The sequence below is a fragment of the Primulina tabacum genome, chromosome 6 (assembly GCF_025594145.1).
Source record: "Primulina tabacum isolate GXHZ01 chromosome 6, ASM2559414v2, whole genome shotgun sequence".
Lineage (NCBI taxonomy): Eukaryota > Viridiplantae > Streptophyta > Magnoliopsida > Lamiales > Gesneriaceae > Primulina > Primulina tabacum.
The window spans coordinates 5,787,038-5,917,217 of NC_134555.1; the positions used below are offsets into that span (position 1 = coordinate 5,787,038).

Here is a 130,180-nt window from a genome sequence, read left to right on the forward strand (position 1 = left end):
AAGTTGTTTAAAAAAATCTCCTTTTTAATTTACTTGGTTAAATAATGATGTTTTTGAAATGTATACTTCATGTCACAATTCATGAATTATGACAAAAGAAAACTTGTAAGTTTGGTTTTATAAATTTTTTTACTATTATTTTAGTATTTTGTATTGTTAAATTTTAGTTTTAATATGTCATTCATTAATTGTATATTCAATTTTGGTTTTTTTTTTTTTAAAAAAAAAGTGGTGTTAACATGACATTCATTTGATGTCCGATGTCATATTAACATTCTTAATTGGAAAAACAATTAAAATTATCAAAAATATGCGTAACTAAAACTCGATTTTGACGACATAAATAACTAATATTTTAAAAAAACAAAAAAGTAAAACTTGTGTGAGACGGTCTTACATGTCATATTTTGTTAGACGGATCTCTTATTTGGGTCATTCATGAAAAAATATTATTTTTTATGTTAAGAGTATTACTTTTTATTGTGAATATCAATAAGTTTGACCAATAAGTTTGACCCGTCTTATAGCATATGTTTTTGACTTGTTGAGCGTCTTGGCATCGGACCGAAATATTTAGTTGGGCCTACCCAACAAATAAATACGTACGATTGATTTTGGCTAAGCTGATAATTGGGCCATCTAAGAACTTGAACTAAGCAACAGAGATTGGGTATTGTATCAAACATCAAAATATCTCTCTATAAAATAATTGTCAAAAATATTATTATATAATAAGATTCTAGGTAATATAAATTTAAATCAGTCTCAAATACATAAATGTTTGATGTGACATACCATCTAAAAAAATATTTAATTTATATGGACGATAAATATTTGATCATATGATCGATATCATAGCAATCCAACAAGTGTCGATCGTGGACAACAACAAAAACTTGTGTGAGACAGTATCACGGATCGTATTTTGTGAGACAGATCTCTTATTTGGATCATCCATGAAAAAAGTATTACTTTTTATGTTAAGAGTATTACTTTTTAGTGTGAATATCGGTAGGTTGATCCGCCTCACAAGAGACCTACTCGGAGGCAATAATTGACATCTTGTAAAAGCTATCGAAACATAGAACATGTGCCTATTCCTTATATCATGGTTAAATATGTGCGTATGCACAAATTGAGAATAGGTGATGCAAATTAGAGCGATGAAGCAGCATATATAATTTTTTTTAGTATTCATGAATTGGTGTCGGCAAGATGCGGACTTTTCAGAGGTTGGTTCTTCTTTTGTAAATGTGGTTGGATGAGACCAGCTGGCACACCAACCCGGTAAATATTTTTAACCAAATTTATGTCGCTATCCTCCAATATCTAGTTTTCCTCAATTTTTATTTTAAATCAGAGTTCTAAAAAAAAAGCTATAGACGGAAGGTCATCTTCTAATATCTAGTTTCCTCGATCTCAACCGATACCAACATTTTAAGAATATAGATGTTTAAGTGTGGAGATCTTGAGTTCAAATGTTATGAGAAACTAAAGAAATCACTCTCATGAATCGTTAAGATGATCGAGCATTAGTCGTAGCTCATGCTCACACACTGTCAATCGTAGAATATCTTACTATTGATGCATGAGTATAGACTAAGACTTATTTTGATTCAGTCTAATGGTCTATGATCGTTACACAAACGCTTGGAATATATATATTAATATTACATTTTAAAATATTGTATATGAAAAATGATCCATCTTAGAACCATGTAATTTCAAAGACAAGTTTGATTTTAGAAAAAGAAAAAAAGGGTATTTACGTAATTGCAAAGTCAGCTACACTGTGCAGTCCCCACTGCACTAAAACTAAAAGCAAGGCAGCTGCTGTTCAGTTCATCAGTCCCTTCTCGTAGACATGAGTAATCGAACAGCTTCGCACCGACTGAGCAATGGCCTCTTCGTTTCGGGTCGATCCGAACACAAGCCCAAGGAACGTCACCCCACATTGCCGTCGTGCCCAGTTCCGTACACTGGCGGCGACGTTAAGAAATCCGGCGACCTTGGAAAAATGCACGGCGTCGGCGACCACCCTTCCGTGGCTTCCCCCAAGATTCCCTCACGCCTCCCGTCTTCTTCTCAGACCAACAGCGGATCTTCCAGATCCGGCTCGAATTCTGGCCAGCTAGGGAGCAAGTCCGACAGCTCTGGACCATTGATCAAGAAGTCCTCCTCCTCTTCCTTCTCCGGGCACATGACGCCAATTCAGCCTACGGGGCTTATTACATCCGTCCCACTGGGCTCGTCCAGCTCCAACCGCCGTTCCGGCCAACTTGACACGCCTTCCGCGCCGAGCTCGTTTAATAAAAATATGTACGGTGCCGCTGTGACGAGCTTGGGGGAGGAGGAGGTGAAATTAGAATATAAGTTGTCGAGAGTTGCCGTGTGGGTGTTCCTGGTGGTGTTGGTCGTCGGGTTGGTGGTTGGCGCGTTCCTCTTGGCCGCCGTGAAGAACGCGGTGGTTATGGTTGCGGTGGTTGCGCTTATTGTCCCTGCAGTGGTGGTTATAATATGGAATTTCGCGTATAAAAAGCAAGGGGTTTTGCAGTTTTTAAGCAAGTATCCGGATGCTGAGCTGCGGGGCGTGGTTGATGGGCAGTACGTCAAGATTACTGGGGTAAATTTTCTGCCTGTTTTTACGATGTATTTTTCCATAATGTTAAACTATCTAAATTATTTTCATTAATTTGGATGATTTGATTTTTCGATTGTCGTGTTTTACTGATTTGAGATTGATTGTTTGATATATTCGTGTTTGGTTGGTTAGCAGTCACCATTTTGGTCCTGAAGGCTATCATGGGAGAGTGAGTAACTATCTGGCATGTACCAAATTGAATATTAGTATTTTAGGATAGACACACTTTGAATTTTTTTTTATTCCATGGACAAAATATTTGTTTTTGCCATGTTTGATCTCAGGTAATAGCCGGGAAACAAGGAATTTCTTGAAATAAATCTTTTGACATAAATTGTTCGAATTCCCGGATGTCATATTTTTGCTTTGATTTGGAAAGTGTGGGGTTTCAGTTCTAATGAGGCGTTGCTGCTCTATATTGGTTTGACGGCATCGTATAGAAATCAAGATTCTTTGATAGTGAATGGGAAGAGACTTATTTCTTTAATTATGCTTTCCATAAATGACAATATGGACCATAGGCATCTTCTTTACTTAAGCATTACGAAGTCATAGTCGTTACTTTTGAGGCAAAAAGATAAATGAACATCCTTAATTTTCAACTCTCGTCTATGTCTCTGTGCGCACTCATGATATGTGATTCACGGGGAATCACTGGAGTGCACCATGTCCTAGCCTTTCTGCATCAACTTTATTCTTTTGGTTAATCCATGTCTGTTGCCCTTAAATGATGAAGTGATATCAGAAAATTATGTTTTCCACCAGTTAAATGCCACACCCTCTGTCCAAGATGCAAAAGCACAAATTTGCACAATTGGCTCTATTAGGATCGTCGCTCTACAAAAGTGGTGGGGAAATTGAGTTCCTGCAATAGCAAATGGGGAAAGATTCTTTTCTTTAATCAAGCTTGCTCTAAATGACAAATTATTGACCATAGGCACTTTCTTTGCTAAAACCATGACGCTATGGAGTCATAGCGTTACATTTGTGGCGAAAAAATCCTTAGCATTTCAATTCTTCTATGTCTTTCTGCACACTCATAATAGATAATTTTGTAGTGAAGTGGAGGATTTCAATCATTGTCTATTTTAGAATTTTTACTAAATAAAAATTTCAATTATTTGTTTATCTGTTTTTTTCATCTCCTTTCGTTATAGTATGGTAAAGATCACGATTCAGACTTATGTTGCCATTTAAGTTTTCTAATAATGGGCAAATAAATAATGGTGGCATGTTACTATCATGCCATGCTCTTGGAAACAGTGGTTATAATCTCAGTATATATCAATGGAAAAGTCAATAATGAGAAATTATTCTTGGCGAAGGTAAATATCAAATTATCCAGGATCTTTCTACCAGTTTCACTTCTTCAGCGGCTCCTCCATTTTCTGTTGTGTTTTAAAAACCATGTGCTACGTGACCTGGAACTTATTAAACATTGGTGTTCTGCTCTCCTCCGTGTTTTTTCTTACACTTTACATCATAGAGTGAATGTGTACTGTAGGTTGTTACTTGTGGCAGTATACCTCTCGAAACTTCATTTCAGAAGGTGCCAAGATGTGTATACACTTTGTCTGAATTGTATGAATACAGAGGTTGCGGTGGAAAACCAAGCAACACTAAACAGTGTTTTTTCTCTTGGGGATGCAGACATTCAGAGGTGAGTTGTAAATCATGTGGATTTAGATGTAATTGAGAACGTGGATCTTTGTCAACTATGCCTGTTGTGTTTCGGGGACATTTATGTCAACTATCAATATTTGATTGTGCTGAACTTTAAAAAGTAGGAATATCGTGAGGAGAGAGAGGAACACAAAGAGAGGAACACAACACGCGATTATGTGGTTCAACCATAAAGCCTTGCCTCCATGACATAATGGTCAGGAGGCTAAAACTCTTATAATCTCTTTAAATTACAATAGTGTCCTCTTCATATTGTTGTAATTACATCGAGATAAATATGTTGAAAATATCGTCTGGTGATCAAATTATATGAAAGATACATAATCTGTTTTATTTGAAAACTGATTGCTGAATATATCCGTTGATTTCTAAGAGATTGAATGCATGCTTATAAATGGAACTTGATATTGAATATGGTCATGTTATTATTTATGTTAATCTAGACTCGGCAGTTGTACGTAATAGGTCTTGTGGTTATTATTGGCAGCCAATTCACCTCAAGTTCAGTGACCGATTCCATTTATTTCCTCTCGTGCACCTGAACAGGATTTCAGTCTCGTTGTCACATAAAATGCTAGAATGTGATAGTTCTGATATTCTTGGTTGAGATTACGAAGAAATTTGGTGTGTAATTGAGTGTAGTACTGTTTAGAATCACATTATCATCATGACTCTTTTAAGTTCAGAGTTATTCACTAGAATAGCCATTCAATTTCCGTAATTGATTGCTTTTTTGCCCTGTTAACAGAAGTACGTTGCTGATTTTTATATATCAGACTTCAAGTCTGGATTGAGAGCTTTAGTGAAAGCAGGCTATGGTGCTAAAGTCACCCCATTTGTCAAACCAACTACAATTGTGGATGTAACCAAGAATAATAAAGATTTGTCTCCAAACTTTCTAAGCTGGCTCTCCGCTAGAGGTTTGTCTGGTGATGACCGTGTGCTGCGCCTCAAAGAAGGGTAAGACAATTGCTTAGAAGGGTGCACTTCATACTTATGTGCGAAACAATGGTCCCAATGACCATTAATGTTTATTGTGTTCTCTGAAACTGCCAAAAAATACCTGTAAAATTGGTATTCTTCTACTTCATATTGATAATAAATTGAGAGATCACAACTGAACATGCCATATTTAGAATTAGGCATTGCAGAAGTTTGGGGTCAATGTTATTTATACCATTGGAATCTCAGCTCCTTATTAAAGAGAATCTCCAAAACAGAGAGTTCATTGAGTTACATGTCTAGGTAAATATATTCCCGATGACTGGCTAAGTCTTTAAAGAGAAGTGAGTAATTATCATGATGAGTTTATGAAACCTTTATAATTCAGCTGATTATATATATGTTATTATTTTGTCGCAGTTGTGTCAAAGAAGGAAGTACCGTAAGCGTAATGGGGATCATTCGTTGCCATGATAATGTGGTCATGATTGTTCCACCCACAGAACCTATTTCAACAGGCTGCCGCTGGCCATGTTGCCTTTTCCCAACATACATCGAGGGTCTTGTGTTAACAAGCGATGAAAACCAGAATAGTGAGGCGATCCCTGTATAGATGCACCACTGCCTTCTTCAATTGCTCAATTAAAGTATAGAACAACTGAACAAGTCTCATAATGAAGGGGTACGAGATATGAGTACAGCCAACCTGTGTATTCTTTCCTGGATGAAGAGCAAGATCTTGTAAAAATATTCACGTTCTTGGTAAATTGTATATGCTTCGTAGAGATATGCAGTTCGTCAGGTATTTCCTTTTCTCCCCATTCTTTGTACAGGAGTTTCGGAGTTCTCTCCAGCAATAATAATTTTTACCCATGTTTCTATCTACCTTAACGGGTCAAACTATTTTTAATCTGTTTTATGTTGTGTTCTTCGAGAACCAATGCTGATATACAACGTAATTAAACCTTTGATGTTTTTTTTAATTACGATCGGAGCCAAGGTTTTTGTTTTAACGTGAGATTGAATCTAATCACGATCGGAGCCAAGGTTTTTGTTTTAACGTGAGATTGAATCTAATCACGATCGGAGCCAAGGTTTTTGTTTAACGTGGGATTGAATCTACTGTCTCTCCTTCTTTGTTGGGAGAGGTTTATGTGGATGACAAAACTTTGACAAAAATTTGTGTGAGACGGTCTCACGGGTAGTATTTTGTGAAACAGATATCTTATTTGGGTCTTCCATTAAAAAGTATTACTTTTTATGCTAAGAGTATTATTTTTTATTGTGAATATTGGTAGGGTTGACCCGTCTCACAGATAAAGATTCGTGAGATCGTCTAACAAGAGACTTACTCCAAAACTTTTATGTTTTAAAAAAAAATTTGCATTCCCATATATACTATGTGATATTATGTTGTGGAATTTTGCTTGTTTTTTATATCAATAATTGGCAATTTATAAAAACTCTTGCGATATCGTCTCATGTATCAACTTTGTGTAAGTGATTTCCAATCCAACTTATGAAAAAGTGGTACTTTTAATATAAACAATATTACTTTTTATAGTATATATAAATAAAATCGATCCGTATCCGCAAAACAATCTCATAAATATCTACTCTTTCTCTTCTATTTAGTCTTTTGGTTGTTATTAGATATTATTTAATAAGATAATTAAAGTGTTTTTAAAAAGGTGGTCGAAATGATGCACGTGTTTAATATGGGGTGGGCACACCTAATTAGGACAATTAGGGCCTTTTGTTTTCTTGTGGTATATTAATTATTTCTTAGAGTTCTAATTATATACGTACATCAATTTGGTCACATATGAAACACTTTAATAAATATTAACTTAGAATGATCTTATAGTAATTATAATAATTTGGACACCTGGTAAAACTGAAGTGCGACTACTTGTAATTGGCAGAAATGATCTTTCTATGTAGATTGTACTAGGTTGTATTTTGTTGTTCAGCTCGGCAATTTTTTTTGAAATTTGTGATCTTTATGATGCTCAAGATCTGAGCAGACATAAGATGTTGGTCGTTGTGAATGTTATGGTCATGTGTCCCAAAGTCTCCAATGAAACCATGGAGAAAGAATTGGGAAAAGCTCAAGAAGTTGGGTGTTGTGAATGTCATTACCACCCTATGTTCCAAAATCTCCACTGAATCTCTGGCCACCATGAAGAAAGAATTGGGAAAAGCCCAAGAAAATGCAACCAAAAATAAGTCAAAGAGGAATCTGGTTCTGTTAAAGTGACTCTAAAAAGACAGCCTTCGAGGGATCTGCTGTTATTCACTTATACCCACCCCTTCCTCCCGCAAAATATAAAGCTAGAACCATCAAGGTTAAACTTCCAAGGAAGACACTCACCATAGCTGATCTCTCCTCCAAACATAGCCTTCCTCCAATAAACCCCAAATATAATGTCCCTGTCATTCAAGTCTTCAAGCCAATAGAACCCCCAACTAGCTAACCCAAAACCAACAACACTCCCATCCACCACCTCCAAAGCAAGCTCCCCTTCCAGATGCCACATGTTATGGACTACATCACCCATATATTTCTGGTAAGGGCGGGCAAATATAAAACGGTTGAAGAAGTCATTCCTGAAGAAGAGGCTCCCAAGTCCTCTGTGTAGGCCCAGATTGATCTGCACGAATTTCTGAACTATTTGAATATATCAAGGAGGCTGGTTCAAAAAAAAAAGCCGGAAAGTTCCAATGTTAGAGCCATCGAAGAAGATAGACGAGACGTTCCGGCAGAAGCTCAAGACGTTCATCCTGTACAGAGCCTTTCAATTATTTTTAAAACTGTGTGAACTGAATATTATGATCCGTTTTATTTGTCTTGAACATATATTTGCAGTTAATATTTGCTGAGTTTGACATCATAAAAAAAAGAATTTTTTTTGAAAAATTATATGTATCAGTGATTTGATGCTAACTGAAAAATAGTTAAAGTTCAGCAAACAATTCAATATAGCATAAGCATATCAGAAGATGTTCTCGTGATCAAATAAGATGTCTACCGACTTTAGTTCAGGAAGTCTTCAATGCTAGTGAACATAATGCTAGTGTCAGCTGAACTCCGAATATTTCCAGTTGGGTACAGTGCCCTAAAAGCATTGTAATTAAACTATGTTTTAATATTATTAATAAAAGTGACATTTATTATTGAACATATTTACATGAAATTTATTGTCTTAAATATCATAGAAAAATCCCTAGTTTATTGGATGTAACCATGGTTTTAGTATATATAAAAGTTATATATACAAGAGTGTGGGGACCCGGGCTCTAACTCAATTGTCTTTGGGATTAAGTGGATTCTTGCTAGAAAATGTGGGTCAAAATTTTGCTTTTAATATCAAAACAATTGTATATAGATCATATACAAGCAACATCTTTATTTTATTTCAATAAAAGCAACTACATGTCTTGTTTCCTTACATCATTATACAAACTAGTGTTCAATACAAACTACAGATCATATGTAAAATCACTAGTAATCTTCTACGCCCGAAATCACCACGCTATCTCGATCTCTCATCTTTGTCTCGACTCTGATCCTGTCCCACCTGTTGTCATGCACACATACAGACACAACAACAGCCGGATACTCCGGTGAGAACAAATCCCAGTATAAAACATGTATACATGCATATACACAATATAAATCATGAATCATACTATCATGAATAAAATCAATAACAACATGTCCCATAGTCTATGAAACATAAACAATATAAGACAAGTAACTTAAATCAATTCATATCTTGGACTCGACTCGTATCTAACTCTAGGGATCCCGGTGTGAATAAGACGTAACAAGTCTCCCACCTACTCTCCCAATCGGGGTGGCGGTACGTCTTATTCCTAGACTTCGGTCCTGTCTGTATCGAATATCTACAATCGGAGTCAATCTTCTCCTATGCCACGATACCACCGAACGTCTAGAAACTTGGCATATCTGCCAATGACACTCCTATCTCAATGCTTGTATATAATTCAATATAAAGCACAACATAACAAAGTATAGAAATCTAGTATGTGATTTGTGGGAAACTCAAACCGGATCTGATTCGAAATATATCTCCCCAGTCAAACATTGAATTATACCTTTCTCGTTGAAGTCTCGGTTTGAACAAGTCGAAGTCTTGAAATCTCGATATCAACTCTGTCAATACAATCTGAAATGATATTTATGACATGTACCATATCAATCTCCAACTCAAAGGAATACACCTACGGATCAATATTCAATCTCGGTACATTTTGACGGCATAACGGTGTAATCTCGCGATACCGGTCAACTCAAACATCAATAATCAATAACAACTCATAACCATCACCATTATGTTCCATAATCTCAAAATCTGCATAACTCAACTCAAAACATGCTGGAAAGTAATAACAATATCATACGATGTCCGTTCTTCGATCCGGTTGCGAAGATACGTATCTCGAAATCTCAATAACATATTTTAGAGTTCAAATCATAATTCCTTCCATACATAAAATCTGAATCATACGGAAACTTAAACAAACTTACATCCTCTTGTAGCCTTTGATGCAAGGAGCAAGAATCTAAGCTCGGATGGAAAATCGGTTGGCCGGATCGTTCAAACCCAACAATCTAAGCTAGGTTGTAACTTGAAGGAATTCTGAAGCTTTCTTGTTTCTCTCTCGTTCATAGCATGCTGGAATGAAGACAACACATTATATATGCATGACTAAGGGCAAGTGTCTTATTTTTCATTCAGCACGTCTCACCGCGGGTGCGCTCATTCTTTGACCGCGGGTGCGCTAAGCTCACTGATCCACACTCAAAATTTCAGAAGCGACGACCGCGGGTGCGCTATCTTTTCTACCGCGGGTGCGGTACGCCTACTGTAAACCTTCAAAATTTCAGAAGAACCACCGCGGGTGCACTGTCTTTCGAACCGCGGGTGCACTGTCTCTGCTGCCCCAGCAATATACTTTGCAACTAAACTCAAATCGCCACATCGCTTCTTCGTGTCTATTCTTCCATTCTCATATTCATAATACCTAGTAATTCAAACGTGTTACACAAAATCTTGGGCATTACATTTCTCCCCCTCTTAGATATGAGTTCGTCCTCGAACTCGCATGCAATCAATCAAAGCTGGTAAAAGAAGCAATATCATCAAAAGCTAAATAAGTACTCACATCAGGGAAATAACTCTGGATATCTCTGTCTCATCTCTGATTCTGTCTCCCAAGTTGCTTCTTCAGTGCCATGATGACTCCACTGGACTTTCACTAGCGGAATAGTCTTCGTTCTGAGTTGTTTTTCTTTCCAATCAAGAATCTGAATTGGATGTTCAATATAACTCAAAGTGTTGTCAAGCTCGGCTTCATCAGGCTGAATAACATGAGAAATATCGGGCATATATCAACGCAGCATCGATACATGAAAGACATCATGTATGCCAGATAGAGAAGGAGGAATGGCGAGTCGATAGGCACGATCGCCAATCTTCTCAAGAATCTCATATGGACCGATGTATCTAGGAGACAACTTCCCACGTTTGCCAAATCTGACAACGCCTTTGAATGGAGAAATCTTCAAAAACACTCTGTCTCCTTGTTCAAATACTAACGGTCTACGACGTACATTCGCATACTTGGCTTGTCTATCTTGCGCCGTCTTCATTCTTTTCTGGATCAGTTTAACTTTCTCAGTCATTTCACGAATCATATCAGGACCAAGTTCTGGTACCTATGAGATGTCATCCCAATACAGTGGAGATCTGCACTTCTTTCCGTATAAAGCTTCAAATGGTGCCATCCCGATGCTCGTCTGATAGCTGTTGTTGTACGAGAATTCACAAAGTGGTAGTGAATCTTGCCAACTAGTGCCAAAATCTAGCACTATAGCTCTCAGCATATCCTCTAGTATCTGGATAGTCCGCTCTGACTGTCCGTCTGTCTGGGGATGGTAGACAGTACTCAGGTGCAATGTCGTACCTAAAGCCTGCTGCAAACTGTGCCAAAAATGTGAAGTGAATCGGGGATCACGATCTGATACGATAGATTTCGGCACACCATGCAATCTGACTACCTCTCGGACATATATCTCTGCCATCTGATCGTATCGGTACGTCATTCTGTACGGAATAAAACATGCTGATTTGATCAATCTGTCAATCACGACCCAAATCGCATCACAGCCCTGGGATGATCGTGGTAACTTCGTAACAAAATCCATGGAAATGTGATCCCATTTCCATCCAGGAATAGATAAACTCTGAAGTAAACCTCCGGGTTTCTTCCTCTCGGCCTTCACCTGTTGGCAATTTAGGCATTTAGAGACAAATTCTGCAATGTCTGATTTCATCTTTTTCCACCAAAACTGTATCTTTAGATCGTTGTACATCTTTCTGCCACCAGGATGAATACTGAACCGACTACAGTGCGCTTATGATAAAATCTGTTGTCTCAAATCTGAAACATCTGGCACTACAAGACGGTTATTCACATACAAAACATGATCATGTACCTGATACTCTGACTGGTGTCCGGTTCTGACCATCTTAATCGACTTCTGAACATTCTGATCATTTTTCTGTGCTTCTTTAATGCGAACAATCAAATCTGGTTCCACTTGAATCGTAGCAAGTCGCAATGGTCTACGATCTGTCACAAACACTAACCCAGACAAACAGCAATCTTCAATCATATTCGAAATACCTATCGTCGATAAGGATAAAGAACATACCTTTCGACTCAAGGCGTCTGCTGCTGCATTTGACTTCCTAGGATAATATTTGATTTCGCAATCAAAGTCCTTCAATAAATCGAATCGAGCCATCTACGCTGTCTCATATTCAACTCTGACTGAGAAAACAGATATTTCAGGCTTTTGTGATCAGAGTAGATTTCAAATTTCTCGCCATAGAGATAGTGTCGCCATATCTTCAGTGCAAACACAATGGCCACCAATTCAAGATCATGAATTGGGTAACGAGTCTCGTGTGGCTTCAACTGTCTCGAGGCATAATCAATCACATGTCCTCGCTGCATAAGAATACATCCTAGCCCTCTGTGAGATGCATCACAATATACAACGAAATCAACCGTGCCTGAAGGTATAGTCAATACTAGAACACTGGTCAATCGTTTCTTTAATTCCAAGAAGCTAGACTCACAGGCTTCAGACCACACAAATGGCGCATTCTTCTGTGTCAACTGGGTAATCGGCTTTGCAATACTGGAGAAATCTTTAATAAATCGTCGATAGTACCCTGCCAAACCCATGAAACTGCGTATCTCTGGTACAGAAGTCGGTCGAGGCCAACTAATCACGGCTTCAACTTTACTTGGATCAACAGAAATACCGTCTCCAGATATGATATGCCCCAAAAAGACAATCTGTCTCAGCCAAAACTCACATTTTGACAGTTTAGCATATAATTTCTCATTTCTCAACGTTTGCAACACAGTTCTTAAATGTCCGGCATGCTCAATCATATTCTTGGAATAAACCAAAATATCATCAATAAAAACAATCACAAACTCATCCAGATATTTCTGAAAGACACGATTCATCAATCCCATAAATACCGCTGGAGCATTCGTTAAATCGAAAGGCATGACGATAAACTCATAATGTCCATACCTGGTTCGAAACGCTGTCTTCGATATATCAACATCTCGAACTCTCAGTTGGTGATATCAAGATCTCAGGTCGATCTTGGAATAGACAGAAGATCCCTGCAATTGATCAAATAAATCGTCGATACGAGGCAAGGGATATTTGTTCTTTACTGTTGCCTTGTTCAGCTGCCGGTAATCAATACACAATCTCATCGAACCGTCTTTCTTTCGCACAAACAGTACCGGAGCACCCCAAGGAGACACACTCGGTCTAATGTAACCCTTGGCCAATAAATCTTCGAGCTGTTCCTTCAATTCTTTCAATTCAATAGGTGCCATTCTATAAGGAGCTCGAGATATAGGAATAGTACCTGGTAGAAGATCAATACTGAAATCTACCTCTCGAACTGGAGGTAACCCTGGGATCTCATCCGGGAATACATCCGCAAACTCGCACACTACTGGCAAATTCTCCAATGCTGGGCTCGATTTCAGTAGATCTACTGAATATACAAGGAACCCTTCTGCTCCTTTCTGCAACAATCGACTCATAGACAACACAGATATCAAGGGAATCCGAGCTCTGGAACCCTTATCGTAGAATTTCCACTCATCAGCCATCTCTGGTCTGAATCTGACAATCTTCTGGAAACAATCTACAGTGGCTCTGTACTTGGTTAACATATCGATGCCAACAATACAATCAAAATCAGATAACCCAAGCACAATGCAATCTAGATCAATATCATGACCCTCGAACTGTAGCATACAATGTCTAACCGAAGTCACGGATATCAAACCACTCCCCAAAGGAGAAGAAATCGATACTACAGCAGATAATGACTCGACATATAAAGCATGCATCAATACAAAGCTATCAGAAATGAATGTATGAGATGCACCTGTATCTATCAATACATAAGCAGGATAGCCGCAACGAAAACAGTTACCTGCTATCACGTCATCTGGTGCATCTTGGGCTTGCTCTTCTGTCAGCGCAAATACTCGAGCCTGCTGTCTGGGAGGTTGGCTCACTGTCTGGCTACCTCTGGCTCTGGGATGGGTCTGTGTAAGGGTTGGCTGAAAAGAATGAACAGATGAAGCTTGCCTCTCAGGCTGAGTTACTGAACCAGATGCTCCTACACTCTGAGCTTGCTCTACCCCTTTCTGTGGACAGACTCTGGCGAAGTGTCCTTGCTGTTTGCAGCTATTGCAGCGACCCATCACACCCTGACACTGCTCAGTGGCATATCGGCCTCCACAAGAACTGCAATACACACCTGTATACTCTGTACTCTGGCCATGACCTCTTTGTCGGGATCCACTTGAGCTCGATGAACTGCTCCCTGACCTCTTGAACTGTTTGCTCTTTGCTTTCAACTGGTCTTTCCTCCCGCTGCTGCTACCACTGCTCTCAAATTTGGGAGGGGGTTGAACTGACGGTGGTGGCGGTCTAGGAGTTGGAGCGACATAGATAGTGCTTCGTTGCCTAAGCAATCCAGCTTCAGCCCCCTTGGCATGGTTCAATGCATCAGCAAAGCTGTTCGGTCTACCGGTATTCACCAAGGTAAAGATATCAGGATTCAAGCCATTGATAAACTGATCTGCAATGGCCTCGTCATTTCTGCCACGTGGGGAGCAAATCGAAGCAATGCCGAAAACTTAGCAACATATTCTTCGATATTCAGTTGTCCATGTCTCAAATTTGCAAATTCAGCACCCTTATCTTTTCGGTAGGACACGGGAAAGAAGCGTTGATAAAACTCTGCTTTAAAAACTTTCCAAGTAATTTCTGTGCCACGATGCTCCAATGCTTTCTTCGTGGTAAGCCACCAGTTCTTCGCAACTTCTTGCAATTGATGCCCAATGAGTTTAACTCGTCGCTCGTCCGTGTAATCAAGAGACTCAAATAACATTTCGATGTCTTTCACACTCAACTGAACTTTCTGTGCCTTTCAGTGTCGGCGGTCGAAATGACTGAAATCTTTTCAACAAAGTCTCCATCGGTGTAGCGGTCACATCCATCGGATCATTGGACGTACTGCCATGTTCTGGTGCTCGACCTGCTACTGGTTGCGGTACTCGTCGAGGAGGCATATCTGATTATCAAACGGATTAGTACACAATCTATACAATTTGTCTCAGTCCTCCTCTGATCATATACCTCTGATCCAGAATCGATTCTGATTCAGTCTTTGCAATTACATGCTGTAATCAACTCAGATAACAATACAACATGTAATAAGGAAATCAATAAATCATGCTAGCACAATAAAAGCAAGGAAGACGACTCGATCTACCCCGCTCATTCTATTCTATCTCAATCTAAAGGATCTATCGCTCTGATACCACCTGTTGTGGGGACCCGGGCTCTAACTCAATTGTCTTTGGGATTAATTGGATCTTTGCTAGAAAATGTGGGTCAAAATTTTGCTTTTAATATCAAAACAATTGTATATAGATCATATACAAGCAACATCTTTATTTTATTTCAATAAAAGCAAGTACATGTCTTGTTTCCTTACATCATTATACAAACTAGTGTTCAATACAAACTACAGATCATATGTAAAATCACTAGTAATCTTCTACGCCCGAAATCACCACGCTATCTCGATCTCTCATCTTTGTCTCGACTCTGATCCTGTCCCACCTGTTGTCATGCACACATACAGACACAACAACAGCCGGATACTCCGGTGAGAACAAATCCCAGTATAAAACATGTATACATGCATATACACAATATAAATCATGAATCATACTATCATGAATAAAATCAATAACAACATGTCCCATAGTCTATGAAACATAAACAATATAAGACAAGTAACTTAAATCAATTCATATCTTGGACTCGACTCGTATCTAACTCTAGGGATCCCGGTGTGAATAAGACGTAACAAGTCTCCCACCTACTCTCCCTATCGGGGTGGCGGTACGTCTTATTCCTAGACTTCGGTCCTGTCTGTATCGAATATCTACAATCGGAGTCGATCTTCTCCTATGCCACGATACCACCGAACGTCTAGAAACTTGGCATATCTGCCAATGACACTCTTATCTCAATGCTTGTATATAATTCAATATAAAGCACAACATAACAAAGTATAGAAATCTAGTATGTGATTTGTGGGAAACTCAAACCGGATCTGATTCGAGTTATATCTCCCCAGTCAAACATTGAATTATACTTTTCTCGTTGAAGTCTCGGTTTGAACAAGTCGAAGTCTTGAAATCTCGATATCAACTCTGTCAATACAATCTGAAATGATTTTATGACATGTACCATATCAATCTCCAACTCAAAGGAATACACCTACGGATCAATATTCAATCTCGGTACATTTTGACGGCATAACGGTGTAATCTCGCGATACCGGTCAACTCAAACATCAATAATCAATAACAATAACTCATAACCATCACCATTATGTTCCATAATCTCAAAATCTGCATAACTCAACTCAAAACATGCTGGAAAGTAATAACAATATCATACGATGTCCGTTCTTCGATCCGGTTGCGAAGATACGTATCTCGAAATCTCAATAACATATTTTAGAGTTCAAATCATAATTCCTTCCATACATAAAATCTGAATCATACGGAAACTTAAACAAACTTACATCCTCTTGTAGCATTTGATGCAAGGAGAGGGAATCTAAGCTCGGATGGAAAATCGGTTGGCCGGATCGTTCAAACCCAACAATCTAAGCTAGGTTGTAACTTGAAGGAATTCTGAAGCTTTCTTGTTTCTCTCTCGTTCATAGCATGCTGGAATGAAGACAACACATTATATATGCATGACTAAGGGCAAGTGTCTTATTTTTCATTCAGCACGTCTCACCGCGGGTGCGCTCATTCTTTGACCGCGGGTGCGCTAAGCTCACTGATCCACACTCAAAATTTTAGAAGTGACGACCGCGGGTGCGCTATCTTTTCTACCGCGGGTGCTGTACGCCTACTGTAAACCTTCAAAATTTCAGAAGACCCACCGCGGGTGCACTGTCTTTTGAACCGCGGGTGCACTGTCTCTGCTGCCCCAACAATATACTTTGCAACTAAACTCAAATCGCCACGTCGCTTCTTCGTGTCTGTTCTTCCATTCCCATATTCATAATACCTAGTAATTCAAACGTGTTACACAAAATCTTGGGCATTACAAAGAGGATTAAAATTATGGATAATAAACTTAAATTAAGTCCGTGATGAAATTAATTAAATTATGGGATCTTTAATTAAAGCATCACTAATGCGGCCCATGAGCATTAAAAATGTGACCGTCTTATCCGGACTGTCGATATAGAGACATTTAGATGAGGGCATTTATATATAATGAGATTATGTAGGATTTGGACCGATTTAATTAGACATTTCATAATAAATTTCGTTATTAATATGAAATTTAAATTAAATCATAAAGATGATCATATATGAATAAATCTGAATCCTGATGTGATTATAGACTCCTGTTCATTTCAATGTGATTCTTGATTTGCTTGTTTAAAGTTTGCAATTATGCATTCTCAATACTTGTATTTTAGATTTACATTTGAAATTAATGGCTGAAAATATGAATTCACAGACATGGAATCCATTCCTTCTTGCGAGAAGCAGAAAAATAATTCTCTCATTTATTAATTCTAGAACTGAGTGTGGGCCCAATTAATTTATAATTAAATTATAAATTGAATCACTCACTAGTGAATTAATGGTAAATGAGGATAAGAAGTAATTGAAGAGGTAAACGAAAAATTCCTAGCTTCAATTATAAATTGTCTATGGAGGATTAATTCATATGTAATGATTATATCAATGGACTACTCGTTTTGTAGAGTAAATATTTCATAATGAAGAAGAATGTAATTTCATATTTTTAGTGGAGTAATTATGGAATTAATAAGTTGGGTAAATAATTTAAAGAGTTTAATTATTTATCTAATTTATTGGAGCTTCTAATTATGAGTCCATGGTCCCCAGTGCGCTTTTCAAATTAATGACGGATAAAAATACAATTTAGAAATCACTCGAGATAATGGAAATTTGTTTCCATATCATCAAAGACTTAGATATAAATATAATTAAATATGAGTTATTATAATTATGAGATAATTATAAATTTAGTTATCGTGATAATATCATAAATGGACATACACGTTTTTCAAATACTAGAGGCTATTGATTTTTAAAAAGTAGTCAACATTGATCAACTTGTATATTATTATTATTTTATAAAAAATAAAAAAATAAAAAATTGAATTAAACATGTGAAAATTGTTTTCATTGTTTTAAAAATCAAGGCAATTAATTGGCATTGAAACTTACGTAGAAAATTTTTTTTCTATAACAATCAATTTGCTACTGCTGAATGTCAATTATTTATATAGAACATTACATGCAATTCGAGATATAAGAAAATTGAAGAAAAGCCATCTTGAGAAAATATTTTCATTTGATGAAAATATATTCGAGCATAATATATTCTCTAAGAGAATTAAATAAAAAATTTTGATTTCTAAGTTTGTATATTTCTGAGTGCCCACACACTACCGTATCGATAGAAAGGATTGTACTGGAAGGCTTTGATTTCTACAGATCTCGGATTCACAAAAAGAAAGAAAACTACAAGATGTTAGTTTTCTAGAAAATAATTTTATATAAATTCATCATTAATTTATATTCATATGTTCGATTATAATTTATGAAATTATGTAATCGCTTCTGCTGTGTTTCTCTGATTTGATCGAAATAATTTTTATAGCTGGAATCGTTCCGAAGACTATAAATTTCCAACAAATGGTATCAGAGCCATTGTTTTCATATGAAAATAAATCACGAGAATTATGATAATGAGTTATTGTTAAATCTTATAAATTTAGTTGTTAAAATTTTGATTGCCGAGGATATTTGATTATCTTAATTATGAGAACAAATCAAATAAGATGATTTTACATATAAAATATGAATTTATTCTATCGTGCCCTACATGAGCTGGAAGAAGAATTCTTATTTTGTACAAGAGAAGAAAGAATAGTTCTTCTTTGTAAAAACCTTGAATTGTTCGAACCATAAAGTTCGGTCTTTATCGGGAATGATTTTCGATCGATATCAGTATTGGAGAACTTGAACTAAGAGGCAGCGCAATGGATGGTTCGTCAAACCATGATTCCTGTGCGTTGGCTCCAATACAGATGCTCGTTGGGTCGAGTATTAGTATTCGCTGGTTCAAGTGATTCTACTCGCTGGATCGAGACATCGGCTCGCGCACGAGTTGTGCAGGCACTAAAACGACGGTACGAGCAATGGATGGTTGGACCGCCATGGCTCGTGTCTGTTGTCTTGAGGAATTTGTCGCATACGGTACTTCGTGTAAATTTGCTTATGCGAGAAAAGTGGCTCATCGGACTAGTTATAGTACGGAAAATTCAATGGAGTTTTTGAGGAAGATGGAACCTATGTTCTATATTGCAAGATGAGTTGCTGCAATTTTTTTTTAATGGCAGCATAGCTGCTTGAGAAAGAAGAAAAAAGTTACGTTTTTTTTAAATGTGGGTCAAGCATGTTTTAAGATAATAATTGTGTATTGGGCCTAATTAACTTATATCATTGATTTTTTTTATGTAAAATATTTTACAATTAATTTATTTATAAAGTTAATTTGAAATTAAATAAATGATTTATTTAATTTGTTAATTTTATTTTCAATTAATGATAATAAGGAAAATTACGGGTTTCAACAATATCTACTTTTATAATTTTTTTTATCTTGTATCATGTTTAAATTAGATTTAAATTTTATGATATTCATTATGTGATAATGTTGTATTTTAAAAAAAAACAACAATAAGATTGTAAATTTTTTTTTAAAATCATTAGATGATTTAATTAATTAAATAATTAAAAGTTTGAGAAACTTTAATTATTTTAATGAGTGGGAGAAGAATATATGACAATAAATTCTACGGCCTCCACTATTAACAAAAGCAACGTGAGATTTAAATGGCGCCTAGTGACGCATAGGACGTCCTCCCTAAAGAAGATTTTCATTTAAATCAAAATTCAAGGCTTAGTTTTCGAAAGGATAAGATTTTTAATTAAATTCATACTTTACCTACCCTAAGGTAGCAATTATGGATTGAGTTTTAAAATCTGAAATTGTGGGTTACTTTTACCTACCCTAAATAATATATCTTTTAATGCAATTATGATACTTGTTCAATTGATTAAATGTCACTTTTATATTTCAGCAACCATGTCTTCTGGTCCCGTTCTTGCTTTACTTAATGAAAAGTTGACTGGCAAAAATTTTTTAAAACATGAGGCCGTTATGAATGCTATGAATGCTAAAATGAAAAAAAGGGCAATCAGTTGGTGCACATGTTTTGAACATGGTTAATTACTTCACTGAAGCTGAAACTCATGGTGCGACCATAGATGATGGTACACAAATGAGTATGATTTTAGAATCATTGCTTCCTACTTTCCTGCAATTCAAGAGCAACTATGTCATGAACAAACTCAATCACAACATGACACAATTGCTCAACGAGTTGCAAACCTTTGAGGCTATTTCCATTGAAAAAGTTCAAGAAGGTGAGACAAATGTTGTCGAGAATAAGCCAACTTCCTCCAAATCTAGTTTGAAAAGGAAGAATAAATGGAAAGTAAAGGGAATTCAGAAAAAGCAAAAGAATTGGAAGAGTTCCAATGACAGAAAGAAAGGCAACACTACAAAGTCCAAAGGAAAATGTTTTCACTGTGGGATTGATGGTCACTGGAAGAGAAATTGTCCCAAGTATCTCGCTGACCTAAAAGAGAAGAAGAAAGGTAAATATGATTTACTTGTTCTAGAATCTTGTTTAGTAACCATTGATTCTTCTATATGGATAGTTGATTCGGGTGCTACTAATCACGTTTGTTCTTCTTTGCAAATACTTAGTTCTTATGAAGAGCTTGTCGATGGGTCATTCACGATGAGAGTAGGCAATGGTGCAGTGGTTTCGGCAAGAGCAGTGGGAGTTATTAAACTCATATTTAATAATAAATATTTGATTTTGAACAAGGTTTATTTTATACCTAGTTTTCGGAGAAATTTGATTTTTGTATCAAAATTGCATGAACAATTTTATTCGCTTTCTTTTAATAATAATGAGATTGTTATTTTAAGAAATGGACGTATGATTTGTACTGCATTAATGGAAAATGGTTTATATATTCTAAGACCAAATGAACAACCACTGCTTAATGTCGAAATATTTAAAGTAGAACATCCTAAAACTAAAAAGCAAAAGGTTTTTCATGAAGATAAAACATATTTATGACACCTAAGGTTATGGCATATTTCCTTAGAAAGACTAAACAGACTTGTAAAGGATGGTCCTTTAAGAGAGTTAAATGTTGACACTCTTTTTGTTTGTGAATCTTGTCTAGAAGGAAAAATGACTAAGAGACCTTTCTCTGCAAAGGGCAATAGGGCCAAAAAACCACTAGAGCTTATACATAGTGATGTATGTGGTCCTATGACTACAAAAGCTAGAGGTGGTTATGAGTACTTTGTCATTTTTATAGATGATTACTCAAGGTATGGATATATTTATCTCATGCATAGAAAATCTGAGACTTTTGGAAAGTTCAAAGAATTTCATGTGGAAGCCGAAAGGCAACTAGGAAAATCTTTGAAATGTCTTCGATCCGATCGAGGCGGAGAGTATCTTGATACTGAGTTCAAAGATTATTTGCTAGAGCATGGTATTTTATACCAACCCACAGCACCTGGTACCCCTCAGCAAAATGGTGTTGTTGAAAGGAGAAATCGCACTTTGCTTGATATGGTGAGATCTATGATGAGCTACTCTTCACTGCCAATCTTGTTTTGGGGTTATGCAATAGAGACGGCCACTTACATTTTGAATGCAGTGCCATCTAAGTCAATCCATAAGACACCTCTAGAGTTGTGGAACGGGAGAAAACCTAGTTTATCTCATTTTCGCATATGGGGGTGCCCAGCACATGTGCTGGAAGGAAAGACTGGGAAATTGCATCCACGTTCAAAAGTGTGTTTGTTCGTGGGATACGCCAAGGGAACGAGAAGAGGTTGGTTTTATGATCCTCAAGAAAAGAAGGTAATTGTATCGACAAATGCCATTTTTCTTGAAAATGATTATATGACCGATTTCAAACCTCGAAGTAAGATTGTACTCGAGGAGTTACTAAATGATGAGATCATTCCACGTACAACAAATGTTGTTAAGGAAACCACTAACGATACCACTAAACCAAGTCAAGATATAATCTCACCTCGACGCAGTGGGAGAGTAGTGAGACTACCCCTCCGCTATCGTCAAGACGAAGAGGCAAATGTTGCAGTCACTGATGGGGTGGAAGATGATCCATTGTCATTTCAACATGCAATGGAAGATCCTGACAAAGAAAAGTGACTTGAAGCTATGAACCAAGAAATAGAGTCGATGTACTCTAATTCTGTCTGGGTTCTTGTAGATACACCTGAAGAGGTTAGACCTATTGGGTGTAAATGGATCTATAAGAGAAAGAGAGGTGCAGATGGGAAAGTAGAGACTTTTAAAGCAAGATTGGTTGCAACGGGTAATACCCAAAGAGAGGGAGTCGATTATGAAGAGACTTTCTCTCCTGTAGCCATGCTTAAATCTATCCGCATCTTATTTTCAATTGCTGCTCATTTTGATTATGAGATATGGCAGATGGATGTCAAGACGGCCTTTCTGAATGGTCATCTAGATGAGGAAATCTACATGAGACAACCAGAAGGTTTTATAGCACAAGGTCAAGAGCAAAAAGTTTGCAAATTACTAAGATCCATTTATGGACTAAAGCAAGCCTCAAGATCTTGGAATCATAGATTTGATGCAACAATTAAATCTTATGGCTTTGATCAAAGTGTTGATGAACCTTGTGTATACAAACACATCAAAGATGGAAATGTGGTATTCATAGTGCTTTACGTAGATGATATTCTGCTCATTGGGAATGATGTAGAAAAATTGTCTATAGTAAAGGATTGGCTAGCCAAGCAATTCCAAATGAAAGATTTAGGAAAAGCAAATTATGTTCTTGGAATTCGAATTGTTCGAGATCGTAAGAACAAATTTTTGGCATTGTCTCAAGCTTCTTATATTGATAAGATGTTATTGCGTTATAGAATGCAAGATTCCAAGAAAGGTTATCTACCAACCCGACATGGAATCATCCTCTCTAAGGAGCAGTGTCCTAAGACACCGCAAGAAGTTGAGGACATGAGACGCGTTCCCTATGCCTCTGCAGTAGGCAGCCTTATGTACGCAATGATGTGCATTAGGCCAGACATATGTTATGATGTGGGGATAGTCAGCCGTTTTCAGTCAAATCTTGGTATGGATCATTGGATAGCAGTAAAGAACATTCTCAAGTATCTTCGGAGAACGAGAAATTATATTCTTGTCTATTCGGGTAGAGACCTTAAAATAGACGGTTACACTGATTCTGATTTTCAATCAGACAGAGATTCTCGAAAATCGATATCTGGATCAGTGTTTACTCTTGGTGACAATGCCATAGTCTGGAGAAACATAAAACAATCAAGCACAACCGATTCAACCATGGAGGCCGAATACATAGCTGCTTCTGAAGCTGCTAAAGAGGCTGTATGGCTTAAGAAGTTCCTATATGATTTGGAAGTTGTTCCAAATATGGATAATCCACTCACTTTGTGGTGTGATAACGTCGGTGCAGTGGCTAATTCAAAGGAACCTCGTAGTCACAAGAGATCGAAGCATATAGAAAGAAAATACCATTTGATCCGAGAGATAGTACAAAGAGGTGACGTTTCCATTCTCAAGATTGCGTCTGGTGACAACCTCGCCGATCCATTCACTAAGACACTGCCTGCAAAAGTGTTTGAGAGGCATATGATGAATATGGGACTTAAAGACATGTCTCATATGCTTTAGGGCAAGTGGGAGATTGTTGGGAATAGTGCCCTAAAAACATTGTAATTAGACTATGTTTTAATATTATTAATAAAAGTAACATTTATTATTGAACATATTTACATGAAATTTATTGTCTTAAATATCATAGAAAAATCTCTAGTTTATTGGATGTAACCATGCTTTGAGTATATATAATAGTTATATATACAAGAGGATTAAAATTATGGATAATAAATTTAAATTAAGTTCGTGATGAAATTAATTAAATTATGGGATCTTTAATTAAAGCATCACTAATGCGGCCCATGAGCATTAAAAATGTGACCGTCTTATCCGGACTGTCGATATAGAGACATCTAGATGGGGGCATTTATATATAATGAGATTATGTAGGACTTGGACCGATTTAATTAGACATTTCATAATAAATTTCGTTATTAATATGAAATTTAAATTAAATCATAAAGATGATCATATATGAATAAATCTGAATCCTGATGTGATTATAGACTCCTGTTCATTTCAATGTGATTCTTGATTTGCTTGTTTAAAGTTTGCAATTATGCATTCTCAATACTTGTATTTTAGATTTACATTTGAAATTAATGGCTGAGAATATGAATTCACAGACATGGAATCCATTCCTTCTTGCGAGAAGCAGAAAGATAATTCTCTCATTTGTTTATTCTAGAACTGAGTGTGGACCCAATTAATTTATAATTAAATTATAAATTGAATCACTCACTAGTGAATTAATGGTAAATGAGGATAAGAAGTAATTGAAGAGGTAAACGAAAAATTCCTAGCTTCAATTATAAATTGTCTATGGAGGATTAATTCATATGTAATGATTATATCAATGGACTACTCGTTTTGTAGAGTAAATATTTCATAATGAAGAAGAATGTAATTTCATATTTTTAGTGGAGTAATTATGGAATTAATAAGTTGGGTAAATAATTTAAAGAGTTTAATTATTTATCTAATTTATTGGAGCTTCTAATTATGAGTCCATGGTCCCCAGTACGCTTTTCAAATTAATGACGGATAAAAATACAATTTAGAAATCACTCGAGATAATGGAAATTTGTTTCCATATCATCAAAGACTTAGATATAAATATAATTAAATATGAGTTATTATAATTATGAGATAATTATAAATTTAGTTATCGTGATAATATCATAAATGGACATACACATTTTTCAAATACAAGATGCTATTGATTTTTAAAAAGTAGTCAACATTGATCAACTTGTATATTATTATTATTTTATAAAAAATAAAAAAATAAAAAATTGAATTAAACATGTGAAAATTGTTTTCATTGTTTTAAAAATTAAGGCAATTAATTGGCATTGAAACTTACGTAGAAATTTTTTTTTTCTATAACAATCAATTTGCTACTGCTGAATGTCAATTATTTATATAGAACATTACATGCAATTCAAGATATAAGAAAATTGAAGAAAAGCCATCTTGAGAAAATATTTTCATTTGATGAAAATATATTCGAGCATAATATATTGTCTAAGAGAATTAAAAAAAATTTGATTTCTAAGTTTGTATATTTCTGAGTGCCCACACACTACCGTATCGATAGAAAGGATTGTATTAGAAGGCTTTGGTTTCTACAGATCTCGGATTCACAAAAAGAAAAAAAACTACAAGAGGTTAGTTTTTCTAGAAAATAATTTTATTTAAATTCATCATTAATTTATATTCATATGTTCGATTATAATTTATGAAATTATGTAATCGCTTCTGCTGTGTTTCTCTGATTTGATCAAAATAATTTTTATAGCTGAAATCGTTCCGAAGACTCTATAAATTTCCAACATTTCCATATCTGAAAAACTCAATCATCATCAAATCATATGATTCATAGAATGTTTTGAGCATAAATACAAACTTATTATGATCGTTTTATGTTAGTATTCCAAGTATTTATCGATACTTGCCATTTTGGGAAAAATAAAAATGACATATGACATCGACTATTATTTATGTTATGGACTTGGTACAATTGATTTATAGTTTTTCAAATCTGAACGTTGCATTTTCTCTATAAAAGGTCAATTCAAGATTTAGATTATACTCTACGAACTGGTAATATTTTTATATATCTGAGATCTAAGAAGAAAATCAATCTCTGTTGAAATACCATCAAGCACACTGTAAGACTGACCGTTTGCTGCTTTATCAAAAGTTATAACTTGTGGTAATGGTGCAATTCAAATATTTTAAATCGGACAGTATCCCAAATGCAACGTTCGATTGCTCTCCTAGTAGGGAAAATTATTTCACACTAACAATTTTCTTCCCAATAGTTCCACTCTTTGAATAACTGAGAATCGAACTCGTGACATTGGCTCTGATACCAATTGTAGGACCAAGTGTTTGCCTCTTTACCAAAAGATATAGCCAGTGGTAATGGTACAACTTAAATCTTTTAAACCGTACAACAGCCCAAACACCATATTTGATTGCTCTTCTAGCTAGCAATTATTGCCCCCCAACACACACTTCAACGTATTGTTTGATCTCTTGAAGGATCTTTTGTGCTGAATTTCACTCACAAGTGTATCAAATATTCATTTTTTAAAATGTGAGTACTTTTATCTGACATAAAGAGTTTTTCTGTGCAAATTCTACTAGTAGTTTTCAGCAATGCAATTGGTAAGTCTTGCTAAAGTGTGTAATTTCAAATCTTGTAATTATCAAAATTATTTAGTGAAATCTTTTTGCAAACAGAAGAATGAGAGACATAGAAGTGTTTTGTCCTTCAAACTTTCATAAAAAATTCACCATGTTATTTCTTTTCAAGACTTCATTTACTACAATCGTCTACTGATTATGTTTTGCTGATTTTGACAAGTATTTGATTTCACTAAGTTCAGTTGGACTATTTTTGCACCTTTATATTCGAGTTTTATATCGATTTTAAAAGATTGAGACGATCTTGATTGTTAACTACAGTTGAGATCCTCAAACCTAAAGTGATGGTATTTTTCAAACACGAAAAGCAAACGCGCTCAAAAACTGAGTCACGCTCTCGATTTGATTAAATAAATAACGTTGTGTTGTCTCGATCTTTTTTGAAACAAGTAAAAGTTTGTGATATTAACCTCTAAGCTATGAAAAACTTAGAACAAATAATCACGAAGATAAACAACTGATCTCAAACGAATCTTCCAAGAATTCGTTTTTTATAATCCGAGTGAAGAACAATCGACAAACACCACAAAGATTAAATCTTTGATAAGCTTGATTTTTAGTGGTACAAAACAAAGTTTTGAAAATCTTGAGAGAAAATTCAAAGAAATATATTCAATCTTCAATAATTGTTTTATAATATTTTTAAAATGTGTTTATATGAAAAAATACAACAAAACTTGTAGGTTAGGATTTCTATCTTCAAATCTGCACTGCGACGCACTTGGGCGGGGAATTTTGGCTGCTAAGGCATGCTGCCCTCACACAGAGGCGCGCTGGGGTGGCTCTTTTTCACTCTGGAACACGCCTTGCACGCTAGGGCGGGGCTTTTTCCCCGCTGGGGCCCGTGTTTCTGGCAGCTAAGGCGCGTCCTGGCTGCTTTACGGGGTCATTTCGCACTCAAATGCTTTATTGCTTGATACCTCTTCATGGAATGTTTCGTTGAGCTCCTTCAATCGTTCAAATGAGCTTAATTCTTTATCTTTAATCACCATCAAGCTTGTAGGATCGAGACAATACACATGTCTGAATCTCCTCGCAAGAATTAGCACGTCATGCTCGGTCAGATTTGTATCATACTCCCTTCTTCAAAAAGATTTGTCCTCAAATATTCGTTGCCTGCACAAAAACGAAGCAAGTAAGTAATAAAAAGATTTATATTATCAACATGCTTACTTTTCAACTCTAGTATGTAGGCACTGTCGTCCATGTGCTCCATCACTGATTGGAATCCTAACTCTATGGTTGCCTTCACCATGTAATTATCAACTTCACCATACACCAAATAACAAACGACACTAAATGAAATTAAAAAAATCTCATTAGGCATCATGAAAACCAAATTCCTCAACTTCTTAGACCTAGTTAACAACACAAAAATTTTCATACAAATATACGACATTTGCTCACTAGGAATAAGATGCAGTTCATGCACGATATAAGAACCTAGAATAAACATCATTTACCTAAATGTGATGCATGTTTTAGCATGCCACCCAACATTTCGCTTCATATGTAACCAACAGAGAAAATCATACATTATATCAATGATAAAATCATAGCATTATGCCTCACTATCACTCAATTCATGCAATGAATATAAGTTGAAAAATTTATTCTCTTTAAAAAGATATTCATCATGAACATAGAAATTATCATATTCATCCATGCACATTTCACCAATATCACCTAATATATAATAATATGCAAATAGAACATGCTACATGTTTTACCACGCAATCCTTTAACCTATCACAAGAATTTAACTCCAATGCATACATGTCATTGTTACGACTAAGTTTCATCATTTTGGCAACTTATAAGAAATCATAAATCACAATATGTACATGCAATTTTTCACTACCATCAAATCCATAGAAATTAGAGACAAAAGTCAAGTGTAAATTTGGTCCCTTGACAACCACATTTGAAACTTTTTCTTCAAATTCTTGAAAACAAAATAATATAGAATTAATGTAAAGAAGAAAGATATACCTTTTAATCTATGTGTGTCAAAATCAGATCCGACCCACCAACCCGACACAGTTCAACCCGAAAAATCAGGTTTGTGTTTGAAATTTTCGGGTTTGGACCGATAGCTGACCCGAAAAAAATGATCGGGTTGGGTCGGGTTCGGGTCAACCTAGGTTGCCCCGCAAATTTTAGTTTTTTTTAAAAAATATAATTAATAAATATTGTCTACATTTTTATATATTGTATTTCTGAAAAAATATTTATTGTATATTTATATCATAAATTTTCATAATTTAATATTTATTTTGTACATTTTTATTTTTAAAACAATTGTTTATTTAATTTAGTAAATATATTTTATTTTTCTACAATTAGACATTTAAATTTATATCATATATATAAGAGAGATTGTGTTATTTTTGTTTAAAATAAAATATTATTATTTTTTATTTGAATTTTATTTAATTTTTAAAAAAGTTAAAAAAATCGGGTTGATCGGATTAGTCAGGTTCGTGTTCGGGTTGGGATTTTTTGGGTTGGATCTGGTTCGAGTTGTACAATTTTTAAAAAATACTATGCACGAACCCGAGTCGAACCACCTGACCAACCCGAATTGACATCCTTATTTGAGTCGTTGTATGAGCAAGTACACTTACCTCACCTTGATTTCTTTTGAATTCACGTGGCTCAACCCATTGGATTCTTCCATCAACACGACTCGTTTGTCTCCTCGTCATGACACTTCCAAAGTCCTGCAAAGAAGAAATAACAATGCTCGGGATTGAACCGGCTATGTCATCATAATGTGAGTAGATCTCTTTGTACAAAGGTACTTTAAGGATTTTATATAAAATCAAGTTTATCTCATTCTTCATTCTTTTAGACCATCAATTTATTTTTCTCTTATTTTTCTTTGGCCTCTTTTTTTCTTTCATCTCATCTTTTTCATCTTATTTTCTTTCTTAGGTAATCTCACTCTTTTGTTTACCCTTTCTTTCGGCCACTTCAAAATATTTTTCACTCACTTCATGAACTATCAGTTAAACCTCAGGAACTTCTTCTTTTGGATTCGATTGAACAAGAGACATACATTTTTCCTCAATACAAGTATGAACTAAAGTTTCACTTTATTTACTCTTCTCTTCCATAGTAGACAAATTAGACATTTTTTCTACAGCTAATGATTCAGTCTCCACTTTATATCGTTCAACATCATCCGACTCATCAACTTCTGGAATACTATCATCAACAACTTTCTCAACCACGACCTCATATTCAGGTTCCACTACAACATCAACTCCGATTTGAGATTCAATATCAATTATCGAATCTACTACTGCCACCTTCTTACGCGAACATTGTATAATGTCATGTCCTATCTCTAAACATCAACAACATATAATATCACAAGTACGAGAAATTGAATTTTTAAATGTATCTTGATATTAATATTTGGAAGTTTCACGTTTCGATTCCATCACCAAGCTTGACCGCCAGGTGAATGTGAAAGAAGCCTTATACAAGCCACGTTCGTCTATCCTGCCTACTCTTCTATCGTAGTGATTAGGAACAAATCGCTTCCTCATCACCCTTTTCATCCTATCCATAATTCCTATAGGGTCCTCATTATATCTCATTTTCTATCATGCACTAACTTAACCTACCAAGTAATAGCATAATAGATAAACTCGCTACAAGCTCGTCTTACCGTCGAACTTCCATAAACAAATTATTGTCCTCTTTTTATTATCAGTCAATTTACATGTCTTATCTGTTATTGATTACGTTTACGTAATCGATCTGCAACAATTACTTATATCTTATTCAATTAGTACTTTGAGCTGCTTCCACACTTAGTATTTTAGTAGCTCATTTTACTCAATTTGATTGAAATATTAACTTGAGTTGTTAACACAGATTAAATTTTACATTATTTTTCATATTTGGACAATAATTTTGTAACGCCCTAGATTTGATAATTGTTTCTACCGTACCAACATAGATCTTTCCAACGAGCTTATGTCCTAACTAAGACGCATCCTAAGAAACTCCTCAAGGAGTCACTCATCACATAATTGCTCCAAGTTAAACGCGCTTAACTTTGTAGTTTTTATATGATGAACACCGTAAAAAATATGCACCTTGTTGATATGAGCAGTATACATCAATCTTTTAAGATCTCCTCAATCATACAGTTTCATACCAGCACAGTCTTGAAATCACTCTCATTTTGATGTGAGATCAGTTCATTTATGTTCCCTTTACCTAGAAGCCTGTCATGATCTGTTCATTGTCCATGCAGCCTCTTGGCACCGGTGATCACTCCAAACCTTATTTGTCCCAAGACATCACAAGTTTATTCATCCCTTCTAAACTAATATCTTTGATGGATCGGTTTGTTTGAGCACCCAATACAAATGATGCTTCAAAGACACGAATTTCTCAATGAGCTGCAATAGCTCGTGTTCTAAAAATGTTTACACCGATGAATTAAATCGAGTTTGATATTAAATCAAACGGAAAACACTCGAAGTAATCCTCGTTAAGAAACATTGATATATTTTATATCATGTGTAACTGAATAACTGAAAATAAATAGAATCAGTTGTGACATATATCAGCTCAGTTATGGTGAAAACTGAACTGACGGACTCTAACTGATAAAATCCGTTTGAAAATAGTAGTTAAACAATTAAATACACAATATAAGTTTATGTATGTTCGGAGACTTCAATTGCTCCTACGTCACCCCTTCTACCACCTCAGGTAGGATTCACTAGAAGACTTTGATTAATTACAACAAGTGTAATAACCAACCCAGCTTAGGACTTACTCACTGTCTAACTGAACTCTAGTCTAGACTGAAGGGAACACCTTCCAACCAACACTTGTTTAACGTCTGTGTGTCAAAGACTACATACACATGTTTTACGTCTTTGTGCAAGACAGAATTTGAGTGGTGTTTTGTGTGTGTGTGAGAACTGATATCTGAAAACAACATGAAGGTGTTCTCACACACTGAGGGAAATATGCTTCTATACTAAGCTGATATAACTTTGAAGAGTTCCCTCTGGGCTGATTGCTTCTTCAAAACTGATAAGCATTATGTGTGCCCTCTCTATATTTTATCTTTTCACTCGTCTCATCATCGTCTTCACTGAGCTTCGACTTCTATTTATAGGCGTTTGGCTGAACGAACAGTGAGACTCAGTGAATGAATCCGTTGCAGTTTGAATTTGTTCCCTCAAATAGCTAACTGGAACATTTGGCTTTAAACACTGCTGCAACGTCTCTTATTGTACCTTGATCGTACATTGGCTTTTGTACCTTTGTGCACAGCTGGATTAAACTTGTCGTATCTGCAAACTAGTTCGCTCCTAACTGATGTTCTGAACTGATCAGTTGAACTTGTTTTGAACTAGTGAGGTGAAATCATTTGACTCGTCAGCTGAACTGATTTCACTGATTCAGTTGAACTGGTCAATTGGGCTCTTCATCAGTTAAACACTTCATCAGCTAGCCGGGCTTCTGAAGGTCTTTTACTGAACCACCTATTAACTGGACAATCAGTTGAACTGCTCTCGATACTTCAGTTGTACTAATTCAGTTCAATCAATCAGTTGGCACTTTTAGTTTGCGTCTCGATAGCTTCAGTTTAAGCTTTGTAACTGATCAGTACGATGCTTGATCAATTTCAGTTTATGCGCACTTAGGTAAATTCATTAGAAACAAATAAACAAGTTTTATTAACATCAAAATCAAGATTGCGAACATAAAATGTTCAAACAATTTTCGTTGGACAAGAGACACGTTAGGGGGTACTAAATACATGATGTTTATTTACTATTTCATTTATTGTTTTGTTACCAGAGAGATGAGTCACCCAACATCGAACGTATAGTTGTTATTTTTTTTTTTTACATTAACTCATTCTCGTCTTGTGGTCTTAAATGTTGTTGTATAGGCCTGTCGGAGGAATCCAAATAATTCTGTATTACTTGCGTAATATTTTCGGTGGAATGGATCTAACTTTTGAGCGTTACAAAAGCCCTATTATTATATAAATTGGACCATAAAAACTTTTTGGTGGAATTGACTTGAAAATAAAACCCCATTATTATTAGCTAGCTTACCTAATACATTTAACAATATTATATTATACACCATAAAATAATTTCAAAAAGTTGAATGAATCAAAAAATTAAGTTAGCCATAAAGTTAAAAATTTTGATATTTTATTCACTAAATATCTTAAAATTTGATGTTTTGTAAGATTTGTATACAGATGCGATGCGTGGACAAAATTACTAGCACAAAATGAAAAAGAGATTGGGAATGGTTTATCAAAATCCAAAAGCCATTGGAAAATGGCAATGACATATGTTGATGAACAAGAAGAGCTATGCCATCCCTCAAGCCATAGACAAATTACAAAAAATATATTTATTTCTTAAAGATCGATATCAATGACTCGTACCGATGTGTATCAACTCATCTGGGGTGGTTCTTTCATGGTTAAGACTGCTAACAAGTAAGCAGCTATGCCCAGCTTACTTATATTGTCGCGTAACTTCCATTACTAGCTTATCCATGAACTGACATTTCTTGTCAAACCCCCAGCCTGGATTGCTCTGCACCATGACGATAGGTCAAATCGGGAAAAACATGATAATGAAGGCAATTCACATGCAGGATGATCGTTAAGAGTGTTGACAATTTTTTTTCAGTAGGTTTTGGCGCTCGACAAAAATACTAATACCAGAAAAAAAGATCAAGTAACAGCTGCCGTAACTTGTATGTAAAACGTTAGAATGAAAGAAACAAAAACTTTGAATCTGAAAAAGTGATGCAAAACCAAATAAAACCACAAATACGTGTGGATAAGGCAATGTAAATCAAAACTGGCACAGCCATAGCAGGCAGGTCCCCTCTGGAATTCCCAACGAGCAATTGCACATAAGAACTTGCATAGAAGAAAGTCCCCCAACTTGAGCTTCTCCCGATTTAAAGAGGTTCAGATTACAAAGATAACAGCTATCGACACATAGATTGGCAGGGACCAAGGCTATGCTACCCAGGATGAAACACCCCCTTATATAGTTTAAGCTGTAGCATAATTTAACATGCATGTGTCTCTCACATGAATTTGACATGGAACCCAAGTAATTAGTAAATTATACAAGTATCATACGCCATATGGGATGTACATCATCCAGTGTACTCTAGACATAACAATTGCGAGGTTAAAAAAAAGGTGTTATTTCTGGCCCTTTAAGATAACAAATCTCAATAACAAAAGGAAAAATGTGTATTTTCCTTCAACATCTGGAACCAAGTCAGTCGTTTAAGACAGCTAACCAACTATTATTTTTCACTCATTCCTTTTCAAAGAACGCTAATAATTTGTAACATTCGGCCCTAAATACATATTTCCTACAAGAAGAGGTAAAAGTAAACGTCAAGAACGGAACAAATATAAGACTGCAACTCATACAAAAGACACTGAAATTATGCAGCTAAAGGTGCAAACAAAAAAGTAAAAGATAATAAGAAATGCGACCTGCAATGAAAGAACAGCACGCTCAGTAAAGCGTTTTACAGATGCAGGTGCACTTGCTGGGAGAGTTTTGGCCACTCTTTCTAGCTCTTCTTGCTGTTGCTTGGCAGTTACTCTCTCAGGTCCACTATAGTGGTCTACAATCTCTTTCATAAGGGGCACATTCTTCATAGTTTCCTCTATCACTTCCTGCAAAATATTAAATAATGTCAGTTAAATATTTCAAGAAATGAACACAAAAAATCTTCAACAGAAGAGTGAACAACAAGATGCGTGATTTTTTTTTATACAACAAAAAACACATAATTGAGTAACTTCAATACATGAAACGACAGTTCACAGGTCTCTGATAACTACTAATTCAAGAGTACTTTCTCTACAGAACCTAAATTTGAAAATGTACGAGTAGGAATAAAATCATAAGACTTTCCATGCAGCAAGAGCAATGCCAATTGCCAAATGAGAGGCATGCAAAAATGTACCTTATCTGGCTTTTTCAAGGATTATTCATCAAAATTTGAATAAGGTATATTTTAAATATTATATCCTTGAGCTGGAATTTTTACCTCCTTTTTTTTACATATCAATTAAGTGTATACCCCATCGGCCAGAATATTTTTTCAGCACTAAAATTTGGCAAATATGTGCATTTCAAGAAGCAAATCAAGGAACAAACAAGTTTGGAAGTTCTATACACACAGGCAAGCAAAAAATGAACTCATATAAGTTCTGTTCTCGGTTTAGATACAAGCATTTCAAGGGAATAAGAAGTTGTATGATCTGATAAACTATAAGCAATGTGCATTCTTGGATTGTGCCGGCCACATTTCTCCTGTCAAAGGGTTTAACTTTAATGAAATGTAGCATTATTTGTTCTTAACTTGTAGCAAGTTCATGTAAATGCCATGGATATATAATATCAAGAGGGCAAGGACATAAATCAGAGTGAGAGAACTAAAGTTTTGAGAAAGGAGGTAAATCAAAGTGCAAGTACAAAGGTTTTGAGAAACTCTCAAAACAGGCTAAATCTATCGAGTTCCCAGATTGAATTAGTAACATCCAAAGTGAATGTTCTCAAACCAAATGCAAGCAAGTATAAGGCGCCCATATCAAAAGCATCCGAAACCCCTTCAAATTTTCCTAAAATTCAACTTTCATATAAGTGTAGAACCAAAAAATTAAAGCCTCAAATGCCACTGACCACTGCATCAGTAAAATCTGAGTATTGGTAGAAAACAAAATAGATTCAGACAACAATTGCAAGAGAGCGAATCTTTTTTACCTCCCACTCTTCTTGACTTTGAATCCCTTCATATGCCATGAGGAAAGGTTTCATCTTCTCAAGTGCATCACGCAGAGGGATGGGAGGCTTCTCATCAATATCCGGGTTGGTGCCAAACTCTTCCATCAAGTACTCTGGTTCACATTCAATCTGCACAAAAACAATTTCCATGTGAAGGATCAAATGATCTCATCTTTACATGACAAGCCTACAATCCAAAACCTAAAGTGCATTACCAGTAAGTTGGTGTGAAGTGCATCTATATAAGCATCATCTGCGGGGGAAGGCAGCACCCTACTCGACATTTCCTCAAACCCTTCAGCTAATTGATTCATAACCTCTGGCCCGAGCTTCTCGGCCAACTTCTCTCCGTCAGCAGGATCACCCAGATAAAGCCCCTCAGGCTCATCGTTGTCGGAATCCTCGTATTTATCTTCTCGTCTCTCTCGGCCACTACCTCTCCCTAAAAATCCTCCTCGTCCTCCTCGTCTTCCTCTGCCTCCTCGTGGACCCAGTTGACCTTCTACCACCTCTAATGCCATCACTAGCTCTGACGCTCTCACCATCTCCCTTTGACAAAATTCCCACGGCCTTTTTCACTTTCTCCTCCTGAGTCAATTGCTCCTCAGCTGAGCTCTTTGGTTTTGTGGGCTGCTGGGTTCGGACATGCCTATTTTCAGTCTTGGGCTTCGAGGCATGAGCCGTTTCAGGTTTTGTGGGCTTCCCACGACCTGCGCCGGTTAAGATATTGATAAATTCGGAAGGCAGGATCTTCTCGTGCCTCACAGGAGATTCGAAATCAGTTGAATCGCGCTGTGCATCATCTTCAACAAATAGATAGGGCTTTTTGGCATTGGGATTCGGTGGCGGCCGTTGTTGGGGTGGCTTAGATTCTTGTGGTGGAATGGTTTTGGTGGGAATAAATCCACCGCCTCGGCCCCTGCCAATGGCAGCAGGACCAGAAGGGAATGACGGTAGAATAGGAGGGGACTGAAGAGGTTTACCTCTACCATGGCCATGCCCTTGGCCAAATGAAGATGGCGATTCGTCTTTGGTAGTGTCAGATTCAGTCTGGGCAGAGCTGTCGACACTGAAAATGAAGGGGGTGGGTCCGCCACGGCCCCTACCTCCACCAGAGGTAGATAAGGCGGCGGGAATGGAGGCAGAGGTGGTGGCGCGGCCGATCAATGGGTGGGGGATTTTCCTAATGCTGCTTCTCATCTTGAGTTTTGGGACTGATTCCAAAATCTTCACCTGTTTGCTTTTCTTTCTTTCTTTTTATGTGTTTTCATTCCATTCAAATATTGTTTTTTTAATTATATAAATAAATAAATATTTATTTATTGGGTTAACTGATAAAATTTTCTAAAATATAAAATATTATGGTTCAATCCTCATTTATATGATTCAAAAAAATTATTGAAAGTAATCTTCAATATAACTTGATGCATTTTTTTTTAAAGCCATCCCCATATAAAATCACAAAAAATATGGTAGACGATCTCATATGTCAATTTTATAAGAATAATATTCATTTTAAGTCACTTATTAAAAATTATTACTCTTTATTGTAAATATGTGTTGATTGACTCGTCTCACTAATAAAAATCTGGGAGATCGTTTTACAAGAGACATATTTCAATAAGTATGATTTTATTTTAAATTTTTTCGAGGAGAAGATTTTTGTTTGTCAAAAAAAAAAGCGAAATTGATTATTCTAGTTTATTTAAAAGTCATAATTTCAAAAATGACATTCTTTATTACACATTTTTTATTATGTCTTATTTAATTAAAAAAAATCTCAAAATACACTTTTTCTATGAACACACATGTTCCATTTTCGTGATTCATTTGTTTAATTATCTATTATTTCTCTTTAAGAGCTGATTTAACATTTGTTCTGTTTTATTTAATTTATAATATATTAATTTTTTAATACTACTTACTTATATCAATAAACATATTTTAATAAAATTATGAATTGTTAGTTTAAATTAGTGCATACGAAACCACCAATGTTATAATATTTTAATTACGATTGTTGCTCATCTAAAAAATATAAACAAAATCACCAATCACCATGGTTATGAAATGTAATAATTACATCAATGTGAGTTTATACAAATATAAACAAAAAATCGGATGGTCTCAATTAAGTTTCTACTTTACTCCATGCTAACAGTTTATGAGTATGCACAACAAACCTTCAAAAAATAAAATGCATAAAAATGATACTCGACAAAAGAGTTATCTCAAATTATCATCACTCTATGTCCAAATGCATGGAATTCATAAGATTATTCGAGAAATTGCGAAAATCAAATAAAGAGTTTAAGATAAAAAAATTGATGGTGAATAGAGTTTAAATGATAGAGGATATCTATGTAATTTGATATGATAAAAAGACTATTTTGGAAAATTAATTTAATTGAAGACTAAAATTAATTATAGTAATTGTGTGAAGTATATTTAAGAAAATCTCCCGTCAAAAAATCAGAATGAGCAAAGTTTCGGTGAAATTTTAGTATATTCTTGATCAAATTACGGTTTTAAACTTTCATTTGAGGTACGTATTAATATAAATTAAGTTAATTTATTGTTTAATATATGTATCATTATCTTTACATATTGAATTTATGGTTGAAATGATTAGTTATTTTGAATGTATTATGTTAATATATAATAATTATTTTATTTGAAATATATAATGAAGAAATTATTTTATAATAAATATTTGTATAATCGTGTTAAATACACATTATTATATTCGTTCAATTACTTTGGTTATTTTAAAATTGAGTTCTTATTATTGTTATTATTATATGTAAATAGTATGGAAAAAAATTAGTATTGCTATTAATTTATTTTACACAAGTGATATAAATATTATTATTATTATTTTATGTAATAAGTATATAAAAATATTTTATTATTTTATTATTAACTTATTAAATACAAATAAGTATTGCAATTATTAGTTTTTTATAATTAAATTATTATTTGTATCGTTGTGGGACAGGACATCGTTTGGGTAGAAAATGAATGTAAATTATTTGCATTATGTTGAAAAATAATATTTAAAATGTGTGTATTGAATATTTGAATGTTGAATATTTGAATGTTGAAAATAAGAGTTGTAAATATTGAAAATTAGTGTGTGATGATGTAGGTAATGATGAATTTATTTTTGGATTATTTGTAAAGATTTTCTATAAATAGATCTCTCATTTGTGAAGAAAATCACAATTGAGTTGAGAGAAAAATATTATAAAGTGTGTAGTTTGATAATTTTGAGAGTTTGAGATTTTTACTTTTTACCATAAATTTTTACTTTTTCACAACACGTTATCAGCACGAAACTCTAAAAGTCCTCCATACTTTTCCAAGCTCCAAACATAAGAAAAAGGTAACAAAAGTAATAATATTTATTTTACTGTTATTTATTGTGTATATATTTAATATAAAATATAATGTTATTCAGAAATAATAAAAATAAATTTTTCAAAAACTTGTTATAATCCTGGGAGGATGTTAAGACGACATCCCACACTTCCGATAAGGGATACGACAAGTATAAAAGCTTATAAAATTTTTAAACAAAATAACTTTGACACCGCATTATAATAATGTGATATGATATACATAATTATTTAAACATGACTAATATTATATACATCATATTATTACCATAAAATTATACAAATGTATATATTTTTTTTGTACACCAACGGTCATAAACGATAACAAAACGGCTAGTTTTTGTCCTATAAATATGATCTCACAAACACATTCAATCACTCCAACTTTCACTTCTTCTCTGAAAATTATTCTTCATCAAATTTTCGAAGAAAAAAGAAGATGACTTTCTCAATGATATTTTTAATTATTTTGGTTATCATACTCACGAGTCTTGTATTTATTGGAGAATATCCTCCTCGTGTGTTTTTTTTATTTTTACAAATGCTTGTACTTGTTGTTTATCCATTACTTTGTATTGCAATATTCGTTAACTAATAAAATGCATCGTAATTTTTTTTAGTACCACCATGTCAAACTTGACAAAGCTCGAATTCATTGCTCTTGATATTACGGGGAAAAATTATATGCCATTGACTCTCGATGTAGAAATGCATCTTGAGTCATTGGGTCTAAGTGAGACCATAAAAGAAAATGGCATATCGACATCACAAGAAAGGCAAAAGCCATGATATTTTTGCGTCGACATCTCGACGATGGATTGAAATGTGAATATCTAATTGAAAAAGATCCCATGGCTTTATGGAAGAGATTAAAAGAAATATTCGAACATATAAGGGAAGTTATACTTTCGACCGGCAGGAATGAATGAAAAACGTTGAGATTCCAAGATTTTAAAAGAGTCAGTGATTACAACTCGGCGATGTATAGAATAATCTCGCAATTGAAATTTTGTGGGCATGGGATTACTGAAATGAAAATGCTTGAAAAAACATTTTCTACTTTTCACGCATCGAATATAACTCTACAACAACAATATAGAGTGCGTGGATTTTCGAGATATTCTGAACTTATCGCCTGTCTCCTGGTGACGGAAAAGAATAATGAGCTGTTAATGAGAAATCATCAGGCACGACCCACTGGTTCAACGGCATTTCCTAAAGTAAATGTCGTAAGCAAAAATGAATTTAAATTTGGAAACCAAAATCTAAGTTATAGACAAGATTTTGGTCGATGATGAAATCGAGGTCGTGGTCGTGGACGTGGACGTGAAAGTGGTCGTGGTCGTGGACGCGGCCGTGGTTTTGAAAATAATCGAGATAGTTACTTTCATAACTCATCTCAAAAGAGTGTCACAAACCATCCACGGAAAAGACATCATGAAAATATGAGTGTTAATGAGAATCACTCAAAAAGATTTGAAAGTTCTTGTTTCAGATGTGATACTCCAGGACATTGGTCCCGTATTTGTCGAGCCCCTGAGCACCTTTGTAAACTTTATAAAAAATCAATAAAGGGGAAAGAAAAGGAGACCAACTTCACTGAACAGAGTGAACCTTTGAGTGATTCAACTCATTTTGATGCTGGAGATTTTCTGATTGATTTCTCAGACAATGATCAATTTGCTGCTGGAATAAATATGTAAAATATTTTATGTACCCGTATGATAATGTTTTATCGCGTGCTATATTTTTTACATATGTATTGTGTTGTATTTTATTTTTATAAATATATTGTCAGTAATTTTATTTCATTGCATATTTTTTTTGAAGTTCAAACATGAAAAATGCTATGAACAAAGCTGAAGTTTGCATACCCGATAGTGGTACAACGCACACTATCCTCCGAGATAAAAGATATTTCTTGGAACTAAAACCAACAAAAACAATGGTGAATACAATATCAGGTCCTGTAGACTTGATTAAAGGATGTGGTAAAGCACAATTTTTGTTACCTAATGGTACAAAATTTTTGATCAATGATGCTTTGTATTCACCACAATAAAAAAGAAATTTGTTGAGTTTTAATGTTATATATTCTCATGGGTATGATATTCAAACAATGAATGAAGGGAATGAGAAATATATGTGTCTTATCACATACAAATCAGGAAATAAATATGTAGTTGAAAAACTACCAATGCTACCTACTAGATTGCATTATACATATATAAGTCCAATTGAATCAAACATGGTAGTTGATAATTCTTCAATACTGATCAATTAGCATGATCGATTAGGACATCCTGGTTCAAAAATGATGCGAAGAATTATGGAAAATACACATGGTCATCCATTGAAAGACCAGAAGATCTTTCAGAATAATAAGTTTCAATGTAAAGCATGTTCTCTTGGAAAATTTATTACAAGACCATCACCAGTCAAAATCCAAACTGAATCGCCAATGTTTCTTGAACGTATTTAGGGTGATATTTGTGGACCAATTCATCCACCATGTGGACCATTCAAATACTTTATGATATTGATTGATGTCTCCAGCAGATGGTCACATGTATGTTTATTGTCAACTCGAAATGTTGCATTTGCAAGATTACTTGCTCAAATAATAAAATTGAAGAATCAATTTCCCGATTATACAATCAAGAAAATTAGACTTGATAATGTTGGTGAATTTACTTCCCAGACTTTCAATGATTATTGTATGTCTATGGGAATCATTGTTGAGCATCCTGTTGCTCATGTATATACACAGAATGGATTGGTTGAATCATTGATTAAACGTCTGCAAATGATTGCTAGACCAATGATTATGAAAACAACGCTCCCTATTTCTATATGGGGACATGCAATTTTACATGCTGCTTCATTAATTCGCATCAGACCAAGTGCATATCATAAATACTCCCCATTGCAGCTTGCATTTGGTAAAGAACCAGACATTTCTCATCTGAGAATTTTTGGATGTATGGTGTATGTGCCTATTGCACCACTGCAACGAAAGAAAATGGGACCTCAAAGAAAGATTGTAATTTATATCGGTTATGATAGTCCATCAATCATTCGATATCTTGAACCTCAGACAGGCGACGTGTTCACAGCACGTTTTGCTGATTGTCATTTTAATGAGGAAATCTTCCCAATGTTAGGGGGAGAACATAAACATACCGAAAAGGAAATTACATGGTATGCATCATCATTGTTACATCTGGATCCAATAACAAAACAATGTGAAAAAGATGTACAGCAAATTGCGCACTTGCAAAGAATAGCAAATCAAATAGCAGATGCATTTGCAGACACAAAAGGGGTAACTAAATCATATTTACATGCTGCAAATGCCCCTGCTCGAATTGAAATTCCGAAGAAACAAATTGAAGATACTCATGATGTTATTAAACGCCTGAAGCGTGGAAGGCCAGTCGGTTCCAAGGATAAAAATCCTCGAAAAAGAAAATTCATAGAGAAACACGATGATCACAAAAAAGAAAATGATGTTCCTGAAGAAACACATGATAATCACAAAATAGAGAATGATGTTCCTGAAGAAACACATGATGATGAAAATGTTCTGTCAGAAACACAAACTGACGAGAATCATGAAATATCTATCAATTACATTAATATTGGAAAAATATGAAACCGAAAAGATATAGAAGAAATTGATGATATATTTTCTTATAATGTGGCAATCGACATCATAAATGATAATGAAGATCATGAACCAAAATCTTTTGGTGAATATAAAAATCGGCAGGATTGGATAAAATGGAAAGAAGTCATCCAGGTTGAATTGGATTCGCTAAATAAACGTAATGTTTTTGGACCTATAGTCCTTACACCTGAAGGTGTAAAACCTGTTGGATACAAATGGGTTTTTATTCGAAAGCGAAAAGAGAAAATGAAATAGTAAAATATAAAGCTCGACTTGTTGCACAAGTTTTTTCTCAAAGGCCTGGAATTGATTATGAAGAAACGTATTCTCCCGTGATGGATGCAATTACGTTTCGGTATTTGATTAGCTTGGCGGTATCTGAAAATTAGAAATGCGTCTTATGGATGTTGTTACAGCTGACTTATATGGATCACTTGATAGTAAAATATATGTGAAAATCCCTGAAGGATTTAAGATGTCTGAAGCACAAAGTTCAAAACCCAGAGAATGTTATTCTGTGAAATTACAAAGATCATTATATGGGTTGAAGCAATCCGGCCGAATGTGATATAATCGGCTAAGTGATCACTTGATGAAAAAGGGATATGTAAATAATTCAATATGCCCTTGTGTTTTCATTAAGAAAACAACATCCGGATGCGTAATTATTGATGTATATGTTGATGATTTAAACATCATTGGAACGAATAAGGAAATTCAAGAAGTTGTGTCATACTTGAAGGAAGAATTTGAAATGAAGGATCTTGGAAAAACCAAGTATTGTTTGGGTTTACAAATTGAACAAAAAGAATGTGGAATATTTGTTCACCAGACAAATTATACAGAAAAGATCCTTAAACGTTTTAATATGGATAAATCAAATCCTTTAAGTACTCCAATGGTTGTTAGATCATTAAATATAGAAAAGGATCCATTCCGTCCATGTGAAGATGATGAAGATATTCTTGGTCCAGAAGTACCATATCTAAGTGATATCGGTGCCCTTATGTATCTTACAAATTGTACAAGGCCCGATATATCTTTTGCAGTAAATTTATTGGCAAGATTTAGCACATATCCAACAAAAAGACATTGGAACGGAATTAAACATATATTCCGTTATCTACGACGAACGACAGACTTGGGACTTTTGTATTCAAAAGATGCTAATCCAAGTATAATTGGTTATGCCGATGCTGGATACTTATCTGATCCACACAAGGCACGTTCCCAAACTGGATATGTATTTACTCATGGAGGCACTGCAATTTCTTGGCGTTCACAGAAACAAACGCTCGTAACAACTTCATCAAATCATGCCGAGATTATTGCACTACATGAAGAAAGTCGTGAATGTGTGTGGTTAAAATCAATGACCCAACATATCCAAATCTCATGCGGATTATCATTTGACGAGAAGCCTGTGATACTATATGAAGATAATGCTGCATGTGTTGTTCAAATGAAAGAAAGATACATAAAAAGCGACAGAACTAAACATATTCCTCCTAAGTTCTTCGCATTCACCAAGGAGCTTGAGAAGAATAAATATATTGATGTTCCTCACATTCAATCAAGTGAAAACTCATCAAATCTCTTCACAAATGCACTTCATACGACAATATTCAGAAAAGACATATATAATATTGGGATGCGCAATCTACGAAATTTGTGAAGAATTGTTCGTGTCAACATGAGGGGGAGTTTACGTGACTACACTCTTTTTCCCTTACTATGGTTTTTATCCCAATGAGTTTTTCCTAGTAAGGTTTTTAACGAGCCAGTATAAAAACACGTAATGAAGACAATCATTATGATCATCATCACAAGGGGGAGTGTTGAAAAATAATATTTAAAATGTGTGTATTGAATATTTGAATGTTGAAAATAAGAGTTGTAAATATTAAAAATTAGTGTGTGATAATGTAGGTAATGATGAATTTATTTTTGGATTATTTGTAAAGATTTTCTATAAATAGATCTCTCATTTGTGAAGAAAATCACAATTGAGTTGAAAGAAAAATATTATAAAGTGTGCAGTTTGATAATTTTGAGAGTTTGAGATTTTTACTTTTTACTATAAATTTTTACTTTTTCACAACACATTATAATATATTAATTTATAAGTTATGTATTATTTAAGTAATCGAGTGGTTTTGTTGTTCAAATTTTGCATTTGTTTTTCAATTTTTGCATTTTATTATATTTATATATGAGCTAAGATAAACAGGTGATAAATATTATAAGTTATATATATATTTATGCAGTACATAATTAGGAAAATTCAATATTTATTCAAAATCAGACAAAGTTTGAAGATGTTCAAATGTGGTAACTTCCGTTATTAACTTCAAATATCCAAAATTTTAAATATTAAAAAAATAATTAAATATGTCTCGATATACAATCTAAAATTAAGAAACTAATGAGATACTATCAAATAAAAAACAGAACGATATGATATTACACAAAAGAAAACATATAAATACAGAAAAAATCTACCCATCATCCAAACAATGACATACAATCAAATACAAAACAAACAAGAAAACTGATCGATTAACATAAGATACTTAATAAAATACAGAGAATTCAGTTATCCAATGCAATTCGGTTCAATTTGCTAGATCTTGTTGCAGTACAGCATCATTTCATTGATGCATTGACAATAATTTCTATATCATCTTTTATGATTTTTTGTCCCACAGTTCTTAAATCCGTGTAATATGCTTCACCGCTAGCGAAGGAACGAGACATCAATGGCAAATCCATTGGTTGTATCTATACAAACCTACACAAGCATGTAAAAAAGTAGAAAAAAAATTCTTGGACTTGTACATCATTTGAAGGCCATCCCAAAGCAAAGGAGTAAAGGATGATACCTCGACGCCTTTCGGGTTGTTGTTACTGCTTCAATAGATTGTATGTGGAAGTTTCATTGATTGGCTCAAAGTGCCAGTTGCGATCTGCATTTGTTGGTTCCACTGGGGATACACGCAAGACTTGCTTATGGTATTCGTATAGTGTTTTTCTGTGACCGATGCTTATGTATGTGATCCCTGCACCTTCGATCAACCGATACATATGTGTCTGCAAGTAATAGTTTAGTGTAAGAAGCAAGGATATTGTTGCCAATCACAAGCAGTAACTAGACAGATGATAATTCCACGATAAAGGAAGGAGGCACATAGAATTACACATTAAACGAATCTGTGACAAAATATAAGAAATATATATACAAAGGAGTGAATCTGGTTTGTGTTGACAAGAACCAGCCATACATTGGGTATTGCTTTTAAAGAGTTGGAAAAACTATTCAAGTACGCTGCAGAAGATCCATAATTGGCTGACTTTACTACTCAAGAACACTTCACTCCTAGTGTCCAGATATTTCAGCAAATATGTTGATTTGGTAAGCATAATGTAAAGTTTGTCACAAAAAGAAATTATAGGGAAACAAAGGTATTAAATTTCAGTCACCTCGTTGGCTTCGTCTAAAGCACTAGTAGATTCATCCAAGAGAACCAAGAATGGCTTTGAAAGCAATAAACGTGCAAATGCTAGGCGTTGCTGCTCACCAAGAGAAAGAACACTAGACCATTCATATATGGAATCTAGATCAAATCGTGACAGTATGTAGCCAAGCCGAACATCGTGTAGAACTTGAATTATATCATCAGTAGCAGGCTTCTGAAGCCTTGGATCCATGTTTTGTGCCATCATTAGGAAAGGTAGTGAACCTGAAAAATAAATCTCTCAACAACTTTAGTTCTAAATAAGTGCACGTGCACCCATATCAGCCATAGTTTTTAGGCTTCAATGCATTTCCCAATTCATGTTCTTATCAACCTACTCAGTTAACGTGCGTTTAGAATGTCCTAGAGTGGTAAAAAAATAACAAAAATATTTCAAGATAATTACCAATTTTAAAACATTGTGAAATTGGTTAAGTTAGACGTCTAGCATTTCCTAGGACTTTCCTACATGGTCGACTGTTTGTGTATTTCATAATCAATGAAATTATCCGTAATTAATTGAAACATACAAAAGTTTGAAGTCCTCACAACATATAAACCTTTCATAGGTTAATGAGCGTTAAAACAGTTTCAGGCATGCATGGTGATACTCAGGGATGAGGTGGCATATATGAGATATCATACCAGTTGGTTTATCGTTGTCTGACATGGAAATTGAATCTTCAAACCAAGTAGGATAAAGCAATTGTTGACGAAGCGTTCCCAAAACCATATATGGTTTCTGAGGAAGGAAAAATACACCTCTAGAACGTTCATTTCTCTGTCTGTTTTCATGGCCCTTGGTCTTGTCCACTGAACTTACTTCAAGAGAAGTCAGGTTTGAAGAAAACTGTGACAGAGGATCTCCCTCATTTGTCTCATAAGTTGTGATAGTGCCCTTTCCAAAGCTCCAGAGACCAGCTACAGCTCTTAGTAATGAAGTTTTACCACTTCCGCTAGGTCCTGTAATCTGTTACTCAAGCCAAGCACCTTTAACCAATCCATTCTTTCACTTTCCCAACTCAGTTACAATCTTAATAATGAAATACAATTACTAACCAGCAAGTGGTTCCTCTCATAGACGTCCAAAGACAAATCCCTGATAAGTGTTGCTCCGCTTGGAGTCATTAGAGTTAAATGATTGATACTCAATAACTTTGAACTGTTGCCAAGGGGCACAGATCCATTAGAAATGCTACAGTCAGAAATAACGCATAATTCACGACAGATTTCTTCCAAGTTGTCAGCATCACTTCTAGTCTCTTTGCTGTTTAAAAGATCGTCGAATTCTCCTGAGATTTAAACTTTCTAAATTAAATCGCATTTTGGCATGCTGTTGGAAATTTACAACCATCGATAATGCTACAAAAGAAATGTAGCAGTATATGTGAAAGATCCATGAATCAAATTGCAAAAGCACAATTTTTTTTAAAAAAGGACAAGGATAGCATCAGCGATGACATTGTTCTGACATAGCCAATATAAACTATCGTACTCCATGCACATTCACCAAATAAAAAGGTGATTCTCACCATACTGTGTCTTCTATCAACAACATATGCATACCAAATTTAACGAGCTATCTAAATCCAAATGAGTGAAGCTGGTAAATAAATTGTGGCCATGATGGCTGACACAAAATTCTAAAACCGATTATCAACTAAGTTTCAAATTGTTTACTCATGAAGCATCACCTCAGCTCAACATAGAACTTCGACACATCAACAACACCAGGTGGTTTCCACACATCAGCATCTAATGAAATCAGAATTATGTGATAACAGTTGCTCTGACTTTAAGATATTCAAGAGACAATCTTAATACACTTTTCAAAGAGAATATATTGATGTACCTAGTCGCTCAATGACAGCAGAAAAGGCACTGAGAGCCTGAAATTGGTACACTATGAGGGAAAAATCTCCAAGAATGTGATTAAATGCAGATACAGACTGATTAATGACTCCAAATTCAATTTTTCCAGAGAAAAACATGGGTGCGACTACTGCTGCAGGAAGAATCTGGATCAGGTATCTGTAGCCATTGGTGAAGAACTCCAGATTTCTGGAAGATATCAATAATTGCTGTAAAGTTTTAAATGGAAAATTTTAAATATAATAAGATAAGCGACTTAAATGATATCAACTATCAACAGCTTTTTATAAAGGAATAATACTGATTTTGAAAGAATGGATGGAGATGAAAGAAATATCAATTTCACAGGTATTTCAAGGATCGTTGACGCATAATATTTGCACTTGCTTTTTCTAGACTCCCATTTTGAGTATCCCTTTCATTGTCCCTATATTCATCAAGACACTAACAGCAACCAGTGACAAAGCAAAGGCAGTACATCAACCAACCAATCAGGGAAACAATCAAGTCAATCAAAAGTTAATTAGAATTAGATTTACATAATTCTCTATTTCATGTTGCATTTCACAATTTCACAAATAACTGTGAAAGATTGATTCCACCCCCGTGTTTGAAATTTTATAAGATGAAAAGTGAAACAGTCAAGGTTCAAAATAGAAATGAAGTGGAAACAGCACAAATGGCTGGTCAGAAGGGTTAAAAGCTTGTACTGCAAAAGACAGTCTTATAACTTTCATACACTGAGATTTTCGAATGCACTTCTGAATCGCTGCATTAGAAGTTGCATCTCATTTTGTTCGCCGCCATAAAATGCAATGGATTCAGCATTTTCTCTAATGCGCACTAGTCCATAACGAAAATCTGCTTCTTTTTTCTCTTGCAAAAAGTTCAGATTCACCAGTCCCTGAAGGTAAAAAGTTCTCAATACTCGAAGATAAGTTGTTGCATACACTCGTTTATGATAAAAATATTATATTGCTCCAAGGAGTTTTTAAAGAAGCACATCTATGTATTTTAAAACTACGTGATGTTTAAGGTGAGACTTACCCTTCCAAGGACAATACTGATAGCTGTTCCTCCAAGTGAGTAACCCAGAAGAACGAGAAAAAGTGGTGGATAGATTCCATATAAGATATTACTAAAAGATATCAAGTCCACGGTAGCATTGAAGAGTGTCAAGGAAAATGCCAGAGCTGTTGCTGTGAAAGAACTTAAATCATCAACAATCCTCTGATCGGGGTTATCAATTATTGATTGAGATTGTATTTTGTAAAAAGTTCTATTCTTCAAATATCGATCCATGTAATAGATTGTCATCCAAGATCTCCATCTCAAAGAGTATCTTTTGCATAATCCCTCAAAACAAAAACCTGAAAATAAAATAATATGAGTAGGAATAACTCCTAAAATCAGCAGAAGCTAAGACAAAAATCAAAATGAAGAAAGGGAAAAAACATGAGGAAGCATTCTTTGAGCTCATATATAGTAACATTCTGAGTCTCCGACCATGTCCTGGATTTAAATGGAGCAAATAAAAGAAAATTCCAGGAAAAATTCTTAATTTTGTCATAAATAAAATTTAAAGTTAACACAATCAAGAATATTCTCTAATTCCTTTACTTTATCACTGAAAATCCTACCTAAGACATTCGGTGCTGTGTATGACATAAATCAATCAGAATATTATGAATTGAATACTTTCAATAGCATATATTTTTTTTTTTGATAAGAAACTATTATATTGCTAATAATAAGTGAAAGATTACATTACGAAGTGGATAAGCGATCCACGAAACAAAGACTAGGAAATGGAAATTAGACTAAGCTTAAGACTATCAATAATTCATCATGAAATAAAACACCGATCCCTAACAAGATCTGAAAATAGTAGATGTTTAAACGCCGGAGTCGCTACTGTCCATCTTGCCACCCTGATCTTAACTGTTTCCCACAGATTCTCTGAAAGCTCTTCTATGTCGTTGAATAGTCTGTTGTTGCGTTCCAGCCATATCGACCAAAATAAGCAATGAATAATGATGCATCAGAAATGTTTTAGGCCTTTTCCTTGGTAGCTATGTTCCATAAGGTACATATCTCTTGAGTTTAGAGGAAAGGTCCATTCAAATCCCAAGTGTTGCATGACCTTGATCCATATACTTCTCGTGTAAGAGCATTGAACCAATATGTGATCCTGATTTTCCTCGTTTTTTTTGCACAATACGCACCACTGCGGACATAAAGTGTAATTTGGATTCCTTATCTGCACTTTGTCGCTCGTTTGCAATTTTCCCAACGCAACTATCCACGAGAACACTTTCACCTTTTGTGGGATTGACACTTTCCAAATTTGATCGATGAAAGGGAAGGTTGAATTGGAACTATTGTTGAAAAAAGAGGAGTATAAAGAATCAACAGAGAAAAGACCCGAAGAATCCCCTAACCAAACCCTAATGTCCCTAACCCCCACACTCAAAAAATCTGAATGCAACTCCCCAGATAGAGATGTGAACTCTTCCAATTCAGCATCATTCAACCCTCTTCTAAAACGCACTTCCCACTGAACTGAAGAAAGACCTTGACTAACGGTAACCGAGTAAAAAAAATTAACTGGTTTGTTCTTAGACTCAGAAAGAAGATAAAGAAGAGGAAAACACTCTTTAAAAGGACACAAACCCACTCATCTATCCTCCCAAAACCTCAAAATATTCCCGCCCTTAAGAACCGAGCCAATCAAGTGCCAACAAAGAGAATGAGTCCGAGAGATATACTTCCACGGGCTTCTAAACGTCAAACTTCTTGCCTCTCTTAAATCCCATCCGTTACCTTGGACCCCGTAAATACTGCCCACAACTCGTTTCCACAAAGGACTTTCCTCGACCGCGCATCTCCACCACCACTTTCCGAGTAACGCTTTATTCCTTAGAAGTATGTTACCTAAGCCTAGGCCACCTTGCTGTTTCGGTTTGCAAACTTGATTCCAGTTAATAACGTGACAGTGCGAGTCCCCATCAGGTCCATCCCATAAGAAATTCCTCATCAGTTTTTCCATAAGCATCGCCACTCGATTTGGGACCTTGAATAAAGACATAAAATATGTAGGTAAAGCACTTAAAACCGACTGAATCAAAGTTAAACGACCACCTCTTGAAAGGAAACCCTTCTTCCAACATGCCAACTTAGTGGACATCTTGGAAATTACAGGTATCCAAAATTCCAATGGAGTTGGATTTCCTCCTAAAGGTACTCCGAGGTATCTGATAGGCCATTTTTCTGTCTTGCATCCAATTGTCCTAGCCGCACCCTCAACTATATCATCCGAATGGTTCAAGCCAAGCAAAGAACTCTTCTCGAAATTTATCCTCAACCCAGATTTTGAGCAAAACAGTTTGAGGATTTCTACGACTGCCTTCACATGTTGCTCGGATTGGACGAGGAAGAGAGTGTCGTCCGCAAATTGAATATGTGAAACTTGTACTTTGTTTCTCCCAACCTCGAGTCCTCTAACAGTGCCTGTAAATTTAGCTTGATCAACCATTCTCCCTAATCCATCAATCACTAAATTAAATAGGAATGGGGATAAAGGATCCCCTTGTCTGAGACCCCTCTCCCCTTTGAACTTCCCTCTCGGTCTCCCATTAATGAATATGGAATATGAAACATTCGAAACGCAACCCTTAATCCATTTCCTCCAACTAGCTCCAAAGCCCTTCTTTTCCAGCACGAAATATAAGAAACTCCAATCCACATTATCGTAAGCTTTTTCAAAGTCAACTTTCAAGATCCAACCGTTCTTCATTTTCCTTCTATACTCCTCAACGACTTCGTTAGCTATGAGGCAACAATCTGTTATCTGTCTACCGTCAATGAAAGCACATTGATTTTCCGCCACTGTTTTGCTCAACACCTCTTTCAATCTGTTAGCTAGAACTTTAGCCAAAATCTTGTACAAACTGGTTATTAGACTGATCGGTCTGAAGTCTTTGATTTTCATTGCCTCTTGTTTTTTTGGAATGAGACACATGTATGTTTCGTTGGTAATCCCGTTTACGATGCCATCTCTGAAAAATTCATCAAAAACATAAAATAGATCATCCCTAATCGTATCCCAACATTTTTGAAAGAAAGCTAGACTGAAACCATCCGGTCCCGGGGCCTTGTTTCCATCACACTGAAACAGTGCACGTCTAATCTCTTCCTCGGAAAAAGGCTCTTCCAGTTTCGATGCTTCCTCGGAATTTAAGGGCATCCATTCCAGTCCCTCTAAGCCCGATCCATCTCCCTCTGATTTTCTGAACAATCTTTTATAATAATCAATGATGGCCTTCTCAATCTCTGTTTCATATGTAAGTAGTGACCCATCATCCAACTCGATCTTTTCTATCAATGCTTTATTTCTTCTATTTTTCAGCAATGAATGGAAGAACTTGGAATTTTGATCCCCATCAGTCAGCCATTTAACATTTGCTTTTTGACTTTCCATCTGCAATTTCCGTATAGTTAATAATTCCAACTCGCTTCTTGCATCCCTACGTTGCTCCTTTAATTCACTTGACCAAATACCTGCTTCCTCCTTCTCATCTAATTGGGAGACCTTGAATTGTAACTCTTTTATTTTGATATTAACATCACCGAAGAATTCCTTGTTCCAAACTGAGACATTTTTTTTTGTTTCTTTTAGTTTCCTCATAAATTTGTAACCTGCCCATCCCTGAAAATTCCCAACATTCCACCACGATGCCAGGGACTGATGAAAATTTTTGTGTGACAACCATACGTTCTCAAATCGGAAAGGTGAAGGTCCCCATTTGAGCCTCTTTGTGTCCAATACGATGGGGTGATGATCAGAAGTAATTCTTGGAAGCACTAACTGTCTGAACGTTGGGAATATAGCCAACCACCCCTCAGATAACAGGAACCTGTCTAATCTGCTACAAATTGGATTATCTCTGAAATTGGACCAAGTGTACTTCGCATTCAATAAAGGGGGATCGTGAAGACACAACTCCTCAATGAGAGCATTGAAGCATCGCATGCTTGTTGTGAGTGATTTGCTATTCAACTTTTCATCCAAATTTCGAACCACGTTAAAATCGCCTCCTACACACCACCTAACTCCGCAAATTGAATTCAAACCTGCTAATTCCTCCAAAATAACTCTCTATGCCGCGGATTACATGGCCCATAAACAGCGAAGAACCACCATGATATATCATCATGGCGCCTGATTTGAATTGATACCGAGTAATTCCCAATCAAATTATCACAAACCTCAACCACTCGAGGATCCCACAACACTATGATGCCACCCGATCGCCCATCCGCGGGTAAACACACCCAATCAACAAATCTAGACTTCCAAAGACTTGAAACAAATCGCCGATCAACTGTAATACTCTTGGTTTCTAAGAAAACTGCAATGTCTGGGTTTTCCTTTCGAATTAACAGTCTTACTAAATCCCTTCTACGAGATGACCCTCCCCCTCTAATGTTCCATGAACAAATCTTCATAACAGACGACTGGGACCCTTCGAAGCCGATCCTTTCTCATAGTTGACTCCGCTCTGCAACCTAACTAGCTCTCTGCTAAGCTTACCCGTAGATTTGATCACTTCCTTTTCACTTGTTAAAATAGTGCATTCTTTCTGTGAAGATATTTGTGCCCTTCTTCCTTCTGCTTCTTCAACCCTTTGTTGAGTATCTCTCTCGGACCCCAAATTGTCAGGAATAATTGATTGACCCCCTCCTAAAAACCCACTAGACTGACCCAAAGCAATAAAAGACGCGGGGAAAAAAGAATGAAGAGAAAAAGGAAGCTTGGAATTTGAAGAAGGTAAACAAGAAAGTACCTTACCCCCAAGAGGTTCAGTGTTACCTTGAATCGAAGGTTGGTTGTCAAACTGCTTTTCCTCTTCTACCTGAAACAGCTTTTGTAAATCCATATCTACTGCTTCATGATTTGTCTGCAACTCTGATTGAGAGGAGAAGATGCTGCCCGATTCTGTGGATGCAAACCCTTATTGCCATTGGTCATCTTCCGGTTGTTGTAAATCAAGGTCATCTGTGTCGTCTCGCACTCTCTTGTCTTGGTCAAGTCCTCTAGTTCGTTAACAAAAACTGACTCCCCTACCTTAACTTCCCCAGTAATCAAGAGGAATGAATTGTTGAAGCTTGATGAGTCCTTCTGCCCAACTGGATTAGAAGGTGAAAGATGTTCGTCGACTTGCTTAGAAAGATCCTTTTCCTCCCCATTTCCATTGGATAATGAATGGATAGGAGAGCTAGTAAAATCCTCGAATTTTTTTGGTGAGATCCGCTGCAATATTTTATCCACCTTTCTATCCTTAGGATTGGCTGACTTCACTGAAGATTCAGTAAGCTTGTCCGCTGCTCTGCTTGTAAGCCCTTTGTCCTCCCCCTCGTTCCGAAATGCACAGAGTTGGTTCTCCAATTTCCGTCTTGTCTCGGCAGATGTTATTATTTTCCCCGCCATCCAATATCCTTTTCCCGTTGATCAGAGCTTGAGCATAAGTCTGTTTACCGTAAAGCTCGTAAGCCTTACGGTCGAAAGTGTCAACGCTGATAGTAAGATCCTTGGTAAACCCGTTGATTTTTAACAGAACTCGATTGGAAATAAAGCCATCTCTTTTTCCTTTGACCTTAATCTTCGCAGCAGCTAAGTCCCGAAGGAGACCTGTGTCTTTGCTGATCTCCATAAGGCCCCCACATTGCTCCCCTATTTCCTTGAAAACGTCGAATGTCCATAAATGCCAAGGTAGCCCTGCAATCTTGATCCAGCTGTTACAGCAACTGAGAACCGATTCTTTTGCAATGGTTTCAGAACTCCACTTCTCGAAATCTAAAGCCACTCCACCATCGAAGAAACCTCTTTTTAGATGAGTAAAGTGCTCCCGTTCCTTCTGATGAGCAGGCCACCAAACCGCTTTGTTTGCTTGGAAAGGATGAATTTCGATCCTCCTCTTAACATCATTACCTAAAACCCTCGCAACCTGATCCCAAGACACGTTCACCCTTCCTCTAGTGATTATAATAGCCTCGTTCCAATTTGTCTCTGATGACTTACAGTATGTGGCGTCCTTGTCCTTAGACGAATCTTGCTGAAGGGCCCGATCTCCGACCTTAACTTTCTTCTGATTCCTTGAAATAGATATAGGCTCATTACTTTGCTTAACATACTTGTGACCCACCGTCAATTGTCTCCCTGATAGTAATTTAATGAGAATATCTGAGATCCTATTCCATCCTTGAAGCTTAAGTCCACTGGGTATGATTATGTTCTGTTTCTTCCCCTGATTGCTAAGTCTAGAAATCTCCAGGAACCATCCTCTTTTGTTGACAAATCTGTGGACTACGATCGTTGCATTGCAGCCCCTGAAACGGTAGAAGTCCGTGCAGGAATGAGGGTTACGAATGAAGTTTCTGATTTTTAAACTGATCCAACAAGCCTCGCTTCTATCCAAGTCTAGGAAGTAAGTCGCATTCCTAGTTCTTTCAGTCCAACGAACCGAGCCTCCTCTGTTTGCCCATTTAACCGAGAACCACTTAAACTCGATCTTAACCCCTTCGTCTCTATTATTAGGCAAAAGCACTGAAGACGGAAGCCCACTGGCCCTAGCTTGCATCGCGATAGATCCGAAGAAAACCGTCCGGTGGCCGGATAAACGACGCCGGCGACGACGAACGGTTGCGATCAGAGGAGTGGAATATTAAGCTGCATTACTGAAGATGAAGGGTCATCGTTGTTGAAGGAATTCTGGAGGTAGAGAGCATTTTTGAAAAATTCTCTCACTTCAAGCTCCTTAATAAAAGTCTTAGGATGAATAACTGAATTTGGAGCATCTAAGATGTGAAGTGTTTTTTACTAAAGCTTCAATAGCATATAAGATGTAAAGAAAATTTGACATGCAACAGTATTCCTTTGGGAGCCTGAAACAATAAAATAAGGCCCATACATCCCCTGCGTTGATATATTCCTAAATAGGTAAATGAACACCACTAAACAATTCACAGGAATTATACAGTCTGTAATGGAGCTGCTTTATGACACATTTCAATTCAAGTAACAACATTCTGAAATTAGATCATCCTCAAGGTAGTGACCAAACAAAATGATGGCAAGTAATAATTTGGAAATGTTTATTTTCTATCAATTGAGAAAACATATCTATTTGAAGTTCGATGGTCTAAAATGCTTTATATTATTAGCATGTTAAAAGTATTATATAGGCACTGGTTGGTAAAAGTGTAATTTTATAGGTTTTGGTAATTTTTTTTAGAATCTAGTGCTTTGTTAAAAAATTTCAAATAAGGTGTTGAAATCATTTTCACATTAGTAATTCGGCCTGTAGCTTCAAATTTCCAACAATTTATCAAATGTGTTAAGTATTTATATGTTGGCTAAATGTTAAATAGAAGCAGATTGTTTGATGTAGATCGACAGATAAAAATTGCTTTCTAGCTGGACCAATGACTTGATGAAAATTACCTTACCACTAGGTAAGACAGAAGATTTTCATCACCTTACCACTAGGTAAGACAGAAGATTTTTCCATAATTGGTGTAATGTTAAATATTGGTGATTATCTGATTTCTTTGTGATAGTGAATCAATCGACCCGTGAGTATTTCAAAGTCACTCAATGATTATCACTCAAATTGTTAGCACTCATTGTCATGATTGCCATTTGATGCATTTACTAAATTTGAAATGTTGAGTCTTGATCCTTGCTATTGTAGCCATGCGTTGGATTGAGGTGACTGTTATGATGCTATAGCCATGTCCATGGAGTAGATGATGGCTAACTGGCAACACTGGGACAATGATCTTGAGTTGTGAGGATCAAGCGCATGCAACAGCATCTCTGGGCCTCTGGCTAGATGCAAGAATGGATCTTTTTGCATACTTTTCAATAGCACAAGGGTTTGTAGGCTATTTTCTAACACAAAGATCTGGTATCCTCAATATTAACACAAGGGGTTTCAGCATAATTTAATTATCACGAGGGCTCTAAATGCATTTTAGACAGAAAAAGATTCAAGCAATATCGATTCAGATTGGATATTAGGCATCAATCATCATATTCATGGTACAAGCAATGAAGGCATTTCACATCCTGTAAAGAATGCAGAGAAGACTAACACGAGAAATACCTAAGAAAATGGAGCAATGTGCTCACCGGAATTCCAATAGCAAAAGCAGCCAAGTAATACATCAGTTGCTTGGTAAACTGTTCTTGGTCTTTGTCTTCAATCACAAGAGAACACGCCAGAGAAGTCACCCTCGTTAGTAAATCAAACAGCTGCAAAGATAGTACAATAACATGAAAAGAACAAGGGAGAAATCGTACTAGCAAGGGCATTATAGAAGTCACGGCCAAGAAAGTTGAAACCAACACTGATACCCGTCGTCCCCAAAGTAAGTGCAAAAACGCCTGCAAGCCGCCACCGAGCGTGGACCCTATCATCGGAAAACCAATAAGGTGCAGCCACTTCCCAAAACCTCTTCAGTCGGAGTTGGACATTTGGGGCCTTCCTCCGCGCATTCTCCTATACTCAAAACAAAACCAAAACATTCTTTTAAAACAAGCCAGCAAATTTGAAGGCATTGTCATATGTCAACATCGTGAGCCGTACTTGGATAATTGAATCATGAACAAACAACCTGATCAGATTCCGGTGAAGCAGAGGAAAAATCACTAACAAAAACTGGAAACAGAGAGGGACCCGATTTTTTCCTCCGAGTAGCACTGGAAAATGAACGATTAGGAACCAATCTGAACCGACAAAATTTGTGATACTTGATTTTCCCGCTGATTTGAATAGCTGTGGTCCTTCTTGAAAAAGCTTGAGGAGTGTGGAATTTCTGTGGCGAAAGGTACACTGTTGATTCCAGTTCTATCATTTCGCTAGATGTCACGAGCATCCAACTCCAATTCATTGGGCTTGCTCTACAGCTCTGGCCGCCATTGATGCCACTGAATCACTCCGCTGAGCGGTGGTGCTCAGCTGAATTGGGTTGGAATTTTTCCAATGTAAAAAATATATTATCCGCATATGGCGGCTCATCATATGCCACGTCATTTTGAGAATTTTGTAAATAATACAAAAAAAATAATTTACAACATATCAAATATTTAAAAATAAAAGTTGAATATGGAAAAATTGAAACTCATCCGAATAAATAAATACATTTGATAGTATTTTTTTAAAAAAAATGGAATTTCTAAATGTTACCAAACTATTTAACATGTTTAAGATTATGTTTGAATATACACTTTTTTTTTACAAAAATTTGTTTGAGACGGTCTCACGGGTCTTATTTTATAAAACGGATATCTTATTTGGGTCATCAATAAAAAAATATTATTTTTTTATGCTAAGAATATTATTTTTATTGTGAATATGAGTAGGATTGACTCGTATCACAGATAAAGATTCGTGAGGCCGTCTCACAAGAGACCTACTCTTTAATTAATCAAAAAATTTTAATTTATAATCAAAATCAAAATACATATTAACTAAAAATAATTATATATTCACGACAAAAGATTGTTCAATTTTTCAGCAATTACTAATTTGACTATCTATTTTAAGGCATTCCGCAAGTTGCTGACCACCACAATCGGAAATCCGGTTCCAAGTTGTCAAGTTGATTTCCTCTGCGGAATCGTTTGGAGATGGCGCTGAAGTTTCTAAACAAGAAGGGATGGCACACGGGCAGTCTGCGCAACATCGAGAATGTGTGGAAGGCCGAGCAGAAGCACGAAGCCGAGCAGAAGAAGCTCGAGGAACTCCGCAAGCAGATACACGAGGAACGAGAGCGATCAGAGTTTCGCCAGCTCCAAGAACAAGCTGGCCTTATACCGTAATTTCTCACTATTCTATTGTATTATGGTCTGATAGAGAGTTAGGGCTTATGGGTTCTTTCTTAATTTATTTGAAATGATTATTGCAGCAAGCAAGAGCGTTTGGACTTTCTGTATGAATCGGGATTAGCTGTTGGGAAGGGGACTTCCGGTTTCAAGGCTCTTGAATCTTTGCCCAAGAATGATCCCGAAAACGCTGCCCCTTCCTCTTCTGTTGCCAATTCGGTTACTGCTACCGCTCAGGTTGTCAAAGGCTTTTCTTCTTTTATATTTTTATTGTTATGGGAAATTGGCCTGGTGTTTGAAGTATTAATGTATGCATTGCATGGTTGTCATATCGAATAGCAATCGGCAGTTCCAGGGGCTTTGTTTGACGAGAAACCACAATCAGCAAATGATACTTGGAGGAAACTGCATTCAGATCCTTTGCTTTTGATCCGTCGGAGAGAGCAGGAAGCACTTGCTCGTGTCAAGAATAACCCAGTTCAAATGGCCATGATTCACAAATCTGTAAGTCCATTGGATGAAAACATTTATTTGGTATGGTTTTTGGTCCACCTCATTTTGCTAATCTCTCTGGTGCTACTCATGATTTGGTGCATAGAAACAATTTTAGGACAACATAAAAGACTGTTTGATGCCTCACTATAGCATCTTTTGGTTGTGTTTCAAATATGGACCTTTGTTTTCAACTTGTTGTTTTTGTATGGAATAAGTACTCAATTATTTTACAGAAGGCGCAATGGTGGATGAAAGAGCAAATTTATGCAACTTCATTAATATGTTTGTGCCACACTTCATATAAAGAATTCAAGGCTATTTTTCCGAAGATTTAATTAAAACTGTTTTGGGTTGTCCTCCTTTTCACTCTGATGAGAACAAAGTGATCTAGTATAATATAAATTGGCCTTAATCTGCATTTCAATCTAATATATACTTCGATATCTCCATTAGGTTTACTTTAGAAATGCATGCTAGATCAGAATGATCAATTATCTCAAAATCAAGCCATTAGAAATTGCTATGCCACGTTAGTGTGATGTTTTTTAGTTATTGTATTAGGTTGGGTATTTGGGGCTTATGGCGAAGGGTCAATGGTTGGTTTTAAAGTGCCACTAGTGGCGATGTTTTAGGAGAAATATGCCTTTTTTTCCCATTTCAAGTTTGATAGGATCCATGGGGAGGAACATTATTCTCTTCTGTTAATGTTTTCATAAGCCCATCTCCTTGTGTTCAAAAGACATGACTGGAAAATGAGTCGACAATCTGGTGCTTGGCCAAAGACTTGTATCGAATTTTCAAACTTTCTGGAATGCAGTATAAACATAGGATTCTTGCCACATTCAATCATCGCGTAGATCCAGAGTCATCTACCAGACTATTCGATGCAACTGCCCCAACCAATCTGATGTGATATCCGACATATCACCTTGTATTATTGATTGTTATTATCTATTACGCAAAAGATCTCTAGAAAGTATTTTACTCTATATTTGTCAAATGATTGTTATATACACCCTATTGAGGGTGTTTAAGTGATGTGCACTAGATCTTTGTCAAATTGTCACTAGTTCAATTGTCAAATTACAGGTAGAAGCGAAAAAGAAGGACAATGAGGAGGAAAAACATAGAAAGAAACGTCGTGAGAAGCAGTCTAAACATCGGAAACGCTCATCATCGAAAAGTGATTCTGATTCAGAAGATACTGAGTTCACTGTGAAAAAACAATCAGAGTTTTATCAAAAATGCAAAAAATATGAAGAATCTTCCCATGAAGAAGCTCAGAATTCTGATGAAGAATCAAGCGAAAGGGGTAATAGAAGAAAGAGATATTATGACAAGCAGTACAAAGAAGGGCAATCTGGTGGCCATCAGGACACCAAATACAATAGTGGACGAAAAGGGTGGAAGGATCATTATGAATTTCAACATCAAGAATATTCTTCAGAACAACGACAGGTCAAATCTCTTCATGACAACCAAAATGGCCACCTTGATCCCAAACATGAGAAAAGTGATGATGCACGGAAAATAAAGAAGAGTCGTCATGATTTTGAACTCAAAGAACGTTTTTCAGACAGGCATTCTGAGTCTCGTCATGACAAGCAAGAACATATTTCAGAAAGGCATTCTGAATCTCATTATGACACGCAAATCCGGCTCAAATCTTCTCAAAAGCCACCAAGACCTGATTCAAACAATAGGCTTCAAAATTCTGTTAAACTTACAGCAGAAGATAGGGCTGCTAGACTGCGGGAGATGCAAATGGATGCTGAAGTGCACGAAGTGCAAAGATGGAAAAGGCTTGACAAGGCTGCAGAAAGTGATGCTCAGGAAGCTCTTCGAGATCAAGCATATGCTGGGAGAAACTTCCTGGATACTGCTCAAAAAAGTATATACGGTGCTGAGAAGGGAGGAAGCTCGACCATTGAGGAGAGTGTTCGGCGTCGAACTCATTATTCACAGGGAAGGTCAGATACTGATAAGAATGCGTTCCGGCGGTAATGACAAACCATTATTTGTTGAAGACATCCAGAATGTTTCCCTGCCCCTTTAATATAGCAAGATGAGACTGCCCGGTGTAATCTGATATCTGTACCAATCTTGCCTGTTCCATTTGCATTTACAGGAAAGAATTTGATGTTAATTGTCTCACTGCAGTAGAACGGTTAGCTGCCTACTATTGCGATCCGCAGTGTAAAGCAATAAGTCACTTCAGCCACAAATCCTAAGCTCCACTTAGATTCTTTTATATCATGTTCTACATAGTACTGTATATGCTTTAATTTTTCTGTGTTAATATCAGCTGAGATTCTCAATAAATGGTACATGTTTGGAGCAGAATTGACCGCCCCAATGGTCTAACAGAACAATTCTATGCGGCCAATGAGTCTTGGGTGTATGATCATTTGCCAAATTGTAATAATTTTCAAATCAAATACAGCTGTATTGACAGAAGCATGATGAAAAGTTCAATGGGTTTTTTCCGCTAAATCTAATGTGAAATATAAAATACACATTTCTCCGATGTGAAAATTAAATAGACATTCTAAACATTAATATTTTATAAAAATTGCACAAACACCATCTACATCATTTGAAATATGGTGAACTAAAGTATTTTGATGATCGTCCCAGCATCCCACAAGTTGGAGAACACGACTTTAGGTGTTTAAATGCTAGGAGATATGATATTTTACTCATTTCTTCACCACATATACCAGAAAATTGAGATAGCTAGGGTTCATCATTTTCCCCCAAACTTCTTCCATAAATCTCTTCCAAACCCTTATCAAAATCAATTGAAGCCAAATCAGAATTGTGCAGCCGAAGCGTGGTGGGCCCATAACCTATTAATTACATTTATATGTGAAAAATAGAGATCTGGTTCTATAACTCAGGGGATTCTCTAAGAACAGTGTTAATTGATCAAAATGATCAGTTGCAAAATTATTAAAAAGAAAATTCAATTTTCGAAAAGTCATATTTCAGATAAGTTAGATTAGTCTGAACGTTATCTATAATAATCGGACGCTGCAAGCTCGAGCTGGATGACACATATACAACAACCGATAGCGTCCGCTTAGCATAAATAACGTCCAAACTAGTTTAGCCAGTCTGATATATGATTTTGTTGGAACTTTTCAAGTTCGCAATCTTGATTTTGATGTTAACAAAACTTGTTATTGTGTTTCTAACATATTTACTCAAGTGTGAAGTTGCAAACACAAGAAGCAAGCTGAAACTGAATTTTGCACAAACTGAATTTATGGCGAGCTTTGGTATTTTGATGATATCTCTCAACTGCATTATCCAAATGACAATCCGCCAATTGAAATGATTAGAAAACTCAATTTGGAACAAATCGTATCTCACGTCAGTTGGGCAAAATCGGATGTTATCATGGTCTAACTGATCGCTCAATTACCGAACTGATCACACGAAAACAGCAATCAGTTGAGTTTGAGCAGCTGCGGTATTTTGGTCATATCTCTCAGCTCGGTTATCGAAATGAAGCGATTCAGTATGCGTTGGAAAGATAAGACGATGATCTACAAATCATCTTCAGAAGTCAAAGTCTCAATCAAATCTTAAGATGCTGATAAATGACGATTAAGTTACTGGTTCTGCACAAACTGAAATCAGCTAGGCTGATTTCAGCACACCAGCTGAAACTGAACCAACTGAACCAACTGCTGACCAGCTGACCAACCAACTGAACTGAACCAGCTGGTGACCAACTGAAACTGAACCAGACCAGCTGAAGACCAGTTGAACCAGACCAGCTGAACTGAACCAGCTGAAACTAAACCAGACCAGCTTAGGGATGACAATGGGACGGGGCGGGGGCGGGTTTGCCATTCCCATCCCCGTCCCCTAATTATATCCCCGCTCCCATCCCCGGATCTACCTAATCGGGGAATCCCCATCCCCGAACCCGCGGGGATAAAATCCCCGTCCCCGAACCCGTTTGAAATACCCGAATATATTATTGTATTTATATATATATATATATATAAGTATTATATTTTTTTTATATAATATATATAAATATATATTACTATATATATTACTGTATTTATATATATATATATATACAACTGTATATGTATATATATATATGTTATCGGGGCGGGTTTGGGAGGGTTTGGTATGGGGATAGAATTCCCAAACCCGTCCCAATATATTTCGGGGATTTTTAAAAATCCCCGAACCCGAAACCAAACCCATTAACATATCCCCGAACCCGTCTCATTTCGGGTTTTCCCCGCGGAGCCCCGAAACCGCGGGGAAAATTGCCATCCCTAGACCAGCTGAAGACCAGTTGAACCAGTCCAACTGAACCAGTTGAACTGAACCAGACCAACTGAACCAGTTGAACTGATTGACCAGTTGAGTTGACCAGTTTACCAGAGTTGACCAGTCGAGAAAATGTCCAGCAAGACGAATTTGACCGTTGCAATTCCAGAAACAGTACAGAAACTTTCCAACGGTCATATTCCTATGTCTAACATATATATCAGTGTTGGAGCCTATAAATACAACATATTGAAGATCAAACAACAGCTTTTGAAGTGGATTCAAAGCATGGGCAGTTAGCATGACGATATCAGCTAGTTGAGAGCACAAGCCCTTGTGTGAGGATACATTTGAGATATACACTGTAATTGATAAATTCCTCACACACAATCACTCACACATATACAAGAGAGTTGAACTTCAAAGATTAGTTGAGTGAGTCTTGCACAAAGACAATAAACTTGTGTATGTAGTCTTGCATATGAGACATTAAACAATATGCTGATTGTGAGGTGCTGCCTACAATCTTGAGTGCTAGGAGTTCTAGTTGGGTGCTGTCCTTCCGGAATGGGTTTGTACAAGTAGTTGTATAAATCAAAGTCTTCTAGTGGATTCTTCCCAAGGGGAAGAAGGGGTGACGTAGGAGTGTTTGAAATCTCCGAACATCCATAAACAAATTCGTGTCTATTTGTTTATTGCATTTGCTTATCATTTTCACTGTTTTTAAAGATGCATTGTTGAAGCATTTTATGTGTTCTTCAAATATCAAAATATAGTATACCAAGTGTTTGATAAAATGCTTCAACTGAATATTTTTTACTCATTCAATTTGCATATATTTTAAATGGTTTACAAAATATTTATTCGGTTTCTACGAAGGATTATTTCGAGTATTTTCCGCTTGGTTTGAACACCAAACTCGATTTAATTCATCGGTGTTCAATATTTCAAGAACCGAGCTATTTTAGCTCAACGATTATCCCCTAATCGATCCTAACAGACTTGCAACAAATTGAGTTTTCTTTTAAAAGTTTATGATGTTTATTTAATTTTTATAGGAGATAAGTGTTTGTTTTCGATAGTTCAGAGGCTTGGTGCAATAACTCCCAAGTTCAATTCAAAGTGCTTTTTTTTTCCTTTTTTTTTTTTTTTTTTTTGAGGAAATCAAAGAGTTTTTTTAAAAAAATTGTTTTGGGGTGAAGTTTCTTATTTCACCTATCATCATATTTCTTATAAAGCTAAAGCGAGAATCTTAAAAAAAATCTCCACAATTGGATTAATTAACTCAGTGAGCTTGATTGCATTTTAATGAATTGACGAATATATAAACGAAAGCAATTTATCAAGTCAAATTGTAACCTAGAAAGATAATTCTCTTTACATAGCTCATTTCAATTAACAATGATTTCTACACTAGCATGAGTTTTGGAGGCAACTAACATAAAAGTTTTTCATTTTGTCGGTTGGGAGCCCCGACAAGAACACTTTACAAATATATGAAAAATATGTAATATCATAATAATTGATGGGAATGACAAGAGGTCCATATAATTGTATGGAAATTTCGTAAAATTAACAAAAATTCAAACTTTGGAAAAGTGGTTAATCCACACATTTGGCTGGGATCTCGAGATTAGGATCTCAATCTTTCTTTGATTGAATGTCATACGCACATCTGTCTAATATATATGACAGAAAAAATAAAAGTAAATCCATGGCTACACATAATCTGATATCCAAACATTCATCCACTCAGAAGTTAAGGTTCAAACATCTCCTAAATTTTATTCCTCTAAACCTCTTGTCATCTAAGTACCAATTAACGCTTACCTGACCTAACCAGCAATGTATTAATAACAAGTTACACATACAAGGTGACAAATAGGTAGTAGCCTTGGAAGCAGGCAAATGCACCATATGAACAACACTTGGGCAATTGCAGAAGGATCAAGGCTGCCTCTCATAAAGAAAAATGCAAATGGCTGCTAGTAAGCGGGTTCAAACTAGACCCCAATATCGAATGGGTAAGTTCCATTTCAGGTTTAGAGAATGCTCCATCATCATTGACCCGTAGCTTCTTTCCGGGCCTCTCATTAGGGCCTTTAACTTGAGAAGTCGACTGGAAATCAGAATCTGGGGTTTGTGGTTCGTGACGAGAGAATGATTCATCAAAAGAGAGGCTCTTATCTGTGGTATGTCTTTTGGCAGGTTTGTCAGGAAAAGGTGGCTCGGGTGTTGAAGCAGGAGTAGCTGGGTCAGTTTTAGTATCTGATTCTGGAAAATTGTCCTCTGTTCCAGGCCCCTCTGGAACAACTCCATTGATGCGCTGTTGTTCTTCAATTATCTTCTTTAAGTACTTTCCTTGGGCTTCAATCCTCAACTGTAGCTGTCTCTGCACCTGTAAGATTCAAACGTATCATAATCTCATCAAATTATTTTGACAACCTAATATGCAAAACAATCTTCCAAATTATTCATAAATTATCATATCCTCCTAATTGAAAATTAATATACACTGTTCATCAGATATATGTCGGCCCATATTTTTATCAAGAGGTTGAAAATGGAAAGGTGAATTTAACTTAAATTAACCCCGTCATTTCAGGAGGTCAGAGACAGATCACTTTAAAAAAGGCTCTCATTAATTTTCATAACTAACGCAAATTTGGTGACAAGATATGCGTATGGTAGGTATACAACAATTGGGTTGGGAAACCATTACAAGTCAGATGTCAGTGTAAATTGATGCATCTATAATCCAGAAGAAAATAAGTTCCAACATTTTGAATCTCTAGAGGATAAATTCTCCACAGGTCACAGTAGTTAAATATCAAAACAGCTCCAGAATAAGTTTCAAAATAAATACATAGAATCTGATAAATGTTTAAAAACGAATCTTGGTAAGCAACAAAGGTAAGTAATCAAATGGTTTCCCAAACTGGCCTTGTATTCCATAAAAATTTCTAGGGGTTTAAAAGAACAGGAATGAGAAAATTTACCTCTAATTGCTCATGCAATCGCTTTTGAACCTCCATCTGCAGCTTGAGTGCTTCATTTATTTGCACACCACTACATGCAACATGTAAAAAATCTTCTTTCATGGAATGATTATATAAACAAGGAGAGAGGCCATTAGAAGCAACAGTTTCCACATGAGTAAGAAGAACAGAAAGTGAATATCTCTAAATAATTCGCATGATTAGGCACAAGATAACATAAAAGGTCACCCGCGTCTTTTGGTGACCCATAGGAGAAATTGAAAAAAATAAGAAAGAATATTCAACTTACGATGAACCATCCAAGGTGGAAAGCATATCTTCAGATTCTTTTTTATCTGGCTTTGTCCCTATCACAAAATGTACAAGTAACCAAATGCAAGATAAACATACAACCAAACAACTAAATAATCAGTAAAAATTGCAATACAATGACTTACCATCCAAAGATGAATCTGGAAGATACTTGGCCAGCCGGTATTTCTGTTTGCAACAATAAAATTAGTGAAAGCTCCCAAGCTGACAAAATACGCAGATAAACCGACTTCTGAAAATAATTGATGACATGAATACCTGCAAGTGGCTTTTTACATGGTAAATTGTCAGCCCTTGAACTCCCATAATTCGGAGTACACCTTTTGGAGTAGCTCCTGAAATTAAAGTGAAGATATCAGAAAACTCCTTAATCTTTTGTAGCTCTCTTTTGGGCAGCTGGAGGAGGGGCCAAAAATCTGAACTTTTTAAGTGTGAAGAAGACAATAACTTACTATCAGGACCACCAAGTTGTGCTACAGCATCAACAAATCGATCGTGGAGCTCATGTGTCCAACGAAGCCGCTGTTTTGATGCCAGATTCGCATTGTTACCTCCACTGGTAGGTTCCATAGCACTTGTGCAACAGTCTAGCAACTGACTTCAAACTTCTGGATTGCTGTGAGCTAAGCTAAGGCTTGAACCACCTTTGGGTTGATGATCGTCAAATTAATCTATGCAGGAAACAAAACAAAAGTATTGACACGATGGGAAAAATTCTAAGCAACCCAAAGCAGGCAGCATCCAAACACATGATAAGTATCTGTTGGGTGTGATAACCTTAACGCATTCTAGTAAACCACTTACTTCTTCCTTTTCCTTTCATGTGAGGTTGATACAAGGGGGGGGGGGGAGACACGATGGCATAACAATGAGGACAGGTTTTCATCAAGAGAATAGAAGATGGTGATATTGGAAAGCATTTGGCACATTTAGCCCATTGAGTAAAATTTATTATTCGATTTCCATAGAAATGAAAATATCATGCAATTATTCCGTAAAGACGTAAAACATTAACTTAGATATTTGTTACACCGAGAAGGCAACAATTAATAAATGAAATGGCAGGTGTTGGAAAACCCTGATAGGCAGGATGGATTACAAAAGGGATACAAAACTTAAGTGAGATAAAGGTGAAGTAAAAATCCCAGCGGATTGCTCTAACCAACAAAAATAAACACAAAGCTACAGTCGTCCCTATAAGGAGGAAACATTTGAGGGAAATTGCTCTCCAGTCTCTAATAATCCTAACGACAAGACATAGCACATATGACCAAATCAAAGTCATCTGAATTATTTCAAGCAATACTGTGGCATTTAGACCAAGGGTAAAAAATATGAAATAAGAACCCATATCTTTAGGAACGATGCAGTGGACGTGTAGAAATAGTGGAGGAAAGTTCTTCCAGTCTTCAAGATAGCAAAATATTTCGAAAACACATGGAAACTTTTAAATTAAAAATCCCCAGGAGAAATCATGCCAGGTAGCAATTACCAAATAAGTTCCCCTAAATGAAGCATTCAATTAAGCACCGTTAAATCCATAATTAGGCTATGGCCACCTCTCACTCCAGAAATGAAGTATAATTCAGCGGGAATTTGAGAAATCAATATTCTCATATCAAAAGCTCAACAAAATCACGAAATTGACAGAACTCCAAAACCGAGAAAGCATGCAATTCCAGGAAAGTGGGGTAAAATTCAAATGATGATGAAATGAACAGGGTAACTGAAAAAGCAAAAAATGAATCCATACCCAGATCCATTAATTCCAAGGCCGATCCTTGAAATCTTCGATATGCTATCACGAACCAAAAAATTCAACTCAACACGGTTAAAATCGAACTAACAATTCAATTCGGTAAAACACCCAAATATCCAGAAGTAAAGACGATGAAGATAAACTCGCGATCGGTGCGGTGATTCAACCTTGTTCGGATGATAATAATCGATTTGTAAAATAAAGCTTTACTGAGCCAAGAGGGGAGTGGTTAAAAGCTCTGAAAATTCATTTGGGTGATAATAAAGAGATGAGTGTACGATCAATTTCAATCATTTTTATTTATTTAAAAAATTAGATGGATGAGATAACACTCGTTTGGTGGAAAAAACTATTGTATTTAAATATATTTTATTAAATCGTTCTCAAATTACTCAGAGCTCAATTCATTAAAAAAATCGTTTGAGATCGTTCGTTCAGCTAATCGAGCTCTTGAAAATGTTATCGAACCAAGTTTGAGCTTAAGGATATTCGGCTCGTAAACTCGAGAGCCTGTTCGCGAGATCGACTCGTTTATAGTTGAGCTTTGAGTATATAATAATAACTTGCATTTCCTTACATCGAAATTTGAGTGTAAGAGTAGTTATTGAAAAACTATAAAATGAAAAGCGTATTCCCTTAAATTCTCATATTTCAGTTGATCTTTTGGCTAAAAAATGCTCGACGAGCTCGAAAACGAACTTGAAAATGACATTGTTTAACGAGCTCGAAAAACGAGCATGTTTAACAAGTCGAGATCAAGTTTGACTCATTAACACATGATAGATCGAACTATTCGCGAGTTTAATATTTTTAAAACGAGTCGAGCTCGAGTCTCATGATAAAAGCTCTAATCAATCTCGATCTGAACTCGAGTCTATATACACATTAAAAGAACCGAGATTGAACCTGATACATGTGTTAAAAAACGAAGAAAAATCTGATTCTTTGCACGATTTGAGCATTCAAAATAGTGTTTTAGTTGATTTTTCGAATCAAATTTGGCATATGTTTTTGGGGGTTTTTTTGGGATTTTGTAACGATCACGGGCCATTATGCTGAATCAACATGATCTCGGCTGATATCCATGCACCACTACTGATCATAGGTCGTCAGGATGGTCTAGCATTAGCCCTAGCCCATGCAGCCCAAATATAAGTTGTGATCCATTCCTCAAAAACTTAGTTTTAACTCCTAGAAATAATATGTTTTTCATTTTAATTATCTGAACTTAAAAATCCAAACATTAAATTACATATACCCAATTTAAGACACTTGTTACCTATAATGCATATATTTGTACATATTTTCTATATATATCTTATTCTTCAAAAGAAAGTGTTAATATCTCATATCGAAAAAATATATTTTTATATACTTAATTGGATTAACTTGATACATAAAATTTGTTCATTTATTCTATAATATAAATTATTTGCCCCTATAATTATCGTTTTAGTTTTTCTTGTCTTAGATATGACATAAATAATATACCAAATTAAAATTTATTGATAATTAAAATTCATAAATTTATGCCACTGTTTCAAATTATGTAAATATTTAAGACTCCAAAAACTATAATCATTCGAGCGGTGAAAAAATGTGGTTTACTCGACCCTATCCCTGCTGGCAATGCCCGCAAGAATCGATCCAACGGCTCGGATTTTTACGAATCAATTTTTTTTTTTTTTTACAGGATAGAGGGAAGTGATCCGGACCGTTCGGTGAAACAATCCAAAAAATATGCCATGCAGTCTGACGACCAGACAATAATTTAACCAGTCAATTATTACCACTGTCATTTTCTGGATATCACGTTGCAAGGTTAGAAGAGTAAATTCGCATGGTGATGTTTTCGATTTTCATAACAAGTGGGTTCCTCCGGGCAGCTCTACTAGTTCATGAAAGGGTTGCCCGCTGCCCTCAAAATGCCAAAACGGCCGAGCAAAATGACAACAAACAAAGACATCGAACCGGCGATGGAATCTATCAGCTTCCCGTTCCAAGGTTGCTTTATATTATATTATGTTGTGTTTGGATCGATGGATTTCAAAATATATTTTGGTCGTTTAGATAAGTAAGACCATAAATTTTAAATTCACTCGTTACATTTCTATACAGTATTCTGTGTTAATTATAATGAATTTCAACTTGAGTCGATGATATCGTCATTTGAAATTCATTATACTCTGTCTTACTAATATGTAAATAAGTATTGTGTTGATTTAAGATTTGATATATTATTTCACTGTAAAAAAATAAAAAATCAAAAATTCTTAAATTTTAAATCCATCCCTCAAACACAATCTTAGTATCGATATACGTATTATGTGTTTGTAAGATTTTAAAAAATATATATTTTAGTTCGAACACTTTTTTTAAATTAATTTGAATTATGACAAAAACTTGTGTGAGACGGTCTCACGAGTCGTATTTTGTTAGACATATATCTTATTTGGGTCATCCATGAAAAATATTACTTTTTATTGTGAATATCGGTAGGGTTGACCCGTCTCACATATAAAGATTTATGAGACCGTCTCACAAGAAACCTACTCTTAAATTATAATATAAATTAGGGTTCATTCGAAATTGATTAGAGGTAACTAGCGTGACGGCGTATAAGTTGTGTGCTTGTATTTTTGAAAAAAAATTTCTTCAAATTTTATAATTAAGTTATGAAATAAGGGGCATTGATAACTTTTATGTTATAAAATAAGGGGCACTATTAATAATTAACAGTTGATAGGAACCATTTGTTATTACGATAATTGATCAGACCAATGTACCAAATTTGTCTTATTAACATAGTAAGAGGCAAAAGAGATATATGCAGAAATATTCTGTTTATATGACATTGGATACGAAAGGAAAAAAATATAAAATTTATATATTATGCACAGAGTTTCCAGAATCGGACCGATCAATTTAACTAATCGGGAACCCGTTACGGGTGAGTCCGGTCCAGACAACTCTCCGAAACCATATGACCTGTCAAAATCAATGAAGAATCAGTTGAACCAGAATTAAACCGTGAACTGGTTGGACTGGTTAACTTTTTTTTTTGTTATTAGTTATATATATGATTATTTAAATTTGAACTTTGTTAAAAATATTATTTTAGTAGTAATTATTTGATTTTTAAAATATTAGTAATATTAAAATAATATTTTTAACAAATTCAGTTTTAATACTCACACCCGTCGTGAATGTGAAAACATTAATTATTCATGGAATATCATAAAGGGTAAATCGGGAAAAAAATACTCAAGCCCAAACTCAACTTTATTTTAAACCCTTGCACACCAAAATTTTGTTCCACTCTCTAAAAACATTTAAAAGGAAAAAATACCCTTACATGTGATATATCAAATAATTGATTTTCCTGGGCCGAAAATGGTATGAGAGTCGAGGATAAAATTATTTCAAACATACAAATTTATTATTATAAAGTAATTAAATATTAGAGGAGGAGAATTTTCTCTATTAACATGAATCTGAACACAGGTTCGCGATTAATTATTTACATGATTTATTCAAGAACTCTGAAATATTTGCAACAGGAAGATCTAACCAAAGTTAGATATCAAGAATGAACTTATCAGAGTCCTAAGGTAAACTTATGATTCAAAATAACAGATTCCTAGAAATAGTATCGGATTCCTCTAAACTCTCTGGAGATTTTAGAGAAATTCAAAAGACAGTACAAAACTATGACACTATGTTGTATTATGTACCACAAAAGGTGGAGAAGATCCTTGAAAATCAGGAAGAAATTCTTGGAATATTAAAGAAGATTCAAAAAAGAATTCAAAATCTAGAACAAAACTCAAGTTGTAGTAAAAGAACTTCAAAAGGAAGGTTACCATAATCCTTTGGTACTGAACCCTTATTACAACAACGAGGGAAGACCAAAGTAATGTCAAAACCTTTAACTGAAGAAGAAAAAATGATCATTTTGAATTGTCGATACAGAAATGATAAAATCCAATTTATTTGGATCAAATACGGGTTTTATTATACTGATTAAATCTGTCTCAGAAAAAAAATTAATTTGATGACAACTTTAAAAAGAATTGGTCTTGAGGATCTCCAAGACCTTGCGGAATCATTTGCAAACCTCAAGGTCGTAGATCTGAAGATGAACACAACTGGAGGTGAATTGTAACGACCCATTACAGGTCCAGTGGACCGCCCATACGGCCCACTGCCCCGATCGACCCAAGGCTATCCCGATCTTGGGTTCTGCTCTATGGGCCTTGGCCCATCTATGGAACTCTTCCCTCACGGGCTTTCCATAGGCGTCGTACGGGTTACTCACAGAACTCTTCAGCCCATGCACTGAAGCTTGTGCCTTCCCAGGATCGAACCTAAGACCACATGGATATATAGGTACTTAGCAAACCTAAGACCACATGGATATATAGGTACTTAGCACAATCCTGGTACCAATTGAGCTAGTCCTTTTATTGTAACGACCCATTACAGGCCCAGTGGACCGCCCATACGGCCCACTGCCCCGATCGACCCAAGGCTATCTCGATCTTGGGCTCTGCTCTATGGGCCTTGGCCCATCTATGGAACTCTTCCCTCACGGGCTTTCCATAGGCGTCGTACGGGTTACTCATAAGATACTCCAGCCCATGCACTGGAGTTTTTGCCTTCCCCAGGATTAGAACCCAAGACCTCCTGGACTTATATAGATCTTGGCAGCAATCCTGGTACCAGTTGAGCTAGTAGCCCAACTGATACCAAGTCTCTTTGAACTATGTACTTATGCCAGGAGGTCATGGGTTCGAGACTTGGGGAGGCATCACTCCACCAATCTGGTGTGGAGAGTGCTATGAGTAATGGCGCATGTGGAAAGCCCGTGAGGGAAAAGGCCCCAGAGGGAACCCAAGATGGGACAAGGCCCCCGAGGGAGCCCAAGATCGGGATAGCCCATGGTCATTACAATAAAAGGCGCCTTTTATTGTAACGACCCATTACAGGCCCAGTGGACCGCCCATACGGCCCACTGCCCCGATCGACCCAAGGCTATCCCGATCTTGGGCTCTGCTCTATGGGCCTTGGCCCATCTATGGAACTCTTCCCTCACGGGCTTTCCATAGGCGTCGTACGGGTTACTCATACCAGGATTGTGCTAAGTACCTATATATCCATGTGGTCTTAGGTTCGATCCTGGGAAGGCACAAGCTTCAGTGCATGGGCTGAAGAGTTCTATGAGTAACCCGTACGACGCCTATGGAAAGCCTGTGAGGGAAGAGTTCCATAGATGGGCCAAGGCCCATAGAGCAGAGCCCAAGATCGGGATAGCCTTGGGTCGATCGGGGCAGTGGGCCGTATGGGCGGTCCACTGGGCCTGTAATGGGTCGTTTCAATTGGTACCAGGATTGTGCTAAGTACCTATATATCCATGTGGTCTTAGGTTCGATCCTGGGAAGGCACAAGCTTCAGTTCATGGGCTGAAGAGTTCTATGAGTAACCTGTACGATGCCTATGGAAAGCCCGTGAGGGAAAAGGCCCCTTTGAGGGAGCCCAAGATCGGGATAGCCTTGGGTCGATCGGGGCAGTGGGCCGTATGGGCGGTCCACTAGGGCCTGTAATGGGTCGTTACATGAATAACCCTTCATAACCTGATCATCTTCCCAGAAAACACAACGGGAAAGTGTAGGATCTCAGAATGTAAATATGAGAGAATCCCAACCCGATTTCCATATAGATAGAGAATCACATTCAGCGGGAATAAGGACAAGGAGAAGTCAAATTCCCTTGCACCCAACACCCTTCGGGAAAACTGTTTTAGAACTGATACATATTTATGGGGTTATGATTAATTTTGATGTACAAAATTTTAAAAATAGAGAATATCTGGTAGATGACTGGACATCCGCTATGAGAATCGCAGCATGCACGTTCGATCTCAATAGAGAATTATTCATTAAACTTCTGGAAATGAGTCTTATGGGATCAGTTAAAATTTCTTGAGACATGACTTCGGTAGAAACCAAAGAATCAGTCCTAGCTGGAGAATCTCTTAGCGAGATAGCCGGAAGAATGACTACCCTTTTTAAAGTATAATTTATAGGGGTAGACTATTTTACAGTCAAGATATAGAGAAGAAAAAGAAATATACTCAAGCTATGTATAGTCTTAAATTACATGATATGTTTAGTGGATGAATATATTATGTTGTTCACTAAATATAGACGAAATTCAGAGGTCGAAGAAGATATAGCAATGCAACTTTTCTTCGCCAAGATGCCAAGTCCCTGGAGAGAAATGCTAATAAGCGAATATATCCCTGGCAATCCAGATACTCTGTCACGAAGATCGTCTTTCCTCAAAAGAAAAATGGCATAATGGTGTCATTTGGCAGCATTACAAAAAAATTACAAACGTTTTAGGGGTAATAAAAAACGTACTCTTTTATGTTGTAAAGAAAATGATCTTCCAACAATCATTAGAAGTAAACCGTAGAAACATAAGAGGAAAAATTTTAGGACTCATCCTTATGCTAAAAATGGAAGGAGTTTTTGAAAACCAAGAACAGTTTGGTCCAAGACAAAATGCTCAATCTTATAAATATGAGCAAAGAAGTGGACCATCAAGAAGTAGGATATCATCTCAAGCATTAAGTACATCTCGAAGCACATGAAAAACATCTACAAAGAAAACTTTCAGAAGAGCTCACACTCGAGCTAATGAAAGTTTTAAAGATTCTAATTGCTGGACATGTAGAGCAAGAGGTCATATCTCAACCAACTGTCCAGAAAATGAAAAGAGAGGAATATCATTTTTCGATCCAACCTCGGATATTGAAGAAGCAGTTTATTATAAGGATTTTATTCAGGTATACCGGTTTGGGGATATTGCCTCAGATGAAAGTATATATGAAGAAGAAGAAGTCTTAAGTCAGGAAGGATATGATACATCAGAATCAGAATCTAACCGAAAACGAGATGTTTCGACACGAAACACATGATGATTTTTCTGGTTTATTTAGTCAGACAACAATATCCCATAACATGGTCCAAAGGATCATGAGAGAAAATCATAGTCTTCAGAGATATCAGGTATTCTCTGCCTGACAGGTAGAAAAATTCTTAGGAAGTATTGACCTAAGAAATAGAAAACATCATCTAATTTATAAAGTTTTCAATATGGAATTGGAATTCTGATATAACTCACAGGAAATAAAATGGAGATACAATTAATTTCTTCTGAAGAAATTAAGGAATAATTACAAAAACTTAATATAGAAGTAGCACAAACCATGTCATGGATCAATATTGGAGCAATCCAGATCATGATAAAAGTTACTTTTAAAGAAGGAATAGATTCACCGATTGATATCGCTATATGCGATAAACGAATGAGTAACCTTCAAGATTCGGTACTTGGAACAATCTTAGAAAATCTACGTGTAGGAAAAATTGTAGGAGTAACCTATACCAGAATTGCTTACAATCAGGTAGGTCGAAATTTCAGTCGAGCTTTGACGTTGTATCAGAACATAAAAAAAAGGCTGATGAAAGAGGGTAATAAACCATATTCTATTACATATCAAATTTGATATGCTCTATCTAATACATATCATTCAGAATTGTTTATTAGAAATGAGTTTATTGAAATACCTTAGATATTTGGAAAAGTGGCTCGGCCAATTTATCCACAAAGAGTCGAGTTTCTTTTAATACAGAAAACATATATCCAATACAAGACAAACTGATTCTACAGAGGAATCAAAGTCTTATATTGGAATCAAGAAGACTATTTTTTCAAGGAAATATGATTACAAGCTACATGTGGGAAAAAAACACATATTCAAGAAACCCAACAGACACTAAAAAGCTTTTCGACAATAGGAAAGTTTAGATGTCCAGAAAGATGGAAGGAAGTAGAAATAGTTTTTGATATTACGAAACAAATGAATTAATTTTCTTGTAATACCATATATTATTTAGAACAACCTATGATATGAACTTATCAAGGATTAATCAATATCGGAGAATTGGAAGTTCATATCAAATGAATTCCTGGAAAAGAATCAGATCGATTGGTTCTTGGGCTAGAGTTTCTTGAGGAACATAAACCTTGGAAACGTCTAGAGTATGGAATGAAATTTATGACTGAGGATAAAATGTGAAAAATTCAATGACCACGAGCTCATTCTTGATATAAATTCTAGTAGGAATGTTGTACGAACAATATAAGGTAGAATATTTTACTGCTTATATTGATTTAGGAGCTGGAATATGTACATCAAAAAGTGGAGTTTTTTCAAATAGTTTGGAGGAAGATCTACCTAAAATTGCTTGAAGAAATTTCTCTAAAAGGATTCAAATATTATGTAAAAGGATTAAAATGACAGAAATCATAATTGGATGTGCTGGACAAACACCTTGGTATAATATAAAAACACCATCAATCTATTTTCATGATACATGAGTTGACATTTTGTTTGGAAATAGTTTCTTACAAATGTTTAAGTCATATACGCAAAAAAATGAAACTAAACGATTAGTGTTCACAATACTTTGTGATCACAAAATCATAGTCCAGAGACTAAGAGAGGCATTTTACAGAAAATTGTCAATTCCGTTTCGCAGCAAGCGTGGTGATGAAGGAAAGCTTCTGAACCCAAAAATGAAGGATTTTAGACAGTTGGGAGAAACAATGCTCTAATTAAGAGCAGATAAGCAACTACAACCAGAAGAAATAAAATTCCTCAAGATAGCTCTACATCAGAATGAGGTAGGATTTGAATCAAGGATATCATTGGAAGATTCCAAGAAAAGGATCAAAGAAAATTACAATGAAGATCATTTGACATGGTGGGATAAAAATCAATTCAAAGACTGCCTTAAAATTAAGAAGGGAAAAGAGTATGAATTTGTTCGATGCAAGCCTATCCCAATAAATATAATAGATCAAAAGGATATGCAGATTATAATTAAGAAACATCTTGACATTGGTTTAATCAAAGCAGTAATTTCATCATATAGCATCACATGATTTCTAGTAAGAAATCACGGTGAAATAAAAAGAAATAAACTCAGATTAGTTATTAATTACCAAGAAATTAATAAAATTCTACAGTTTGATGGTTATACTTAGTAGAGAACATATGATTAGTTGCATACAGCATACGCAATGTGAAGATATTCTCGAAATTTGATTGTAAGTATGGTTTTTATCAGATTCAGATGCAGGAAGAAAACAAAAAATTCACAGCTTTCTCCACACCACAAGGTTACTATATCTGGGAGGTATTACCAATGAGATTGGCTAATTCACCTCAGATATTTCAAATGAAAATGAATAATCTATTTAAAGATTATTTTAAGTTTATGTTTGTCTATATTGACGATGTTTTAATAGCATCTAAAAATATGGAAGAACATATCAAGCATTTAGAGATTTTCTCTAAAGTTTGTAAACAAGGACTGGTCTTATATGAAAAGAAAGCAGTCATTGCCATAAAAAAGATTGAGTTCATCGGAATAGAAATCGATGAGTCTGGAATAATTCTGCAGGATCATATAATAGAAAAAAAATTTCCAAACCAACTGAAATAAATGAAACTTCAAAGTTTTCTAGGAGTTGTTAATTTTGTTGGGATGTTTATTAAAAACCTAGCAATACATAGGAAAGTGTTCAGTCCATTGCTGAAAAAAGATGCAAAATTTAAATGAACGGAATAACACACACAGGGACTTAGTCAACTAAAGAAAATTTATAAAAATCTTCCGAAATGGCTATTCCTCAGGATGATGATGATCTGGTATTATATACAGATGCCAGTGATCAATGGTTGACGGCAGTTTTAACCAAGCTCACATCTGAAAGAGAACAACCATGAAGATATTGCAGTGGACTCTTCTCAGAGGCAGAGGCCATAAGATGACACATCAACGAAAATGAATTTTATGCAGTAAAAATAGCTTTTGAAAAATGACCATTATTCTTACTTGCAAAGAAATTCACTTTAAAAGTTGATAACACACATGTGAAAGCTTTTTTGAGGAATAGAATAGAATCTAAACCAGAGAAAGCAAGATTATTAAAATGGCAAGCTATATGTCAAAATTATATTTTTGATATTGTAATTAAATCTCATGAAAATATTCTTGTAGATTTTTTAACAAGAGATGGACATCGGTGATATCGATGTCATCATAAAAATGCAGAGGCATTTGAGGTAACACCTTCAAATACGTCAAAATGAGTTTAACGAGCTGACCTTAAACACAGAAGTTACGGGATGTCTACAACAAGCCGATAAGAGAATTGTCTTTGATCGAATTACATGATGTTTACAGGCTTATACTCATTTATGGTCTGTAATGCAAAGACCTATCTTCCAAGACATTGAGAGTTTTCGAGTACATGATTCTATACCTGGAGCATGGGATTCAAATACCCCTAGCACAAACGTTAAGTCGGGATCATCTCCAGATGAGTCGGCTGAAAGAAAAATTGAGACTCTAAATCCTTATCTCGAGTCTTCAAGTCAACCCTTCACTTCCGGGATTGAAAAAGGAAAAATCAACCTTTGATCTAATACTGACAATGGTAAATCTAAGGTTGATACTAATGAAGCTACAATTTCTCCATTACAGGTGTATCAACAAAACTGAGAGAAATTAAAAACAAGAGTCGGTATTAACCCAGCTACAATCAGAGTTGATGTTTCAGAAAAATATCCTAGGGTATGGATGAAACCAAATTCATATCCAAATGAGGTCAAAGCATGGTATGAATTCGGGGCTCTTGTCTCAGTTTATACCACATCACCAAGCTTCCCAGAAATTTCTGGACTACCTAAATAAATTCAGGAAGCCGTGCATGAGACATGGGCAAATCAGAGGAGACATTCTAGAGCTATACTTCTTCAGTTCAGCACTAGAACCAGTAAGGAAAGCCTCTCACGAAGCTTTTAATGTTATCAAGTTAAGGAGGCCGGATGCTAATGTCCAAAAATTCATTAAGGATCCTCCAACAGATGAAACACCCCTTGTTGTTTCAATAACTGAAGATGAAATTTTCACCAGAAGAGCATGGAGTATATGGGTCTGTCTAATTGAGATGAACAAAGTCAAGTTTTCGTTTAAATTTTATCACAATTCGGTAAACGGATCATTCTTATTAAATACTATGACAGGAAAAAACCACAAGTTTTGCAGAGAATTTATTTGAAAAGAAAAGAAATCTTTTTGTGGAACAGCAAGCTGCCAAAAGTTTAAGATTCCTCGGCAAAAATACGTGGACATGTGACTATCATCATTTTTCCTTGGGGATAATTAAAGTTAAAATATTCCCCGACAAGAGTTATTGTGCATGTGATAAATCAACTAAATAACCAAGAAAACTTGAACCCAAACGCAACTATAAATAAAGAGTAAATGAGAACAAGAAAATCACACAAGATTTCAAACGAAATTTGGAACCAAAGAAAATGTATGCTACATATCTTAAGGTTTCCAAAAAACGGAATAAAGTAGTAAGAAAGCAGCTGATAGTTTTCAGATATTACTACAAAATGTTAAAAGAAGCAGAGAACGAGATATCAGCTGATATGATACAAACACATATCTACTGGTTATACCAGGAGATAAAACCAGAAAACAAGCCATCTCTAGATTAATAATCTAGAAAAAGACAACTCAAGAAAAGTGGAAGGACCATTCAACCACCTACTCAACCCACTCAAGAGACAATGCCAAATACAGCTGGAAAGGCATTCAAGAAAAGTGGAAGGACCATTCAACCACCTACTCAACCCACTCAAGAGACAATGCCAAATACAGCTGGAAAGGCATTCAAGAAAATACAAGTCTTGAAGTTCGGAATTCATATCCGCAAAAGACTTCTATAAATACCAAGACAGAAGGAAGATGAAGACATCATTCAACCTCTTCATTTTCTTTCAAAATATTGTGATATTTTCTATCTAGTTTATGTGTGTTTTAATTTCAGCTACTTAAGAAAGTTTCTTCTCCTCTACAGGAGGTTACTATGTAATAATAATTTGTATGTTTGAAGAAAAGAACCAAGGCTTTTGCCCATCTCATGTATAGTTTCAAATTGAACTACTTTACTATATACCCTAAGGTAGGAAACAAAACAGGGCTGTGTTAAGTGTTGTTGAAGGAATCTGCATCAAGAACCATCTGTTGCGACTGCGTGGTTAGGATGTGAGGAGCAGTCTGTAAAACCCGGTTGATATAATCCTACGACATTCCAATCAAAGAGGTAAATAATTCAATTTATTATACGGATGCATGATGTGTCATAAAAAAACGATCATTTAAACATGGTATATAAGCTGAAAACATTACGTAACTGTATATCTTTAGGCTATACGTCTTTAAGAACATGCTCGATAGGTAAAACAATACAACGTACCATATTTGGAGGAGTAAGGCTATTCTTGGAAAATTAAAAAAATGAGGGAGTTAAAACAAAGATTTGAAAGGACGAGAAGTAAAAAAAATTTGAAAAGGAATACGAGGATTTTTTAACAAGTTACCCTATCATAAATGAGCGAAATTGTTTCAATGTAGTCATATTCGGGGTATATTTCTTTATGTTTGTATTTTTATTTTATTTTAAATAATTTATCGTCAATTTCTACGTAAGTGAGAACATTGTAGAAACCAAAATTCGAAATCGAATATAATATTTTATTTCATGTCCGTACTCGGAATCTAGATACGACTCTTTGCTCTAAGATAGAAGTTACCATTAATTTACCATATTATTAATTTTCGAACTATAAGTTAAAATTTCAAGAACAGTTTAATTTTTAATAATCTTTAACTATTTTATAAAGTGTGTATATCTTTTAAAAACTAATTGAGTATGTCTTTTGTGAGACGGTCTCACGAATCTTTATCTGTGAGACGAGTGAACCCTACAGATATTCACAATAAAAAGTAATACTTTTTCATGGACGATCTAAATAAGAGATATGTCTCACAAAATACGATCCGTGAGACCGTCTCACACAAATTTTTGTCAAACTAATTAATGTCACTATGCTTTTTTCTAACGTTTTCCATTCATTTCCCTTATGTTTAATGAATTTAACATTTCCTCTATGTTATAATTATTGAATTTAAAAAAGAGTCCAGTGTCAAATGCAAACATTATATCCTACAACAAATATATTCGGACCGTAACTACACACGGTTTATGTAATATATTGATAGAATTAAATACCAAGATATACTATGTTGTATTTGATTTTTATTCTAATTACTTAATAGAGTGGAAGAATAGATTGGTAAAGTCATGAAGATAAATAATATTATCTCCTTGCTCGTAACACTTAATAGGATCGTTGAATTAATTAAATTTTGATGATTTAACAAAAAAACTGATGATTTAATGTGAACATTTAAAACAACCCAACAGGACTGAATTCACAAGAGAGAACATAGTATTCATTAGTAATTGTTTTCTCAAGCCAAACTGAACATTCAAACAACCGAACTCAAACGTTACTGATTATTGAAGTCAGCTAGTTATCAAAAGACACTGATTCACAAGGTCTAGTGATTGCTCCATCAGATTGAATCAGTCAGGCATTTTGACGGACATTCTCTGAAATTTTTCCAGAACTTTCTTTTTGAGGATCATATCCTAGCTGACAGAATCAGATGAATGTCGTTTGTACCATAACAACTAATTGATATGTTAAAGTGCCGAATTTCATGCGCACTATGAGAGTGCACATTTTGTTAGAAAGGACGATGATATGACACAATAATTATTATATTTGGAACGACTATCCAATTCAAAAGATCGATTGTTGGATCTTTCCCTATGACTAGATCACTTGCGTGGATATTCAGACTGTACATTCTGTACATTCAGATACTAACTAATCAAGCATACTTTAAAGTACACACTAAGTGTCCATATCAGATCTTGGGCTAAACGTATTTTGTTCAAACCAATAATAATTATATTTCAATGTTGCTAACCTAATCGAATTATTTTGAAAGTTTAATGAGATTTTTTTATCCACCTCTATAATAAATATCCCGAGAATGATTTGGTACATTTAAATTTTATAATAATTTGTAAATTTGCGCTAAAGTGTTAACTAATTAAAGCAATTGAAAGATTAATAAAAAATATTATAAAAACCTATTTTAGTAAATTTGTAACCTATCTATATATATATTTTTATATATTATCAACTTCCAAAATACTTTAAAATTTATAAAAGTATTTATTTATCTTCATATATTTATATTATTAAATTTTTTTATATATATTATTCATAATAAAAAAAATTACGAAAAAAATATTTATATGAAAATAACAAAAAATATAAAGTTTAGATGGTTATTCTAACTGTGGTGCATCAGAACACTAGTACTATATTGAGTTTGATGGAGGTTTTGGTATATTGGTATGCCCAAATTTTCATTTCTTTGTCTTTGATAATCATTTATTTATGAAAATGTCATTTCTATAAAATTGATGTATATTTATTATTTTTTGATGAGTATTTATTCATGAATACGTCACTTTTCAAAATTGTTCTTTATCTTCTATTTCTACATTAAAACTTTTGTATTTTTTTCATTTTACAATTTATTTTTTCATTTTTTTTGTTTTTCGATTCAAAAGACTGTACAAATACGCAACATTATAATATTGTTATTATATTGAGGGGAAGGGGACAGACTGACCAAATTGATAAGATGATATGATTTTTTTTTTTTTTCATTTTGCCATTTTTTTTTCTTTTTTTCCCTTTTTTATGGTCAATTTAAAAAACTACCAAAATGCCCCAAATCAATTTTTGTAATTAAAAATTAAACTCTAAAGAATTTTTTTTTAAAAATCAAATAGTATATAAACATACAACGCGTGAGTCAATACACTAATATATATTAAAACACTACTATAATTAATTATTTGGAAAAAAATGAATTTAAAGTAATATTACATTAAATAATATATATTTTTAAATGATATTATGTTACGCTCATGACTCATGCTCTATTATACAATGTGTTTTTATAGCAAATTTTATTTTTATTTATACTTATTTTATAAAAATAAATAACTCAAATTATACATTGCAACTTTAATTAATTCAAATATAATAATCCAACGTGGGGATATTATACCACATCTTATCTTTTTCCAAAAAAAAAAAATCAATAAAAATATCTATAAATTTATTTCGAAATATGTTGCACTTGTTCATAGTAGGAAATTAAAAAGACCAAAATTGAAAAAACGATGTTTTAGAAATAAGAAAGAAAGCTAGCCGAGACAGCTAGAGTTGGTTATCATACAAAATACATGATTTACAACACTGGAATATTTCTGGCATTTGCTTGATCAGAAGAAACAGAACAAGAAGTTAAAGTCAAGAGGCAGTGTCCGGTTCTTACACCAGACTAGGAGCAAGCACATCTCATTGATCCTCATTTAGCACACACCTTAGCACGCTGTGGATGGAGCTCAGGCGATACCATTTCGGGCCCGTGGCTTCCAAAATCATCAGCAGATTGTGTTGGACACGGTCCGATTGGATTATGGGAAGAAGAAAACGACACCTTCATTTCATTCCCTTGGAAACCATCACCATCATCGATTACAACACCAGTTCCAATAACTTGATCAGCTAACATTTTGCAGGCTTGTTCTAGCATAGCCATATACCGTCTCTCGGCATCTTGACGAATCTGCATGTGTTTTTCAGCCTGCGCAGCCAAAACTAATCTTTATGTACACACATAACCAACAAGTTTGGAGAACACAACATCACCGTGTAATTTCAGGAAATTGGCTTTCTAGTCTAATGTTACCCTTCCATACATGAACATCTTTTTTAAAATCTATACCCGAAAACCATTTCAAAATCATTTCCATACATTTCTTTCAAATTTTTTAAATTGAGAAGAGTTGAAAAGCCCTCTCTAAATACCACCTAAATATCCATAATGTGCGCCCTTTAGTGTAAAAAATTTCCTACACAGGGAATTTACTTCAACTTGCAAGTGCAGTTTGCTTTGAATTTCCATTTGAGCTCCCAATGCCTCCTTAGCTCGATAATCCCTAACACATCATTGAATCTTTTATTAGTTTCCATAGTTATATTGCAGAAGCTATAATTAAAGTGCAATTCACCCAACAGACTTTCCAAACAATAATTAAAACACTATACTCCTTGATGTCAGAGGATTGCAGGTTTCGAGGAGAACTGCTGGCATGAGGGCTATCAAAAACGTAGGAACCTGAAGAGTATGCAATTGCAAGAAAATAAATCAGTTCAAGATAAATAGTAATTAAGAGCTCTTGCTTTTAAAATAATTATTAGCACAATCAATCTTGTAAACAGATACAAGTCATGATTCAGGGCTGAATATAATCAAGTTTCAGAGGATGTGGTTGACTAAGGGAACTGATATTAATATCTTCAAATCATTTATCCCAAAAATTATTCCTCCATTACTCCGTAGAGGGCAATGTTCAAGGGCTGTTATGGATTCACAGACAATGTCTCACATTATACGCCAACCAGGTTGGCAAGATTAAAGTCTAATTATAATGACAGCATTCGAGATAGGCATCCGAAGTTACACCTACCATCTTTTGAGGCCTCACCAAGATCTTTCCCTGACTGCTTGCCTAGTCTGTATTTCTGCTGAAAATGTATGAATAATCCAGTCAAACACTAGGACAGGGTGCTGCCAAAAATATTACGGCGCACAGAGAAAGAAAAAATGTACACTGATAAGTAAATAAAATGAGAACCACCTGGAGATGACTCTTTAGATGAAATAGAGTTAGTCCCTTAACGCCCATCGCATGCTTCAGAGCCTTTGGGGTAGCTTCTGCAAATATAATTAAAGTAAAGCCTACCAAAAGGCATGAATCCCTATCTAGACTCCAGAGAACATTTGATATAAATACTTACAAGATCAACAATTCCCAAATAGAACCAATCAAATAAGAAGGGAAAAAAAATCCCAAATAGAAAGAAATTTCAACATGATGCCAAATGTCTAACTTCCATTAAGAACTCAATTCGTTCATTGTGCGTGGTGGGCGTAAGGGCCCTGAAAATACGTATACCACAAAGCTCAACAAGGTTGATTTTGTTTATTCCAAACGAATTTGACCAAATAATTACCAGGATGTCCTTTTTCTCACATATCCAGCCCATACGACTAACTCAACGGCTAGTATTTATGGAGGACATCCATTTCTAATTTCCTTCATATGACCATATACTGATATACCATTTCACATAACGCTACACAACAATAAGCTTGTGAAGGAATGTCAATGACATGGATCAAGAATGAGCCCAGTAAACAAGCAAATCCTCAAGTAAAGTTATCGATTAATTGAGATGGACAAAACGCGACTAAGAAGAACGAAAAGAAATTCGAACTTCATGAAAGTTGACCCCAAAATAAAGCCTTCTCCACTCATTTAAATTCCCATCTGCACAGAACTTTTTTCTGATTTATATGATTACATTCAATCACTTGTATAAAGAAAAACTCAGACATTCCAGCTGACATCAAGATAAAATCTTTAATGGTAAAGGAATTCACATTTCACGTACTCGACCGTAAACATGAACGCGGTATAAAACAAAACCCATCAAGCACACCAAACCAATCTTTCAACAGATTAAATGAGTTAATTTACTACAAAATCTAATAACACAAAGTATGAAAAAGAAAACTGACTGCTGGGGCCACCAAGCTGCGCAACGGCCTCAACGAAGCGTTCGTGTAGGTCAGCAGTCCATCGAAGGCGTGGTTTCTGATCGGAAGTGAGGACTACACACGGATCCCCGCCAACCCTTTGACCATATTCCTTAATGCTCGCACCCTGAATATTTTCTCGGCTTAAAATTGATTCATGTGATTCAACTAGCCTCGGAAACATGACCGAAGACGGAAGCGCTCGGGACAACAAGTGCAGAGATCTTCGATTTCTTTAGCTTCTTCGGCTACTTATTAAATGTGAGAAATTAGTTAACAGCTGTTTTCCTATTGATTTTTGGTTTCTTTGATGCCACTGTTTTGCTTTTTGGGAAAGTGACGCCATTGTTTCTCAGTCTGTTTTCCGAGAAATAGGATTTTTTCTTTAAAACAAGAAATAAGGATTTTAAAGTAAAATAGAAATTTGGATTTATGAAAATAAAATTTAACAATTGTATGTCGAATATAAAAATATTACACTTTTTCGTCCAAAATTGTATTCCAAAAATAGGGATAAGTATTTTAAAAATTATGCCAATAAAGTATCTCAAAAAAATTTATTTTTAATAATATTATATTTTATTAATTTTGATAATAAAAAATAATAAAATAGGACATGGTTGAGCACAAGTATCTTATTTTGTTCGATGTAGGTTACCATTCATCGGCCTGTGCAGCCAATTACGATCTACCGACTCCTCCACTACCTCAGCTGTTGGAACTTGTTATACTGGTCGTACGAGTATTGTTTTAGGCTGTGGAGCTCAGTCACCATTGGAGGAATTGCCTAGTGTTCTCTGAGTATACAGGACTACTCCCCGAACAGCTACTCAAGAGATTCTCTTTAATCTGGTATATGGTTCTTAAACAGTTTTTCCTGTTGAAATCAGAAAATTTCCTCCTATAAAAAGCAGGTATACATCTCATTTAAATGATTCTAGAATTTTGTATCTTCGAGCACTCACATATATCTTCACATATATTGTCATTATCTTTCATCTTCAACCTGTTGGCTTAATAATCGGAGTAGCCGCGCCGAACACCCCTCTGACGCCCGTTCACGAGTTCATTTCATTGCCTGCGGGTCACGATGGAGGCCATAGCTTACAGATATACCTTCATCACATATATATTTCATTGCTCATTTTTTCTTAAATACAACTTTCATAATCATCCAGTGAATTGCTCCGACCCAGCTCACTTGATTCATCCGGATATCATCAACCATAAATGATGGAGAGGAGGAGGAGAACTGCATGTTTCAATCCCACGTGGTCCAATATACATGGTTAGTCCAATCACGAGAGTACCAGACTTCTGTATGTTTTTATGTTTGTTGTAAGAAATATGACACATATTGAAAGAAGGATAAATGTGTAGGAAATGGCGACGGCCATTGCCTACAACTTTTGACAAACATACTCAACTTTAGAAAATTGAGATGCGTACACGATTCTTCTTTTGACTCTCGGCTCCCGATACACTCATCGATGGTATGAGAAATGCCTATAAATAGCAGCGATTGAGGTCCCTAAACACAAATCTCATAAGAATAAAATACACCATCTATCGAGAGGGTGGAGTGCTTAGAAGTCTTCAATCGGAAGGAAATCAGAAAAACTTACAAATTCTCGATGGCCGGAGGTAATCTTCGATCTTCTTCCGCATATTGTTTATCATGTTTATATATACGTAGAAACATGATTTTTGAGAAAAATCTCTGACATTTGGTATCAGAGCCGTGATACCTCTGTCTTGAAAATAACTTTTCTTCAATTCATATATAATGAACTCTTCGAAAATTTGATTCTCAAATTTTGATACGAGATGAGTAATTTTTTAAAACAAATGGAAATGAGGCCATGAAAGTGTTACTGGTTTTTTCTGAAAGTCGAGAGGTTGAAGATGATAAGTTTACGTTGAAAATGATAACAAATAAGGGCTTTTAGTTGCATGCATGTATTATTGAAATTATTGAGACCCACTGATTGAAGGCAATGCATTGCAAGTTTTTTTTGAACGTGTCGGTAGAATTTTTATTATTATTTAACAAAAAAATTTAATTAATTAATGTGGGACCCACAATTAATTAATGCGGGACCCACAATTTGACAAAAACATTGTCGATTTTTATTATTATAGTTTTTAAAATAATAATAATAATAATAAATAAATAAATAAAGATTAATATGTTATTAAGTTATATGTATAATTCGGTATACATATAGCATTTGGTCAAATAATTTGAACACATTAAAATAATTCCAAGTTCGACGTAATTTCTCATACATGTTTAGAAATTATTTTTTGCATGTTAGATATAATGTCAAATATTATGGATAAGTGTTTGATGTGTACATGCAAATTTAATATTATATTTGCATTTATTCTTGAAATTTAAAATGCAAATAATATTAAAAAAAAGTATTGATATATTAATATTCACATTATGTTCATATTATTAAGTTATTTATAATTTGAAATGAACATATCAAGTGAGATGTGAATATAATATTACAAAATAAAATATTTCAGATGTTCACAAATAAACAAATAATCCTCATTTTATCATTACTCTGATAAAAGAGAAAAACTGATGAGGAGCCCAAATTTTCACGTAAATGTGATCATCACTTTATCACTACTTTGATTGAAGAGAAAAACTGATGGGGAATGTATTTGTTCATATTAAATAAAAATGTGAATATAAAGTTATCTAATGAAAAAAATTTGGCTTATAAAGATTCACATAAATGTGAATAATTAAAGTGAATAAAAATTATAAGGTGATATGAGAAAACATGATCTTTCATAGATCGATTTAAACTGCCTTGACTAGCCACTGGTCTCCTTGAAGAATGTTGCTCTGACTAGGAGTTAGGTATTTAAAAGGCCTTAGCACTACCTATCTTTCCTGGGAGCACTCTTGGAAAATGTTGATTATGTTACTAAATAATTATTATATAAAGTATCAAAGTAAAGCCAAAATTTTTTCCGATGAACCGTATAATTTTAAATAATTGAGGAATAGCCACAACATCCTTAATTATGAAAAATTATACATTAAGTGGATTTGGATCACATAATGGACATCAATTGTAATTAATAATATAAACATAATAAATTTTATCCCACAGGGATTTTTATTATATTTGTATAACTAATTAGGTTAAAATATCAAATTATATTTTTCTTAATTTACTCACAGAGTTAAGAAAAATACATTTTGATAGTTTTAAAAAGTTACAGAAAAATCTTATTGAATTAAAATTTTAGCCTACATGCAAATTTTATGTCACTAGATTTTTAAAATATGAATTACATTGGTAAAACATGATATTGTCTCAAAATTTTAAGCAAGTGATATTTTGTGCAGTTATGCAACCTGCGAGTTTTTCTGATATGAAATGTGACATTCCCGAACTAAAGGGACGATAATTATAAAATATGGAAAGAAAGAATTCTTCTTCAATTGGGGTGGATGGATATTGATTATGCTATACGGAAAGACGAACCATCTGCTATTACTGAAAACAACATTCCGGATGATGTTGATCTTTATGAAAAATGGGAGCGATCTACTCAACTCTTTGTAATGTTCATAAAAACCAAAATCTCTGCTGGTATGCATCGTTCTGTCGATCAGCATAATAATGTCAAAGAATTATTGAAGGCTATTGATGAACATTTTCAGTCTTCAGATAAGGCACTTGCAAGTACCTTAATTATGAAATTCTCTTCATTAAGGCTCACCAGTGTTAGAGGTGTGCGCGAGCACATAATGTAAATGCGGGACATAACGGCTCGGCTAAAGACACTAGAAGTGGAAACGTGTGAAACTTTTCTTGTTCACTACATTTTATGCACTCTTCCACAACAATATGGACCCTTCAAAATTTCCTACAACACACATAAGGATAAATGGTCAATCAATGAATTAATGACCATGTGTGTTCAAGAGGAAAGAAGGTTGTTAATGGAAATGAGTGATAATGTATTTATGACTAGACAAGGAAAGTATAAGAAGCAAGCCAAAGTCAAGGGAAAATGGAAAGGAATAATTCCACCCCAACCTGACATTAAGAAAGAATCCAAGTGTTTCTTCTGTAAAAAGATGGGACACATGAAGAAGGATTGCAATAAATTTAAGGACTGGCTTGAAAAGAAAGGTATTCCTACTTCATTTGTTTGTTATAAATCTAATATGGTTGATATGATTTATAATACATGATGGATTGATTCTGGTTCTACAATCCATGTTACAAATACCTTGCAGGGTATGCAAAACCTAAGGAAGCTAATAGAAAATGAGCAGAGCATCTATTCAGGAAACAAGATGTCTTTGCATGTGGAGGCTATTGCTGCCTAGTGTTGAATAATGGTTATATTTTAAAATTGAAAAGACATTTTATGTTCCTAGTTTTTTTAGGAATTTAATTTCAGTTTCAAAACTTGTACCCTTGGTTATTCTTTTCAGTTTTTCAGTTTTTGGATAAATCAATAAATTTGTTTTATAAATCAAATCTTATTGGAAATAGTACAATGGTTGATGGTCTTTTATCTATTTTTTTACAAAATAATAACACCACTATGCATGTTCAAGGAGGTATTAAAATATGTGTTATAAATGAAGATTCTTCTATATTGAGGCACAGGAGATTAGGACACATCTCCATAGAGAGAATTAAAATATTAGTAAATGATAGATTACTTAGTACTTTAGATTTTACTGATTTTGAGACTTGTGTGGACTGCATTAAGGGTAAGCAGACCAATAAGTCTAAAAAAAAGTGCCAAGAAGAGTACAAAAATATTAGAAATCATACATTTAGATATTTGTTGTCCAGATATGGACATGTAAAGTCCGAAATACTTCATCTCCTTCATTGATGATTATTCACGATACATGTATATCCACATGCTTCATAATAAAAAGGAAGCACTTGAAGCCTTTAAAGTTTTTAAGCCTGAAGTGGAGAAGCAATGTGGAAAACATATTAAGATCGTGAGAACTGATAGATGTGGAGAATATTATGGTAGATACACTGAGAATGGACAGGCACCTGGTCTGTTTGCGAAGTTTCTCCAAGAACATGAGATTGTTGCCCAATATACTATGCCTGATTCTCGGGACCAAAATGGCAGTAGCTGAGAGAAGAAACCGAACATTATTGGACATGGTGATGAGCATGTTAAGTAGCTCAAAACTTCCTAAATTTTTGTGGACTGAAGCTCTTAAGATAGCAGTGTATATATTAAATCGAGTTCCAACTAAGGCTGTCCCAAAGATGCCATTTGAGTTATTAAAAGGTTGGAAACCGAGTTTGCAACATATACGGGTTTGGGGTTGTCCTTCTGAAATAAGATTTTACAACCCATATGAAAAGAAACAGGATCTAAGAACCATAAGTGGATATTTCATTGGGTATGCCGAAAAATCCAAAGGGTACAGATTCTATTGTCCATTTCACAACAATATAATTTTGGAATCAAGAAATACATATTTGATGTTATTCATACCCCTCAAGACCAAATGGGTGTTAGAAAACCAATTACTGAAGTTCTACAAATCGCTGATGAAAATCCAGTAGATCAAGTTGTTAATGAAGAACAACAAGAAATTGTTGATCAATCAAACAACCTTAGGAGATCTACTAGAATAAGAAAATCAGCAATATCTAGTGATTATGTTGTGTATTTACAAGAATCGGACTTTAACATCGGAGCTGAATATGATCCTGAAACGTTTTCACAAGCCATGAATTGTAATGAGTCAAAACTATGGTTTAATGCTATGAAAGAATAGATGAATTATATGGCAGTTAATGGAGTCTGGGATCTTGTTCAGTTGCCTGATGGTGTAAAAGTCATTGGATGTAAATGGGTCTTTAAAACAAAGAAAGACTTATTAGGCAACATTGAAAGGTATAAAGCAAGACTCGTTGCTAAAGGATTCACTCAGCAGGAAGGAATCGATTATAAGGAGAATTTTTCTCCCGTATCTAAAAAAGATTCTCTTCGTATCATTCTAGTATTGGTTGCACATTTTGACTTAGATTTGCAACAAATGGATGTGAAAATAGTTTTTCTCAACGGAGAACTAGAGGAAGAGGTTTAAATGAAACAACCTGAAAGATTCTTCTCGAGTAATGGTGAGCAATTGGTTTGTAAGCTTAAGAAATCTATATATTGATTGAAACAAGCTTTCCGTCAATGATATTTAACATTTCATGATGTTATCTCTTCATTCGGATTCGTTGAGAACCCCATGGATCAATGTATATACCAGAAGGTCAGTGGGAGCAAGATTTGTTTCCTTATTCTATATGTGGATGATATATTACTTGCAACAAATGATAAGGGTTTGTTATATGAGGTAAAACAATTTCTCTCTAAAAACTTTGATATGAAGGATATGAGTGATGCATCTTATGTCGTTGGCAATTAAAATACATAGAGACAGAATTCGAGGTATTATAGGTCTGTCTCAAGAAACCTATATCAACAAAGTTTTAGAGAGATATCGGATGAAAGATTGTTCACCAAGTATAGCTCCCGTGGTGAAAGACGATAAAATCAATTTGAGCCAATGCCCAAAGAATGATCTAGAGCGGGAACAAATGAAAAACATTCCTTATGCTGAAGCTTAATGTATGCTCAGGTTTGCACTAGACCTGACATTGCATTTGTTGTTGGGATGTTGGGAAGATATCAGAGTAATCCAGGTTTAGACCATTGGAAAGCTGCAAAGAAAGTAATGAAGTACCTTCAAGAGACCAAAGATTATATGCTTATGTTCAGGCGAACAGAGAATTTGGAAGTAATTGGCTACTCTGATTCAGACTACGCTGGCTGCATTGATTCACGAAAATCCACTCCAGGATATATTTTTATGCTAGCTGGTGGAGCTGTATCTAGGAGAAGTGCAAAACAGACATTGACTGCTACTTCCTCTATGGAAGCTGAGTTCGTATCTTGTTTTGAGGCAACCTCACATGGTGTATGGTTGAAAAGTTTCATTTCGAGGCTTAGAATCGTGGATTCTATATCTATGTCATTAAGAATATATTGTGACAATTCAGCTGCTGTTTTTATGACTAAAAATAAGAAAAGTGGTAGTCGAAACAAGCACATCGACATTAAGTATTTAGCCATACGAGAACATGTTAAAGATAAGAAGTTACTTATCGAGCACATTAGCACTGAATTGATGATTGCAGATTCTTTGACTAAAGGCATGCCGCCATTGAAATTTAAGTATCATACAGAAAGAATGAGACTTGGTTCCTTCATGTAATTTTGTTGTAAGAACAAATTTAATGAAACAATGATGCGATATTTTCTCATATATATTGTGCACACATTCTTTAATTCGAGAAATATCAATAAAGTTGGATCCTCGAATAAACATATGATTTATTCATTAAGTTATTTGAGAGATATAATACATTGTAATACATGGAAGATAATAATCGTTTTAAGATGACATATTGCCATGATTCATGTGTTTTCTTTTCTTCTATGGTAAATGAGATATATGTGTCAAGTGAGAGAATGTAAGAAATATGACACATATTGAAAGAAGGATAAACATGTAGGAAATGGCGACGGCCATTGCCTACAACTTTTGACAAACATGCTCAACTTTAGAAAATTGAGATGCGTACACGATTCTTCTTTTGACTCTCGGCTCCCGATACACTCATCGATGGTATGAGAAATGCCTATAAATAGCAGCGATTGAGGTCCCTAAGCACACATCTCATAAAAACAAGATACACCATCTATCGAGAGGGTGGAGTGCTTAGAAGCCTTCAACCGGGAGGAAATCAGAAAAACTTACAAATTCTCGATGGCCGGAGGTAATATTCGATCTACTTCCGCATATTATTTATCATGTTCATATATACGTATAAACACGATTTTTGAGAAAAATCTCTGACATTTGTGTCATTCTTTTCCCAACTGAAAGCAGAGCTAGCTAGTGACAGACACGCTGGAGGGGTGCGAAGAAATTTTGTAAGGCCATCTCCAACCCAAAACTCTATTTTAAAGCAACTCTACTCTAAAATAGTGCAGTTTCTGCACCAAATACAATATTCATATCCAACCCATCTACTTCAAATCTTACTCTAAAAAAGAATATTCTCGGAATATTCTTTTTTATTTTATTTATTTCATTTTTTATAAGTTATTAAATATATATATTTTTTAAATTTAGTGATATAATTATAATTACATTTTATATTGAATATATTTAATATTATATTTGTAATAAATGTGATAATATTACAAAAATGATTAATTTAATTATTTTAAATATATTATTGAAATCTATATTATACGAATTGAAATAGAAATAATTTCAATTGGTGAAATAAAATTAATACATGACATTAAATTAAATAACATATTACTAATACAACTTCAAATATTTGAACGACCATATTCATCCCATAAATGATCAATTAAAGTATTTCGTAATACATAATGAGCGTCTTTGTCTTTTATTTTTTTATATCGAGCGAGAAATTTTCGAAATTTGATATGCTCATTGACAGCCATTTCTACCATTGGAATCAGTGCTTTCCTAGCATATTCAATCGGTGCACTAAGATCACGTTCATCGTCGATTATCATATTGCGCATTATAATACATGCTTTCATTATATCATTCAAATGATTTTTCTTCCAACCACGTGCTGGAGATGCCACAATCGCAAATTGTGATTGAAGAACGCCAAATGCACGCTCCACATCTTTCCTGCATGACTCTTGTTTCATCGCAAAATACTGCTTCTTCGGACCACGCGGATCATGGATAGTTTGCACAATAATTGACCATTTCGGATAAATACTATCAGCTAAATAATATCCTGTGTCATATTCTTTTGATCCAATAGTAGCTGGAGGAGCAATTCCTTGTGCAAGATTGGAAAATAGACTGGAAGACTCTAAAACATTTATATCATTATTGGTTCCAGGCATACCAAAATATGCATGCCATATCCAAATATCGTAATCAGCTACCGCTTCTAAAATGATTGTTGGAGAACCACTACGACCTACATATTGTCATGCCCAAGCCGTGGGACAATTTTTCCACCTCCAATGCATACAGTTGAGACTTCCCAACATTCCAGGAAAACCTCGTTGTTTGCCAATATAGAGAAGTCTGGCAACATCATTGGCAGTAGGTGATCTCAAGTACTGCTCCGCAAAAACTTCCACTATAGCTCGACAAAAGCGTTGCATACACTGAATTGTTGTAGATTCTACTATTTGAATGTATTCATCAGTAGCATCCGCAGGTAAACCATATGCTAGCATTCTCAATGAAGCAGTTGTTTTTTGATTAGTCGATAGCCCGAGCCGTCCCAAACTATCACTTCTTTGTATGAAATAAACATCGTGATTCTTTACGACATCTACTATCCGTAGGAAAAGATTTCGAGACATTCAAAATCTTCGTTGGAACATTGCTTCATTATAGACTGAATTCTCAGCAAAATAGTCGTTAAACAACTTTTGATCAGCAATTTCACGTTCGCGTCGGATGACTATGTGACCTGGAATTGACCCTTCGTGTGTGACTTCTTGTTCTTGTTGGATGATGTAGACAGCAACCAAATCTTGTTCTCGAGCTATAGTTGACAGTATTGCTCTTCTTCTATTTTCAAAGTTTTCAACAAATTGAATATCATCTTCATTATCTGACAATGAAGATGAGCTAGATGAGTTTGCATCAAATAGAGAATACGGATTCATTTTTAATTTAGAATGAAGGTAAAATCTGTATGAAAGTATGAAACTATAGTTACATTATATAGATGTTTTGTAGATGCATTGTGGATTGGTAGATGAGTCTGGACCGGTAGCCGAGTTTGGACCGGTAGCCGAGTTTGGACCGGTAGCTGAGTTTTGATTGGTAGATATGTTTTGACTGGTAGATGGGTTTGGACTGATAGCTGAGTTTGGACCGATAGGTGAGTTATGATTGGTAGATACTTTTTTTCTGGTACATGAGTTTTGACTGGTAGATGAATTTTGACTGGTAGATGATTTTGGAATGGTAGATATGTTTTGACTGATAGATGGCTTTGGACCGGTAGCCGAGTTTTGATTGGTAGATACATTTTTGACTGGTAGATGAGTTTGGACTGATAGATGAATTTGGACTGGTAGATGAATTTGGACTGGTAGATATGTTTTGACTGGTAGATGGGTTTGGACCGGTAGTTGATTTTTGATTGGTAGATACGTTTTTGACTGGCAGATGAATTTAGCTGAGTTTGGACCGGTAGCTGAGTTTTGATTGGTAGATACGTTTTTGACTGGTAGCTGAGTTTGGACTGGTAGATGAATTCTGACTGGTAGATGGGTTTGGACTGGTAGATGAGTTTTGACTGGTAGATATGTTTTGACTGGTAGATGGGTTTGGACTGGTAGATGCGTTTTTGACTGGTAGGTCACATTCCCACTATAAATAAATTTCTTGTTGGTTAATTAAATCATAAACATTACAATCTACAAAAAGTAAATCTCATTGCTCAAATAATTTCAATGGACTTCACTTTTCGATCAACTAATTACGCTATTGAAGAAGACAAACTCTTGTGTCGTGTTTATCTTGACGTTTCGCAAAATCCTATCATCGGTATAAACCAATCCAAAGAATGATTTTGGAGTCGGATTGAAGAAGCTTTCAATGCTGGCAAATCGAATAACATGCAAGTACGCAATATCAGATCATTGCAATGTCGCATGCAAGTTATCATCTGCGCTGTCAGAAAGTTATGTGGATGTGTTAATATAATTGAAAAGCTGAAGCCGAGTGGCGCATCTGAAGAAGATATTGTAAGTATTTATTATTATATTTACATGAATACTCTAAGTTTATTTTTTATACGAGTAACATATTTCTGTGCAGTTGAACATGGCAAAGGATTTAATGATGCAATATAAAAATTTCACTAAAGGATTCAAGTTTGATCATGTTTTGCCTATAATGAAAGATATGGAGAAGTTTTCGACCAACGACAGTGCACCGATACCAGTATCCAAACAACATGTCACAAATTTGGATTCATCACAATCGGATACTTAAGAACCAGAATCTCCAATATCAGGTTCCCCTGTAGTGAATTCATTTTCAATTAATTTAAGCAGTGATGAAAATGCAGGTGGAACTCCATCTCAACGACCTCTTGGAGTGAAAAAATCCAAATTAAAGAAAAAAAGAGAAGAAAATGTTTTGGAATTAATTTCTACGATGAAGGAAGGACATCGTGAGCTTATCAATGTATTGCAAATGAGATCTACCGATATGCAACAAAATTATGATATTAAGCTGTTAGCATTGCAAAATGAGCAAAAAAAACTAGAAATTCGACAACAACAAATAGAATTGGCTAAAATTCAGGAGGAGAATAAAGTTTTGTACATGGATCTAAGCACAATTGGCGATTCAGAAATGCGTCAAATTGTTCAAAATGAACGAGCAAGAATTATGCAAAAAAATAGATGCAGAACATCATCAACATGAGGGCAACGCATTTGGAAAATATTTTGGTGATTTTGGAGGATCTGGTCTAGATTCGATTTTTCAAATTATTGATGATTTAGTTTGTTTATCTTTTATTATATTTGCATTTAAATTATCTGAATTCGAATTCGTATTTTTATTTTAACTGTGTACTTGAATGTTTAAATATTATTCAATAAATTTGTGTGTTAGACGTTTAATTATAAAATTATTGTAAAATACTTTGCAAATTTATATAATTAAATATTTTAATTTTTATGATTTTATATTTGATTATTAAAATTATATAATAAATATATCTAATTATTAAATTAATATAATAATATCATATTATTATATAAAAAATATTTATAATTCTTAATATAAATATTTATAATTAAAAAAACAAAAAAATTAAAAAAAAAATAGAGAAAACAACTCTGCGCCAAATGAGCTACTTTTGGCGTAGAGGGAAGCTCCGTGCCAAATGTGGTGCAGAGAAGAATGGAGCTGCGCTATTTCAGCTCCATTGGAGAAGCGCATTGGACGCCATCCTTTTCTTGCAATCGTTTCTAGTTGTTCTGTTATCAGTGTTAAAAGCTTTGGCAAAGTGTTTTCCTGTTGCAGCAGCAGTTCTTGTCTTCTCTGTCCCCATTGAATTGTTCAGTTGTTTTGACACATCTATTACATATTATCTTGGGCAGTAATTGTCCTGTGTGCAGGAGTCATTGTCAGAATCCATCCTCAGGAGCTCGATCATCGTACCTCGGGCAACACCCACGAGGAGATGAAGCCTCGCAACTCGGGAAGCGGACACCTACTCTACCCCGATTTTTTCGAATAGAAGACAGATACATATGTAAAACTCACAGAAATAAATCATCACAAAAAAATTAGGTTCGTGTTGTACGTACTCTACAATCGATATCATGGTCAAGATTATGAATTTGATACCTACAAATTATTGTGTATCGGTTATAGCCTTTTGCCTATAAATCCAATCGAAAGCCGAAAACACTCGACTTTTTAGATACGAGAAGCCCCCAAATTTCTCAGTAAACTATACAATCACTTGTCAAACTAGATGAAAAATAGAAAGATGCAGTTTCTGTAAATTATCAAAAAACTATTGTAACCAACATTGCAGTAACATTAAGGTTTGCATAGTTGCAGTAAATGGATCCACCTCAAAGGCGGACCTTGTATTGGCTCCCTTATGTACCACCTATGACAATTACATCAATCCCATTATCGACACTACTTTGCAAGAAAACAAAACCACATTTTCTATATAATAAATGATAGCAACCTCATTTTTCTACAAAAATAAATAAACCTGTCCGGGCCTATTTGCAGTGTCGGGTGGCAGATAAGATAAATAATCAATGGGTGTTTGGCGACCAACATTCATCCAGTTTTGTACTTCCAATACAGAAAATAAAAGGGTAGTTAGGTAGTACATCGTTTTCGGGCAAGTAGAATGAAAACACACTAAAAAAGATCAATGACTCAAAATCTACGCTAAAAAACGTATCATTATTGTAAGTACATGGTCACAAGGCGGGATTGAACAAAAACGGAAGGGATAAAAATATTGCATGTACATGTGCATTTCAGCAGTTCTGCACCAAAAATCAAGAACAAAATAATTGCATTAAACAATTTCCAAGCTAGTATACCATGCTAGAAGAACATTTTGTTAAAAAACTAAGGTCTTCATATGGAAAGTGTGTCTACGGTGAACTGAATAGATCTGCAATCTGTATGTATGGGAAACTACCATCCAGGACTTGTATCTGCCGGATTAAGATTTCAAGAATGGCATCTATGGAGCTATATTGCATTCTCGCAAATACAAATGATCATAGTCAACATACTTTTCCCAATAGTTACGGAACTTTTGTACGCCTATCTCGAGCCATGGTTTCAAGTTGCCATTATAATGTATGACCGCCGCACGCTCGATATCTTTTCGAGGGACATTTGGATTATAGCCAAGACCTAAGACATGCCAAAATTTATTGAGAGGAAAAGTGCGATTCCAAAATGTTATCAAACCAGGTGGTAGGGTTCCAAGTTTCCACAGCAATCTGTCACGATTCTGAGCAATGAAAAGCACTTGTGTTTCAATAATAAGAAACCGACATATTTAGCTTATTAACTGACAAAAGATTAATATTCAAAGGAAGAAAGTATGTTGCAAGATCTTGGAGAAAGTTAAAACCAAAGCATTAACCATTCAGGCTTAAGAAAAATTTGTATTTTGCTTCTTACCAGGTTCTGCCATTTGTGGTACACCTCTGTGATATTTTGTTTCTTCCACTCCTTCAGATCGAAGATATTCATCCCAAAAGCCCAACCACAAGCACGGGGATCAAAGTTCTTTGAAATAATTGGATTTGAAAAGTTGAGATACCGGTCAAACCGATGAAAGCTTTCTCCACATGTTTCAACCACTCCAATGACCTTCCCCCTTAGATCTAGGGACCAGAGGCTGGTGAGATCCTTTTGAACCACAATATCATCATCTAAGAACAAAATCTTATCCAGCTTCGGAAAGATTTCTGGTAGGTAAAAGCGGAGATGGTTCATAATTGATAGGTACTTAGGGTTTCTAAACTTCATGTTTGAATCAGATTCGGCCCGTCGATTCTTAAAGTAATAATCAATCATAGATGGAGAACCCAACTGCCTAAGAACTGGACTGTAACTTGAATTTAACCACGTGAATTCCTCTACATTCTGAACCAGTATTGTAGCTTTCCCTGGAAGGTTGGCCAAAAACCACATTTTCATTGCAGCATAATTGAGCCTGTCAGGTGACCACATGAAAGACATGTTTCGAAGGATCCTGCCCAGACAGAACTAAGAAATTCACTTCAAGATTGGAAAGATAAGCGAAAGTGTGAAATCAGTTTTGGTCCATTTCATAACCACTCTAGCTTCTATCATAGAGGTTTCAAACAAGATACAATAAGATTGCGTAAGAGTGTCAAAACTAACCAATCAAAAGTAATAAACTTGGTAATAAGAATGCCATTTAAGATGCTTCAGCCTTCCAGCTGATCACAAAATATATAAGAACGTTCTTTACCTTGGCATGAGTTATGGTCGAGTTCACAACAACTGCAGCAGCCAATATGTTGTCCGAAAATAGGGCATAGTGGTATAACTTGGGATCAGCTAATTTTTCCTCGTTTGGGAATTGTTGTTCAGAAGAGTTCAACATGAAATAATCTGTTGAGAGGCGTAAGGGAAGACAGTGAAGCCCTTTAGGAATTGTTTTGGCAGTTAAGTGTGTCAAAAACAACTCTTGTTTCTTGTGGACTCGAAGCTGCTCGTCAGCTAAATGAAGCATAGCACGCAGTTTCTTAATCACGGCAGCACAATCATCTTGTATTTGTTTCCCTTTGAGTAATGTTTGCTCCATTGCTCTCAATCTCTCGTTGACACTACAAGTGAAATCAGCAACAAATGAGAAACGGAGCAACATGCCATTTTCTCTAGGAATTTGATGTCTGAAGTATGTTGAAATCGAAGAATACATTTGATTATTTGAAATCATATGGGATATTTGATAAGATACACGATAAAAATAGCAGGAAATCATTCTGGTATTTAAATCACCATTACATCATATCAAAGATATATCATAATCTTATTGATGTAAATCTGATTCCAAATATATTTTTTGTTTTTTTAAAAAAGCCTGCAAACAATTAAATCTTATGCACACCAAAATAACAAACTAACTTTCTGGGAAGCTCAGAATCCTTGGTGGCATCACCAAGTGCTCGTTGAACTTCCTTCATACGCAGTCGGAGCTCCCTTATAAATTGGGGATTGTTTCGAGTTCCCGAGAGAGAAAGATAAAGCTTTGCACGGATGAGTTGGTCCTTGAGTTGACGAACAAGGGCATCTGGAAAAACCGTTTGTCCATTCTGTTTCTCTGTTCTAGCCTTCATTTGTACTCTTCCAGTATCTTTGCTAGATACTTCGGAAGATTGTTCCTCCCGTTTAAGTTCCTAGAAGAAGAACGAAGACATCAAGTGATGGGTGGGTCTGAAGATTTCAGATACTGCATAGGTACGCTTAACACCGAGTGGTCAATGAACTAGAATAGACAAAACTTGCATTGTTCACGGTTTCATGTCCAGGAACAATGTCCCATGCATCTAAGATGCATATTTCACCTGCTTCAACAGATGTTCAAGGTTTCTATTTTTCATATTCAACTGAGTTTTACAATGGTGTATATGGGAAGTGAGAATGTAACAATAAGCAACAAAACCCATGTTTTGGATAATCTATGAATTCCTACAAGAATCAAATTTCAAACACAAATCCTTGTACGATTAAGACGAGATAATATGTACATTTCAGATGCAAACAAGATAGAAGGGAAATGTTATAAATCAAAACCATGATAAAATTATTTATTTAGTCATAAATCATAATCTGACCTTTATATTGGAGACACTGTCTGACGTCCCCTGGAAAATAGGCCGATCATTTTCTTTCTTCATATCAGTATTTGCTCCCCCCTTTCCAATGTGCTCGACCGATGCACTTTCGTTTGAAATTTCTTCACCCATCTCTGCCTCTTTGGCTGTATAAATCACCTGTCTTATTGGATTCTCATCAAACTGCTGGTTGCCTCCAATATTGCTCAAAGTGAGAGATTTGTTGGTTTGGTCCTCCGCTGTTTCTACATCATTTCAGTTTGAAAATAAATTAACAATCCAAGCATACAACGAAAAAGGATCAATAGAAAAAAGGACAATTGAGTAATAAAAAAACCTCCTGCCAGCTGTCTTGTAATTCGGGAGCTCTCTCCAGATGCAGAGTTTGAGATATTCGAGCCGGATCCGGACGAAATTTCAGAATAAACTATGCCTGCTGGTTCTTTCAATGTGGTAGAGGACTCCTATAATGTAAATAGCCATTACAGAAAAAACAGAACAACAAAATTCCATAAAAACTAGCACCCAAATAGGAGAACTAAAAATCAAGAAATCTATACCTGAGGTAGCACATTTAAAGGCCTGACATCACCAGCAAATGGCTGTAAATGGAAAATTCCAAAAATTGAATTTTCCCCACAAAAGAACCAAAAAAAATCAAGGAAAATTTCCGAAATACAAACGAGTAGATAATAAAGACTTTACAAATGCTGAAGCATCTCCCACAAATTCATTTCTAGCTGCACAGCAAGTAAAAGAAAACTCCAATAAATCAAAATGTCAAATCAAAATAAAAGATATCAAGAAAATTAACAAGTAAGTCATTCTTCAAAATTATAAATAAATAAAAAAGAAAAAAAGAAGAAAGAAAGTAAACAAAGCAATAATAGTAAGAAGAAAAGGGGACATTACAAGAAGAGTCGGTGAAATAGGCGCCGAGAGTGTCGGTGTAGAGAACAATAGGGGCAAGAACTGTCACTAACAGAAAGAAAATCACAGATTTTCTTAACTTCGTCTTCATCCTGTAAGCTCTTTCCCCGCTCCTCACCCTCCAACTGAGAAATTTCAAGATTCAAAACCAAATCTGTCAACAGCGAAGGGAATCGCACGAAACCCAGAAAGAAGAAATATATAAAGGTCTGGATTTATACACCACAAAACCCAGAAAGTTTGTTGTAAATCTTGATTATGGGGTCCGTAAATGGAGTGTATCCATAGGAAGGAAAACAACCCACAAATTACAGGGTCGAAACTAACATAAACAACCCATGAATCGGGGAAAAAAACAAGCTTCTAATCGGAAAAATTCCGGTTAAAACAAGTAGACCAGATGTATTAACGAGATGAAATCTAAAGAAAGAGCTCACATATTTCTTGAAGTGGATGTGAGTCGGGTAGGACGCTGCTCAGTGATCTGTCATCTTTCTCCCGTTGTCGAAAATTCACCATTAATCAAAGACCTGTTGATTTCATTTATATTAGTAAACATATAATATAATCTATGATAATTTTTTCGAGAAATTGGCCTTCACTCCCATCCGTCGATTTTTTTTGTGTTCAGTCCCTTGATATTTTTTTAGTACCACATTTACACATGAAGTATATCACATTTCCACATGAAGTGCACCACATTTTGTATGACATAGTACCACAATTTTGTGAGTAGAGAGTGAACCCAAAGAAATGTTTTGATTGGGGATTTTTCACCAACTTTCCCTAATTTTTTTTTGTTCATTTTTCTTTACTTCCTATTTCATAAAATATCATTTTTTAAGCATAAAGCATCAAACTTTAATACATAAATTTGCACGATGTGTTTAAGCCGAGCCGAACTAGTATCAGACTCGAGCTCGTCTTGTTGAAAATATATATGGGTTTGAGCTCGGCTTGTGCTTAATTCGAGCTTTTATCATGAGGCTCGAGCTCGACTCGTTATAAAATATTAATTTCGCGAATAGTTCGAGCTCGACTCCTTAATAGCTCGTTTATCATATTTAACGAGTATTGTTAGATCTCGTTAAGTGGGCTCCGTCTTCGAGCTCGTTAAACAATATCGTTTCACGCTCGTCGAGCATTCTTAACCAAAAATGTCAACTAGGGGTAGACGTATTATTTTATAACATTTCAATAGCTTATGTTACACTCAAATTTCGATGTTGGACAATGCAAATTATTATTGTACACTAAGACCCAGCAAACTAGTCAAGCTCAAGCTCGCGAACAGGTTCGTCAGCTTACGACTTGCTCGCGAGCTTATGAGTCGAATATCCTTAAGCTCGAACTCGGCTCGATAAAATTGTCGAGCTCGATCGGCTCGATAAGTTTCACGAACGAGCTTTTTATCGTACCGAACTCTGAATAACTCGCGAACAACTTGGTTCGTTTACCTCCCTGATAATAACAACTAAACATACATACAATAGGAATTGGTTTGATTTTTCTTTCTTCATTCATGGACAAAGATGTATAATATATAATTCACCATGAACAAAAATGTGTAATACATAATTCACCGCATGCCAAATAAGGGTTAAATTTGAGATGTAAATGCACAAAAAAAAAATCCATAAATAAGCCACAATCAGTCATAAAATTTTATTCTCGAAAAAATATGCTCAAAAGTATGCAACAAGTTCCCAAGCATTTGCTACAAAGGGAACATTGACTTCAAAAAAATGGTTCTCATTTGAGTACTCAATATCAGCCTCTTTCATATTCACACAGCACAAGCTTGGCTCTAGGCCTGCATAGACTCCAAGAACACCTCCCCCCTTCCTTTGATTCAAACTCCGTAGCGCGAAAATTCATCAAAGACCTCAATAGATTCCAGGGCTCCTCCAGAATTATACGTATTTACCAACACAATAGGAGCAAACTGGATCTTCTTGTCATAGACCTATAATCACATAAATGTTATTAATTTGTATGCTGCTATGTGTATATGCAAAATAACAAAAATCAACTATAACTAGCAACAAACTACCTTGATAGGAGATACGGCGAAGACATCACATTCCAATGTTGTTAAGGTAATACATAGACCTTTAGCGATAGCCGGGTAAAAGATCCTGATCTGAAGGAGAAGATTTCAAAATCCTGTCTTGGGCGAAATTTCGTCAATATTATCAATATCTGCAGGTGATATCTTTCCGGAGAGCATAACTGCATTTGTTACTGTAGAATTATTCTCCATGCCAGGCCAGGTTCCTGATCCTTGGCAATTGAATGCGGCAGCTGTTGGGGAAAACCCATATACCGTATAATTCATCATGCTAAATCATTAAGAATTTGACTGGAAACTTAAGCGGAAGCTTACCTGAAGCCATAATTCTAAATTCTTAAAAGGTGTCTTGATCTTCCAGATCTACACGCTCTTTCCTTGAGAGAAACTTTTAGTTTTCTCTTCTAAACTATTTTTTTTAATGAAGGAGAGAATATGGAATTTGATAGCCCGAAATCTGGGGACCATGACCCATATATATAGATAATATTTATCATTATCTTCTGATATTTTTGTTTTAGCCCATAATAAAAACAAAAATTACACTTATATCTCTAAACCTTAAAGGCTCACGTCCTATTAGATACATTAAAATTCAATAACCTGAAATCTTGATTAATCACTTTATTTTGGGTTTAACTTTATAGTTAAAACACATAATATTCACATATAATGCCATATATATATAATTGATCCAACAACAACTCCAGTAAGCTTATCCAGATCCCAAATTTTCATCAACCTTAGGCATAATTGAAACAACATTCAGCATACTTAAGTATTTACTAGTAAGAAGCACGTGCGTTGCACGTGATATCTCGATGATTATTGTCCAAATTTTTTGTCTGCAAACTTTAAGTGAAATTATATAATTAAAAACTATCTATAAAAGAATATGATGATATATAATCAGTTAATGAAAATAATAATTATTTAAAAATGTAAACACAAATATTTATTAATAGGAGACATGTAATATAAGACAAAAATTAAAAAACAATAAAAAAGCATAGCATAATAAGTTACGATGGAATCAAACTTTTTTTTGCTTGATCTTCACAAATGCCACATTTTGTGTGTCAGTTTTAGTTTTGACTTGTCTCTTTCTCTTTATGGAGGAAGAAAGCTTGTCATCATCTTCAATCAGGATGTGGGTACTTCTTTTGGCATCATCAGATAATTTTTTGTTGTTTTGTTGGCTTCGTGTCTTGGACATAGAACTATGTTTGATGTTTTTTCTCTTTATAAAAGTAGCCATTTTTTCATCATCTTCCATTTGAATTTGAGCATTTGCATTGACATCTTCGAATTTTTCTGATTTGTGCTTTTGCAGGGGCTTCTGAAATCCTTCAACTATAATACAATAAGTTGCATTATTGGTCGGAATCTTTTCAGCAAATTTGAAAAGAAAGTTGTATTATTCCTTTTCTGGCATTTCAAGGGCCATATAATATGGCGAAGCATTTGCATCCTACACAAAACCAACCACAAGTTAGTGATAGAGTTTTAAAGTTTAGGTGTTATTTAATTTGTAGTAATGTGATTTAAACTAACATCAGCGACATACTTGATATAGTCTTTCACTGGACAACCAATAAAAGCAGCAGCTACGTCTTCAAACATTGTAATTTTTATATTGTCACTGTCTTTTTTGACATTTATCGTAACTCGATACATGTGCATGCGACAGTATGATAAAAAATATAAGTGTATGATATTATTTCATGAATAAAAAACAAATATGATGGATTTATACCTCGGCACTGCTTCGGCAAGTATATGAACGCATTTGGTACAAGTTATCGCATCTTTTGTTTTAATAATTGCCCTCGAATAATTGTTACAAGCTTCATACTAAGGGTTAAATCTGTTTTCAACTTCAAGTATATATCTTTGAAAGAGTAGTATGTGTTCTAGTTCATTAGAACATAAGATCGATACATTCGATAAACCAAATAAAATTAGTGTTTTGGATAAATGGGAGAAACAATTAGTATAATAAAAAGAAAAAATTTGTGAAAATTTTCTCTTACCTCGGTTAAACTTTTGTGTTCATTGACAATTGATTGATGGTGATTTCTTTAGAACATTTCAGTTTAGTAGCCAGCCACAAATTATCGAGATTGTGGCATTTAAAACCCGAGTTCAGCCCATTTGTCAAAAACAACAAGAAGTATTAGCAAAAAAAATGATATTATAAGATGTTACAACAAAAGTGAATTTTCGACTTGTTATTACGTGATCAATATGTTTTTTCATAGATTAAATTATACAACACTTTTATTAACTTGGTTCATTTAAATTGCAATTATTATAGGCATGCGTACAAATTAAAATATTGATGCTCGGGAAATAATAGAATTTAGTTTGCTCACCATAAATTTAAGTTCTCTGATTCAGTGCATGGTGGGTTTAGATATATCGTAGTAGTATATGTGGATTTCAATTGAACTGTATCTGTGGGAAAAAACTGAGAAGTGAGTATTTTAAGTTATTGATCAATACATTTATAATATAATCGACAATACCTTGATAAGGTTGTCTTTTCATATTTGAGAAAGCAATTATTAGCTTCTCATTCACCATCTCCTCTAACCATTGGCCTTCATTGAAGGCGAGATCGTCCCACAAATTTATTGTAACAGTATCATGTCTGAGAAAAATTACGACAATATAACATATTTTTTGAAAGAATCGAAATGTAATAAAATGGTTGTACGTACAAAAGGTTCATCAATATGACTTTTCTCCTGCAGCCTGTGCTATTGTTATCCCTACGAAACTTGATCGATTGCTTGACTTTCATGATGACACCTATGACATCTAATAAATAACAGATATTAATTAGTTATGGTAACAAAATAAATGATATATTTACAAATCAAATGATTGTTGAGAATTACCGAGCGGTTGAGCATCTTGTGAAGAATTCTTAATGTCCCCAAACTCACAAAAACTGAAAGTGTAGTTAGAGAAACTGATAATATTACCTGTTTCTGTGATTTTTGTATTGTTTTGTAGGACCAACTCAATTTTCGGATTGATGTTCGGGAAATTATTGTTAATTTCCTTATATCTGGATTAGATATGAGGTAACTTCTGTTGAACTTGAGTTGTTCATGGAAATATTGCATGGCATTGGCAAAAACAATCCCATATATCATAGTACCCTGCAACAAATAAGGGAATTCAAAACAAAAAAAAAAAAAAACCAAAAAAATGCGATATCAGTCGATTTAGAAGACAAAATATACACCTCCAATTTTTTTAGCACCTTAAATTGTAACGAATATTAGCACCTTAAATTGTAACAAAAAAAAATATAAACCAATGAACTGTTTATGAAGGGGAAAAAACCACGTAAATATACTTCACATAGTGCTAGAATAACATAATTTAGAATAACATAATTTAGCCCATAAAAAAACAAAAATTACATTTATGTCTCTATACCTTAAAGGCTCACAACCTATTAGATACATTAAAACTCAATAACCCGAAATCTTGATTGATCACTTTATTTTGGGTTTAACTTAATAGTTAAAACACATAATATTCACATATAATGCCATATATATAAAATTGACCCAACAACAACTCCAGTAAGCTTATTCAGATCCCAAATTTTCATCAAGCTTAGGCATAATTGAAACAACATTCAGCATACTTAAGTATTTATTATATAGGAACCTATCAGACTGGTGCAAGTGAGTGATCTTCAAGCTATGATGCAGTGACACTTCAAAGACACAATGTATCTGACACATACCAGATCACTCGGTGTTCGAGCATTTTATGTCCATGCAGCCAAGCTCGTGTTACATACTGATGATACCCTTGGGATAGCCCGGGTCATGGATGCTAAATGGATAGCCCAAATCTGGGTTAATCTGCAGGATGGATTCTTCCGAAGCCGGGCAGGTGCAAGCCCGGGCTCTACTCCCCGAGTAATCAGACGCCCGGGCTCTTGCATAAATCTCCCGGGAGTCATCCTACCCGGGCACCTCGATAACAGTGCCGCACTCGAGTGGTTCAGAAGATAAGATCTTATCTCGAGAAGCGCACCTGACAGAATCATATTGATGTGATATGATGGAAGAGTAGGGTGGCTTGACAAGAAGTCAACATCAAAGGCTATGAGTGGTAGGTGTACGCGCAAATCGAGGTAATCCTTGATTTTTCTTCCTATAAATAGCAGGTATGTAATTCATTTGGGGGACTTGGGCTTCCTCTTCTACTCTAGTTCTGGAGAATGATTTATTCTCCGACACATGTTAACACACATATTTACACCAGTAGCCTTTACTTTTATTTAAGCTACACTGGTTATCATCTTCACCTGCTGACTTAAGCATCGGAGTGGCCACGTCGGACACCCCTCCGGCGCCCATTCACGAGTTCTTTCCTTGTTTGCAGGTTACAGCTGAAGCCATATTGCAGAGATATATCTTCATCACAGATATAGTCCTTGCTCAGTTTCCTTTATTATCTTGATAGCAGATCCGGTGGAGCACCCGACCCTGTTCACTTCATTTCACCAGGATCGCATCATTGGCGTCATCTGTGGGAAATTGAGCTCAAGACGTAGATATGGTTTCCATTCAAAAATAAGCCCAACTCTGCTTGGCAAACATACAAGTCCGACCAGCTCGGCACTCAGATCTTATATGTGGATTTCATATGGGCTCAAATCTCAGCAGCTATCTCGGATTGGCATGAAGAGCATTTACTATGCACTCAGTAGCATACAGCTATATTGGTCACCTAATTTAGCTCAACCATAGAAGTTTCACTCTACGAAAAATGAATTCGGATTCAATATTTCCAGGTTAGTGATTTAATTTTTAATAAAACTCATACAGCAGGTAAAGCAAAATCTCTTAAGCCCGGGAGGTACGAGGCCCCGGCACATTATCTTAAGTCCAGGGATCCGTATCCTGGCTCGAGACTCCGTACCTCGACCATTTATGAAGGGCAAGGCTCAGCACCTTGGTTATTCATAAGCCCAGGGTTCTCAAACCTGGCTCGGGGCTCCGTACCTCGACCATTTATGAAGGCCAGGGCTCCGCACCCTGGTTATCTATTAAGTCCAGGGATCCGTACCCTGGCTCGGGGCTCCGTACCTCGACCATTTATGAAGGCCAGGGCTCCGTACCTCGACCATTTATGAAGGCCAGGGCTCCGCACTCTGGTTATCTATTAAGTCCAGGGATCCGTACCCTGGCTCGGGGCTCCGTATCTCGACCATTTATGAAGGGCAAGGCTCCGCACCTTGGTTATTCATAAGCCCAGGGTTCTCAAACCTGGCTCGGGGCTCCGTACCTCGACCATTCCCAAGTCCCGGGACATGCTCCCCGGCCCAAGGCTCCGCACCTTGGTTATTCATAAGCCCAGGGTTCTCAAACCTGGCTCGGGGCTCCGTACCTCGACCACTCCCAAGTCCCGGGACATGCTCCCCGGCCCAAGGCTCCGCACCTTGGTTATTCATAAGCCCAGGGTTCTCAAACCTGGCTCGGGGCTCCGTACCTCGACCATTCCCAAGTCCCGGGACATGCTCCCCGGCCCAAGGCTCCGCACCTTTGTTATTCATAAGCCCAGGGTTCTCAAACCTGGCTCGGGACTCTGCACCTCGACCACTCCCAAGTCCCGGGACATGCTCCCCGGCCCAAGGCTCCGCACCTTGGTTATTCATAAGCCCAGGGTTCTTAAACCTGGCTCGGAGCGGCCCAAGGCTCCGCACCTTGGTTATTCATGAGCCCAGGGTTCTCAAACCTGGCTCGGGGCTCCGTACCTCGACTACTCCCAAGTCCCGGGACATGCTCCCCGGCCCAAGGCTCCGCCCCTTGGTTATTCATAAGCCCAGGGTTCTGAAACCTGGCTCGGGGCTCCGTAGCTCGACCACTCCCAAGTCCCAGGACATGCTCCCCGGCCCAAGGCTCCGCACCTTGGTTATTCATAAGCCCAGGGTTCTCAAACCTGGCTCGGGGCTCCGTACCTCGACCATTCCCATGTCCCAGGACATGCTCCCCGGCTCAAGGCTCCGCACCTTGGTTATTCATAAGCCCAGGGTTCTCAAACCTGGCTCGGGGCTCTGCACCTCGACCACTCCCAAGTCCCGGGACATGCTCCCCGGCCCAAGGCTCCGCACCTTGGTTATTCATAAGCCCAGGGTTCTCAAACCTGGCTCGGGGCTCGGCACCTCGACCACTCCCAAGTCCCGGGACATGCTCCCCGGCCCAAGGCTCCGCTCCTTGGTTATTCATAAGCCCAGGGTTCTCAAACCTGGCTCGGGCTCTGCACCTCGAGCACTCCCAAGTCCCGGGACATGCTCCCCGGCCCAAGGCTCCGCACCTTGGTTATTCTTAAGCCCAGGGTTCTAAAACCTGGCTCGGAGCTCCGTATCTCGACCATTTATGAAGGCCAGGGCTCCGCACCCTAGTTATCTATTAAGTCCAGGGATCCGTACCCTGGCTCGGGGCTCCGTACCTCGACCATTTATGAAGGGCAAGGCTCCGCACCTTGGTTATTCATAAGCCCAGGGTTCTCAAACCTGGCTCGGGGCTCCGTACCTCGACCATTCCCAAGTCCCGGGACATGCTCCCCGGCCCAAGGCTGCGCACCTTGGTTATTCATAAGCCCAGGGTTCTCAAACCTGGCTCGGGGCTCCGTACCTCGACCACACCAAGTCCCGGGACATGCTCCCCGGCCCAAGGCTCCGCACCTTGGTTATACATAAGCCCAGGGTTCTCAAACCTGGCTCGGGGCTCCGCACCTCGACCATTCTCAAGTCCGGGAGATATGAGGCCCCGGCAATCTATTTTAAAGCCCGGGAGACATGAGGTCCCGACATCTTATCTCAAGTCCATATGATACGAGACTCCGACATTTCATCCCATCTCTGGGATACGTGAAGCCCCCGATGCTTTTACAGACAAACTAAATATTTTCCATGATCGGGCACACAAGACTAATCGGGACAGCGAGTATGACTCTAGCCCGACTATTTAAGTAGGGAGTGATGATACCCTTGGGATAGCCCGGGTCATGGATGCTAAATGGATAGCCCAAATATGGGTTAATCTTCAGGATGGATTCTTCCGAAGCCGGGCAGGTGCAAGCCTGGGCTCTGCTCCCCGAGTAATCAGACGCCCGGGCTCTTGCATAAATCTCCCGGGAGTCATCCTACCCGAGCACCTCGATAACAGTGCCGCACTCGAGTGGTTCAGAAGATAAGATCTTGTCTCGAGAAGCGCACCTGACAGAATCCTATTGATGTGATATGATGGAAGAGTAGGGTGGCTTGACAAGAAGTCAACATCAAAGGCTATGAGTGGTAGGTGTACGCGCAAATCGAGGTAATCCTTGATTTTTTTTCCTATAAATAGCAGGTATGTAATTCATTTGGGGGACTTGGGCTTCCTCTTCTACTCTAGTTCTGGAGAATGATTCATTCACCGACACATGTTAACACACATATTTACACCAGTAGCCTTTACTTTTATTTAAGCTACACTGGTTATCATCTTCACCTGCTGACTTAAGCATCGGAGTAGCCACGCCGGACACCCCTTCGGCGCCCATTCACGAGTTCTTTCCTTGTTTGCAGGTTACAGCTGAAGCCATGTTGCAGAGATATATCTTCATCACAGATATAGTCCTTGCTCAGTTTCCTTTATTATCTTGATAGCAGATCCGGTGGAGCACCCGACCCTGCTCACTCATTTCACCAGGATCACATCACATGCCATTTCTCATCGGTGACTGGGTCGTTGAATAAGTAATCACAGGCCAGCCTTCCAATGTACTTTGCTCTCAAGATTGAGCCATCAGGCAGCACAAGCCTTTTGAGTATTTCGAAATCATTGTATCCTGGTTTATCACTGATAATGGAATCAACCATGGTTAACCGAAAAAAGTACCTCTCATTTGAACATGTACACAATACACTCCACATTTTATGATTTAACTAAGCTGTGTACCTAACATATAGATCCCACAGCCTCCAACTGCCCGGGCAACTGCGTGAAACTCAGCAGCATCATTGCAGCTCTGGGATGTTGGAACAGATATATAAATCAGTACCACGCAAGTCCTTGCCAAAATTTTATAAACTATACCCAAAAAAACGTGCCTCGTGCATAGAACATGTCCCAATCTGGTACAAATATGTCTCCAAAGAATTGGCTGTGATAAGCCACAGCAGCTATATGGAGCGCTGAGTCCTTGGGGTAGTAATCATCCGGGGCACGTGTGATGGTACTATTCTTGGAACTGTTACAGTAAATATGAAAGAATTTTCGACAAACTATAAGTTTGCTAAGTTTGCCATTTTCTTGGAAATTCAAGTATTGGATCCACTACTTGTAAACAGAATCAGTGCTGTGAGCCATGCAACAAATTATGCAATTTTCTTGGAAATTCTTGGATATCGACTTTTCGAGTGATTCTTGAAAACGTCTAGTTAGCGAGACACAGGCCTCCGGATCCAGTCGCTAAAGTTTCAATTATGCTCTGTACATCAACCTTAACTCCATCGACTTCCTGGGAAGCAAGGTATCTGTGTAAATCACAGTAAAATTCAAATACATTTTCAGGATCAATTGTTTCAACACCCTACTTCTCCAGGCAGTCCAATGATATATCCTTTCTGCATGTTTATATATTGTTTAATGTCAGTGAATAAATATTTTAAGTCGTCCATCAAATAATAAAGACATTTAAAATCTATTTTACTTTTTATAAATTTGTAAATAAGTAAGATATTGATTTAATATTTTATCTATTGTTATATTGTTAACAATAAAAATATAATCGAAATCCAATTCATTAAGTTTATACAAATATAATTATAATTATTTTTTAGTAATTAGAATGAATTTCAAATTCTCCTCGATATAAAATTATTTCGAATCATCTCTTCAAATACCTCGTAAATCCATATCATTTATTCCAAACACAAACTTGATTCATGAATTTTAGATTTTTTTTTTTTTGTTTGTATCCCAAAAAATAAAATAGTTTTTTAATCAACGTAATTACATTTTTTAATATATTATAAAATAATCAACTTAGGGATTGCCGGATTGACAAGTGTGTACCAAGAATATTCTTCAAAACCTTTTGGAGTTGCTAGATTTATTATTCGATCAATCTCTATTTTTTTCTTATTTTTATTAAGGAAATATCAAGAAAAGCAGAAGAATATCTAAATAAACTCAAAAAAAAAGGAAATTGAGAAGTCAATCGGAGTAGAATTGATGGCAGGGTTGCCATAATTAAATTGGCTTAATTTTGTAATATAATAAACTAAATAAAAAGAATGAAATATAATTTGAATCTTCCTAACACTAACAAGAATAAAATGGTATAAAATTTTAGATTTCAAATTTTAATTTTTACGGATCGGGAAAAACTTGTATGAGAAGATCTCACGGATTGTATTTTGTGAGACGGATATCTTATTTGGGTCATCTATGAAAAAATATTTCTTTTTATGCTAATAGTATTATTTTCTATTGTGAATATTGATATGATTGACCTATCTCACATATAAAAATTAATAAAATCATCTCACAAAAAACCAACTATTGAGATTCTACGACTATAAAAGGACTCGAACAATAGATAAATAAAACTCCCAGAATAAATATTTTATTTGACGGAAACAATATCATAATTTGCTGTATTCCTAGCAATTAGCAATAATCTAATATAATAATATTTTATTTGACACCACATCAAACTTATGACCAACGTCGTCCAGTGTCACCACGTAGTGTCCATCTGTCACCTCCCCAAATATTATATATATATATATATATATATATATATGAAAGATATATACGTGATGTGATGTGTGTATAAAATAATTACGTAAAAATACGTGTGAGATGTTCTCACAAGTCGTATTTTGTTAGACGGATTTTTATTTGGGTCATTCATGATAAATATTATTTTTTATGCTAAAAGTATTACTTTTTATTGTGAATATCAGTAGGGTTGATCCGTCTCGCAGATAAAGATTCGTGACACCATCTCACAAGAGATCTACTCAAATTATTATTATTACATATATAAATCATAATGATGATTATTAATATATCTAGTGAATTGTAAATTTTTAAAATAAAAATAAAAAATATTATTTATTTAAATAACTAAATATTTTTATAGAAATTAATTGAATAGAAACAAGCTCGAAATTAATTTATACAATGAAATATAAATTATTTATACGTGTTTGTGTAATTCAATTTGTTGATCTTCCAGCTTCCCATTTCACGAGTCAGAACGATTACTCACAAAAAGTTTGTGGACAGATGGCTTTCACAACAAGCAATTCCGGCGCCGGCGCCGACGCCAATAACCACCTGGATGAAACCAACTTGACAATCCCGAACGTCAAGCTTCAGAGCTTAACCCACCTCACTGACTACCTCCCGGACCTTAAATCCTACCCCAACCCGCTCGACAAGAGCCCCTTCTTCCACCCCATATCGGAATTCTACATCACCAGCACTGACGTCATCCTCCGCCACATCATTCACGATCTTTCCGGAGAGTTCTCATCTCCGGGACCCCACCTGGCGTACCACCGGGCCGGGCCTCGGAAGGCCATATACTTCGACCCGGGTCAGGTTCGGGCCGCCATTGTGACGTGCGGGGGGTTGTGCCCCGGCATGAATACGGTGATACGAGAGCTGGTGGTGGGGCTGTGGGAGCAATACGGTGTGCGCGAGATTTACGGCATAAGGGCCGGGTACCGAGGTTTTTATTCCTATGAGCCGGTGCCGTTGAATCCGAAGATGGTGCATGGTTGGCACAAGAAGGGTGGCACTGTTCTTGAGACTTCCAGGGGTGGGTTCGATCTTCACCAGATAGTGAATTCCATTCAAGACCATGGCTTTAACCAGGTGAATTTCTCATTTCTGTTTTAATTTGATCTAGGATACAAACAAATCGAGCACGATCGAATACTGGATAGCTTTTTTTTTTCCTTTTTCATTTTAAATTTTATCTTAAATGAAGCTCGAAAAGTAAATATTTTAAATCTGAGTTTGGCTCGATTTGAATTTTAGTTGATTGATTGAATTTAAATTTAGTGGATTATATTCGATCCAGAGTCTTGATTTTTTCAAACGATAGATTTGTATGGATTTGAATTATTTTTATTGATTTTTACATGATCTCATGTATTTATAATTATACTTTTTTGGAAGATTTTTATAAATTTTTGTGATTTTTTTTATAAAATTTTATAAATTTTGTATTTAATTATAACATATTATTTTATTAATTTTTTTAATCAATACTTGTGTACGGGTAATAGTGTAATTTATTATGTGTGTATAAATATTTATTAAAATATTAAAACTTGTATTTTATTTATGGGCTGTGAACGAATTAATTGAGTAGAATATTATTCATATCATCTGTTTTGTGGTGGATACGGTTTATATCTTAAAAATATATTTGAAAATCGATAGTTTTGTCAAGTTTCAGCGGATTTAGTTCATTGATTTTTTGACTGAAGATTTTAGCCCATCGGTGGTAACAGAATTACACAAGGTAGTCCGGTCCATATAGAATTTACGTGGTCAGGACAGTGATGTTTTTGTTGGTAAGCACTAATATATTGATATTGATGGAGTGTTTGCAAAAGATTATGTTTATAGATAAGCATTAAATTTATAGATTGCGAAGAAGTTTGAATAATTAGAAGTGGGCAGTAAGTTGAAATTTTTTAAGTTGGAGTGTTTGATAAATAAGTAGGTTAGTCTTATTTTCAGATTGTGCCTCTATTTTGGCTTTTTTGATTGTCATCATAATACATAGACAAATATATATGCAGCTTTACATAATTGGCGGAGATGGCACTATGCTAGGGATGGTCTCATTATTTAATGAAATCAAGCAACGGAAGCTAAACATCGCAGTAGCTGGAATTCCGAAAACAGTTGACAATGATGTTGGCATCATCGACAGATCCTTTGGTTTCCAAACTGCAGTGGAGATGGCACAGCAAGCTATCAGTGCAGCTCATACAGAGGCTGAGAGTGCCGTAAATGGCATTGGCTTAGTCAAGCTAATGGGACGCAGCACAGGACACATAGTCCTTCACGCAACCTTAAGTAGCCGTGACGTTGATTGCTGCTTGATCCCAGAAAATGATTTTTACTTGGAAGGAAAAGGCGGACTGTTCGAATTTATTGAAAGCAGGCTGAAAAATAATGGGCACGCGGTTTTGGTTGTTGCTGAGGGTGCTGGACAGGATGTCATACCTAAAACTGGTGATCAATCCCATGTACAAGAGAAAGATGAATCTGGGAATCCGGTTTTCTTGGACGTAGGCGGCTGGTTGAAATCCGAGCTAAAAAATTGGTGGAATAGGGACCATCCAAAAGAGCTTATTACTATCAAGTACATAGATCCCACATATATGATAAGGGCTGTTCCTGCGAATGCCACAGATAATTTGTATTGTACACTTTTAGCACACTCAGCGGTTCACGGTGCCATGGCTGGATACACGGGGTTTGTCTGTGGTCCAATTAATGGGAATTACGGGTATATTCCGGTGGAGGAGGTGGCTCAAGCAAAGAATCGGGTGGATATTAAAAATCATAAGTGGGCTTGGGTTAGATCTGTCACCAACCAGCCTGACTTTTTAAGATGCTCTGATGAGAGTGGGATATGAGTTTCCAGGTTGGATTTCTTCTATATATACTTGCTGCTCTTTCAGTCCTTGAATTAGAAAATCTGTTTTATTGGTCGCCCCACACTTTTGAATGTAAATTTTGAAAGGAGTAGTTTTCTCCTCTCTCTACTAAAAACCAGTCCCAACTACCATAAAAGATGACCAATATTTTTAAGAAGTAAAAGGTTGCACATTAATATGTGAGACGACTCTCGAATTGCTTTATTATTTGGTGATTTGGTGAGAATTATTTGATCAGTATCGAGTCCATTTGATGCTTTGAACACATGCAAATTATTGAACATGATATTTTAGTTGCTGATAAAATTTATTAAACACTCCCTTTTAGAGACAGACCAGAAAACGAAACTAGACATTTCAACCTAATGGCAAAATTAGTTGAAACATAAAGAAACTCGATTCTTTTGAACATAAACATTAGACATTAGACATTAGACACAGAACTCAGAAGATTTAATAGCAGCAACACGTTGATGGCAGGTTGTTTAGCTGCAGTCACCACAGCACACTCTTGCACAGCGTATCAGAGGCTTGGAGAAATCAAACAAACAGCATCGGCAACCTTCAAAACCAAGAACAAAGAAAAACATTTTACTATCAGCGCCGAGTTCGTCAAGACTAGGTGATTTATTGCTCATGCGTTAATGCTTCGGTAATGTGTTTAACCTCATCATCGAAGATAATTTATATTGTGGTGTTGGATGATGTATTGTTTTATGTTCTGAAAGTGAGATTGTATGATGTATATATCATATCATTTAATAAATAACGTATATTTTATTCATTATATTAAATCATTTAGGCTAGAATATATAAAATATGGGAAAATCGGTTTTTATTGGAATCTAACAAAATGAAGTGGTACCCGTTTAGTTCCATTTCCGGAAGTGAAAGATGTTTTGGGAAAACGATCATCTCTAAGATAGACGTGAGATGTTAAAAATTGAAGGAAGAACTAATGTAGTTGACCTTGGGGATGCACCATGCCTGGCTGCACCTTTGCTTCATTTGCCCAAGCGACGAGGAAAGCTACCACAAGTAGCCATGTCACAGTGCTGATCAAAGATTTTGCATTGACCATCTCTTTCAGTTTGTTCAGGTTTGAAATTGATCAGAAAATGTAGGTATGATAAATCCCTTTTCTTGATCCTTTTTTATAGAGGAGAATCGTCCCCCCATGTAATAAAAAAAAACTGTGATTTTCGACCAAATAAGAAAAGATGTGAAATGGGGTTTCGTTGGATTATCCATTGCTGCTATTGTTGACTTCGAACGCTCAAATCCATCATTTCATAAGTCGGTAGTGACTCCATTATGATTAAATTTCATCAGTCACACTAGTGGGAGTTTGGAATGTTCCAGGGGAGGGGAAGAGACTAACATGAGCTTTCTACAATTTTGATTCAGAAGATTTGATATTGGTATTTAAAAGATCTTCGAAAATGTTTTATTTGGAAAGTTCATGTAAATTTTTATCATAGATCAATTGTTTACGTATAAATTAGCTTAAAGATTCATATCTTGGTACCATTTCTAAGGTTTTGAAAGGGCCACCAGCTACCTTTTCTTTTTTTACTTTCGTTCAATGAATTGATATATTTAGGGAAATAGTATCTTACTTTTGAGTGGTACAATATAATTAGTTCAAAGTCCAAAAGGACCAAGTTTGTTCACATTTTTTGTGCTGGCCCAGACTTGTTTTTCGTTGCAAGTTGTTTACATACAAATGAACTTAGATATTCAACTATGTATCCATTTATTCAATCACCATACGAGCTACACTGCAGGACTTGACATCTAAAACTTCTTAGCAGATTCAGGATTCGCAGATTTCTTTAACAGAAAATTTAGCCATGGTACATTCCAGCAGCCGGATATCTTGCGAATAAGAAACTCATGAGGGTGAAGCAGAAAATAAGAGTGTTGTTGCTGTATAAAATTTCCATTACATGAGGCAAAGCTGGCTTAAAATTACCAGTAAGAAAATTTTGAACCAAGTACAAAATAGATTCACAAGCTTTTTCCTGCCATATAATTAGCCAGAAAATTAGGAAGCCATGGTGCCATGGCATGTGCTGCCACTGGCGAATTCGGGTATGCATTGCTTCCCAAATGGAGCCATTCGTAAACATCTAGCGTCCCTGAAAACAGAAAGACCTGATTGAAGTAGCAAGTGGCAATCAAGGTTAATGTGTTGTGAAAGAAATCGGCACGTCCAGCATGAAAATCAACCTTCATTAAATGTGAATAAATCACACATCTTTACGTTTCTTTGTTTCAACTTAAAGGAATATGTAAAAACAAGATGAAATGATTCAGAAGCAAATTACCAGACCACAATGCTTCAGTTGAGACATCGAAACTTTAATGTTAGCCAATATGTTCAATGCTTCCTCCGCTGGGATATCAGAGAAATAAATGAAGTAACATCGTAGCAGAACATCATAAGTAATATTAGCAATGAATAAGATGAACACCAATATTTATAAGGATTTTTCCCAAGATTGAGCTACGTCCACTCTAAACCTCTCAAGAAGATCACTTCTTTATTAAAAACAAAGAAGACAAAAGAATTGAGAATACAAAGTATTTCACTCAGAACATTCTGATTTTAACACTCATTTTCTTTTCACTAATGATATTCCTTCCAAGGATAAACACTCCTTAAGAAATTTCACACTAAATCATTTATATCATTTTTACACTTATGATTGTAGATAATAGGATTTTGTGTTTTGGTGTGATTTTGAAATGAAAAATGAATGAGTATTTATATGTGGAGTTTAGGGAAGAAAACCAAAAATTATACATCATTGTATACATAATCAAACCTAATAATTTTCTACCAATCAACACATTTGTTTATAATTCAAAAATGGTGTTATTTGAATTCAAATTTAGGTGGCTTTGAATTCAAAGTTTTCTTGATTGATTAATCCCCCTCAAACCCATTTTGTGAATTCGATCAAACCTGAAACAATTCTACAATATTCCAGGTTCCATTTCACAATGTCTTGTTCATCATATCAGATCCATTTTCAACCGTGTGAATCTTCTCAAGCTTCAACAACTTCTTCTCCAATACATCTCGTATCCAATGACAGTAAACATCAATATGCTTTGATCTTGAATGCATTGAAGGATTCTTTCCAAGATGAATTGCATTCTGACTGTCACAGAACAACTTTTATTGATCTTGCACAAAACTTAATTCCTCGAAAAACCATTTCATCCATAACAGCTCCTTACATGCCCCAGTTGTTGCAATGAACTCCGCCGCAGTGGTTAACAATGCTATACACTTTGACTGCCATGACACAGCTCCCCCTGCAAATATAATCATGTATCCTAATGTAGATTTTCGGGAGTCAACATCTCCTGTCATATCTGTATCTATATAGCCTACAAGCTCAAGTCTGGATCCTCCAAAACTCAATCTATTTTTAGAGGTTACCCGTAGATATCTGAATATCCATTTTACTGCAACCCGATATTTTTTTCACGGTTTTGAAAAGAATCTACTCACTACACCTATAGAATGAGCTAAATCCAGTCGAGTACATATCATGCCATACATCAGACTTCCAACAGCTGAAGCATATGCAACACTTTTCATTTCTTCTTCCTCATCCTCTGTAATAGGACTTTGCTTTGAGTTCAACTTGAAGTTGTTGGCAAGAGGACATCCAACCGCTTTGACCTGGTGCATGTTGAACCTCTAAAGTACCTTCTCAATATACTTTCCTGCGACAACCAGGTCTTCTTGACTTGCATGTCTCGATGGATTTCTATGCCAATTATTCTTTTTGCTGGCCCCAAGTCTTTCATAGAAAAAATCTTGCTTAATTACTTCTTTAGGCCTTTGATTTCATAAGCATATTTGCCAACAATTAACATGTCATCTACATAGAGCAGAAGCGTCATCAAATCATTATCAGAGGTATCTTTGACAAACACACAATGGTCTACAGGTGGTTTTCTTGAGTCTCTATTGAGTTATCACCGATTCAAACTTTTTGTACCATTGTTTTGGTGCTTGCTTGAGACCATACAAACTTTTCTTTAATCTGTACATGAGGTTGCAAACCCCTCTGGTTGCTACATGTAGATTTCTTCCTCCAAATCCCCATAAAAGAATGCGGTCTTGACATCCATGTGTTCTACCTCCAGATCAAGCTCAACTTCTAACCCCAGCACAATCCAGATGGATGTCATCTTCACCACATGTGAAAATACTTCGTCAAAGTCGACCCCATGTTTCTGTCCGAAACCTTTGACGCCAATCATAGCTTTGAATCTTGGTTGATTACTGTGTTTTTCGTGCTTCAATCTGAACACCCACTTATTCTTCAAAGCTTTCTCGCCTTTTCGGCAATTTCACCAGCTCAAATGTCTCATTCTCATGCAATGATTTCATTTTTTCTTGCATAGCCTCCATCCACTTATCCTTGTGTTAACTGGTAATAACTTCCTCGAAGCTCTCTGGTTTTCCCCCGTCAGTTAGCAGGATATATTCATTTGAGGAATATCTGGTTCAGGGTCGCACTTCTCTTCTAGAACGTGTGGTCATGGTACCACGAGAACTTTCTATTGGTGGTTCATTGTGAACACAGATCTCATCATCATCCTCATGATTGTTCTACAATTCCTTTTCAATCGATTGTGGATTTATCGTTGAAGGCCACCATTCCAGATGTTGTTCAAATCCAGAATTCTTATTTCCCGCAGTCTCCAAGAATTCATTCTCCTGAAATATGGCATCACGACTTCTTTTAGGCTTTTTGAGATATGCATTATAAAACTTGTAACCAAGTTGATACTCGCCGTAGCCTATAAATATGCCTCTTGTTTTGACCTCCAACTTCTGTCTTTCATCATTTGGTATATGAACGTAAGCAACACAGCTAAATACTCGCAAATGATTATAGGAAACTTTTTTGCCTTGCCACACCTGCTCTGGGACATCGCAATTGAGAGGAACACAAGGTGATTGATTCAATATACATGCAGCAGTAACCACGGCCTCACCCCAAAATTTCTTAGTAAGCTTTGCATGTGATAGCATGCTTATAACGCCCCGAAAATTTAAAGGTCCACGCGAACCAAATGCATACGATTTATTAAATTCTCTTGTATTTTAATTAATTTTTTTAATTGCATTAATTAATTATGTTGTGTATTTTGACATGTTTAAATTATATTTTTCTACATGGTTGCATTAAATTGTATTTTTAAAAGTTATTCAAGTTGCGATCGACGAACGGAGACCGAAGGCTGAAAAATGTAAAATATTTTTATTAAATAGTTGTTTTTAATTATTTAAAATATGAGTGATGCTTTTTCTTATTTTTGAAAATATGGGGTTTTGAGGTGATTTTATACGTCGGGACGTAATTTTTATCGGTGTTGGTTTTTCAACAAAAATACGAATGTTTTGGCAACCAGGCTAATAAATTCACAAACTTATTTAAACAAAACTATTTTTAAATATTTTAATTAATCACTAATGGGCCTAATTAAATCTCCTAATGGGCCTAAACTTGATTAGTGTTTTTATTTAACTATATAATATGCAATTAACCTACCCCAATCCATTAGCATACACGCCCCACCCTAGCACAATTTCAGAACTCTTTTCAACCCACCAAACTCACGGCACACACAAGGGTTTTGTAGAAGAAAGCTTCGATTTTTGAAGAGAAAATTCAGCCTAGTCTCCTACGTCAAAGTTCTTCGATTCGTCAACGAATAATCGTGCGTATAAAACGCAAAGGCACGCCATATTCTCCTTTTACTCATCGTCACACCATATTATTTAATTATGTTTGAAATTGCATGAAAACAAGTAGCACCTTTGAAGATTTTCGTTTATGCCTCTTTTATGGTTTTTAAAACATGCATGTTGATCTAAGAACCATGAATTTCATTCACCTAAGGGGCTGCCATGAATTAGGATGATATTGGGCGTGTTTTACCCGTGTTTGAGGGCCTAAAAAATGCACAAACAGGCTGCACACACGTTGCACACACACACACACAGGAACAAGCTGGAACAGAAAATTTGATGTTGAGAGATCAAGGGGCTCGGTTCTATGGGATTGTTGGCTTGGTTTGGGTTTGGTTGGGACCAGGACTTGGCTAAGGTCCGTGAGGGGTCAAGGGAAGAGTCCTAGCCATGCTAGGACTCGAGACAAAGGCTGCGAAAGAGTCCTAGCAAGCTAGGACTCAAACCCGTGAGCTTCAAGGAGAGAACAGCACAGGTTCAGCAGCTAGTGCAGGGCTTGTGGGCTCGGCCAGGGGTCTGGGCTGGGCTAGGTTAGGTCCTTAGGGTCATAAGAAGGTGCACAAGGGGTTGGTTCAAGGCCTGGTTTGGTGGTCAAGTGGCTAAGCAAGAAAACATGGAGTCCTAGTCTAGGTGGGTTTCTCGGCCATGCTTGTGCTGAAGTGGGGCTTCGGTTTTCAAGCTTGGGGCTGAGTCCTATGGGTTCTAAGGGTGCAGGAGGGTCCCTAGAGGGGCTGGTCATGAGTTGGTGCAGGGTGGCTCGATGGGGCTCGAGCCAAACACAAAAAACGAGAGGTAGAATCTCTTGGCAGCAAGTATGCGTGAGGTTGCTGTCAAGCTTCAGTGGGTTGCTGCTCGCGTCCAGGGGCTTGGGTTGGTCTGGGCTTGGTCTGGGCGTGGTCCAGTGGAGGTTAGGGTCATGAGGGGTCGAGTGGTTAAGGGCTGGAAGGGTCCTAGACTAGGTGGGAGTCCTATGGTTCAAGGAAACTCACGCACACACAGCACATGCAAATGGGTCTTCTGTCCAGCAAGTTTTTGAGCGGGCCATGGGTGGTTTTTGGGCTGGGCTTGTACAATAGGGTCCCTAGGTGAGTTGGCTAGGTTTTGGCTCAAGATGGCTCGGGCGTGGCTCGAGTGTTCGTTAGTGTGTCAAAAACAAAAATTTAAGAAGGAAAAAATTGATCAATGGGTCCACGGGGGTGGCTCATGACTTGGAAATAAATCATAAAAAGGCTATGTTTAAAATTTGGGATCAAAATAACGAGTTTTGGTTTAATTCGGGATTAAAACGCATTAATATGTTATATTTAAAGATTAATTTAAAAGTCGTCGAATTAAGCTAAATAAAAATATGAGAAAATTCATGTAAGCTTAAATAATTATTTGGGACATGTCGGAGTCAATGAAATTAAGAAAATGTCAAAAACGTGAAATTTTACGTCTAGGGGTAAAACAGGCTTTTTACACCTAGAAATTAGTAAACGTCATGACAATGTCGTGAATGGTGTTTTATATGCTAATATGATTATTTGGAATGTTTTTGAATTTTTATATGTTAAAATGTTATTTTAAATGTTCATGGATATGTATATTTTAAAATGTTATTTTCACAAAAAAAGTTTATGGATTTTATGGGTTAAATTGGACATTTAAAAGATATGTTGCATGCTTGGTTTCAAAATAAAAATGATATTATGCATGTTTTTATTAAGTGATGAAAATATTGAAGGACTTGAAGGGATTGTGACTACTACATGTTGGAAATATCGTGAGGGTTATGGTCCCAGTGGGAGCCCAACGATCGTGTTTCCAGGGTGAGAGGGTTATGGCCAACGAATACGAATATGTTAATACGTTGGCCAAGGACCCAGTTGACGGGTGAGAGTGTCGCTGGTGTCCCCGCCGCCCAGTACTGTGGTTTTATTTAGATCGATCCATCGCCCAATACGATCAAGATACGAGTCACAATCACGATCTGAATTCAACAAACACGAACATGAAAATGAATACGAATATGAATATGGATACGAATATGGATATGCATATGAATACGAATACGAATATGAATATGAGTATGTTTATGTTTTTATGAAAATGTTTTTATGCATCATGAAAATGTCTACGAAAATGTTTAAGTTTAAGTTTATGCATCTTCATGAAAATGATATTTTAAATACAAGTATTTTTCACTGTTATATGTTAATTGTATTACGTATTACTTGTTATCAAGAATATGATGTGTTGAGTCTTTAGACTCACTAGGTGTGATTGATGCAGGTGATATTGTTTATGATAATAATGTTAATGGAGGTCTTGATGGTTGACTTTGCTTGAACTGAAGGTGCACATAACCCGAGGACCGACGCTAGTTTTCCGCACTAGTTATGATTTATGATTTTAAGTTTTGTTAAAGATATTTTTATGACTTTTAATTATTTATGAGTGGTTTTTGAGAGGTTATAGTATGTGCTATACTTTTCAAATGTTATTTTTAGATTTGGTAAAGTAGTTGGTTGTTTTACTTTTAAAATAGTTCCAAAATATTTTATGATTCGACCGAATGCTTTGTGAGGTTTGAAAAAAAAAAATTCTAGTACTTTTTAAGAAAACGAATAAGCAGACGTTTCAATGCTTCTGACTCATTCTGCCAAAGTTCTATTCACCCTCTCAGCTAATCTTTTGAGTTGTGGTGTCTTTGGTAGTGTCATTTGATGTCTGATTCTGTTTCTTTTGCATATCACATCAAAGGTTCCAATATATTCTCCCCCATATCCATTCGAATACATTTGAGTTTAATGTGTGTTTGCATTTCAACCAAGTTTAGAAAATTGTTGAACGTTTCCACAACTTGGTCCTTGGTTTTGAGTGTCCAACACCCAAATTTTTCGAGAATGATCATTGATAAAAATTACCCAATACCTCGCCCCTCCAAGCAACAATGGCATCGGACCATATAGATCTGAGTGCACCAAATCTAGAATTTTATCATCTATGCTAGAAGGTGAACTTTTGAATAATATCTTGTTTTGTTTTCGGTCTAAGTAATTTGTGCATTGTTTCATATGAACCTGCTTTATACCGAGCAAAACTTTCTTGCTCACAAGGCGTGTAAGATTCTTTTCACTTATGTGACCAAGACGTCGGTTCCACAACTCTGTTGAGTTTTCTTCCCCTGCGTAGTTCACACCTTCAGAATGATTTTCCTGAACTACATACAGCTTTGACATCTTTAATCATTTTGCCACCACAAATGATCATCTTGAAATCTTACATACCCCATTTCGGAAGGTTGTGCAGAAACTTTCTTCATCGAGTCTTTCAACCGATATCAGACTCAGACGCATATCTGGCACGTGCCTGACGTCATTTAGGATCAGCGTAGAGCCATCCACGGTAATCAAGCTCACTTCTCCCTTTCCCACGACTCTAGATACGTAGTTATTCCCTATCCTCACCACACCAAAGTCCCCTTGTGTGTAGGATGTAAATCATTCTCTTCGAGATGTGATGTGGACTGTTGCTCCACTATCGATCACCCAACTAGTTACTTGAGTTGCCAAATTTACGGACTCCTGCTCTAGCTCGTGAACAACATTGAATTATTCAATGGCGTTGTTTGCTCATCGTCGGTTTCATGCTTTTTTTTCCGGTTTCCGACAGTATTTTTTAATATATCCGTTTTCTCAACAATGATAACACTTTATGTTGGCATATCTCCCTAAGGATTTGCTTCTTCTTGGCTTCTGATTTGTGCTTTTCTTGATATTGCTTCTCCCCCTTGACTCAGTAGCCAAAACATCTAATTGTGAGGTAAAGGATCCCTGAGATCTACGCCTCATCTCTTTATTCGAGATGTCACTCTTGATGAAATCCATATTCACGACTCCTTGAATCTTATTTAGAAGATCTACGACCAGAGTTTCTTCTTTGTATCGAACTTGAACAAGCTTGCTCAAATAGAACAATTTGTTGTTGCCACTTTTGGAGGCATATAATGTCTCCAACTTCCTCCAAAGCATACGAGCATGTGTCTCATTACATATGTGATTATACACGTTGTCATCAACAAATTGTCTGATGTACCCACATACTTACTCATGCTCGAAGTTCCATTCAGCATCTGATTTATCACTGGTTTAGACTCGCTGAACACCGATAAGTGCATCTTGGTGACGAATAAAATATCTTTCATCTTACTTTTTCAAAGTTGATAATTAGAGCTTTAAGGCTAATCATCTTGCTTGTGTACCTCCATCTTCTGTGACTGCTACCAACGAATTAATCTTCAAAGCCTGAATGCAAAAGAACCACTTCCCTAATATTGTCTAGAAAGCTTTTTCTGATATGAAAGTTCGGACTAAGCTGCAACCACAGAGCATATGAGGAATTCCTATAGTATTTTAGAACCTCGCTCTGATACCAATTGTTGGGATATCAAAAAAATAAACGAGGTAAAATCGCAGCAGAACATCATAAGTAATATTAACAATGAATAAGATGAACATCAATATTTATAGCGGTTCATCCCAAGATTGAGCTACGTCACTCTAAACCTCTCAAGGAGATCAATTCTTTATTAATAACAAATAAGACAATAGAACTGAGAAAATAAAGAAAATTCTGATTTTAACACTCACTTTCTCTCTATTAATCATATTCACCAAGGATAAACACTCCTTAAAAAATATCACACTAAATCATTTATCTCACTTCCTATACTTATGGTTGTAGATGAGAGGATCCTTGTTTTGGTGTGATTTTGAAATAAAGAATGGATGTGTATTTATAGGTGAAGTTTAGGGAAGAAAACAAAAAATTATACATGTATATATAATTGAACTTAATAATTTTTTTACTAATCAACATACGTGTTTATAATTCAAAAATGGTGTTTTTTGAATTTAAATTTAGGTGATTTTGAATTCAAAGTTTATTTGATTGCTTACTTAACATCCTCGAAGTTCGTCGGTTTGTCTAAAGCAATTCTTAGAGGGTGTCATTTACAACTTTAAAAAATTTAACGAGCTTTGGGAACTCGAAACAACATGATTTCAAACGCCCGATCCATTTGGACCTTGGATTTTAGTAAAATTCAAATAAAAAGAAAATACGAGTACACTGTTTCTTCATTAAAAAGAAAAAGCTAGCTTCATTATAGGTTAATGATACCAAATTTATATATTATGCTAGTCTTATCATTTCAATATAAAACATATTTGAAGCTGAACTACACTTATGGAACAATATATATTGATACTTTTTATTTATACATATCACCATCTTGTATGTTGTATTTATAATAAAATCAAATATCAATATAAAACTAAAGAAATTAATAAATCAAACACTTTATTAAAAAAATTTGTTGACAAGAAAAATATAGAAGTGAGAATAGTGTTTTTGTCTTTAATCCCAATTCAAATTAATCAAAAACACAAAGCAGACATTACTAATTCAGATAATTGACAGGATTCAACTCCAATAAGAAAATCAACAAATTTCATTATCCCAACCCATTTGATATCACTGATGACCAACCAAATTTTCTTTTCGCCTTCTTCAAACATTATAATTTACAACACAATTATTCCATAATATCCAACATTTCCAAACGCACCTACTTTCAAAAAGTATATGATGTTATAAAAAAGCTCAAAATTCTCGAGAAAATGAAGAAAAAAACACACCTAAGCACTTTTTCTAGGAAAAAAAAAAGCATCTGAAGGTAAAAAAATGGGTACATTGAAGTGATGAAAAAATGTGATCAAATCTTGGATTACAAAGAATTTACAAGAATGAGTTAAGCATGGACAAAAAATCTGAGTGTTATAACTGGTAGTCTACCACTGTCACAAAATATATCTCTATTATACTACCGCCTAGCTACACTCCATATGCCAAGGTTCCTCGTGTTTCAGATTTTCACCCAAAATTCGGAAACTCGTGATGGTTGAGAGGCGCTGTGTCGAGTGTTATTCGAGCTATCAACATGGTGCGCCTAGAGTTTATTGAGGTTGGGTAGATCGATCTATGTTCCTGAAACGTATTCCTTCTCTAGTACACTGAACACGATTTTAAGTCGCTCCTGAAGATTTAGAGTAATGTTCTTAGTGATTCTTTTTCGATGTTTGGTGTCTTTCAGCCATGGGATTCCAAAGTATACTTGAACACTACAACCTACAGATCTTGAAGGCAAATCCTCAACCTGGTATCTCAAGTGAAGCTGCAGTAGTTAATGATCAATTACGAGTGAAAAGACTGCATAAAAAGAGAGTGAGCTTATTCTACAGTGAGACAACTGACAAATGGCAGGGTACGTACTGTAAAATAGTCGCCAAGAGGTAC

The 130,180-nt window shown here is 35.8% G+C and overlaps 8 protein-coding genes, 2 long non-coding RNA genes and 1 pseudogene across 15 annotated transcripts; 3 read left to right on the plus strand and 8 right to left on the minus strand.

Moving 5' to 3' along the window:
* The first annotated feature begins 1,798 nt into the window (after window positions 1–1,798).
* Window positions 1,799–6,145, plus strand: LOC142548976 (putative membrane protein At1g16860). The gene is made up of 4 exons (XM_075657667.1): window positions 1,799–2,623; window positions 4,146–4,301; window positions 5,073–5,284; window positions 5,687–6,145. Exons 1-4 carry the CDS (start codon window positions 1,865–1,867, stop codon window positions 5,877–5,879), a joined length of 1,320 nt encoding a protein of 439 aa, XP_075513782.1. The 5' UTR covers window positions 1,799–1,864; the 3' UTR covers window positions 5,880–6,145.
* A 26,700-nt stretch (window positions 6,146–32,845) lies between these two features.
* LOC142548977 (uncharacterized) lies at window positions 32,846–36,633 on the minus strand. Its single transcript, XM_075657668.1, is given in 5 exon segments — window positions 32,846–33,158; window positions 34,088–34,273; window positions 35,367–35,516; window positions 35,603–35,881; window positions 35,883–36,633. Coding segments are annotated over 5 exon segments (1,401 nt in total). The 5' UTR covers window positions 36,588–36,633; the 3' UTR covers window positions 32,846–33,077.
* Window positions 36,634–45,117: 8,484 nt separating this feature from the next.
* Window positions 45,118–57,901, minus strand: LOC142548979 (ABC transporter D family member 2, chloroplastic-like). The gene is given in 11 exon segments (XM_075657671.1): window positions 45,118–45,545; window positions 45,936–46,195; window positions 46,616–46,940; window positions 47,030–47,262; window positions 47,823–48,051; window positions 48,582–48,746; window positions 48,890–49,179; window positions 49,182–49,212; window positions 57,036–57,103; window positions 57,207–57,405; window positions 57,521–57,901. Coding segments are annotated over 11 exon segments (2,262 nt in total). The 5' UTR covers window positions 57,797–57,901; the 3' UTR covers window positions 45,118–45,359.
* Window positions 57,902–58,424: 523 nt separating this feature from the next.
* Window positions 58,425–61,709, plus strand: LOC142548978 (uncharacterized). 3 transcript variants are annotated; one of them, XR_012821033.1, is made up of 5 exons: window positions 58,426–58,723; window positions 58,814–58,967; window positions 59,070–59,234; window positions 60,315–61,419; window positions 61,564–61,709. XR_012821033.1 is itself a non-coding variant. In XM_075657670.1 (4 exons), the coding sequence occupies exons 1-4, from the start codon at window positions 58,536–58,538 to the stop codon at window positions 61,227–61,229; spliced, it is 1,419 nt and encodes a 472-aa protein (XP_075513785.1). In that variant the 5' UTR covers window positions 58,425–58,535; the 3' UTR covers window positions 61,230–61,500. The 3 variants fall into 3 exon arrangements, 2 of the variants coding, with proteins under 2 accessions (XP_075513785.1, XP_075513784.1); XM_075657670.1 differs by lacking the exon at window positions 61,564–61,709 and having other exon boundaries at window positions 58,425–58,723; window positions 59,070–59,238; window positions 60,322–61,500; XM_075657669.1 differs by lacking the exon at window positions 61,564–61,709 and having other exon boundaries at window positions 60,315–61,500.
* Window positions 61,710–65,225: 3,516 nt separating this feature from the next.
* LOC142548981 (myb family transcription factor PHL7-like) lies at window positions 65,226–68,856 on the minus strand. Of its 4 annotated transcripts, none has more exons than XM_075657675.1 (8): window positions 68,762–68,840; window positions 68,589–68,633; window positions 67,288–67,479; window positions 67,094–67,170; window positions 66,961–67,003; window positions 66,813–66,870; window positions 66,524–66,593; window positions 65,226–65,922 (listed from the first exon to the last, which is right to left on the minus strand). In XM_075657675.1, exons 3-8 carry the CDS (start codon window positions 67,403–67,405, stop codon window positions 65,485–65,487), a joined length of 804 nt encoding a protein of 267 aa, XP_075513790.1. In that variant the 5' UTR covers window positions 67,406–67,479; window positions 68,589–68,633; window positions 68,762–68,840; the 3' UTR covers window positions 65,226–65,484. The 4 variants fall into 4 exon arrangements, with proteins under 4 accessions (XP_075513790.1, XP_075513789.1, XP_075513788.1 ...); XM_075657674.1 differs by having other exon boundaries at window positions 67,288–67,506; window positions 68,762–68,837; XM_075657673.1 differs by having other exon boundaries at window positions 68,589–68,856.
* A 14,920-nt stretch (window positions 68,857–83,776) lies between these two features.
* On the minus strand, window positions 83,777–86,712 carry LOC142548982 (protein PHR1-LIKE 2-like). The gene is made up of 6 exons (XM_075657677.1): window positions 86,330–86,712; window positions 85,386–85,462; window positions 85,215–85,269; window positions 84,793–84,862; window positions 84,614–84,683; window positions 83,777–84,328 (listed from the first exon to the last, which is right to left on the minus strand). Exons 1-6 carry the CDS (start codon window positions 86,529–86,531, stop codon window positions 84,050–84,052), a joined length of 753 nt encoding a protein of 250 aa, XP_075513792.1. The 5' UTR covers window positions 86,532–86,712; the 3' UTR covers window positions 83,777–84,049.
* Window positions 86,713–99,352: 12,640 nt separating this feature from the next.
* On the minus strand, window positions 99,353–103,842 carry LOC142548983 (putative galacturonosyltransferase 4). Its single transcript, XM_075657678.1, is given in 11 exon segments — window positions 99,353–99,972; window positions 100,146–100,688; window positions 100,690–100,722; window positions 100,966–101,323; window positions 101,625–101,896; window positions 102,335–102,579; window positions 102,672–102,798; window positions 102,895–102,936; window positions 103,040–103,074; window positions 103,247–103,389; window positions 103,702–103,842. Coding segments are annotated over 10 exon segments (2,040 nt in total). The 5' UTR covers window positions 103,356–103,389; window positions 103,702–103,842; the 3' UTR covers window positions 99,353–99,696.
* Window positions 103,843–104,956: 1,114 nt separating this feature from the next.
* On the minus strand, window positions 104,957–115,612 carry LOC142549959 (putative galactinol--sucrose galactosyltransferase 2; annotated as a pseudogene).
* LOC142548985 (uncharacterized) lies at window positions 106,238–107,085 on the minus strand. Its single transcript, XR_012821035.1, has 2 exons — window positions 106,890–107,085; window positions 106,238–106,806 (listed from the first exon to the last, which is right to left on the minus strand). It is a non-coding gene; the product is annotated as an uncharacterized LOC142548985 (long non-coding RNA).
* On the minus strand, window positions 107,710–108,328 carry LOC142548984 (uncharacterized). Its single transcript, XR_012821034.1, has 4 exons — window positions 108,239–108,328; window positions 108,059–108,158; window positions 107,864–107,938; window positions 107,710–107,792 (listed from the first exon to the last, which is right to left on the minus strand). It is a non-coding gene; the product is annotated as an uncharacterized LOC142548984 (long non-coding RNA).
* Window positions 115,582–118,800, plus strand: LOC142548986 (ATP-dependent 6-phosphofructokinase 2-like). The gene is made up of 3 exons (XM_075657679.1): window positions 115,582–116,248; window positions 117,187–118,040; window positions 118,534–118,800. The coding sequence occupies exons 1-2, from the start codon at window positions 115,655–115,657 to the stop codon at window positions 118,030–118,032; spliced, it is 1,440 nt and encodes a 479-aa protein (XP_075513794.1). The 5' UTR covers window positions 115,582–115,654; the 3' UTR covers window positions 118,033–118,040; window positions 118,534–118,800.
* The last annotated feature ends 11,380 nt before the right edge of the window (window positions 118,801–130,180 follow it).

What these genes read in the sequence shown, in the direction of transcription:
- LOC142548976 (XM_075657667.1), top strand. Translation starts at nt 1,865, where the DNA reads ATGAGTAATCGAACAGCTTCGCACCGACTGAGCAATGGCCTCTTCGTT. An exon ending in GGGGATGCAGACATTCAGAG is followed by an intron (nt 4,302 to 5,072) that starts GTGAGTTGTAAA and finishes CCCTGTTAACAG; the next exon opens with AAGTACGTTGCTGATTTTTA. An exon ending in GTGCTGCGCCTCAAAGAAGG is followed by an intron (nt 5,285 to 5,686) that starts GTAAGACAATTG and finishes ATTTTGTCGCAG; the next exon opens with TTGTGTCAAAGAAGGAAGTA.
- LOC142548981 (XM_075657673.1), bottom strand. Translation starts at nt 67,405, where the DNA reads ATGGAACCTACCAGTGGAGGTAACAATGCGAATCTGGCATCAAAACAG. An exon ending in TCCAGATTCATCTTTGGATG is followed by an intron (nt 66,871 to 66,960) that starts GTAAGTCATTGT and finishes ATTTTGTGATAG; the next exon opens with GGACAAAGCCAGATAAAAAA. An exon ending in GATTGCATGAGCAATTAGAG is followed by an intron (nt 65,923 to 66,523) that starts GTAAATTTTCTC and finishes TGAATCTTACAG; the next exon opens with GTGCAGAGACAGCTACAGTT.
- LOC142548986 (XM_075657679.1), top strand. Translation starts at nt 115,655, where the DNA reads ATGGCTTTCACAACAAGCAATTCCGGCGCCGGCGCCGACGCCAATAAC. An exon ending in AAGACCATGGCTTTAACCAG is followed by an intron (nt 116,249 to 117,186) that starts GTGAATTTCTCA and finishes ATATATATGCAG; the next exon opens with CTTTACATAATTGGCGGAGA.
- LOC142548978 (XM_075657669.1), top strand. Translation starts at nt 58,536, where the DNA reads ATGGCGCTGAAGTTTCTAAACAAGAAGGGATGGCACACGGGCAGTCTG. An exon ending in CGGTTACTGCTACCGCTCAG is followed by an intron (nt 58,968 to 59,069) that starts GTTGTCAAAGGC and finishes CATATCGAATAG; the next exon opens with CAATCGGCAGTTCCAGGGGC. An exon ending in TGGCCATGATTCACAAATCT is followed by an intron (nt 59,235 to 60,314) that starts GTAAGTCCATTG and finishes GTCAAATTACAG; the next exon opens with GTAGAAGCGAAAAAGAAGGA.
- LOC142548982 (XM_075657677.1), bottom strand. Translation starts at nt 86,531, where the DNA reads ATGTTTCCGAGGCTAGTTGAATCACATGAATCAATTTTAAGCCGAGAA. An exon ending in ATCTAAAGAGTCATCTCCAG is followed by an intron (nt 85,270 to 85,385) that starts GTGGTTCTCATT and finishes CATTTTCAGCAG; the next exon opens with AAATACAGACTAGGCAAGCA. An exon ending in CAATCCTCTGACATCAAGGA is followed by an intron (nt 84,684 to 84,792) that starts GTATAGTGTTTT and finishes ATGATGTGTTAG; the next exon opens with GGATTATCGAGCTAAGGAGG.